The following is a 140,112-nucleotide window of genomic DNA, read 5'->3' on the forward strand; positions in this document are numbered from 1 at the left end:
GTGTTCTATTCATTTTGTGATCATGATGTTTGATCCATTATACAGTATATGGTCCGTCTATATTTTGTACATGTGTTCATATTTGATGCATGTACATTTGTGTATTCAGATAGGTGCATGTGCTGAAATATGTATGCTGTTAGACATAGTGGCACAGAGCCAGTTATGCATGCACCCATGGATGGGTATTAGATTTGTTGTTGGACCATATATGATTATATGATATGTTTAAGATGATATGTCTATCAGGATACCTTGAGAGTGAGATTCACAAATCCCCGTTTGTCCGATTTACAGACGTTACTCTGTCCGATTTTCGTCTTCGTCGAATAAGAATTAAACTAGGAGAAGTGTGCAATGTGATATGTCATGTGAAAATGGATTAAGAAAAAGAAAAAGTTAGCTTGTACTTTCGAAAGTTTAAGTCTTCTGCTGTTTCTGTTTGTATTATATGTATGTTAATGGAACCGGCTCGAAACGGGGATGTTACACATCCTACCCGGGTAAATAATTCAAGCATTTTCTCAGCTTTATGAAATATACCCGGGTATCCCCTCCCTACCCGGGTAGAGTAAAATTTTCAAAAAATACCAGGGTAAGGAGGGGGATACCCGGGTAGGCTTCATGATCAACGGTCAAACATGAACAGATTGGTGTTATATTTTCTGGAGAGGTCAAATTTTTGAAATAGTATATAAACAAGATCAATTTGATAATTAATTATTAAATAAAGATTACAGTGGTCAAAAAGCCCAATATCATCTTATTACAAATTTTATGAAACCTTCGTTGGCCCAAGGTATGGAGCATGGGCTTCCTCTCATATGACTAACTGGCTCGTATAAACTGGTTAGCATTTGTACAATTATAAATTGATTACTGAACCCCGAAATTGTTTAAATAAAAATTACAAGAAAATATTGCTTGGAGAGGGCCTGACTGGTGGTGGGAAATGGGCTTCCACCGGTTGGGTTGGGTCGTCATAGAGAGCTTCGAGAATTAGGCAATGTCATTGTCTAGTTTCGATGGGTTGGAATTGGGCCATTGTGGGATGGGCTTCGACGGAGCTGGTGGAGGAGGATTTATACCTTTTTTTTAGAACCACTTATTATTTATCTTAAATTATAAATTCGAACAACTTATATAAAAATAATAATAAATTTATGCAAAAAATAATAAGTCCATCTTATGTGTTGAAAAATTGCTCTCCTGAGAGTTCTGTATACAATTTTCTTTCCACAAACAACTAATCTTAAAGGAACTAAGAAAATATTTTGGGATACTCAAATGGATGAGGAACAAAAATAATAAAAATGGAAGAATACAAGAAGAAGTGTGGGGTAATAGTTGTGGCTGTGGTTGTGAGGGATATAAGAACTTGTTCACAGAATCACATATTTATCCACTCATATTTCCTATTGGTTGGACTCGGTCAAAGTGGAGTTTCCTAAAGCATTATATTCAGCAAACAAACTCCTATAGCATTAATAAAAGGAAAAAGAAACAAAAATAAAAATAAAAATTGCACAAGTAATCGTAAAACAGATGTGGTTTTGCTCAGACTATCTCTTTTGGAAGTTTAGGAATTTGATGCCATAGGCAAACACGAACAAGAAAAGGATAACCCAGCCAACATGAGCAGCAGCAACCGCTGGAAGGAAGTCATAGTCATAACCAAGACCTTGTTTAAGGAATTCCTTCAATGCCATGCTTCCAGCTCCTGGTATCTCCACTTGTCCACTTTTGTCACCCAGTTGTGAGGTAATAAGACCATATAGTGTCCAAGCAACAGGAGAAGCCCAATAGTACCATCTCCACCATATAGGGATTTGCTGTAACATTTAGATGAATTATAAGTTTTGATATGCAAAAGAAAGCGTCTCCTTTCAAGAATTAAATTATAAATTACATATCAATATGGCAGATCTCTTACCGTTCTAGGAATGACAAATCCAGAGAACAAATTCCAGAAACTAAAGAAGAAGGACATACAAATGGCAGCAAAATGGTCACCCGGTGTTAGTGCAACAAGCATCATCCCATACAAAGTGAAGTAGATAAAACACATCAGTATATAATAGTAGAACCAAAAGAAGTTTGCTGCCTTCCAATCAAACCCAATCATGGAGTAAAGGATTATAGTGTAAATAGTTGTTTGAACTGCATTATAAATTGCCTCTACAGCCACCTGCATAATCAATGAGGTACTTTTAGTTTGAATATATTTTCTTTCTTTTCCATTGGGAGAGGGCCTTTATCCATGGAACTTGTCTAACAAAGATTTGTCATTTCAAAAGCAGCACGAACTTATTTCAATAAATAAATAAAAAACTGAATTTATTAATTTTTTGTTGAATCCATAAATCACTCTTCCTTTGCTTTTATACCTGGCCAAATGCATAGGGCAATGCAGAATACATCCCTGCTGCTCTTTCACGGTAGAAGACAGTTCTTTCAACGGCAACAACTGATTGCACCGATGAAGCGTTCATGGCTCCAAGAAAAAGCACAGCAGCATACATGGCTCCCAAAAGATTCATTAAATCTTGCTGCTTGTGGCTGCCAACAAAATTTGTTAAATAAACATCCTAAGTTAAAATTCACTTGAAATGCAAATTTTAATGTGAAAGGCTATGACTTAGTAGAATGCCAAACACGAGATAAGAGTGGTACGCAAAGCCTTCTGTGTCATAAATATTATAGACAAGAGTAATGAATAGGTCAAATGTAAATGACTCACGTCTTTTTGGCTTTGTTCCAGAAAATTATACCAAACATTACTCCAACGATTATTGTCATGAGGAACCGGACGGCATTATACTGAGTATTTCTCCAATAGGACCAACGTTGTTTCCAGAAGTTAGCTTTGCACTGAACAAAAAACGATTGGGAGTATTTGCTTGGGAAGTACAAGTCCTCTGAATGAGGTGCTGGAGTACTGAGCTCCTTGATAAGTTCTTGATTCCTCCTGAAAAAAGCAGAGAGAAAACAACAGTTATAAAGCTAGAATTCTTGTTGCAAATAAGTTACAAGCACGCTAATAATTAACATAATTACAACATGAAACTTACTGATAAAGGGTAGAATTAGCATAAATCTCTGCAAAATTGACATCAAGTTGAGCCTCAATTGAAGGAGAGCAGATATCAAGCATCCATGTGGCGGGATTATAACCATCCTTGATTTTTGGAACCTCAGGGATAGCCTGAATTAAGTACATGTTCATTACATATATATGAAACTTTTGTCACTAAGATTATAAGCACGCTTAAAGTATGGAGCAAAGGTCTACAGACTTATTAGACGATAGACATAGAAAAACTCCAATACTCACTTCAAAATATTCTACGAGCTTATGTGAGCGGCGACCAAGGGGTCCGACATAGATGACTTGCCCTCCTCTTTTCATCAACAATAGCTACATTAACAAAGTAATCGAAATTGAAGATTTATAATAATCAACCAAAGAAATAACACAAAAACTCAAACAGCTACGGGGCCTAGAATTGCCTCATCAAAAGCTTCGAATATGTCTATGCTTGGTTGGTGAATTGTGCACACAATGGTTCTCCCCGTTTGTACTGTGTTTCTCACAGTTCGCATAACAATAGCAGCAGCTCTAGCATCAAGGCCGGATGTAGGTTCATCCATGAAGATAATTGAAGGGTTTGCAACCAACTCTACAGCAATAGTAAGCCTTTTCCTTTGTTCTGTTGATAGACCATCCACGCTCGGAAGGCCCACAAGAGCATTTCTGATTGGTTTAAGCTCAACCAATTCCATAACTTCTTCAACAAACATCTGCATCATCAATATAAATATAACTAAATCAAAATTCTATTGAAAAAAGAGTTGGATTAAAAACATAGCTAGTTGTTTAATGGCCAAGAAGACAAAGCTTGTTCCAAACACACCTTTCGTGTCTGTATCTCTACATCTGAAGGAAGACGAAGCCACGCTGAGAATAAAAGCGATTCGTAGACAGTAACATGAGGAGAATGAATGTCATTTTGTTCACAGTAACCGCTGACTCGTGCAAATGTTGCTTGGTTCTTTGGGTAACCTGAGATGCTAATACTTCCTTCAATGTAACCCCCAGTTTTTCTTCCAGCTAATACATCCATGAGGGTTGTCTTTCCAGCACCACTGACACCCACAAGTGCTGTCAATATGCCTGGCCTGAAAGCACCACTGACATCATGTAGCAGTTGAAGTCGATCCTTATTGTTTCCTTGACTCCTCATTTCCTGATGTGATAGAAGTCATAAACTAAATTAAAAGCTTTACTATGAACAATAACAGGTCCCAACAAATTTCACTGGATGCCTAAAGTTCAACTTTTCAGTGAAAACTCCCAACGATTTTGATAAACATATAAAGGCATTGAAATTTATAAGAACATTATGCATTCGAGAAAGCTTAATCCCTAGTGAATTCAAAGAAGATCGGGGTATACGCAATAAGGTTTTCATAATCATAAACACGTCAAGGAAAGCACAAAAGAATGCCATGTTAAGAATGAAGTGACTTACTGCGGGCATATCAACATAGTAGCTAATGTGATTGAATGCTAGTGAAAGAGGTTGAAACGGTAGAACCATTCCACTTCTTGGGCGTTTGATCGAAGAACTAGCAATTCTTGAAGAATATTTTACTGCCATTTCTGCACCTGCTCATTGTCAGTAAGGATTAGCAGCGTTAAATGAAGTGGTGTCATTGAATTGCATGAGAATTATGTGCATCTAAAATTTTCTAAAAATGTTGCAGCAAAATGAAGAAATGATTAAATGAATCTGTATTGAAATACTAAAATCTATTCAAAAGAGCTGCTGCAAATAAATTACTCAAAAACATGTTTCTGAATCAAAATTAATGTTGTTGGTTAGTTATAACCATCATTTCTCTAAATAACAATGAGATACCGTTGGAATCATCAACAAATGAGGGAAAAATAGATAGATATAAAAACCTTCAAGGATGTGCTGTCCACAGGATGAATATTTATTTTTGTTGCGGTCCGCAATGACAACTTTTGAATCACCGAAAGCTGAAATTTTTGTTTGACATTATAAGGGTTTACCAACGGAGAAAAGTTCATTCGGTATTTATTTCAAAAATCCAACGGGTATAACTTACGATTCAGATAAGTCAATGCAACAATGAATAGAAGGTTGAAGAGAAGAGAAAACCCAAGCAAGGCTCCAATGCAGATCCAAAACCAATAATCTTCTGTATAAAAGCCTCTAGATTTGAGAAGTGCTTTTCCAACTGTAGGTGCATCAATTCTAGGGTCTGTATTTGGCTGCAACACATAAAAAAGATATTTAATAATGCTTAAAGTTTATACAATACATGTAACTATAGCTAGACACAAATTTGTCTTTGCTGTTTGCAAGTATGTAAGACAGGCAGTGAGAAACAAGAATGAGAAAATTGATGCCTTACTTTACTCCATCTTTTATCTAAGAATTCGTTCATTACTATGGCATTCTGACCATACATGATGGGAGATATATAATAGCCCCATATCATCCATGGCTCAATGTCGTCTACAAGCACCAAAGAAAATAAACTGGAATAAGTATTTCTTCCGAACTATAATAGAATACGAATGTAAAAGAAGAGTAAGTGAAAAAATAACATAGTTAATCTTATTAATGCTTCCTTAAACTATATGATCTATCCAAAATTAAGAAGTGATCAATGACTTACCTTTGGCAATGATAAAACCTCCAAGCACAAATATCAGTTGCAATGTCAAGGAACCCATTGTAGTAGCAATAACTTGTGTTCTACCAACTGCGCCAATGAACCGAAATAGCGAGAGAGCCATGTGATGAATGCCAAATAAAGCCAAGAATTGTCGGAAAAATCTGATGAAATAAAGGAACAGATGTGAATTAAGAAATTGTTATCCATTCTAATCTATATAAAAAATATCAAAGCCCCCCAAAAAAAAATTAGAAAAGAAAAAAAGGAAAATTTCGAAAATGGATTTAAGCTGCTCTATAATACAAGGCTGAGCAAGAAAATTAAGGCCTCTATATTTGAAAAAAGTGCACTCAAGTTGTTACCTGTTAGCAGAAGGAGCATATCCAATTGTATAGTATGTAAGGACAATCCATATCCCTGATTCCATAAAGGATAGAGGGATCCTGAGAACCCATATAGGTAACCCGTACGCCCATGCAGGGTAGAACATAAAATCCCTTTGTTTGTAGAATACAGGAAGCCTTATAACTGTCATATATAGTTCTGCCATCCCATTAAACATCACCTTAATTAGAGTAAAAAATAGTGCTCCAAAGAATTTTTGTCCGTCTTGAACATTGCCCACTGGCGTTTGTGTTTTAAGGAACACAGTAAAGGTAATAATAGACATGACTGTTATCTCTGTTGTCTTGAATATATAAACAAAAATGTCTCGCTTGATAAACAGCCATTCTCTTGAAAAGCATGCCTTTAATAGTTCCCAGTTTGATATTCCATATTTGTTTTTCACTAAGGCATCTGGGTGGGTTTGTCTCTTATCATAAGGAACCCCAAGATCAGTCGTAAGTTGCTCTCCTATGTGAAACGAATGAAATGACTTAACAAATTTAGGGACCGAAACATATCTGTAAGGTTCATTTTTCCTAAACCAGTATTGTTGCTGGTCTTTCTTAGACGTTACTTCTTGTAAAAAATCAGCAACTCCTTTTCTTCCAGGACATTTGAAACCCATGTTTTCAAAGAATTCTAGCACGTTCTCACGTGGACCTTGGTATACAATTTGACCTTCTGACAGTAAGATAATGTCGTCAAAGAGTTCAAAGGTCTCTGGTGCTGGCTGTAGAAGAGAAATCACAGTGGTCACATCCATTATATGAACCATTTGCCTCATGAATTTGCATATCTGAAATGTGGTGGAACTGTCCAATCCTGTTGATATTTCATCCATGAAGAGTGCCTTCGCCGGTCCTACCAACATCTCCCCTATACAGAAGTTAAAACAAAATATGAATCTAATAATGAACTCCAAAGGCTTATTATATACATACCATTATATTATTTGGGAATCAGAAAAAAATCTAGGCTTTGGAAGAAGAATAGCACAAATATACGTGGGTTTTGAAGGTACCCTGAACTTATAAATGGTAATCAATCCTCTTATGTTGTGTCTTTGCAAAGAATTAATTTAAATTTCCGGGGAATGTATTTTTTATTATTTTATAGGGTTTAGTTTTTCTCCCAAGATAAAAATATATCGTGCGATCACAAAACACCAGCGTTTGCTTTGGGATTTGAGAAAAAAAATATACGGCATTTTGAAAATTTCACGTCCGAGAGAAGCAAAATTCCCAAAGCATCCTGTATTTTTACACTAAATCTCAAAATAATATAGTTTTAGAGTTAAACAAGAGAGATTATATTTACCACTTTATTTTCTTATTATTTCTTATGATTAATTTTATTATCGTTGGATCAAAATCAAATCAACGACTTTTACTTAATGTTATTTTGTAACCGTTATTTGATTTTAATTTAATAATAATAAAGTTAGTAGTAAGAGATAGTAAAAAAAAATGATAATAAATATCACATATTTCAACTTTCTCTCTTGTAACTAGATAAATATTTTCCTAATTATGTATTATATTATTTTTTTAACACACCCCTCGAGCCAAAGGACTTGTAGAATTGAAGCATGGATAATTTAGAGGCTTATCACATCAAGATATTTTTTTAGAATTTTATGAATATAATATTGCATGACACTTTTTGTGTCATGTTATAGACACATAAATATCGTGGGTCCCACTATATAGAAAAAGAGAAAAAGATTATAGTGAGTCTCACACATTTTTAAGTGAGTAGAAAAAAAAGTTATGTCATGTAAGATGACACTTCTATTTTTCTTTTTTTAAGGTTTTAAAACATAAATAATTTATACAATCCACCACACTAAGAGCCATATTTTAGATTTTGAATTAAACTTCTTATTAGAAGAATGGGCCGGAACCAAAATGTAGACCCCTTAGATGATAGAAGTTCTAACCATGTAAACATAGAGAAACAAATTCAGCTAAAAAGCTTATGATTCATTAACACCATAAGTTCCAAAAAAAAATCTTGGTCATTTATCAATAAATCAATGATAAAAGGGCATAATTTTTTAATATTGGTGTGGAACTAGAAAGTTTCATATAAAATTTTAATCATTATTTTCGTGAATTTAACAATTATAATTTATTGAATCGCACTTATTATTAATTATCAATAATTATAATCGTTAGATAGAAAATAATTTAATAGTTAAAATTTGATATCAAAATTTTTAGTTTGACACCGATGACAAAGATTCTGTCCCATGATGAAAATTTTAACCAGAAAGTCTGTAATACAGATCGATAAGATGTCATTTTAATTTTTAGGGTTTATTTTTTCTCATATTAAAAGAAATAAGTTTATCTTATAAAAATGTGTGGGCCATATTTTCTCTTTCTCTCTATTCTTCTTACGTACGTGGACCCATATGAATTCATATAATTTTATGTGTAGGAGATAAGACAAATTCATCTCTTATAATATGAGAAACAATTTTAATTGCTTATCGTTGATTTATGAATGTTTGAGATTTCATGACTTCAATTCGTTGCTTAAGGGTCTTATAGAGAAGAAATTAACCTGTCGTGAGACGTTTCTTCTGTCCACCGGAGATACCCCTTCTCATGTCATCACCAACCATAATGTCCGAACAAATATCCAATCCAAGTATCTATCGTAATACAATAGAAATCGGGTTGTATAAAAGAGGGGAAAGGTAAAAGCATGGAGATAATACTAATAAGATAAACCTGAGATTGAGACACAAACCTTGATAACATAGTCTGTAATCAAACTAGTTTTTTGGCCTGACAATGCAATAGCTTTCATGTAAGCATCAATCTCAGGGTCGGGATTAATTCCTGTTTCTCTCTCCCTTCTTGAAAGTTCCACCAACGTTTCATACCTGGTGCCAACACCCAAACAGCGTCCTGAAAAGTCTAATATCTCTCTCACTGTCATTTGTCCAAAGTGAAGGTCATGTTGACTAATATAGGCACATGTTTTTTGAGGAACAAATTCAGTTAGCTCATGGCCACAATATGTAATTCTCCCAGAATCCTGCTCACAACATTAAGCTCATTGTGTTATCAAACAAAATTACACACTAACATGATAACAAGTAAATTTACTGAATTGTACTAAGAAAAGAGTAAATTTAATGAAAAACTAGACAAGTACTAGGGGTGGCAATTCGTGTCAACACGAGACGACCTGACCCAAATTTCACACGACACGAAAAATCTCAACCCGAACACGATCTGATTAATTATTTGTGTCAAAATTCTTAACCCGAACACGACCCGCTTATTTTACAGATTGACATGACACGACACAAATAACCTTATAATGTAACCATGACCCATTATTACACATGTCGACACGACTCGACCCGACCCGAGTTTTAGAATGCTCACATTCAAAACCTGTATTTAGGCACTGATTTTACATCCAATAAAAGCATATACATCCAATAAAAGCCACTGCTGAGTGAAAAAGGTGGTTTGAAACCCTAAGTGTATGTTATTTTTTTTATACCACTCACTAAAATGACTATAATAGCCTTATACAAAAATTATTTGCGGGTCAGAACGAGTTAACGGGTTGACCCGAACCCGATACGAATTTTTTCGTGTCATTTTTCTTCAACCCGAACAGTAAATGAGTTGATTCAAACACAAAAATTTTGTTTCGGGTTCGGGTCGAGTTAGCGAGTCGTGTCAGGAATTGCGACCGCTATAGACAACCGATGAGCTAGGTAAAACTAGTCAGCTCAAACCGCTAAAACTAGGTGGCCAAGATTTGGACAGAAGAAAACAAAATTGGAGATAATGGTACATCAATAATTTATATATATATATATATATATATATATATATATATATATATATTTTTGGTAAAATAATAATTTTATATTTATCTATGAGTTCATTGGACTTAAAGGATAAATTATGTTTTAGTAAAAAATTCCATATATTTAATTATTTTTTATTAATAAAATAAGGATGATGAGAATGACTATTTAATTATGTAAATTCTGATTTCATGTAAAATGTCAATTAACTCAAAAATTTAAGTATGTGTCAAGGTTGAAAGAAAATTAATAAAATAAATTAATTGAGAAAAAGAAAACAAACTCTTAAATCCCGGTCAAGTTTCCCCGCAAGTGCCAACAACAACGTCGTTTTCCCAGCCCCTGGAGGACCCAAAAGTAAAGTCATCCTGTAATTTTCATATCAAACAAACAAGTATTATTTCAAATGTCATAATTTTTTTATTAAAAGAATAACGTACTACTAGAATGGGTCCAAAGTTCGCTCTTGGTTTATATTTCACATTTCTACTAAGTGAACTCTCAGGTAGACTCAAATGTTATAAAATTAACAAAATGAAACATTTCTCAAGTTAAAGGAAAACAAAAAAATTTCCTGACAGAGATAATTTTTTGGCATGGGTCCCACCATTCAGAGAGAAAAAAATACCAATGATCCCACATTATATATTGTCTCTGCAGTAAATTGTTTCATTTTCCGTAACTTGAGAAATGCTTTACTCTAACATAATTGTTCATTAGTCAACAAGACAGCGGTAATTTTCTTTTTGATGTTAAAATTATAAGCAGGTAGAAATTACATTTTAAAACAGGTTAATATTTTTTATGTTATAAGAAATAAATTTATATTTTATACACATATAAAAATATATGAAATTCACCAAATGGGGGTGAGAGCGACTCTCTCTGGTATCACTTTTGGAAAGAATTTAAAGTTTTAATTCTGTCAGACTAGTAGCGAAGCAAGTTATAAACCGATTAGAATTTTTTCAAAAATAAAATAAATTATATAGAATTCATATGAAGAGAAGAAATAGAAAGAGTAAGTAAGAGTCTCGTACTTTTATTTATGTATGTATAATAAATAAATTTATCGGTGAAATATTAAACCATCTTAAAATCGTCAGGCATTTTTTGTGCTTAGGTATTTTATGCAGTTCGATAAGCTACCTTGATGGTTTAACTATTCCACTAACATCTCTGAGAATCTGAATTTCTTTCTTCTTGGAAGGTGCAAGGTGAAACAATCCCAGCATACTCTGTCGTGCACAACAAATGAATCAGAATAATTATCTCAAAATTTTAAAATACCACACAAACGGGATCAACAACACATACAAAACACCGTCAAAGCCAACGCAGAAAGCATTCTTGTTTTATATCAGAAAATAAGGTTCTTGAATCACCATTAATTTATAACTTAGATTTTAGAGTAGAAACAAACCTCGAAAATGTTGAGAGTAGCATTAAGCAGAGTAGGAAGGGCTCTGCTCCCAACATACACATCTCCCTCCACTGATAAATTCTCGTAACGGACTTCAATTTTCGGAACTTCAATCCCCACCCTGTGCGTTGTAACAAATGCAAACCGTGTCAGAAAAATAAATAAATAAGAGTAATTAATAATATAAGAAAAAGAGAGGAATATTTAATTTATATTAAACAAACACCTATCAACTCTGTCTCTGAGTCTGCGTAGGAATTTCTCATTGTCTTCTTCAGCAACCTTTAATATGCTCTCCATTAGCACCTTCTTGTCGTGAAACCGAAGCCTGGTAACATCAAATTGTTCATGGACAATATTTCCATCATCAAGCAATAATCCTTTTCTCATGCGATCATATGTTGGCAAGCGGTCTATGGCGGCCAATCTGAGTTCCCTTTCGTCATACTCGTGTGAGTTCCGACCAGGGACACTGAACACGTCCGGCGATGCCTTCCACATCTCTTCAAAACTCGCAGAGAAGGAGCTCCGGCGATTGTTGGTTGATACGGCGGCGAAATCATCCTCCACCCATGACGATCCCATTGCATTTACTTTTCTAAAACAATCACCAAAGAGACAACAATTAAGTCTGTCTCACTCATACAACATGCACAAAAAATATAACTGCCTCCCCTGCTTTCACAAGTTTGTAAGCAATTATATGGTTAAGCTTAATGATATAATAATAAAAACTGTACTTGGAATTGGAAAGAGCGGGAATTCACATGAGCTTGATAACTATCTAAACTGGATATATATTAATTCATGTTTGATATCTGATATGCATGGGAACCATTATATGTCACGGTGTAATATACGTATTATATTGCCAAGTATAATCTCTCTCCACAAAATTCTCACTACCAAACTTTATATTAAGAGTCGATCTATATTAAAATAAGTTTTACTTTATATTAAGAGTCGATCTATATTAAAATAAGTTTTGCCCAATTTGACAATATTTGATGCTCTCAAACTTTATATTAAGAGTCGATCTATATTAAAATAAGTTTTGCCCAATTTGACAATATTTGATGCTCTTTGTGTAACATAGAGGGATATTATGTACTTTAAAATTTAAATTTATATGTATATTAAAAAATATATAATAGTTAATAATTATTAGAATTATTTTTATAAAACAAACCTTTAGATATAGGTTTTTTTATTTTAAAAATTAAAAAATTATTTTCGGAAAGACAATTCAAACAGGTCTCCTCTCTCTCCCCCCGTTATAGCAAAATCAAAAGAAAACAACAATTTTAACTGATGAAGATTACCTGTAACTTTAGTTCCGTTCACTCTCATATACTTTTTCCACATAGGCACAATTATTTATTGAATAACACAATAATAATATCATCATAATAAATTTGTCACCTATACACACAAACACAAAATTCCAAATTTTAACTTCACACGTGCTCCCTTATGTAATGGTATTCATCAAAATTCAAAACCATAAAATTAGGATTCACATATTAGACAGCACCCATTTCATATCTAACCTAATTTTTTTTTGTTTCGTTACCTGTTTGTTATGGTGGTGATCTGACCCCAAGTAGGGAGTGAAAGTAGTTTATCAAAAGGCTCTGTGAAGGATGCACATTTTTTTATTTGCGGATGCCAAAACTACTCCGACTAATAAATAATTGGACTCATGCATAGAAAATGGGATCCCTTAATTAATAGCAAATACCATTTGCCAAAAAAGAAATTAATAGCAAAAACCTCAATACTAGCAAAAACCTCAAAAGAAATTTAACTAGTAGTGACAGGTAAAACCAGCGTTGATTCTAGAATATGTGTACTATAGTGGTTTTGAGGTGTGGAGCTTGCTGGTCGTATGGAGAATTTAGTAATTTAATAATCATCCCTTATTTAATAAAATTTATTTACTTGAACTAATTAAATAATAAGTAGAAAGGGGAAAAAATGTGCGACCGACTATAATTCTTTCCGTATCCTTCGAATTCACTTCATAAGGGAGACACGTATTTAATTAGGAGAAATGGAAGAAATACACCGCGAGTCACGCAAAAATTGTGGCATGCTTGTTAGCAAAGATCATGCTTAAACTTTTTATATTTGTCTTTCATATTTTCCACCAATATTTGTTGGACTGATCAGTTAGGTATCTTCATATATCTTAAAATATGACTTTATATACGTTAAATGTTAAGTTGATTGCTATATTAGAGCACACTTATTTATTAAATTAGAATACACTTTTTTTAAAAGTATCTCAATAATTTAGTTTTTTTTTTTTGGTAAGCTAATTAGTTTTTTTAATAATATGTAATTTTAAAATTTTAAAAGTAAATATAAATTATTCTGGATTTATTATATATATATATATATTAATTTAAGTATTTTTAAATTTATATATATTTTTTAAATTTTATCTCAATCAATTATTTTATTTTTCTTAAATAATTTTTAATTTAACTTAAATTTAAAAATATTCAAGCACAAGATACTTACTATACTTAATACTTTCGTATATTAAATTAGAGTAACATATCATGCCATAAATATTACACGCGATTGAATTTTTTAAAACTCGTCAATCACTCTTGAAGTTTGAACTGAGTTTGAAAAACAATAACTTATTATTCTGACCTCTTTGGTTTGCTGTTTTTGTTTTCTCTCTTTGTTTGCTTTAAAAAAAAAAAAAATTATGATTACGGTCTTTGGTGAGTGGTGATATGAAGGAATAATTATCGTTTAATGTGATGATGTTTTTTTTTTTTTTGGAATTGTGATGATGGTACTGTTGACCAGGAAAGAATACCACAAGGCCCAGCGTGGGGAAAAAAAATTAGTACTCTCATTATCGCATGTATAACCAACCAATAAAAGTGTGTCATATTAATAGATATTTTTCTGGAATTTTTTTTTAATATTTTATATTATGTATTCTTCAAAATATATAATATAAAATTTCTTAACCCATTGATCAATATCCCCATCGTACTTAAAGTGCTTTCCCACCGTCGCGATCCATCCTCGCTTGTACTTTAGTCCATGCTTTTTACACATTATTTTAGGGTGGGACTTCTGTCTAATGTTCTCTCGCATGGATGAAGGTTATACAATTTAAAAAAAAAAAAAAAAATTATTCGTATTCAAAATGTTATATTGTATAAGTTTTTTTTGTTAAATTTATTTATTTTTATAAACATACACACATCTAATACAAAGTTTACAAACTCTTAATACCAAAATTATATCTTTTTTAGAACGCCTTATTATTTAATTTTAAATTATACATATTAACAATTTATATATTTTTTTGTTCCAATTTTCTTTCCACCTACAACAAATCTTGCAGGTACTAAGAAATATTTTGGGATACACAAATGGATTCATAAGACATTATATTCGAAAAAAAAAATAGAAACTCTTATAACAATGACAAAATGAAAGAGAAAAAAACTTTGTACAAGTAATTCTCAAATTAGGGATGACAATTCGGGTTGATACGACACGACATAATATAACACAAATTCGACACGAATATATTTAATACGAACAAGATATGAATTCAAAATCGGGATAAAATCTTTGACACAAACACGACCCTTTTAAGATGTCCAACTACAGTCAGGTAAACCTGCTGATTATTCTTGCTTAAGAATTTTTGGTTGTCCAACTTATGCTCATGTCAGTGAAGAGAAATTGAAGCCTAGAGCCAAAAAGTGCATTTTTCTTGGATATGGACACGGGTGAAAGGATATAGGTTGTGGTGTCCTGATCCTAACTCACCTAAGTTTCTAATTAGCAGGTATATCACTTTTAATGAAACTTTTACGCTTCATCAAAAAAAGGATTCAAATGATACAGATGCAAGCTGTAGTGAAAGTGACAAACATCAAGTGGAGTTACAATTTGATGCTTCAGAGACGATGCTTGAAGCAACACCAGAACATCCCACGGAGGAGGAGGTGCAACATGAGGAAGCACCACCATCGCAACATGTAACATCCCAAGCGCTGACGAAGGCGGAGAGTGATCGCTGGTACGAAAGGGTATGGTGTTAAAGGGCAAAGAAAACGAGCAGCTCCTGGAAGGCTTGCAGGGGGTACATGAATGAATCGAATCGACACTCGAAAGAGAGAGATTTCAAAGACTGTGCAGGTATGAGACTGCACAGTTGGGGATAACTTATAAGAATTAATTGGTACTACCTATACTAACAAGATGCATCTACTTTTCGATAGCCCGAAATAGAAGAACTCCATATATAAGCATGCTTGACTTTGAGCAATTTTGGGATGGGTGACCTCTTGGGAAGTTTTCTCAGGAAGTGTGTGAGTAAGGTTAAAACACGTTGAAAAGTCTTGTATTAGTATGTGGAGATAAACATTGGTTCCGAGCGTTATAAGTGGTATCAAAGCAGGGCCTCTCTCCCAGTACAGTGTGCCTATACTAATAAGATGCATCTACTTTTCGGTAGCCCGGAACAGAAGAACTCCATAGTTAAGTGTGCTTGACTTGGAGTAATTTTAGAATGGATAACCTCCTTGGAAGTTTTCTCAGGAAGTGTGTGAGTGAAGATAAAGCATGCTGAAAAGTCCTGTGTTAGTTTGTGGGGATAATCATTGATTCTTGAAGCTGCCAGGCGTTACACAACAGGACACTATTGCTTCTCGAAGACAACGCAGACAGATCAAGCCACCCCAGAGGTATGCTTCTGCAGATCTAGTTGCTTATGCTTTAACTATGGCGGAATCTTTTGAAGAGGAGGAGCCTTCCATTTACCGTGCTGCCATTACAAGCAAAGAATCTGTTAAATGGATTATTGCTATGACCGAAGAGATCGAGTCTTTTCACAAAAATAAGACATGAGAGCTAGTTAAACCGCCAATGGGCCAAAAGATTATTGGTTGCAAATGGGTCTTCAAAAGAAAAGAAGGAATTCTTGGAGTTGAAGATGCTAGGTACAAGGGCGTTTGGTAGCAAAATGCTACAATCAAAGAAAAGGACATCAATCAAGTCTTCTCACTGGTGGTAAAGCACACTTCAATTTGTGTTTTACTTGCATTAGTTGCCTTGCATAATTTGGAGCTTGAACAACTAGATATTAAAACTGTTTTTCTTCATAGTGAGCTTGAAGAACAAATTTACATGTATCAACCTGAAGGTTTTGTTGAACTGGAAAATGAAGATCATGTTTGCTTGTTGAATAAATTATTGTATGGGTTAAAGCAATCCCCATGACAGTGGTATAAGCGGTTTGATTCCTTTATGATCGATCATGGTTATTCTATAAGTAACTATGACAGTTGTGTGTATTTCAGGAAGCTCTTTGATAGCTCATTTTTGTATCTGTTATTATATGTTGATGATATGTTGATAGCTGCCAATGATATGTCAGAAATTTCTAAGTTGAAATCTCAGCTCAACTTAGAGTTTGAAATGAAAGACTTAGGTGCAGCTCAAAAATTTTAGGCATGGAAATTCATCAAGACCGTGAAGCAGGAAAGCTCTGTTTATCTCAGAAGAAGTATATTAAGAAAGTGCTTGAGCGGTTTGGGAAGGAAAGTTCCAAGCCGATTTGTACACCACTTGCTATGCATTTTCGCCTATCAGCGAAGTTGTCATCACAGACCGACGAGTAGAAGGAACACATGTCACGTATTACTTATGCTAGTGTTTTTGGTAGTCTTATGTATGTCATGATATGCACTCTCCCAAATATTTCACATGTTGTTAGTGTTGTTAGCAGGTATATGGAGAACACTAAAAAAAACAATGGCAGGTGGCGAAATGGATACTTCGATATTTGCGGGGTACTTCAGATGTTGGTCTGGTCTTTGATCGTAGCAGTATTAACACTTCCAAAAGTGTAGTTGGTGTTGTGAACTCAGATTATGCAGGCTATTTGGACAAGCGAAGATCCTTGATATGTTACATTTTCACTCTCACAGGATGTGCCGTTAGCTGGAAAACAACTTCACAATCAACCATTGCTCTTTCAACTACTGAGACAGTGAAAGAAGCCATCTGGCTTACAGCTTTGGTCACTGATTTAGGCTTAGAACAAAGTCTATTAGTTGTCAACTATGATAGCTAGAGTGCTATACATTTGACAAAAAATCAAATGTATCATGAAGGAACCAGACATATTGATGTCAGGTTTCGCTTCATCAGAAATATTATATATGATGGTTTTATCAAAGTGGAAAAAATTGCAACAGCGGATAATCTGGCAGACATGATGACAAAGCCTATCACGACAATCAAGTTCCACCATTGCTCGAACTTGATTGGAGCCCGCAGGACATAATTCTTTATCAGGTTTTCTTCGAGAAGATTGTATCAAAAGTTTTTTTGCAGTGGAATTCAATTTACTTTTTTATCCCTATATCTGTTGGAGGGGGGATTTGTTGTCGATTAGCTACTGTTAGCCAGCTGCAACTTTATTGTTGACAAGGTTTTTTCTTCACATACAACCATAATTTTTTGACCATTTGTGCAATTGGAGCCTCAACTTTTTTGTAGCAGCAATTTTAGTTAGGTGCAACATTAGGTAGCTGAAATCATCTTCAAATGGAAGATGCCGTGTGACTAACTCTCACCAAGATTAGCAACCACATTAAGTACAATATATAGGGCTTGGAAATTCATTTGTCAAGCATCGAAGAAGTATCAAAGTGTGAGTAAACACTTAGTGAGAGAAAACACTTCTTATACTTTCCAATTTATACCCAATTTTATGTATTATCCTTCTAAGGATTATTGGGTGTATTAGGGTTTGGGGTTTGAATGTGAGTTTCCACTTTTGTACTATATTTCATCTATAGTTAAACTTTGATCTATCTTTGTCTGTGGACATAGGCACATTGTTGAATCACATTAAATACTCGTGTCCTGTGTGTGTGTCATTTACTTTCTCTTTTAGTTTCTCTATCTCATATTTAGCTTAAATCGATCCGTTTTCGTAACACAGATTGATACATGACACGATATGAATCTTTTCGTGTCAGTTTTTGCCAACACAAATGAATTTGAAAACACCCCAATACAGAATTTTTCGCGTCATTTGTGTCAGTAAGTCGTGTTGAAAATTGTGACCCCTCCCTAAAATTGATATGGTTTTATCTCAGGCTATCTTCTTTGGAAGTTTATGAATTTGATGCCATAGGCAAACACGAAAAAGAAGAGGAGAACCCAGCCTACATGAGCAGCAGCAACCGCTGGAAGGAAGTCATAGTCATAACCAAAACTTTGTTTAAGGAATTCCTTCAATCCCATGCTTCCAGCTCCTGGTATCTCCACTTCTGCAATTCTGTCACCCAGTTGTGAGGTAATAAGGCCATACAATGTCCAAGCAACAGGAGAAGCCCAATAGTACCATCTCCACCATATAGGGATTTGCTGAAACATTTAAGAGAATTTTAAGTTTTCATATGCAATAGAAAATGTCTCTTTTCAAGAATTAATTTATAAATTACATATCAATATGGCAGATCACTTACCGTCCTAGGAATGATAAAGCCAGAAAACAAATTCCAGATTTTGAAGAAGAAGCACATACAATTAGCAGCAACGTGGAGACCTGGTGTTAGTGCAACAAGCATCATCCCATACAACGTGAAGTAGATAAAACTCATCAGAATATAATAGTAGAACCAAAAGAAGTTTGATGCCTTCCAATCAAACCCAATCATGGAGTAAAGGATTAGAGTGTAAATGGTTGTTTGAATTGCATTATAAATTGCCTCTACAGCCACCTGCATAATCAATGAAATACTTTAGTTCGAATATATTTTCTTTCTTTTCCATTGGGACGAAGCCTTTATCCATGGAACTTGTCTAACAAAGATTTGTCATTTCAAAAGCAGCATAAACTTATTTCAATAAGTATAACAAAATTAAATTTATTAGTTTTTTTGTTGAATCCATTGCAAGGATGTCTTAAGATCACTCTTCCTTTGCTTTTGTACCTGGCCAAATGCATAGGGCAACACAGAATACATCCCTGCTGCTCTCTCACGATAGAAGACAGTTCTTTCAATGGCAACAACTGATTGCACCGTTGCAGCGTTCATGGCTCCAAGAAACATCACAGCAGTTTGCATGCCTCCCAAAAGATTCATTAAATCTTGTTGTTTATGGCTGCCAACAAATTTTTTTACATAAACATCCTATGTTAAAATTCACTTGAAATGCCAATTTTAATGTCAAAGGCAATGAATTAGTAGAATACCAAACACGAGATAAGCTCGGTACGCAAAGCCTTCTTCAAAATATAGACAAGTTGAATGAATACTCAAAATGTCAATGACTTACGTCTTTTTGGCTTTTTTCCAGAATATTATACCGAACATTACTCCAATGACTATGGTCACGAGGAATCGGACGACATTATACTGAGGATTTCTCCAATAGGACCAATGTTGTTTCCAGAAATTAGCTTTGCACTGAACAAAAAACGATTGGGAATACTTGGTTGGGAAGTACAACTCCTTTGAATGTGGTGCAGGAGTACTGAGCTCCTTGATAAGTTCTTGATTCCTCCTGAAGAAAGCAGAGAGAAAACCAGGTTATAATGCTAGAATTCTTATTTCATATAACTTACAAGCATGCAAATAATTAATAGATGAAAAAACTTACTGGTAAAGGTTAGAATTAGCATAAATCTCTGCAAAATTGACATCGAGTTGAGCCTCCATTGAAGTAGAGCTGATATCAAGCATCCATGTGGCGGGATTATAACCATCCTTGATTTTTGGAACCCCATGGATAGCCTGAAATAAGTACATGTACATTTGATCTATAGCAACTTTTCTTGCTGAAATTATAAGCAGACCACGGTGCTCAAGTATGGAGCTAAGGTCTAAAGACTTCAAAAAGGATAGACACAGAAAAACATCAAGACTCACATCAAAATATTCTACGAGCTTATGTGAGCGGTGACCAAGAGGTCCGGCATAGATAACTTGTCCTCCTGTTTTCATCAACAATAGCTACAGTAACAAAGAAATCAAAGTTGAAGATTTGGAATAATCAACCAAAGAATAACACAAAATATCTACAGCTACTGAGCCAAGATTTGCCTCATCAAAAGCTTCGAAAATGTCTATGCTTGGTTGGTGAATTGTGCACACAAATGTTCTCCCCATGTTAACTGCATTTCTCACTGTTCGCATAACAATAGCAGCAGCTCTAGCATCAAGGCCAGATGTAGGTTCATCCATAAAGATGATTGAAGGGTTGGCAACCAGCTCTACAGCAAAAGTAAGTCTTTTCCTTTGTTCTGTTAATAGACCATTCATGCCTGGAAGCCCCACCAGAGCATCTCTGATTGGTTTAAGCTCAACCAATTCCATAACTTCTTCAACAAACGTCTGCATCATCAATATAAATAGAACAAAATCAAAATTCTATGGAGAAAGAGTTGAATTAAAAACTTAGTTGTTAATGACCATTATGACAAAGCTTGTTCCAACAAACCTTTCGTGTTTGTGACTTTAAATCTGATGGAAGACGAAGCCACGCTGAAAATAAGACTGATTCGTAGACAGTAACATGTGGAGAATGAATGTCATTCTGTTCGCAGTAACCGCTAACACGAGCAAATGTTTCTTGGTTCTTTGGATAACCTGATATACTGATACTTCCTTCAATGTATCCACCGGTTTTTCTTCCAGCTAATACATCCATGAGGGTTGTCTTTCCAGCACCACTAATACCCACAAGTGCTGTCAATATGCTTGGTCTGAAAACACCACTTACATCTCGTAGCAGTTGAAGTCTATCCTTGTTGATTCCTTGACTTCTCACTTCCTGATGTGATAGAAGTCATAAAAAAATAATCAAAAGCTTTACTATGAAGAACAATAATACGTCCCAACAAATTTCACTGGATTACTAAAGTTCAACTTTTCAGTGAAAACTCCCAATGATTTTTATAAACATATAAAGACAATGAATTTTATATGAATATATTTACATGATCGAAGATAGGGGGCAAACGGGAGCAGTGGTAAAAATGATTGAAAGGAACAATAAATTTTATATTATATTCTATTACGGGGAGTGGTTTTTTTTTTATATTTACATGATCGAAGAGAAGAACAATAAATTTTATATTATATTTATGCATTCAAGAAAGCTTAGCCCCTAATGCATTCAAAGAAGCATTCAGAGAAGATAGGGATATACACAAGAAAGAAATTTTTAATAATCAAAAACACGTAAAGGTAAGAAAAAAACGAAAGAATGCCATTTTAGAATCGAGTGACTTACTGCAGGCATATCTACATAGTAACTAATATGATTGAATGCAAGTGAAAGAGGTTGAAACGGTAGAACCATTCCTCTTTTGTGGTCTTGGTTCGAAGAACTAGCAATTTTAGAAGATTTTTTTCCTGCCATTTCTGTACCTGCTTTTTATTAGAAAGGATTAGCAGCATTAAAGGAAATAGTGTCATTGAAATGCATGAGAACTATGTGCAGCTAAAATTTTCTTAAAATTTTGCAGCAAAATGAAGAAAAGAACCTCTATTGAAACACTCAAATCTATTCAATAGTACTAATTCAACTAAATTACTCAGAAACAAGTTTCTCAGCCAAAATTAATGCTACTGATTATTAATAACCATAATCTCTTAATATAACAACGAGATACACTTGATAGATAGATATACAAACCTTCAAGGACATGCTGTCTAGAGGATGAATTTTTAATGTGCTCGTCACCTTCATTCGCAATGACTGCTTTTGAATCACCAACAGCTGAAATTTTGGCTTGACATTATAAGGGTATACCAAATGTGAAAAATTAATTTTTAAAATCCAAAGGATATCACTTACGATTCAGATAAGTCAATGCAACAATGAATAGAAGGTTGAAGAGAAGAGAAAACCCAAGCAAGGCTCCAATGCAGATCCAAAACCAATAATCTTCCGTATAAAAGCCTCTTTTGAGAAGTACTTTTCCAACTGTAGGTGCATCATTTCTGGGGTCTGTATTTGGCTGAAAAAGATAAAAAAAGATATTTAAAAATGCTTAAAGTTTGTAGAATAGATGTAGCTAACGATATATACAAATTTGCCTTTGCTTTTCGAAGTAGGTAAGACAGGCGGTGAGAAACAAGAATAAGAAAATAGATATCTTACTTTACTCCATCTTTTATCTAAGAATTCGTTTATCGTAATAGCATTCTGACCATACATAACGGGAGATAGATAATAGCCCCATATCATCCATGGTTCAATGTCCTCTACAAGTACAAAAGAAAATAAGCTTCAATAAGTATATGTTTGAACTATAGAATACGATTGTAAAATAAGAGTAAGAAAAACTAACATATTTAATCTTATTAAAGCTTCCTTAAACTATATGATCAATCCCAAATTAAGAAGTGATCAATGACTGACCTTTGGCAATAATAAAACCTCCTAGCAGAAATATCAGTTGCAAGGTCAATTTAACCAGTGTATTAGCAACAACCAGTGTTCTACCAACTGCGGCAATGAACCGAAATAGAGAGAGAGCCATGTGATGAATGGCAAATAACGCCAAGAATTGTCGAAAAAATCTGATGAAATAAAGGGACAAATGAGAATTAAGAAATTATTATCTTTCAAATCTATATAAAAACTAAGAAACCAATAAAAAAAAAAACTTAAATAACGCCAAGAATTGTCGGAAAAATCTGATGAAATAAAGGGATAAATAAGAATTAAGAAATTATTATCTTTCAAATCTATATAAAAACTAAGAAACCAAAAAAAAAAAAAAAACTTTTGCAAAACTAATTTAAGATGTTTTCCAATGAAAAGCCTGGTATACTGAGAAAAGTACACTCATATTACCTGTCAGCAGCAGGAGCATATCCAATTGTATAGTATGTAAGGACAACCCATATCCCTGATTCGATAAGGGAGAGAGGGATCTTGAGAACCCATATAGGTATCCCGAACGCCCACGCTGGGTAGAACATAAAATCCCTTTGTTTGTAGAAGACAGGAAGCCTCGTTACTATCATGGGTATTTCTGTCATCCCATTAATCATCACCATTACTAGAGTAAAGAATAGTGCTCCAAAGAATTTTTGACCATCTTGAACAGTGCCCACTGGCATTTCTGTTGTAAGAAACACAGTGAAGGTAATAATAGATATGATTGTTATCTGTGTTGTCTTGAATATATAAACAAAAGAGTCACGCTTCATAAGCAACCATTCTCTTGAAAAGCATGCCTTTAATAGTTCCCAGTTTGATATTCCATATTTGTTTTTCACTAAGGCAGCTGGGTGGGTTTGTCTCTTATCATAAGTAACCCCAAGATCAGCCCGAAGTCGCTCTCCTATGTGAGACAAATGGAAGGATTGTACAAATTCAGGGACTGAAACATATCTGCAAGGTTCGTCTTTTATATACCAATATTGTTGTTGGTCTTTCTTAGACGTTACTTCTTGTAAAAAATCAGTAACTCCTTTTCTTTCAGGACATTTGAAACCCATGTTCTCAAAGAACTCTAGTACGTTCTCACATGGACCTTGGTATACAATTTGACCTTCTGAAAGTAGGATAATGTCATCAAAGAGTTCAAAGGTCTCTGGTGCTGGCTGTAGAAGAGAAATCACACTGGTAACATCCATGGTATGAACCATTTGCCTCATGAACTTGCATATTTGAAAAGTGGTGGAACTGTCCAATCCCGTTGATATTTCATCCATGAAGAGTACCTTTGCCGGACCTACCAACATCTCCCCTACACCACGAGTTACAACCAAATCAGAATTAATAATGAACACCAAATGCTTATATACATGCCATTATATTAGTTGGAAATTGGAATGATTCTAGGCGTTGTAAAGAAACCATGTTAGATGAAGCTACTTTTTATTATTATTTTTTATATCATTATTGCTAATAATTGATCAATAAATGACAGATTTTTTCATTTAATAAGTTCATGTTAAACAAGAGATAGAGGATCATTCCCTTCTTAGAATACAACTTCACGGGTCAATTATCAGACGTTTGGAGATAATTATTTAATGACTTAAGTTCGTTGCTTAAGTCTCAAATATAGAAGAAATTAACCTGTCGTGACACGCTTCTCCTGCCCACCAGAGATACCCCTTCTCATGTCATCACCAACCATGATATCCGCACAACAGTCCAATCCAAGTACCTGTCAGAATATGGTAGAAGTCAGTTTATAGGAAACACTGGAAAGATGGAAGCATAGAGGTAATACTAATAAGATAAAGCCGAGACAGACAGACATAAACCTTGAGAACATAATCTGTAACCAAACTAGTTTTTTGGCCTGACATTGCTGTAGCTTTCATGTAAGCATCAATCTCAGGGTCTGGCTTAATTCCAGCTTCTCTCTCCTTTCTTAAAAGTTCCACTAACATTTCACACCTGGGGCCAACACCAAGACAGCGTCCTGAAAAATCTAGTATCTCTCTCACTGTCATTTGTCCAAAGTGAAGGTCATGTTGACTAATATAGGCACATGTTTTTGGAGGAACGAATTCATTTAGCTCATGGCCACAATATGTAATCCTCCCAGAATCCTGGCCATAAACATTAAGCTCATTTTGTTATAAAACAAAATTACACATTAACATGATAACAAGTAAACTTACTGGAAAACTAGATAACCAGTGAACTCAAACCGGTAAAACCATCCAGCCTTGATTTAGATAAAAGAAACAAAATCGGGTTTTTTTTACAATAAAGAAAATTAATAAAAAAATAATTGAGAAAAGGGAAACGAACCTTTAAATCCCGGTCAAGTTTCCCTGCGAGTGCTAACAACAATGTTGTTTTTCCAGCCCCTGGAAGACCCAAAAGTAAAGTCATCCTGAAATTTTCATTTCATAAAAACAAATATTATTTCAAATGTCATAATTTTTTTATTAAAAGAATAACGTACTACTAGAATGGGACCTGAAAAAGCAAATAAAGTTCGCTCTCACGTAGACTCAAATCTTTATAAAATTGAGAAAATGATTTTTCATGTATCGATCAACATGAGAAAGATAATTTTCTCTTTGATATTAAAATTGTAAGCTGGCAGAAATTGCACTTCCGGAAACAACTGCAGCGTTCAAAAGTCAAGCATTATTGTGCCCAAGAAATTGGTAAAATATTAGGGCTCGTGAACTTGTCAGAAAAGGAGAATTGTTGAATGTTTCCTAATCGGGGTGAAGTATCTCAACATAACCATGACAGAAGATGCTATAATATGGATAATATGGTCTCGAGTGAACTGAGAATGGAGGAGAGGTGAAGAGGGCACAGTTATAGAAAGTGAGGAGAGAGTTTGGCAGAGTTTCTGCAAGTGAAGCCATGAAGAAAAGTTTATCCCACAGATGGGAACAAATATTTATAGAATGATAAAGTTTATAAAAAATGAGATAAAATAATAGTTTGGGAAAAGTTCAGCCTGAATCACATATTATAGGTATGGATATTTGGTAAAATAATTTTTTTTTATTCTCGGTATGAATCGGTTTAATTCTTTTGCTGGGAACAGAAAAAAAAAAAAATTAAGAAAATTTTTACTTTTTTTGTTTCCGGATATTTAGAAACATTTTTTTCTCTCCATCACTCTCCTCCTCTACCATCATTACCACCACTACCATTTTTTCGACACGACCACCGTCACCATGGTCATCGCCGTCTTACCACTAGTTTCGTTGTCACCACCACTTTCACCCATCACTACTATCATGCCACCGTCACCACCACCACCACAACTTCCATCGCCGCCACCAATACCATCACTATTATCGTTACCACCATTACCGCCATTAACCACCATCACTACCACTACCGCCATTAACCACCATCACTACCATTACTGCCACCGTCACCATCACCACGCCACTGCCACCACCATCATTGCCACCAATACCACCACTCCGACGCCACCGCTACCATCACCACCATTGTCACCAACTACCACTACCATTGCCGCAGCCACTACCGTCCCCACCACCGCCACCAACCATCGGCACAGCCATTACCGTCACTACTACCACCCCCGCCACTACCATCACCACGACATCGCCATCGCCGTCACTTCCGCAATCACTGCCGCCACCACCATGATGCAATCACAACCACCACCACCATGCCATTGCCACCATTGTCACCGCCACTAACTCCACCAACCAACATCCCCACCACCGTTGTCGCTGTCACTGCTGTCACCTCCACCACCACCATCCCCACCACTACCACCGCCATCGCCTAGTCACTACCATCACAACCATCACCACTATTATCACCACGTCACAGCCACCACTATACCGTCGCCGCCACCACCACCACCCCTGCCGCCACTACCACCACAACTATACCATATGAAAAGGAAAGTGATGATCCAAATTTTTTTTATATTTAATTAGAATTATTTTTTATTATATTATGGGGTAAGATATTGTAACAATCAATTAGTGTTACTACCAATCAATTTCACCGTTAGATCGATTATGTTGATCCAACGGTTATATTTATTTTCATCTTTATATGGTTATGATTCCCCATATTTAATGTGAAAGTATTAAATATGGGAAATCATAACCATACAGAGGTAGAAATAAATATAAAGTATTAAATACGGAGAATCATAACCATACAAAGATGAAAATAAATATAACCGTTGGATCCACATAATCGATCTAACGGTGAAATTGATTGGTAGTAACACTAATTGGTTGTTACAATATCTTTTTCCTTATATTATTTGTTGTGTTATCAAACACAATTCTTATTCTCGGAATAAAAATAGAACATTATCAAACATATTTTTTTCTCAGAAACTGTTCCAAAACACAAAAATAAAAAAGAATTGTTTCTTTTCAGAAACAGTGCTAGAGAATAGAATGATTGTCATACACATCCATATTCTTGTGGTTTGCAGAATGGAAAATCATCATGTCCTTATGCTTAACATTATTAAAAATTACCCAATCCTTCCAATTTTGCCCTTGAAAACACTATTTAATAAAATAAAATTTAAAATCTTGCCCAACTACTATATCCCTTAAAGATTTGCCACGTCCCTTAAGCCATAAAAGACATATTTTTTTTAACTAGCTTTTTCAATGTATTATATACATAATTTTAGACTTAGATGAAATTTTAAAAAATATGAATCAAAGAATGAATATTTAAAATTATAAAAAAATACATAATTAATTTGTGCAAATTCTAAAATATAACTTTTAAAAATTTAAATTGAAAAAAATCCATAATTAATTTTAAAAAATAAAATTATAAAAAAATTAAGAATGACATTGTTTTAAAAATATATACTAAGAAATTAAATAACTCTTAAAATAATAAAATATTATATGTAAGAGCAGTTTTTTACGCTTTTAATAAAAATAAAATAATAGTAAAACCTCCCGATGTGAGACGAGACAAATGAATTTAGTGTGTATATATATATATATATATATATATATATATATATATATATATATATATATATATATATATATAAGTTAATTCGATTAGGATGAAAAGGAAAGTCATGTTCAACCAATACAATGGGCACGAAGCCTTTATACCATGGTCATTTATAACTGTATACTTAAAAATAAGTGAATGTTTTTTTTTTTTTTTTTTTGATACACATGAAAACTGCAACCTGGTTTCCTTCACGATACGAAACTTTTTACTGGAAATGTTGTGAAATACTTTATAACCAATCATAATTTGAAAAAAGAGAGAGTATGATTTAAAAAGCAAATGAGTAATCAGCAAAATGTAATATTTTTTCAATATTTTTTAAGTCATTTTACAAAACACATTCGTATCATTTTTTCCCCGTTTTGTGTCATAGAATAGGGAAAAGGTTGTCAATGTCCAGTTTAAATAAACTAGTTCAGATAAATGTTCCTTTTATGTCTTAAGAGATGTGGCAAATTCTTAAAGAATATGGTAGCCGGGCAAGATTTTAAGTTTTAATTTATTAAATAGTGTTTTCTGCTCACAAAAAGAGAGAAGTGTTTTTGGGGACAAAATTGGAAGAATTGAGTAATATTTAACATTGTTAAGTAAAAGGACACCATGATTTTTCTTTTTGCAAATCACAGAGCATATGTGATAAAAAAATTATAGGATATAGGTGATTCTAAAGTAAACGACAAGGGTATTGGTGAACTTTTTTCTAAAGGGGCGTTTGGTAGAAGACATTTTTTTTTTATCCAGGAATCATGATTACTGGGAATATAATTGAAAAATGAGTTTTTTAAGAATATTACCAAAAAATTATTTGGTAGGTCAAAATATTTCCAAGAATGCTGGGTTAATTTTTCTGATGTTATGTTTGGTTGAATGTTAAATATTGCTGAGAATATAAATCGAATTCACAAAATTAACCCTGCTCAAAACTCACCACCAAACCCAGGAATGAAATGTCATTTTTTTATTTCTCTAGTACCCCTTCTTTGCACTGTTCATGTCTTCAATTTGATGGATAGAAGTTCCTCAATTTTTCATAGATGCCATTGTAAATGAGCCACGATCCAGAGTATATGGAGAAAGTGGGGGGTAATTTTGTCCGAAAGAGGTTGGGAAATTTTCCCACCGGATGAGATTTCAAAAATATCATATTTTGAGTAGTATTTTAATTTAAAAAATACACACAAAATCAAATCCCAGGATTTTAACTTTCCCAGGATAATTTCATTTTAGTGCGTACCAAATAATGCATTCCTATTTACCCTACAAAGGAATACCAGAAATATAAAAAAAATCCAACTACCAAACCGGCTATGCCTATGGACCCCACGGAGACGAGGTTGAGTGACTATGAGCACGAGAGTCCAAGTGCCGGGTACTGTGTTTTGGTCTTCCTCGTCCCTAACACTAAAATTGTGTAAGCGCGCGGGCAGCCAAAAAAAGTCTTTAAGGCCTTTTTTGTGGTAGGATATTTGTCGATTTTTAATCTTTAAAATTCTATAATTTAGTGGTTTGGGTTAGAGTTAGTTTGTAGATCAAAATTTCTTCATTTAAAAATATAAAAAATATATAAATTTACATATTTATACACAAAAAATAAATTATATAAGTAAAAATAATTTTTTAGCCATAATATATTTTAACAAGAAATTTCATCTCTGCATCAATAAAATTAAAATTTTATGTTCACGTCTAAGCATGTTGCATATCTAAATTTGCATTGAAACATATTGCGATGAAATTTTTTTCGTCGAAAAAAGAAGCCATAACATAATATTTATTTAATAAATTCTGTTAAAAATTTCGATGGAAATCATTTTAGTTTGGTGCAGAATTTAACTATAATTCCAATGAAAATTTCGATGAAAAATAATTTCGTCAAAAATTTAGATGGAAAATATTTTTGTCAAAAAATTTTGTCGCAGTTTGTAATGGAACTTAACTAGAATTTCGTCAAAAAGTTCGGAGGAAAATTATTTTGTAGAATAAAAATTTCGACAAAAATGTTTCTATAGAAAATTTTTGACATAAATAATCCCATAAAATATTTCGAAGGAAAATAATTTCGTTGAAAATTTTCTACGAAAAAAAAATTTCATCGAAAATTTTATGGAATTTAATTCTGTAAAAAATTTCTGTTATTGATTATGATCGAATCTTTTTCCTTCCCTAATTTCATCTTTATTTTCGACGAAATTCTGTTTGCGTTGAAAATTTTGTTATTATTTTTGACAAAATATTTTTCAGATAAATTACGTCGATAATTGCGTCTTTTCTAATAGTGATTGAATATGTTAATTTTTTTTTTTTTATGAAATTATGATTTTGAATGACCTGTAAACTAACCCTAATTTATAGTACTTTTGGCGCGTGTGAGATTTTATTGTTAAGGATCATTTGGCCCTCCTAGTTGTTTGGCCCTAAACCACACATGTTAGGGCTTAATGTAACCGGCCGACCCATTTTAATAGATCACATTTTTATTTTATTTTTTTCGTGAAGAGATTCACTTTGCAGTTCGATAACTTTACCTTGATGGTTTAACGATTCCACTGACATCTCTAAGAATCTGAATATCTTTCTTCTTGGAAGGTGCAAGGTCAAACAATCTGAGCATATTCTGCTGTGCATAACAAATGAATCAGAACAATTATCTGAAATTGAAACAGCATTAATACTCTCAAAAGTTTTAAAAACCACACAAACAGGATAACAGCATACAAAGCATTCTTGTTTTATGTCCGAAAATAAGGTTCTTGAATCACCATTACTGGTTTAGATTTTAGAGTAGAAGCAAACAAAATGTGAGTACCTCGAGAATGTTGAGAGTAGCATTAAGCAGAGTAGGAAGGGCTCTGCTCCCAACACACACATCTCCCTCCACTGATAAATTCTCATAACGGACTTCAATTTTCGGAACTTCAATCCCCACCCTGCGTGTTGTAACAAATGCAAATCGTGTCAGAAAAAAAATAGTAATAACAATAAAAGAAAACGAGAGAAACATTAATATTAAACACCTATCCACTCTGTCTCTGAGTCTGCGTAGGAATTTCCCATTGTCTTCTTCAACAACCTTCAATATTCTCTCCATTAGCACCTTCTTATCGTGCAACCCAAGCCTGGTAACATCAACTTGTTCATGGACAATCTTTCCATCATCAAGCAATCCTTTTCTCATACGATCAAAAGTTGGCAAGCGGTCTATGGCGGCCAATTTGAGTTCCCTTTCATCATACTCGTGTGAGTTCCGACCAGTGACACTGAACACGTCCGGCGATGCCGTCCACATCTCTTCAAAACTGGCAGAGAAGGAGCTCCGGCGATTGTTGGTTGATATGGCGAAATCATCCTCCACCCATGACGATCCCATTGCGTTTACTTTTCTGAAACAATCAACAAAGAGACAAAAATTAAGTCTATCTCACTCATACAACATGCGCAAAAAATATAAGTGCCTCCCCTCATTTTACAAGTTTGTAAGCAATTATATGGTTAAGCTTAATGATATAATAACAAAAACTGTACTTGGAATTGGATAGAGCGGGAATTCACGAGCTTGATAACTATCTTAACTGGATATATATATTAATTCATGTTTGATATCTGATATGCTTTGGTAACCATTATATGTGACGGTCTAATATAGTAGTATACGTATTATATAGGGACGGTCTAATATAGCAGTATTATAGTATACGTATTATATTGCGACGGTCTAATATAGTATTATACACATATTATATTGCGAAGTATAATATCTCTCTATATATATGTATGTATGTGTGTAATTTAAAAAATAATAATAATTAATGTAACTAAATAAATTAAAAGAAAATAACAATTTTACGTGATGAAGATTCAACCTATAACTCTAGTTCCGTTTACTCTCATTCTTTTTTCCATATAGGCACAATTATTTATTGAATAACACAATAATAATAATATCATAATAGATTTGTCACCTATACACACAAACACAAAATTCTAAATCTTAAATTCACACATGCTCCCTTATATAATAGTATTCATCAAAAATCAAAACCTAGGACTCACATATATTAGACAACACCCATTTCATAATTATTCTATCCTAAGGATAGAAATGTCTAATCAATAAACTAGCATGTTGATCATGTTGAATCTAAGTGCCCCTTCACATATCTATGGATTAGATATATTTGAGTGTAACAAATTACTATACATGAATAATAACGGTTTTAGCAGAGGGGTGGTGTGTGTGCATAATGATAGCATAATAGTAGTGAAGGAAAAATTTCCATACCTGTAGGTTTTACCTCTTATTTATACGATTTACATGTGGATAGTAGAGTTATGGAACTTTGATACCTCCTCTGAAAGTCCATGTTCAGGTTTATTGCTGTTAGGGGTGTAAATGGGTCGAACAGTTTGTCAGGGGGCCAAGGCTTGTCTTGCTTTAAGCTTGGCTTTGTTTGACTTGTTTAATAAATTAAACCGGCTCAAACTTAAAAAAAAAATTCGTTTAGCAAACAAGCTCAAAATTTTAATTTAATGAGGCTTGACTTGAAAACTAGTGAGCTGATATAATATATTATTATAATTAATAAATAATATATTTTTATGTCAATCAATCATTAATCCTACTTTTGTAACCCTATTTTTTTATTATTGTCTATTGACATTCTTTAATGGTCATAGTTTCACAATCAAATTCTTTTACTATTGATCTCACCTCTCCTCCCGCGTTCACTCACCTAAATGCATAGGTTCATAACAATATCCAACCTAAAAAATTTGTTTCGTTGCCTGTGGTTATGATGGTGATCTGGCCCCACGTAGGGAGTAAAATTATATCAAAAGGCTCTGTGAAGGATGCACATTTTTTTACGAGAAAAATATTTATTCTTTTAAATGACATAATTTATGTAATTTCACTCTCACAAGGTGTGACTCATATTTTTTTTTTTTGTCAACTCTCTCTCTTCCTTTATTTATCTTTTTTTCTATCTTAAAATGACATAACTTTACATCCTTTAAAATGACAAACATTTTTTTTTTTTTATTTGCATATGTCAAAACTACTCCGACTAATGGATAACTGGACTCATGTATAGCAAATAGGATCCCTTAATAGCAATACCTCAATACTAGTGACAGGTAAAACCAGTGTTGATTCTCCGAAGACTTTGAGAATATGTGTACAATAGGGGGTTTGAGGCGTGGAGCTTGATGGTTGTATATAATAAGTAGAAAGGGGAAAAAAAATGTGCGACCGACTATAATTAACTCTTTCCTTATCCTTCCAATTCACTTCATAAGGGAGACACATTTAATTAGGAGGAGTGGAAGAAATACACCGCGAGCACGCGAAAATTGTGGCATGCTTGTTTGCAAAGATCATGCTTAAACTTGTTATATTTGGACTTCAATTTTTATGAGCACATATCAAAAACCTATTAGACCCTGGCAGGCACCCAGATGGCAGGTACTTTGAGCCATTTTCTCTTTTTTTAAGGTAACAAAACGAAGTCAGATTAGGAGATACTCTTGCTCTTAACTTTTGTTCCCTTTCTTCTTCCACTGATATTGTGACTTTTATATATCTTTCAATATCATCAAAATGTACCGCTAACAGAAATTGAAAACTATGTCATGGATAACTCAATATGGATAATAGGTCAGACGATTTGGAGCTCATTGAAATTAAGAAGCCATGGATATCTCCCATGTAGTAGACTAGTGGGTTTTGTTGCGCTTTGAGTGCTAGATAGATGGTTTTCTGTGCTTTGGATTTTCGATATTACGTATTGCAAGAAAAATTATACACAAATATAAGTTATTACATTTGACGTTAGTATGTTTGACATGCTTCGAATACGACTGTTACCTAGTTTAATAAAAGAAATTTTTGGATTGGAATTGAACTTCCTATCTTAGGCATTTAAATAAGCATTTTACTTGTGTAAAATTATATGGGTTATGTTAGGAAGCTGCATATATCTTAAAAGTTAAAAACATTTTTCAAATTGCTGGACGTCTAGATAGTAATTCTGATCGTTGATTCTCATTTATTTTCCGTATTTAATACTTTCACTCACCTTTATATAGTTATGATTCTTAGCTGGACGTCCAACAACTTTGAAAAAAGTATTTCCATCTTAAAATATGACTTTATATACGTTAAATGTTAATTTGATTGCAAGGTTAGTGGTTTTTATCCAAGAGTCCACACTTATTATTAAAGGGTTTAATATTTATTAAATTAGAATACACTTTTTTTAAAAGTATCTTAATATTTTATCTTTTTTAGATGATGTCATTCTAACATTTTAAAATTTTAAATTTAAATTATTCTGGATTTATTATATATATATATATGTCCATTATAATTTAAGTATTTAAAAATATATATATATATATATATATATATATATTTAAATTTTAACTCAATCAATTATCTTATTTTTCTTAAATAATTTTTAATTTATTTTTAAATTTAACTTAAATTTAAAAATATTCAAGCACAAGATACTTACTATACTTAATACTTTCTTCTAATAAATTAGAGTAACGTATCCTGCCATAAATATTACACGCATGCGATTGAATTTTTTAAAACTCGTCAATCACTCTTGATGTTTAAACTGAATTTGGTGAACAATAACCAATGATTCTGACCTCTTTGATTTGTTGTTTTTGTTTTCTCTATGGGCATAGCCCTCTTTGTTTACTTAAAAAAAATTATGATTGTGGTCTTTGTTGAGTGGTGATAAGAAGGAATAATTATTGTTTAATGTGATGATGGTGTTGACCAGGAACGAATACCACAAGGCCCATCATTGGGATCCATCCTCGCTTGTACTTTAGTCAATTCTTCCACATTATCTTAACCTAGTCACATATTATTTTAGGGTGGGACTTCTGCCTAATATTCTCTCGCATGGATGAAGATGTAAACAATTTTAAAGCGTTATAAAAGATTGAAAAATCATTGCAAACCTCTGGCGGCAACATGCTATGGGGTGGTGCTCCCTGACTGTTGCTTCAGGTGGTATTCATGTTAGGCACATGTCAGCTCTGACTCATTGCTATTACCCAAACAAGCATGAAACGTATGTTTGCGTATTCGTTCATAGGTCAAATTGAATATGTTCCATTCTATTTAGGATTAAGAATAGGCATAATCGGAAGGTGAAAGCAATTTTAATGATTTATATTATTCTTCAACACACTCCCTCACATAACAGCTCTTTGATCTTGAAACATAAATATTGCATAGGACCAATTTTTTTTAATTTTACCTTATACTTATTTAATTCCACAAGTAGAGGCAATGAGGATCGAACTCGTGACCTTATGGCCACTAAAGCTCTGATATCATTTAAAGAATTATTCTAACCCAAAATCTTAAGATATTAGGTGAAAGTTTTTTTAATGATTTTTATTATTTTCTAATATAAGGATATACAATTATTTTGAAAAACAAATTGTTCACATTCAAAATGTTATATTACATATTTTTTTTTATAAATATATTTATTTATTTTATAAACATACACACATCTAATACAAAGTTTACAAGTTTTTATTACAAAAATTATATCTTTTTTTGAAACTTATTATTTAATTTTAAATTATACATATTAACAAGTTAAGCAAAAATAACAATAACTTTATGCTCGCTTGTTCACAATTTTCTTTCCACCCAACTAATCTTGCAGATACTAAGAAATATTTTGGGATAATCAAATGGGGAAAAATCGTTGGTGCTACCAGTGCACTGAAATTTAATTCATCAGTAGTTTATTTATTTTATTACATATAACTATATAAGCAAATCCTGGGCAAATTTCTAGACACCCAAGATCCACAACGTATCCTAGTATAAATAAACTATCGTCGCACTAAACTTAGTGCGATAATAGTACTAAAAGTATTCTCTAATAATGGATTCAGGAGGCGTTACATTCAAAACAAATAGAAACTCCTATAGCAATGACAAAATGAAAGAGAAAAACAAAATTGTACAAGTAATCCTCGAACTAGGGGTGAAAATTCGGGTTGACACGACACGACACGATATGATAAAACACAAATTCAACACGAATATATTCAACACGAACATCATACGAATTTAAAAATAAATTAATATCTTCAACACAAACACGACCCTTTAATTTCACGGGTTGACACGACACAACATAAATCACCCACAACCTCAAAGTGTGTTACTTCTATTGCAGGTGAACATGACACAAAAAAATTGTAAGAAGAATAATACGAGTCAATTTCGGGTTCGCAGATTGATACTTGACACGATATGAATTTTTTGGATCGTGTTGAAAATTGTGATCCTACCTAAAACTGATATGGTTTGATCTCAGGCTATCTTCTTTGGAAGTTTAGGAATTTGATGCCATAGGCAAACACGAACAAGAAGAGGAGAACCCAGCCGACATGAGCAGCAGCAACCGCTGGAAGGAAGTCATAGTCATAACCAAAATTTTGTTTAAGGAATTCCTTCAATCCCATGCTTCCAGCTCCTGGTATCTCCACTTCTGCAATTCTGTCACCCAGTTGTGAGGTAATAAGGCCATACAATGTCCAAGCAACAGGAGAAGCCCAATAGTACCATCTCCACCATATAGGGATTTGCTGTAACATTTAAGAGAATTTTAAGTTTTGATATGCATAAGAAAGTGTCTCTTTTCAAGAATTAAATTATAAATTACATATCAATATGGCAGATCACTCACCGTCCTAGGAATAATAAACCCAGAAAACAAATTCCAGAAATTTAAGAAGAAGCCCATACAAATGGCAGAAACATGGTGACCCGGTGTTAGTGCAACAAGCATCATCCCATACAATGTGAAGTAGAAAAAACTCATCAGAATATAATAGTAGAACCAAAAGAAGTTCGATGCCTTCCAATCAAACCCAATCATGGAGTAAAGGATTAGAGTGTAAATGGCTGTTTGAGTTGCATTATAAATTGCCTCTACAGCCACCTGCATAATCAATGAAATACCTTAGTTCGAATATATTTTCTTTCTTTTCCATTGGGACAAAGTCTTTATCCATGGAACTTGTCTAACAAAGATTTGTCATTTCAAAAGCAGCATAAACTTATTTCAATACGTAAAACAAAATTGAATTTATTAGTTTTTTGGTTGAATCCATTGTAAGGAATCCATTTAAGATCACTCTTCCTTTTCTTTTGTACCTGGCCAAATGCATAGGGCAATGCAGAATACATCCCTGCTGCTCTCTCACGATAGAAGACAGTTCTTTCAATGGCAACAACTGATTGCACCGTTGCAGCGTTCATGGCTCCAAGAAACATCACAGCAGTTTGTATGCCTCCCAAAAGATTCATTAAATCTTGTTGTTTATGGCTGGCAACAAATTTTTTTAAATAAACATCCCAAGTTAAAATTCACTTGAAATGCAAATTTGAATGTGAAAGGCTATGAATTAGTAGAATACCAAACACGAGATAAGCGTGGTACGCAAAGCCTTCAATATATAGACAAGCTGAATGAATACTCAAAATGTCAATGACTTACGTCTTTTTGGCTTTTTGCCAGAATATTATACCAAACATTACTCCAATGACTATTGTCACGAGAAATCGGACGGCATTATACTGAGGATTTCTCCAATAAGACCAATGTTGTTTCCAGAAATTAGCTTTGCACTGAACAAAAAATGATTGGGAATATTTGGTTGGGAAGTACAAGTCCTTTGAATGTGGTGCAGGAGTACTGAGCTCCTTGATAAGTTCTTGATTCCTCCTGAAGAAAGCAGAGAGAAAATCAGGTTATAATGCTAGAATTCTTATTGCATATAACTTACAACCATGCAAAGAAATAATAAATGAAAAATCTTACTGGTAAAGGTTAGAATTAGCATAAATCTCTGCAAAATTGACATCGAGTTGAGCTTCAATTGAAGTTGAGCTGATATCAAGCATCCATGTGGCGGGATTATAACCATCCTTGATTTTTGGAACCCCAGGGATAGCCTGAATTAAGTATATGTACATTAGATCTATATGAAACTTTTCTTTCTGAAATATAAGCAGACCATGGTGCTCAAGTATGGAGCTATGGTCTAAAGACTTCAAACCCGATAGACACCGAAAAACCAAAACACTCACTTTAAAATATTCTACAAGCTTATGTGAGCAGCGACCAAGAGGTCCGGCGTAGATAACTTGTCCTCCTGTTTTCATCAACAATAGCTACAGTAACAAAGAAATCGAAGTTGAAGTTTTGGAATAATTAATTAATGAAATAACACAAAAAGTCTACAGCTACAGGGCCAAGATTTGCCTCATCAAAAGCTTCAAAAATGTCTATGCTCGGTTGATGAATTGTGCACACAAATGTTCTCCCCATGTTAACTGCATTTCTCACTGTTCTCATAACAATAGCAGCAGCTCTAGCATCAAGGCCAGATGTAGGTTCATCCATGAAGATGATTGAAGGGTTGGCAACCAGCTCTACAGCAATAGTAAGCCTTTTCCTTTGTTCTGTTGATAGACCATCCACGCCTGGAAGCCCCACAAGAGCATCTCTAATTAGTTTAAGCTCAACCAATTCCATAACTTCTTCAACAAACATCTGCATCATCAATATAAATAGAACAAAATCAAAATTCTATGGAGAAAGAGTTGAATTAAAAATTTAGTTGTTAATGACCATGACAAAGCTTGTTCCAATAAACCTTTCGTGTTTGTGACTTTAGATCTGAAGGAAGACGAAGCCACGCTGAAAATAAGATTGATTCGTAGACAGTAACATGTGGAGAATGAATGTCATTCTGTTCGCAGTAACCGCTAACACGAGCAAATGTTTCTTGGTTCTTTGGATAACCAGATATACTGATACTTCCTTCAATGTATCCACCGATTTTTCTTCCAGCTAATACATCCATGAGAGTTGTCTTTCCAGCACCACTAACACCCACAAGTGCTGTCAATATGCCTGGTCTGAAAGCACCACTTACATCTCGTAGCAGTTGAAGTCTATCGTTATTGATTCCTTGACTTCTCATTTCCTGATGTGATAGAAGTCATAAAAAAATCAAAAGCTTTACTATGAAGAACAATAACATGTCCAAAAAATTTCACTAGATTACTAAAGTTTAACTTTTCAGTTAAAACTCCAACGATTTGGATAAACATATAAAGACAGTGAATTTATATGAATATATTTACATGATCAAAGAGAAGAACAATAAAATTTATATTATATAGTATTACGCATTCAAGAAAGCTTAGCCCCTAGTGCATTCAAAGAAGCATTCAGAGAAGATAGGGATATACGCAAGAAGGAAATTTTTAATAATCATAAACACGTCAAGGTAAGGAAAACACAAAAGAATGCAATTTTAGAATCGAGTGACTTACGGTAGGCATATCTACATAGTAACTAATATGATTGAATGCAAGTGAAAGAGGTTGAAACGGTAGAGCCATTCCTCTTTTGTGGTCTTGGTTCGATGAACTAGCAATTTCAGAAGATTTTTTTCCTGCCATTTCTGTACCTGCTTTTTATTAGAAAGGATTAGCAGCGTTAAAGGAAATAGTGTCATTGAAATGCATGAGAACTATGTGCAGCTAAAATTTTCTAAACATTTTGCAGCAAAATGAAGAAAAGAACCTCTATTGAAACACTCAAATCTATTCAATACAACTAATTCAACTAAATTACTCAAAAACAAGTTTCTCAGCCAAAATTAATGCTACTTATTAGTAATAACCATAATTTCTCAATATAACAATGAGATACACTTGGAATCACCAAGTAGTAAAGGAAAAATAGATAGATATAAAAACCTTCAAGGACATGCTTTCTAGAGGTTGAATTTTTAGTGTTCTCATCACCTTCATCCGCAATGACTGCTTTTGAATCACCGACAGCTGAAATTTTGGTTTGTCATTATAAGGGTATACCAAAGGTGAAAAGTTCATTAAATTAATTTTTTAAAATCCAAAGGATATCACTTACGATTCAGATAAGTCAATGCAATAATGAATAGAAGGTTGAAGATAAGAGAAAACCCAAGCAAGGCTCCAATGCAGATCCAAAACCAATAATCTTCTGTATAAAAGCCTCTTTTGAGAAGTACTTTTCCAACTGTAGGTGCATCAATTCTGGGGTCTGTATTTGGCTGCAAAAGATAAAAAAAAGATATTTAACAATGCTTATAGTTTATAGAATAGATGTAGTTAACACCAGATACAAATTTGTCTTTTCTTTTCACAAGTAGGTAAGACAGGCAGTGAGAAACAAGAATAAGAAAATAGATATCTTACTTTACTCCATCTTTTATCTAAGAATTCGTTCATCGCTATAGCATTCTGACCATACATAACGGGAGATAGATAATAGCCCCATATCATCCATGGTTCAATGTCCTCTACAATCACAAAAGAAAATAAGCTTCAATAAGTATTTGTTTGAACTACAGAATAGGATTGTAAAATAAGAGTAAGAAAAACTAACATATTTAATCTTATTCAAGCTTCCTTAAATGATATGATCAATCCAAATTTAAGAAGTGATCAATGACTTACCTTTGGCAATAATAAAACCTCCTAGCAGAAATATCAAGTTCAAGGTCAAGTTACCCAGAGTATTAGCAACAACTAGTGTTCTACTAATTGCAGCAATGAACCGAAATAGAGAGAGAGCCATGTGATGAATGGCAAATAACGCCAAGAATTGTCGGAAAAATCTGATGAAATAGAGGGACAAATGTGAATTAAGAAATTCTTATCATTCCAATGTATATAAAAACTACCAAACCAAAAAATAAAAAAGATAGAAAGAAAAAATAAACTTCTGGAAAATTGATTGGAGATGCTTTCCAATGCAAAGCACAGCAAGAAAATCAAGGGCTCTATCTTTGAAAAAAGTACACTCATATTACCTGTTAGCTGCAGGAGCATATCCAATTGTATAGTATGTAAGGACAATCCATATCCCTGATTCAATAAAGGATAGAGGGATCCTGAGAACCCATATAGGTAACCCAAACGCCCATGCTGGGTAGAACATAAAATCCCTTTGTTTGTAGAAGACAGGAAGCCTCGTTACTATCAAGGGTAGTTCTGTCAACCCATTAATCATCACCATTACTAGAGTAAAGAATAGTGCTTCAAAGAATTTTTGCCCATCTTGAACAGTGCCCACTGGCATTTCTGTTCTAAGAAACACAGTGAAGGTAATAATAGACATGATTGTTATCTGTGATGTCTTGAATATATAAACAAAAGAGTCACGCTTCATAAGCAACCATTCTCTTGAAAAGCATGCCTTTAATAGTTCCCAGTTTGATATTCCATATTTGTTTTTCACTAAGGCAGCTGGGTGGGTTTTTCTCTTATCATAAGGAACCCCAAGATCAGTCCTAAGTTGCTCCCCTATGTGAAACAAATGAAAGGATTGTACAAATTCAGGGACAGAAACATATCTGTATGGTTTATCTTTTCTAAACCAATATTGTTGCTGGTCATTCTTAGACGTTACTTCTTGTAGAAAATCAGCAACTCCTTTTCTTTCAGGACATTTGAAACCCATGTTTTCAAAGAACTCTAGCACGTTCTCACATGGACCTTGGTATACAATTTGACCTTCTGAAATTAGGATAATGTCATCAAAGAGTTCAAAGGTCTCTGGTGTTGGCTGTAGAAGAGAAATCAGAGTGGTTACATCAATAATATGAACCATTTGCCTCATGAACTTGCATATTTGAAAAGTGGTGGAACTGTCCAATCCTGTTGATATTTCATCTATGAAGAGTACCTTTGCCGGTCCAACCAACATCTCTCCTACACCGTGAGTTACAACAAAATCAGAAACTCATAATGAAAACCAAATTCTTATAGACATGCCATTATATTAGTTGGAAATTGGAATGATTCTAGGCATTGTAAAGAAACCATGTTAGATGAAGATACTTTTTATTATTTTTTATATCATTATTCCTTAGCACAATGTGTCACTGGAGAAAATCTTGGTAATACAGTCATTTTAAATGCTAATTGTCAAAAATTAGGAATACGATGGATAATGGTGAATTCTCATTCATTTTCAATTAATCATCCTCAGCCTTGAGGGAATTATATATAGTGGAATAAAATAACTACTCCTAATTTTAAGAAACAAAAATATAAACAACTAACAGAAGATACAAACAGCACTAACAACCTAACAGTAATTTTACTAACCAAATCCTATGTTCCTTATCTCTATTAGATAGCAACAGATTACAACAAACATTTAAAATACAATTAACAAATCTATTCTTCAACACTCCCCCTCAAGTTGGTGCATGAATATCTATCATGCCCAACTTGTTAATTATTTTTTCGAAAGCTTTGCTTGATACAGCTTTAGTCAGGACATCAGCCACCTGTTCTTCAGATTTGACAAATGGAAGTTGTATTATTTGTTGCTCTAATTTCTCCTTGATGAAGTGTCTATCTACCTCCACATGCTTGGTTCTATCATGTTGTACAGGATTGTGAGCTATTTCAATGGCAGCTTTGTTGTCACAAAAAAGTTTCATTGGTCCATCATGATTGATTCCAATATATTCAAGAACATTTCTTATCCATAATAGTTCACATATCCCATGAGCCATTCCTCTGAATTCTGCTTCAGCACTTGACCTTGCTACAACTTTTTGTTTCTTACTCCTCCAAGTCACCAAGTTTCCTCCCACAAAAGTAAAATATCCGGATGTTGATTGTCTTGTGGTTTTATCTCCTGCCCAGTCAGAATCAGTATACCCCTCAATAGATATTTCTCGGTTTTTAGCAAACAGCATCCCTTTTCCAGGAGTCCCTTTCAGGTATCTTAGAATCCTATAAACAGCATCCATGTGTGCATTACTTGGAGAGTGCATGAACCTACTCACTACACTAACTGCATAGGAAATGTCAGGTCTAGTATGTGAAAGATATATAAGCTTTCCAACCAGTCTTTGATACTTACAAATGTCAGTTGGATTCTGGTCAGGATAAATAGCAAGAGTGTGATCCATTTCTATTGGAGTGTCTACTGGTTTATCAAGCTAACATACCAGTTTCATTCAATAAGTCAAGAGTATATTTTCTTTGAGATAAGCATATACCTTGATCAGATTTGGCTACTTCAATGCCTAAAAAATACTTCAACTGTCCCAAGTTTTTCATTTCGAATTCTCTTGCTAGCTGTCCTTCCAAGGCTTGCATCTCTTCTATATCATCACCAGTCAACACAATGTCATCAACATACACAATTAAGATTGATACCTTGTTGTTCTGCCGTTTGATAAACATGGTGTGATCAGAGTTGCTTTGTTTGTATCCAAATTTCTTCATAGCAAGTGAGAACCTCCCAAACTAGGCTCTTGGGGACTGCTTCAGTCCATACAGAGCTTTTTTCAATTTGCATACCAAGGTTTCTTTTAAGGGACCGCAACTCATGCCTGGAGGAATATCCATGTAGACTTCTTCTTCCAAGTCTCCGTTAAGGAAGGCATTCTTCACGTCAAATTGTTTTAAGGGCCAATCTTTATGAGCTGCTATGGATATAAGAATTCTGATGGTATTTAATTTGGCTACGGGAGCAAAAGTTTCTTGGTAGTCAATCCCAAACTTTTGAGTGTACCCCTTTGCTACCAACCTTGCTTTATATCTATCCAAGCTGCCATCTGACTTGAGCTTCAAGGTAAAAACCCATTTGCATCCTATACTCCTTTTTTCAGTAGGTAGTTGGACTATATCCCAAGTAGAATTTTTTCCAAGGGCTTCCATTTCAATCTCCATAGCCTTCTTCCATTCGGGGTCAGCCATTGCATCCTGCACACTTGTAGGAATACATATACTGGATAATTGGTTAGTAGCTAATGCATATGATTTGGATAGCTTCCTTGTTGACACATAATTTCCAATTGGATATTTGACTGTGGTATGTGGATCAGGTTCATATAATTTTTTTGGAATACCTTTTGTAGTTCTTTCTGACCTCCTTAAACTAGGAGCAGGCTGTATGGGACTGGAAGGATGAAATGTACAAGTGTTTGGGTCAGAAATTACCTCAGTTTCCATCGGTTGCGCAGTGGTTTGGACATCCAGAGAGGGTTGCTCAGCTGTGGGTATTAAGGTTGATGAGTCTTGAGGAATTGAGTTCTCTTGTTCTGTGTCATTGAGTCCGAAGGTAGAGGGCTGACTATTTTGTAAGTTTCTCTGGATTTGGACAGACACTTCTCCTCCACAATCAATCTCCCCCTGAGGAGAAGGAGACAAATCTCCCCCTGAATAGAATGGTTCGGATTCCCTAAAGGAAACATCAAGAGTAACATGTATTTTTCTAAGAGAAGGATCATAACATCTATACCCTTTTTGAACAGGTGAGTAACCAACAAAAACACATTTCTTAGCACATGGGTCCAATTTATTCCTAAGGGTTTTAGGTATATGAACATAAGTAACACAGCCAAACACACGAGGTTCAAGGTTGGTGTAGCGGGGAATTGAAAAAAATAATTCGAGTTTCTGTAATGGGGTCAGAAAGTTTAGTGCACGAGAAGGAGTTCTGTTAATCAAATAGGCAGCAGATACGACTGCCTCTCCCCAATAATATCTGGGTACATTCATTTCGAATAAGGATGCCCGAACAACTTCAAGAAGGTGTCGGTTTTTACGTTCGGCAAGGCCATTTTGTTGGGGTGTGTAAGGGCAGGAAGACGGGTGTTTAATGCCATGGGAAGTAAGATATTCAGTGAAGTTAGAGTTCATATATTCAGTTCTATTGTCAGATTGTAGGGTTCTAACAGAGGATTGGAATTGAGTCTTAATCATATTGCAGAAGGCTGTGAAAGCAGGAAAGGCACCATTTTTGTTTGGTAACAAGGTAATCCATGTCATTCGGGTGCATTCCTCAATAAAACTAATATAATACAAATTTTTTGAAAGAGTTGGAATTTTTGCGGGACCCCAAATATCAGAATGTACAATTTCAAATGGAATAGCACTTTTATTCAAACTTGGAAGATAAGTAATTTTGTGGCTTTTGGCCAATTCACAGGTGCTACATTTAAAGTGGGATACAGGGACAGAAGAAAATAAATTTGGAAACAATTTATTAAGATAACCAAATGACACATGACCTAATCTACGGTGCCATAACCAAATTTGGGAGGTAGTCTTCGATTCTTGAAGGGAAGTGCAGAACCGAGAGTCCGGAGTAGGAGAATTGCAGCGGAGGTCCAAATAATAGAGATCACCAACCTTAATTCCAAAGCCAAGCGTCCTCTGTTGGGGGATGTCCTGAAACAGGCAATAAGAGGGAAAGAACATAACAGAGCATGCCATATCAGATGTGAGACGAGAAACAAAAAGGAGATTAGACGTCAGGGATGGGACACATAATACAAAGGAGAGGGTTATTTTAGGGGTCAACGAAATAGATCCCTGTCCGGTAATGGGAGATGTTCCTCCATTAGCTGTAGAGATAAACGGCTTAGAGGAGGACTGGAAATTACAGAGTAAAGAAGCTTCCCTAACCATATGGTCAGAAGCACCAGTATCAATTATCCAAATAGTATTCATACAATGTGTAGAGAAGGCAAGAGGCTTACCTAGGATGCTGCTCTGGACGACGTTGGCCTTGGGAGGTGCTGGTACTGCATCGACAATAGTGACAGTGGCTTTGGGAAGAACCTTCTTCCGTGGACGTTTGGTGAAATCCCACCAATCCAGGTATCCAATCAATTCGTAGCAACGCTGCTTCGAATGGCCTGTTTCGCCACAGTGGGAGCAAGTGAAGGAGGGAGGTTTGGGGTTTCCATGGTCACGACGAGGCTTGGGGTTAAGAGAGGGATTAAAACGGGGTTGATGAGTGAGAAGGGCAGAGGTATCAGGTGAGGGTTTGGGGGTGTTCATGGTTTGTCGTTGCTGGGAATCTTTTCTCACATACGCATAGGAGCTTTCGAGGTCGAGCTTGGGATCTTTACGGAGTATTTCACTACGTACCTGATCAAAGTCAGGGTCAAGACCAGCAAGAAAAATATGGACGCGGAGGCGAGAGAGGGTTGAGTGTTGGTGAACTAGATGAGCAACAGTTTCAGAGGCAGAGGTGCGGTGGTCGATTTCTTGGAAGATAGCCAGCAATTCGGAGTAGTATATGGCAAGGGGTCGTCCGTGTTGCCTTGTGGTGAAGGATTTCTGGTTCAAATCAAAGAGGCATGACTCATCTGAGCCACATAGAAGGTTTTGGATGCAGCCTCCCAGATTTCAGAAGCGGTCTCCAACCGGAGGAAGCGCTGCATAAGGCTGGGATTCATGGAGTCTATAAGCCAACTTTTGACTCGTTTATTGTCGGTGATCCAAGATGCGAGGGAGGGGTCATCAGGGTTCGGTTTGGGAGTATCACCGGTGAGGAAACAAATTTTGTTGCGAGCACCAATCCTCATATCCATGAGTTGGGACCAAAGGGGATAATTGGTTTCGTTAAGGATGACAGTCAGGGGAAGAGGAGAGTGGTCTTGGTGGATGACAATGTTTTGCGGTGGTGGAGGGGTGGTGTGCGTCGGAGGTTCGGTTTCAGATAGTGGGGATGAGTTTTCCATGACGGCGCAGAGGGGGTGATGTGTTTCAGAGGGATTTAGGGTTCGTAAAGGGAATTGGGAAGAAAAATGTCGTAAAGGGAATTTGGAAGGGAAAAAAGAAAAAGAAATATGTGGGTGGAGCGGTGACGGGTCGGGTTTTCGGATTTAATTAGTATGAGAGGGATAAATATGTGGGTGGGTTGGGTAATAGAAAAATGAGATTTTGAAAAAAAAAATGGAGAGGAGTGTTTTGCCCAGGATCAGTGTAGGCTCTTTGATACCATGTCAAAAATTAGGAATACGGTGGATACTGGTGAATTCTCATTCATTTTCAATTAATCATCCTCAGCCTTGAGGGAATTATATACAGTGGAATAAAATAACTACTCCTAATTTTAAGAAACAAAAATATAAACAACTAACAGAAGATACAAACAGCACTAACAACCTAACAGTAATTTTACTAATCAAATCCTATGTTCCTTATCTCTATTAGATAGCAACAGATTACAACAAACATTTAAAATACAATTAATAAATCTATTCTTCAACACTAATAATTGATCAACAAATGACCGAAATTTTTCATTTAATAAGCTTATGTTAAACGAGAGATAGAGGATCATTCCTTTCAAAGAATACCACTTCACGGGTCAATTATCAGACGTTTGGAGATAATTATTTAATGACTTAAGTTCGTTGCTTAAGTCTCAAATAGAGAAGAAATTAACCTGTCGTAACACGCTTCTCCTGCCCACCGGAGATACCCCTTCTCATGTCATCACCAACCATGATATCCGCACAAAAGTCCAATCCAAGTACCTGGCAGAATATGATAAAAGTCAGTTTATAGGAAACATTGGAAAGATGGAAGCATAGAGGTAATACTAATAAGATAAAGAGGGAATACTAATAAGATAAAGGCGAGACAAACAGAGACATAAACCTTGAGAACATAATCGGTAACCAAACTAGTTTTTTGGCCCGACATTGCTGTAGCTTTCATGTAAGCATCAATCTCAGGGTCTGGCTTAATTCCAGCTTCTCTCTCCTTTCTTAAAAGTTCAACTAACATTTCATACCTCGTGCCAACACCAAGACAGCGTACTGAAAAATCTAATATCTCTCTCACTGTCATTTGTCCAAAGTGAAGGTCATGTTGACTAATATAGGCACATGTTTTTTGAGGAACAAATTCAGTTAGCTCATGACCACAGTATGTAATTTTCCCAGAATCCTGCTCATATCATTAAGCTCATTTTTTGTTATCAAATAAAATAACACATTAACACGATAACAAGTAAACTCACTGGAACACTAGATAACCAGTGAGCATGGTAAAACCAGTCAACTCAAACCGGTAAAACTATGTGGCCGTGATTTAGTTAGAAGAAAACAAAATCGGGTTTTTTTTTACAATAAAGAAAATTAATTGAAAAAAGGGGAAACATACCCTTAAATCCCGGTCAAGTTTCCCTGCAAGTGCCAACATCAACGTTGTTTTTCCAGCCCCCGGAGGACCCAAAAGTAAAGTCATCCTGAAATTTTCATATCATAAAAACAAATATTATTTCAAATGTCATAATTTTTTTATTAAAAGAATAACGTACTACTAGAATGGGTCCTGAAAAAGAAAATAAAGTTGGCTCTCACGTAGAGTCAAATGTTTATAAAATTGATAAAATGATTTTTCATGATTCAACGTGAGAAAGGTAATTTTGTCTTTGATATTAAAATTGTAAGCTGGCAGAAATTGCACTTCCGGAAATAACTGGGGCGTTTAAAAGTCAAGCATTATTGTGCCCCAGAAATTAGGGCTCGTGAACTTATCAGAAAAGGAGAATTGCTGGATATTTTCTAATCGAGGTGAAGTATCTCAGTATAAATTGACAAAAAAAGCCGATAGTATGGATAATCTGGTCTCGAGTGATCTGATAATCGAGGGCAGGTGAAGAAGGCACATTTATAGCAAGTGAGCTCGAGAGAGTTTGGCAGAATTTCTGCAAGCGAAGCCATGAAAAACAACTTTATCCCTCGGGGTGCGATCCAAATATTTATAGAGTGAGGAAGATTAAGGGAAGTGTGATGTGAACCCCAAAATTAGCGATGTAAATGTGTACTGTCACGTCGCTTGTCAGGAGATTACGGTTCTTTGGCTTGGCTTGATTTATTACGTAAATAATTATTTTTTTAATAAATAATTGTTTAATAACAAAATATCTTATTATTTTGGGAAGAGTGTTTGTCATTTTAAATGACATAAAGTTATCTTATTTTAAGAGAGAAATAGATACAGAATAATTTTTTTATTTAAAATTTAAATTAAAAAAGCACTCACTTTCTCTTTCCTATGATTTTCATTTTCTGTGTCTATCTCTCTTAAAATGACATAACTTATGTCATTTAAGATGACAAACACCAAGCCTTATTATTTTGTAATAAATAATATTTTGAGATGTGATATAATTTTAACGTTGTATTATTTTTATTTTTCATTAATTTAAATATAAAAAATTAAAATAAATAAAATAACTATAACTTATGTTTTATAGAATGCAATATTTTAGTTTTTGAAAGTTTAATAGGTTAAATTAAGTTTATAATTTAACTTGTGAAATTGGACTTAAAATATTTTTTATATTTTTAATTTATGGGGAAGGATATTGTAACAACCAAGTTGTGTTACTACCATGTTATTACTAATCAATCTCAACGTTAGATCGATTATGTTGATCCAACGGTTATATTTATTTCTATCTTTGTATGGTCATGATTTTCTAAATTTAATACTTTATATTTATTTTCACCTTTGTATGGTTATGATTTTTCATATTTAATGCTTTCACTTTAAATTTAGGAAATCATGACCATACAGAGATGGAAATAAATATAACCGTTGGATCAACATAATCGATCTAACGGTGAGATTGATTAGTAGTAACATAGTAATAACACAACTTGGTTGTTACAATATCTTTTCCCTTAATTCATTTAGGTTAAAGTTTGATTTGACTTTCACAATGAAATTGATTCAAAATATGGAAAAAAAATATTTGGTGCCACTATTATAACATTTTTTCAATTTTAGAAAAAAATACAATGGCAGAAAAAAAAAATTTGAAAAGTGTTTACCCACTTAAGTACACTATTAGTACCAAAAATTTATTCCAAAATATGATGTAGTAATAGTTTTCACGTTTGTGGGCCCCACAATGATATGGGATTGTGTATAAATACACAGTATTTTTAGTGCTCCCTTTACATTTAGTAACGAGTATTACTCGACATTTGTATTATGTGGGGAAATAAATAGGCAAAGTTTCATAGTTATTCTCTCTCTCTCTCCAACATCTCAATGCTAGTCTTGTTAACACGGATATAGAGTTCAAGTACCGGGTGCTAAGTGTTTTGGCCTTCCTGGCTAACCAGTCAAGCCATCGGTCAAGAACAGCTCGCTCACATTTTTATTTTTTAGTTTTTCGTGTTGATATTCGCTAGCAGTTCGATAAGCTACGTACCTTGATGGTTTGACGATTCCACTAACATCTCTAAGAATCTGAATTTCTTTCTTCTTGGAAGGTGCAAGGTGAAACAATCCCAGCATATTCTGCTGTGCATAACAAATGAATCAGAACAACTATATCTGAAATCGAAACAGCATTACTACTCTCAAAATTTTTAAAAACCACACTCACCGGATCAGCAACCTACAAAGCATTCTTGTTTTATGTCAGAAAATAAGGTTCTTGAATCACCATTAATAATTTAGATTTTAGAGTAGAAACAAACCTCGAGAATGTTGAGAGTAGCATTAAGCAGGTTAGGAAGGGCTCTGCTCCCAACATACACATCTCCCTCCACTGATAAATTCTCATAACGGACTTCAATTTTCGGAACTTCAATCCCCACCCTGCGTGTTGTAACAAATGCAAATTGTGTCAGAAAAAAAAAATAGAAATAACAATAAAAGAAAAAGAGAGAAACATTAATATTAAACACCTATCCACTCTGTCTCTGAGTCTGTGTAGGAATTTCTCATTGTCTTCTTCAACAACCTTTAATATGCTCTCCATTAGCACCTTGTTGTCGCGGAACCCAAGCCTTTGTTCATGGACAATCTTTCCATCATCAAGCACTTCTTTTCTCATGCGATCAAAAGTTGGCAAGCGGTCTATGGCGGCCAATTTGAGTTCCCTTTCGTCATACTCGTGTGAGTTCCGACCAGTGACATTGAACACGTCCGGCGATGCCGTCAACATCTCTTCAAAACTGGCAGAGAAGGAGCTCCGGCGATTGTTGGTTGATATGGCGAAATCATCCTCCACCCATGACGATCCCATTGCATTTACTTTTCCGAAACAATCACCAAATGAATAGATGAAGAGACAAAAATTAAGTATATCTCACTCATACAACATGCACAAAAAATATGTGTCTCCCCGACCCCTCCTTTATCAAAGTTTGTAAGCAATTATATAGTTGCAGAGAAGCTGGCGGATATTTGAGTGTAGTGAGAGACTATATAGCACTGATATCGACACCGGAGACACGAAACACTATACGACACTCCGACACGTTAATTTTAAAAAATGTTAGATTTCGTCACGTTAGGACACATGTTAAATAATATTTTTAATTTATGTAGTGTGTATTATATTTAATATTTAATAATTTAACAAAAAAAATAATCTAAACTTATAATATTCATAAATTTTGCAAAAAAACATAAGACATCTCAAATATTTATATTAAACTCAATAAAATGATTATCGTAATCCAACGAATCTAATAGTTGGAACTAAAAATTTAACGCAATGCAACTTTTGAACCTTTTCTTGAATTTATATAACGTATGTTGAAGTGTCGGGGAGTGTCCGAGAGTGTCGGACACGACAGGTTAGGATTTTTAAAGTGTCGGTGCTTCATAAGTGAGAGAAATAAAACATATAGATAGTGAGATAAATAATAAAACCTTGGTAGTATTAACTCTAGTTATTAAATTAAGGAAATAATATTATTAAAAAATTTACGTATTGATAGGCAATTTATGATTCATGGATATTATGCTCTAGATCTATATTTAAGATAAAGAGGCAAAAATGTTTTACCAAATTTGGCAATATGTGACGCTCTTTCAAGAGGGTCCTATTTTGTGACTTTGTCTCATCTTTAATCAGGGACTTTTTTAATTTAAACTATTAAAATGGAGTAATTAAAAATTATTTACTGGTTCAAGAAAGCTTTAACCGCGTGATAATTACTTGGTTTATTTTTTCTTGCCGCATAAGAAGTGGCGTTAGACCACTTACGAGAATTAGCAACAGGCAGATAATAACCAATTTGTGGTATTCCAGAAAAAGAATTTTAAATACTCTTGAAAGACCGGTCGTTGTTTTGAACTTTTTTTTTTTTTTTTGAACTCTGCATAGCATAAAATGGCATGCTTCTTAGGAAAGATCATGTTTAAACTTAATATATTTGTCTTTCAACTTTCTCATGCGAGGCCCGCTTATTGTAATATATATCAAAAACCTAACACATGCACCCTAACAGATCCAGCGTCTAGTATGAACCACGAAAAGTATGACCATCCAGAGGCAGGGATGAAATTGGATTGGGCCGACCTACAGGAATCTATGGCTCGGCTTATATCAGGTCAGATTTGACCTAATATATTTCATAAAATAGGTATTTGGATCTTGAAAAAGCTTGTTTAATAAAAAAGTTGTAGGGCTACTTTCACAAGGTCTGACCTATAAGCTTACAGGCCGACTTATATTGTACTATTTATTCTAAAAAAATAAAATAAAATAAGTATGCCTTGAAAAAAATATATAAATTTAATCAATTGTAATTATTTACAAGTTAATTATATTCAGTTATATTTTAATAGAAATCTGACTTTATTTTTTTATGTAAGAAGAACCAACATCTCAGCATATTAGATTGTGTATACGAATATATTAAAAGGTTTTTGGGAGAAGTTATACTTACTACAAGCATCATGATGTGTTTGTTGGATTCATGTAGTTATTTTAATTTACACAATATGGATTTGTTTGTTGGATCTGATGAAATATATGTTAATTAGTTTGAGCATTTTGCTTTTGAAAGTGACTTAAATGCATATTGTATGAGTTTTGTTTGTGATTTATGATTCTATTTGGATGTTGAAATTATGATTTTAGTTTAGCAACAGAATTTGAGTATTTTGTAAAGTTGATTCATGGTACTGCTTGGAAGTTAAAAATTAACAGGCTAACGGGCTAGGCCAGACCATTTGTTTTTTTTATAAACGGGCCAAGTCAGGCTAACAGTTAGACCCGTATTAGGCTTGAATCACGCAAAATTGAAAAATTTTGACTAGGCTTGGACTTTTCGGGACAAAGCTTGGCCCAGCCCACTTTCACCCCTACAGGCAGGTACTGTTTCGAGTTCTTTGAACCAATTTTTTTTTCCAGTAAATACTCTTTTGGGTCATAACAAAAAATATTGAACCCATTTTAATCCATCAGAAAAAAAAAGTTGAATTGTGATCCCTCAAAAATTTTGATTCTTTGAAATTGTGGTTCCTCTGAAATTCAAAGAAGGCTCACTTTAGTCCCTTAAAAAGGACTAATATGAGTACTTTTTTTTCTAAGGAATTAAAATGAATTCTGTATATTTTGTTGAGGATCCAAAAGAATATATATATATATATATATATATATATATATATATATATATATTATTTTTTTTAAGGTAACAAAACAAAATTTTAAAAATTGCAGTGTTAATAAGAAAATACGAAATTAATGATGTTGGCCAACTATTTACAAAAGTAATACAATAATTGCACATCATTTTGGTGCAACTAGTTGCTCAAAAAAAAAAAAGGCGTAACTTAATGCCTCTTCTCTTTTTTGTGCTCTTCTTTCCCAGTGCGTGGCTTAAAAAAGTGTGCTACTCAGAGGCGTTTGGTTGAAGAGAAATTTTTTGAATACTAAAGAAATGTAATTGTTAGGGAAATGGTTGGAAAGTGAGTTTGGTAGAAAAATGTAAAAAAGGTTGTTTGGTTGGAAAAAAATTTACTGGGCAAATTAGGTAAGATTTATAAAATCTATGTTTGGTTTGAGATAAAATATAGATGGGAAAATAAGTGACAATTACGAAAATATCCCTATTTTTTTTGGTACAGATTATTTTTTTTGGATATTTATAAAAAAAAATTTGGAGATTGGTACAGATTATTTTTTAATTTGAATACAACTGATACTATTTGCTTTTTTTCAGCCTCCTTACCTATCCATTTTTCACCACTGAATGATCCAAGACATACTTAATAGGGTTATTTTTGTCAAAGTTTTCGACATTAGCTTTTCATTTCCCCAGCAAAGTTAGAATACTTATATCTAGGTGGTATTTTTGGGTTGAATTTTTGTTCTCATTTTACACTGAAAATGGATTGCTATGCAAATGACAATTGTGAGGAAATTTTCTCACATTTGCTACCAAACATGGTTTTGTCATATTCTCACTTCTCACTTACCCATCTATCTCCATATTTTCCTCTAACCAAACACCCTCTTAGATGTTGCCAATTGGCGCATAAGTCATTAATCATGTTCTAAGTAGGTAGCCGTGTCCAAACTCACTACAAGAACCTGTCACTTGGTGCAATCCATACCGTCCAATCCACTTGTTGCATAAGTCACTAAACATGTACTAAGCATATTACAAGTCACTAATCATGTTCTAAGTCACTTGACATGTCCAAAATCACTAAGCACATTCTAAGTTAATACCCATGTCCTACCAAGTGCCAATGCTAGCCTCTTCCTTCGATCCGCCCCTGTTATATAACTTAAAAACATAAAAAAAAATAAAAAAATTTAAGACTTACTTGAAAGACAGAGCTCTAAGAAATTAAACAAAAGGCTTAGAGAGAAGTCAAAGAGAATTTTAGAAAAAAAGTCAAAGAAAATTCAAGAGAGAAGTTAGAGAGATGGTGAAATTAATGAGGGAAAGTAAAGGGGAGATGTATTTATATGACGCAACTAGAATTTTTGGGTGGATAGTTGATGCCCTATTGTGACCTTTTGGACGCATAACTGGTTGTATTATTTTTGTAAATAGTTGACTAATCATATTAATTTCATATTTTTCTTATTAAAAATAGAATTTTTCAAAAAAAATTTCCCCAAAATACTCAGATTAGGAGGATATGCTCTTGTTCTTAATTAATTTATTTTTTCCTTTCTTCTTGCAATGATTGGTGACTTTTATATTTGTCAATATCATCAAAGTATACTGGAAACTTTTTCTTACTAAAAAAAAAAAAAAGTATACTGGAAACTACGTCAAGCATCAGACAATATCATCTAATTACTATTTTACGAAACCTTCGGTGGCCCAAGGTATGGAGTATGGGCTTCCTCTAATATGAGTAACTGGCTCGTATAAACTGGTTAGCATTCCCACTATTATAAATTGATTACTGGACCCCAAACTAGTTTTTAACAAAAATAAAATAAAATATTGCTTGGAGAGGGCTTGACGATGGCGTTGGGAAATGAGCTTCCACAGGTTGGGCCCTAAGAAATGGGCTTCGATAGAGCTGGTGTCTAGTGGAGGAGAGCTTCGGACAATGACATTATATTCAGCAAACAAACTCCTATAGCATTAACAAAAGGAAAAAACAAAAAAGTCGTACAAGTAATCCTAAAACAGATAGGGTTTTATCTCAAGCTATCTTCTTTGGAAGTTTATGAATTTGATGCCATAGGCAAACACAAACAAGAAGAGGAGAACCCAGCCTACATGAGCAGCAGCAACTGCTGGAAGGAAGTCATAGTCATAACCAAAACTTTGTTCAAGGAATTCCTTCAATTCCATGCTTTCAGCTCCTGGTATCTCCACTTGTCCACTTTTGTCACCCAGTTGTGAGGTAATAAGGCCATATAGTGTCCAAGCAACAGGAGAAGCCCAATAGTACCATCTCCACCATATAGGGATTTGCTGTAACAATTAAGAGAAATACAAGTTTTGATATGCATAAGAAAGTGTCTCATTTCAAGAAACAAATTATGAAATACACATCAAAATGGCAGATTGCTTACCGTTCTAGGAATGATAAATCCAGAGAACAAATTCCAGAAACTCAAGAAGAAGGACATACAAATGGCAGCAAAATGGTCACCCGGTGTTAGTGCAACAAGCATCATCCCATACAGAGTGAAGTAGATAAAACACATCAGAATATAATAGTAGAACCAAAAGAAGTTCGCTGCCTTCCAATCAAACCCAATCATGGAGTAAAGGATTATAGTGTAAATAGCTGTTTGAATTGCATTATAAATTGCCTCTACAGCCACCTGCACAAACAATCAATGAGGTACTTTTAGTCTGAATATTTTTTCTTTCTTTTCCATTGGGAAAAGACCTTTATCCATGAAACTTTTCTAACAAAGATTTGTCATTTCAAAAGCAGCATGAACTTATTTCAATAAATTAAACACAATTGAATTCATTAGTTTTTGTTGAATCCATAAATCACTCTTTCTTTGCTTTTACACCTGGCCAAATGCATAGGGCAATGCAGAATACATCCCTGCTGCTCTTTCACGATAGAAGACAGTTCTTTCAATGGCAACGACTGATTGCACCGATGAAGCGTTCATGGCTCCAAGAAAAAGCACAGCAGCATACATGGCTCCCAAAAGATTCATTAAGTCTTGTTGCTTGTGGCTGCCAACAAAATTTGTTAAGTAAACATCCTAAGTTAAATTTCACTTGAAATGCAAATTTTAATGTGAAAGGCTATGACTTAGTAGAATACCAAACACGAGATAGAGGTACGCAAAGCCTTCTGTGTCTTAAATATTATAGACAAGATTAATGAATAGGTAAAATGTTAATGACTTACGTCTTTTTGGCTTTGTTCCAGAAAATTATACCAAACAATACTCCGATAAATATTGTCATGAGGAACCGGACGGCATTATACTGAGGATTTCTCCAATAGGACCAAAATTGTTTCCAGAAGTTAGCTTTGCACTGAACAAAAAACGATTGGGAGTATTTGCTTGGGAAGTACAAGTCCTCTGAATGTGGTGCTGGAGTACTGAGCTCCTCGATAAGTTCTTGATTCTTCCTGAAGAAAGCACAGAGAAAACAACAGTTATAAAGCTAGAATTCTTGTTTCATATAAGTTACAAGCACGCTAATAATTAACATAACTACAACATGAAGAAACTTACTGATAAAGGGTAGAATTAGCATAAATCTCTGCAAAATCTACATTGACTTGAGCCTCAATTGAAGTAGAGCTGATATCAAGCATCCATGTGGCGGGATTATAACCATCCTTGATTTTTGGAACCCCAGGGATAGCCTGAATTAAGTACATGTACATTACATATATATGAAACTTTTGTCGCTAAAGTTATAAGCACACCACGGTGCTCAAAGTATGGAGCTAAGGTCTAAAGACTTCAAAGACAGACTTCAAAGACGATAGACATAGAAAAGCTTCAATACTCACTTCAAAATATTCTACGAGCTTATGTGAGCGGCGACCAAGAGGTCCGGCATAGATGACCTGCCCTCCTCTTTTCATCAACAATAGCTACATTAACAAAGTAATCGAAATTGAAGATTCACAATAATCAACCAAAGGAATAACACAAAAACTCAACAGCTACGGGGCATTGAATTACCTCATCAAAAGCTTCGAATATGTCTATGCTTGGTTGGTGAATTGTGCACACAACGGTTCTCCCCGTGTCTACTGTGTTTCTCACTGTTCGCATAACAATAGCAGCAGCTCTAGCATCAAGGCCAGATGTAGGTTCATCCATGAAGATAATTGAAGGGTTTGCAACCAACTCTACAGCAATAGTAAGCCTTTTCCTTTGTTCTGTTGATAGACCATCCACGCCTGGAAGCCCCACCAGAGCATCTCTGATTTGTTTAAGCTCAACCAATTCCATAACTTCTTCAACAAACATCTGCATCATCAATATAAATATAACTAAATCAAAATTCTATTGAGAAAGGGTTGCATTAAAAACATAGTTAATTGTTAATGGCCAAGAAGACAAAGCTTGTTCCAACACACCTTTCGTGTCTGTATCTTTACATCTGAAGCAAGACGAAGCCACGCTGAGAATAAGAGTGATTCGTAGACAGTAACATGTGGAGAATGAATGTCATTCTGTTCACAATAACCGCTGACTCGTGCAAATGTTGCTTGGTTCTTTGGGTAACCTGCGATGCTAATACTTCCTTCAATGTAACCACCAGTTTTTCTTCCAGCTAATACATCCATGAGGGTTGTCTTTCCAGCACCACTAACACCCACGAGTGCTGTCAATATGCCTGGTCTGAAAGCACCACTTACATCCTGTAGTAGTTGAAGTCTATCCTTATTGATTCCTTGACTCCTCATTTCCTGATTTGATAGAAGTCATTAACAAAATCAAAAGCTTTACTACGAAGAACAATAATAGCTCCCAACAAATTTCACTGGATTCCTAAAGTTCAACTTTTTCAGTGAAAACTCAACAATTTTGATAAAACATATAAAGACATTGAATTTTATAAGAACATATTTACATGATCGAAGAGAAGAACAGTAAATTATATATTATGCTTTCAAGAAAGAATGCAATTTTTAGAATTGAGTGACTTACTGCAGGCATATCTACATAGTAGCTAATATGACTGAATGCGAGTGAGAGAGGTTGAAACGGTAGAACCATTCCTGTTCCCGGTTCTTGGTTCGAAGAACTAGCAATTTCTGAAGAATTTTTTACTTCCATTTCTGTACCTGTTCTTTATCAATAAGGATTAGCAGCGTTAAATGAAATGGTGTCATTGAATTGCATTAGAACTATGTGCAACTAAAGTTTTCTAAATTTGTTGCAGCAAAATGAAGAAATGAATCTGCATTAAAACACTTAAATCTATTCAATAAATTACTCAAAAACATGTTTCTGAATTTTAATGCTGTTGATTACTTATAACCATCATTTCTCTAAATAACAATGATGTACACTTGGAATTACCAACAAATAAGGGGAAAATAGATAGATATAAAAACCTTCAAGGACATGCTGTCCAGAGGATGAATTTTTATTCTTCTTGTCACCTTCGTCCGCAGTGACAGCTTTAGAATCACCAAAAGCTGAAATTTTTGTTTGACATTATAAGGGTTTACCAACGGTGAAAAGTTCATTCAGTATTTATTTCAAAAATCCAAAGGGTATAACTTACGATTCAGATAAGTCAATGCAAAAATGAATAGAAGGTTGAAGAGAAGAGAAAACCCAAGCAAAGCTCGAATACAGATCCAAAACCAATACTCTTCTGTATAAAAGCCTCTAGATTTGAGAAGTACTTTTCCAACTGTAGGTGCATCAGTTCTATTGTCTGTATTTGGCTGCAACACATAAAAATGATATTTAATTATACTAAAAAGTTTATACAATAAATGTAACTATACCTAGACACAAATTTGTCTTTGCTGTTTGCAAGTAGGTAAGACAGGCAGTGAGAAACAAAAAGAGAAAATTGATATCTTACTTCACTCCATCTTTTATCTAAGAATTCGTTCATTACTATGGCATTCTGACCATACATCATGGGAGATATATAATAGCCCCATATCATCCACGGCTCAATGTCGTCTACAAGCACAAAAGAAAATAAACTGGAATAAGTATTTGTTTCGAACTATAGAATACGAATTTAAAAGAAGAGTAAGTGAAAAAATAACATAGTTAATCTTATTAATGCTTCCTTAAACTACATGATCAATCCAAAATTAAGAAGTGATCAAGGACTTACCTTTGGCAATAATAAAACCTCCTAGCACAAATACCAGTTGCAAAGTCAAGGTACCCATTGTGTTAGCAACAACTAGTGTTCTACCAGCTGCGGCAATGAACCGAAAGAGAGAGAGAGCCATCTGATGAATGCCAAATAACGCCAAGAATTGTCTGAAAAATCTGATGAAATAGAGAGACAAATGTGAATTAATAAATTGTTATCATTCTAATTCATATAAAAACTATTAAAGCTATAAAAATTTCGAAAACTGATTTACCCTGCTTTCAAGTGCCAAGCTGAGCAATAAAATTAAGGCCATTATATTTGAAAAAAGTAAACTCATATTACCTGCTAGCAGAAGGAGCAAACCCAATTGTATAGTACGTAAGGACAATCCATATCCCTGATTCCATAAGAGAGAGAGGGATCCTGAGAACCCATATAGGTAACCCAAATGCCCATGCAGGGTAGAACATAAAATCCCTTTGTTTGTAGAATACGGGAAGCCTCATAACAGTCATGGATAGTTCTGCCATCCCATTAAACATCACATTTACTAGAGAAAAGAATAGTGCTCCAAAGAATTTTTGCCCGTCTTTAACAGTGCCCACTGGCATTTCTGTTCTAAGGAACACAGTAAAGGTAATGATAGACATGATTGTTATCTGTGTTGTCTTGAATATATAAACAAAAGAACTACGCTTCATAAGCAGCCATTCTCTTGAAAAGCATGCCTTAAATAGTTCCCAGTTTGATATACCATACTTGTCTTTCACTAAGGCAGTTGGGTGGGTTCGGCTCTTGTCATAGGGAACCCCAATCTCATTTGCAAGTTTCTCTCCTATGTTAAACGAACTGAAGGCCTGTACAAAGTCTGGAACTGAAACATATCTGTAAGGTTCATTTTTGAACCAATATTGTTGCTGGTCTTTCTTGGATGTTACTTCTTGTAAAAAATCAGCAACTCCTTTTCTCTCAGGACATGTGAAACCCATGTATTTAAAGAACTCTAGCACATTCTCACGTGGTCCTTGGTATACAATTTGTCCTTCTGAAAGTAGGATAATGTCGTCAAAGAGTTCAAAGGTCTCTGGTGCTGGCTGTAGAAGAGAAATCACCATGGTCACATCGATGATATGAACCATTTGCCTCATGAACTTGCATATTTGAAATGTGGTGGAACTGTCCAATCCTGTTGATATTTCATCCATAAACAGTGCCTTTGCCGGTCCTACCAGCATCTCCCCTACACCAAGTTACAACTGAAGCAGTTAGTACAGATTAATAGATAATTACAAATGCTTTTATATACATGCCATTAATTGGAAAGATTCTAGGCCATTATAAGAAGAACAACACAAATTGCATTTCTGATACCTAGTACTTCATTATTATTATTTGAAAATTTTGTGCTTACAAGGAAATTGAATCTCTAGCATATAACGTAAAGAGTTAAACTAATTATCAGACGTGTGAGATTACTTATTTAATAACTTGAGTTTGTAGGTTAAGCATCTAACAAAGAAGAAATCAACCTGTTGTTACTCGCTTCTTCTGTCCACCAGAGATACCCCTTCTCATGTTATCACCAACCATAGTGTCAGCACAAATATCCAGCCCAAGTATCTGTGAGAATATAATAAAAGTCAGCTTATACAATAAGTGGGAAAAAAATAGAAGCATAGAGGTAATACTAATAACTTGAAGTATATACAACAGTGGCACAAACCGTGAGAACATAATCTGTTACCAAACTGGTTTTTTGGCCAGACAATGCTACAGCCTTCATGAATGCATCAATCTCAGGGTCTGGCTTAATTCCTGTTTCTCTCTCCCTTCTTGAAAGTTCCACCAACATTTCATACCTAGTGCCAACGCCCAGACAACGTCCTGAAAAATCTAATGTCTCTCTCACTGTCATTTCTCCATGGTGAATGTCGTCTTGACTAATATAAGCACAGGTTTTTCGAGCAACGAATTCATTTAGCTCATGGCCACAGTAAGTGATTCTCCCAGAGGCCTGGTCAAATCTCAACATAAAGCCCATTTCGTTGTAAAAACAAATTACACATACAGATGATAAGGATATATTATTTAAGTAAACTAATTGAAAACAGAAAAAAATATATATATATAGAAAGAAATAGGAACGAACCCTTAAATCACGGTCAAGTTTTCCTGCAAGTGCCAGAAGCAATGTTGTTTTCCCAGCACCTGGAGGACCCAGTAGGAGAGTCATCCTGAGATTAACACAACAAATAAAGTAAGTATCGGCTTTAAATGCCATAAAATTAATTATAAAATGATTGAGTAAAATTGGTAGTCAATTAAGTCTATCTACTACACATGAAAGAATGTATCAATGTAAGTACAGAACAAACAAGATTCATCCATCTTTGAAACTGCTAATAATATTGAGATTTTTTATAATCCACCTTGATGGTTTCACCATTCCACTAACATCTTTAAGAATCTGAATTTCTCTCTTCTTGGACGGTGCAAGGTGAAACAATCCCATAATACTCTGCCGTGGAAACAAATGAATCAGATAAAGCATTAGTAGTAGTACTTTCAAATTTAACTAAAAATCATACATATATAGAGTGAAGGCTGGTTTAGAGTTCAGAGAGAAACAAACAAAACAAGTACCTCAAAAGTGTTGAGAGTAGCATTAAGAAGGGTAGGAAGCGCTCTGCTCCCAACATACGCATCTCCATCCACACATAAATTCTCATATCGGACTTCAATTTTCGGGATTTCAATCCCCACCCTGTATTTTAATTTTAACAAATGCAATAAATAACATTGACCAATTAATAATAATGATAACAAAGTGATATGATAGATAAACACCTATCCACTCTTTCTCTAAGTCTGAGTAGGAATTTCTCATTGTCTTCCTCAACAATCTTTAGTACACTCTCCATTAGCAGCTTCTTGTCATGTAAACCAAGATTGGTAACATCAACTTCATCATGCACAACTTTTCCATTGTCAAGCACGTGCTTTAGCACCCCTTTTTTCATGCGCTCAAAAGTTGGCAAGCGCTCTATGGCAACCCATATAAGGTCCTGCTCATCATCCTCCTGTGTGTGCCGATCACTCCTGTCGAACACGTCCGGCGTCGCCGTCCACACTTCTGCGAAACTCGCCGAGAACGAGCTCCGGCGACCGCTTGTTGATATGGCCAAATCATCCCCGGCCAATGCTGATGCCATGTCACCAATACTTAAGATGAATGTAATAGCAAGTTACGTACATAACATGCAATTTGCCTTTAGCTCAAATCACTCACCACACATACTTGGAGGTTTTTTTTTTTTTTTTTTTTCAGACAAATACTACTGCCTCAGTTCCTTTGTGAAGTGCTTCAGGCCACTAAGTTTGTAGGAAGAAGGAGGAGAATGTGGTGGAAATTCGGTGTAATCATAGAAAATATATGTATATATATAAGGGGGCATCATCACTCAACTTCATTTATACTAGAGTTGTTATCAACTATTGAAATTGATTATAAGGCTATATATATATATATATATATATGGGGGCATGATCATCTTATACCGGTGTAAGAATAATAAATCTTACACCAAATCTTAACCATTGATTTTCTACATCTAACGGTTAAGATTTATTAGGTCTCACTCATTAATTAATTTTTAATTCCCAATAAATCTCAACCATTTGATGCACGGAAATCAACGGTTAATATTTGGTGTAAGATTTATTATTCTTACACCGGTGTAAGTTGATCCTATCCATATATGAGGTAGGATCCTTTGACACCAATGTCAAATTTTAATTTTGACACTTCATCTGAGAGCCGTTAGATCAAAAAAGATCAATGGTGTCACATGCTTGCAAATCAGTGTCGTTGATCTTTTTTTATCTAACGGCTCTCATATGAGGTGTCAAAATTAAAATTTGACACCGGTGTCAAAGGATCCTACCTCTATCTATATATATATATATAGTGAGAGAGAGAGAAAGGTAAGATTCTTTAACACCAGTGTCAAATTTAAACCATTAGATAAAAAAAGATCTATGGTGTCACATGCTTACAAATCAGAGTTGTTAATCTTTTTTGATCTAACGGCTCTCATCTGTCAAATTTTACTGGTGTCAAACTTTGAAATTTGACACCAAATTCTAACAATTGATTTTCGTCAATCAACGATTATCATTTATTGGGAATTAATAATTAATTAATAAGTTTGATTCCCAATAAATGATAACTGTTATTGGCGAAAATCAACGGTTATAATTTGGTGTCAAATTTTAGAATTTGACACTGGTATCAAAAGATCATATATATATATATATATATATATATATATATATATATATATATATATATATATATATATATATATATATATAGGCTTTAATGTTTCTAAAGGGAATGTAGATAAGTTATCTATATTCGCTTCCAAAATGATGTTGTTTTGGGTTAAAAAATTAAAAAAATATAATGAAAAAACTATTATAACCCTAAAATAAATTATAATTACAAAAATACCATGATTTCCGCCTCAAAACGACGTCGTTTTAGGCTCACTGTAGATAAATTATCTACATTGACTATAGTAAAAGCGAAGCCATATATATATGGGTTCCTATTTTGTTCGATAGTTAATATAGATAAGTTTTCTACATTGAACCCAAAACTACGTCGTTTTATTTATTTATTTTCTCATATTAATTGATTCACCTTTGAATGGTTATGATTTTCTTTTTCTCTCTCTTCCTTTATCACCATTGATCTATCTTTGTACGATTATGATTTAGTAGTCAGAGATAAAATTATCTCAAACAGTTTGAGAAATGATAAACCATATATATATATATATATATATATATATATATTCAATTTTTCTTGGCAATTCACCAAAATCCTCGGCAAATCCTGATAAAAATATGTACGTGACAGGCAAAAATTTTCTGCACAAAATTAGAAAATATGGAGAGAGTCACTTTCATTGAGGTAGATGGAATGTGGTTTTCTTAAGTTGAATAATCGGAATTAATTTCGTTAAAAAGCTTTAACAGTGACAATTTTTAAATTTTTTTTTATCAATTCTCGTTGAAGTTAATAGTTTATCAAATATTTTTCTCCTTTCACATAAGATAAGATTTTGTTCCTACACATACATCAACTTTTGTGCTAAATTTTTATTTTTGTTTTTATTTTTTTTTAAATTATTGATCTCACTTTTTTATCTCAGTAGAAAATAACTCTTTTATCCTCTTGTTAAAAGAGAAAAATATTTCCCTTATCTTATTCATAGAATAAGAGAATCAATTTAGCTCAATCGTACGGAGTGAGGCAGCACACCTCATCTTAAACTTTTTATGTGCCAAAAATCATACTAAATCCATCTTTGTGTGTCGGCATTCTTTTGTTAACTGTCTCCCAAAAAAAAATAAAAAATTGATTTGTTTTTAGTTTAATGTCAACTCACCTGCTCCCACAGCCTGTATTCGCTTAGCATTCATTATCTATTAATCTTATTAGTTAGATTGGATACGTTTGCAGTATTAATATATTAATAACGTGACAATAACAAGCGGCGTACCTTTTGAGGATATTCCCCTTTCTTACTATATATGAACAAAAAACTCCCTTTTGCAGTGAGGCTATAGTGATTAGTTGTACATATAATTTGACCTACATATCATGTGCCAAAGGGGATCTTTTTGCCAGATTCTTGATGAATAAGCAAAAATGACGGTTTGTGATAGAGGATAATTTTTTGACCCATGTTTCCCGTCTCATCAGAAGGGGATCTCCTCGTCAGAAAACGGGCCTTATTTAACGATTATCGAAACGCTAGAATTAGAATCTAAATGTGCATCACGGTATTAACTGGTTCAGCCGAGCTTCACTCTTAAAAAATTAAATTTGTATTTAAATATGTGAATCTGATCAAGTATGTTATATGTTATGAATATAATTATCGACAGAATATACAAAAAAATCAAAGTATGGTTTAGTCTAATATACTATTTAAAAAAATAAAACAACAAAAAATTATCCAAACAGAATATACAATCAACAACACTAGTAATTTCATAAATATTTATAAATTCAAGAATATCCAAGCAGTATAATATAGAACAAAATTAGTCAAAAAGTCTGTTTAACTAATAAAATTGATAAAATGGATTGAGGAGAGATGAAGAGCTATTACTAGTAATATAAAAAATATAAAAAAATAAAAATTAATATATTAGGCCAGCCTAAGAGGCTTTAAGGCTGAGCTTTCGAATTGAAACTTGAGAACTTTTTATTAAACGAGCTTTTATACAAGTCTAAAACTGGTTCCAATAACTAATTTTAGACATATTTGTTCAGGCCTTCACGAGCCGAGTCAAAAACCCCTGAATGATCTCTTGTTCGTTTACGATCCCTAATCATGAGTAATATACTTTTTCTAAGTCAAAAGTCTCAAAATTGATTTTTTTTCCTATGAAGATCTTCATTTATTATGATTTTTCTTTTTTGGATGTAATGTGATTAGGAGTTGTACATGATCATACACTCTTGAATTTGGTCTAAATAGGAAATGACATATATGTTGAGAGAAATTATATTTATATATATATATATATATATATATATATATATATATATATATAAGAAAAAGTATTTCTACAGTCACTTTAGATAAACTTATCTACAGCCACCATTTTTAAGAATATAGTTATAACACGAAAGTTTTTTTTTTCTCTCTCCACGTCAGCAGACAGGTTTTGAAAAGTAAATGAGAAGAGAGAAAAAAAAAAGCAACTTTCGTGTCATAACTATGTTCTCTCGGGAGAACATAGTTAAAAATGGTGGTCGTAGATAATCTTATCTAAAGTGGATGTAGAAATGTTTACCATATATATATATATATATATATATATATATATATATAAGGAAAAGTATTTCTACAGCCACCATTTTTAAGAACATAGTTATAACACGAAAGTTATTTTTTTTCTCTCTCCACGTCAGCAGACAAGTTTTGAAAAGTAAATGAGAAGAGAGAAAAAAAAAAGCAACTTTCGTGCTATAACTATGTTCTCTCGGGAGAACATAGTTAAAAATGGTGGTTGTAGATAATCTTATCTAAAGTGGCTGTAGAAATGTTTACTATATATATATATATATATATATATATATATATATATATATATAAAAGATGATTCTTTTGATTCTAGAGTAAGATTTAGAAGTCTTACTCCTCATCTCACTTGTTAATGGATGAAAATCAACTGTTATCATTTGTAATTTAATTAATATGACTCACGCCTCTTTATGTCTATCTTTTTTAAAAGAATTTAAGTTTGTATCTTTTAAAAGAGAACATATTTTTTCTTTTATATATATATATATATATATATATATATATATATATATATATATATATATCAAGTGTGAGACTCACTTACTTAAAAAAAAATAAAAAATAAGAAAAAGAGTGATATATCTTTTTATATTATGTGTAAGAAGAATTTATTTTCTCATACAACATGACAACAATAAACCCTATACTTTTATATATGTAAAAAACAAAATAAGTTTTGATGTAGAGTCACCAACTACGTATTGAAATGCTTAGAGTACACGTTACTTAAAATCTAATCAAATTTGTAATAGTTTGCTGTGAATGAGATGTACGAATCATTTATGGGAAAGTATTTACCATTTATATATCTGGACAATATGTTATTATTTAAAGCGATTAAGCGAAGCTTGGACCACTGCCAACGATGCATTATTTTGCAGTTATGATTGTCGTGTATAGGCATTAATTGTCTTTTTTATTAGATAGGATCCACGTTCAGTTGTGAGAGCAGGGAAAAAATAATATAACAAAAAAATTGAATATGAGTGATGTAGACCTATATTAGAAGTAATAAAGGGTTCATTGAAACGAGAGCCTAGCATGAGACAGAAGCTCGCACTAACGACTCAATTAATAAGACAATACATTATATATACATACAAGCAATTCTGCAAAGATATTTCATAAAGCAAACAACTAAATCCCAGTAGCATAGGTTCGATAAACCTTCTAGTTGAATAAATTCTTCGTCCATAAGATGCACTGAACTTAGTATATTTGGCTATTTATTTTATAATATATAGACAAAATATATTACAATATTTAAAAAAATAGATAATATGATATTTTTTATTCACATGTTGCAAAAAAATGGACAAATACACTAAATTTCCAATACATTTGATATACTAAAAATTTATTCCTTCTCATCAATCCATGACTAAACAACAATGATAGGGCATGGGCTTTGCTAAGGCTCAACAATATAGGTGATCAAAAGGTATCCCGTGTGAAGGTTAGGCTAGAAAAGCAACCTAAATTAGCCCCAAGAAACATATCAATCATGTCATCATACTAAGATGACATAATAAACCTTCAAGCAGGTCATGTCGTGCATTATAAAAAAAGAGGTCAAGGCCCATGTATGATAATTTTTCGTTTATAATTAAACTTATCAAACAAATATTGACTTGAGTATTGGAGAGCTTTGCAGGGACCGAGGAAGGAATAAGCATTGGAGGTCACCCCTTCCTAAATTTTGATTATTTTATTATTACATGTATAAAATGATATTTATTTGATGATAATAAACTATTAGCATTAATAGTTAGGGATAAGTTATTCTACTTATTATTTTTCTGTTTATCTTTGTCTATTACTCTTCAACATCGTTAGATCAGAATCTTAACTAACATTTATTTTTCTCACTCTTCTAAGATTCTGATCTAATGGTGTTGGAGAGTGGTAGGCAAAGGTAGGCAGAAAAAATGGTAGGTAGAATAACATATCCCTAATAGTTAACCCCTCCGTAAAAAATACTTATAATAATTAATCCATCTTATTATTCTTAATAACACATATAATTTTGGTATTTTATCTTTGGTCCCCATCCATCACAAAAAATTCATGATTCTGCCACTGCTTGTAGGTATCCACCCCCTCTTGTTCCAATCAAAATATTCAATAATAGTATTGAAGATCCAATATATCTTGTGAATACCATCTCGTATAACATAGCAGAGATTTTGTCCACCAAATCTCATACTCGAATCAAGTTCAACCATATATGATTTGACCCAATTTTTTTGTAATATGATAAAAACATAAATAAGATAAAAAAAAAGTGCAAAAAAGCCAATTTTTTGGGATAATCTAATAAAAATAAAAGGAGATTTTTTTTGTTTGGTTTCGTCAAAGGGAAAAATATATAATATATAATAAATGAATGTTAAATTATTTTAGTTTTGTATATAATAAAATTAATTTACCTAAAAGATTTATATAAAATAAAGCGAGGGGGAAAAACATATACGAATAATTTTCATTTTCCCTGATCATAATTCTTCACGCAAGCAAGACATGTAAAATATGTAAATTTTATCAAAAATAAATCCACCCAACTCTTTTTCTCCCTATATACAAGGAGTGATTTAATTTAAAGAAAAAAATGAAGAATTATAATTATTAATTAATCAGTCCAAGAAATGTTGAGTCTAACCACACATGAATGAATGAGTCTGGTCCATTTGAAGTATGAGGTGAGTTTGTGGAAGGATATGATGAGAGGCATCATAGGATGACTCTGCGAAATGGTGTTGAAGTTCTCGATTTGGCTGAAACAAAAGGTGGGAGGTACAATGCACTTTGATGCTCAAGTCATGTTTGATCAATGAGTTTAAGTGATAATAGAGAATATGATCATACTTGAGCTTTCAGCTTTCTTTATATAGTAATTACGAGTGTTAACAGGTTGAGCCAGGTCAGACTTTGATCTTGAAAGACTAATCCTGTTTAAATATATTAGTCTAACCTAGCCTGTTACCTATTACGAAATATAATTATCGGTATGTGACTTGACTTATTTTCAAAAAATAAAAGCCTGTGTTAGAAACTAAACATGAGTACAGTAAATACATTTAATTGATTAATCTTCCTCTTCATTGAGGATTATATATACATGGAGAAAATGACAACCTATCATATAACTAGGAAACAACTTAAACAAATTATCTTTAACAATCAGATCCTATCTAACAATATCTTAACAAATGCAACAATACTTCAAATTTAAACTTCCTTTCAACACTCCCCCTCAAGTTGGTGCATGGATATCCAACATGCCCAACTTGTCAATCACTTCTTCAAAGATTCTTCCTGATAATGCTTTGGTTAATACATCTGCCAGTTGATCTTCAGATTTTACGTGAGGAACTTGAATAATCTTTTCATCCAGCTTTTCCTTAATGAAATGTCTATCTACCTCCACATGCTTTGTTCTATCAGGTTGGACTGGATATGAGCAATATCAATAGTTGCTTTATTATCACAATATAGGTTCATGGGTTGATCATATGTGATTCTCAAATCATTTAGGATGTTCTTTATCCACAATAACTCACAAACACCATATGCCATACCTCTGTATTATGCCTCAGCACTTGATTGCCTGGTGGTTTTATCTCCAGCCCAGTCTGAATCATAATATCCTTCTATTCCAGCTTTATTTTTAGAATACAAGAGACCTTTTCCTGGTGATCCTTTTAGATATCTAAGGTTGCGGTATACGGCATCCATATGTTGTTCGCTAGGAGAGTGCATGAACCTACTTATAATGTTTACTGAGTATGCAAAGTCAGGTCTAGTATGAGATAGATAGATTAATTTTCCCACTAACTTTTGATATCTGTTCTTATCAGTTTCAACTTGATCTGGATAAATTGCTAAGGAGTGATTCACCTCAATCGGGGTATCAGTTGGCATGCAAGCCAACATTCCAGTTTCGGCCAAGAGATCTAGAACATATTTCCTTTGAGACAGAAAAATTCCTTGTCTTGATCTTGTAACTTCAATTCCCAGAAAGTATTTCATTTGGCCTAGGTCCTTCATTTCAAATTCAGCAGCCAACCTCTTCTCTAGTAGTTTCATTTCTTCTACATCATCACCTGTTAATACCATATCGTCTACATAAACAATGAGTATGGAGACCTTCCCATTTTTGTGCTTTATAAACAGTGTATGATCTGAATTGCTCTGCTTATACCCAAACTTCTTCATTGCTAGAGTGAATCTTCCAAACCATGCTCTGGGTGATTGTTTAATATCGTACAATGCTTTTTTTTAGTTTACAAACTGTATTCTCTTTTGATGGTGCTAATTTTACTCCTGGTGGAACATCTATGTAGACTTCTTCTTCTAAGTCACCATTCAAGAAGGCATTCTTGACGTCAAATTGTTTTAGAGGCCAATCCCTGTTAGCTGCTATTGATATCAGAATTCGAATTGTATTAAGCTTAGCCACAGGAGCTAAAGTGTCTTGATAGTCCACACCATATTTTTGAGTATACCCTTTTGCCACAAGTTTTGCTTTAAATCTGTTAATACTTCCATCTGCCTTAAGCTTTACCGTATACACTCATTTACATCCAATTGCTTTCTTGCCTCTAGGTAAGGGAGTTAATTGCCAAGTCTTATTTTTGTGAAGGTTTTTTCAGAAGGAAGGAAGGGACGGGTCGTTGTACGGTTCATAAAGAAGAAGAAAAAAGAGTTACGGGCTGGGTTCGGGTAATGAATATGGGTAAAAAAAAATATGGGTAGGGAAAATAACGAGTGAGGGAAAAAAAATAGAATAGGAACTTTGTAAAGGAAAAAAATTCCCAGGATCAGAAATCGATACCATGTTAGAAACTAAACATGAGTACAGTAAATACATTTCATTGATTAATCTTCCTCTTCAATGAGGATTATATATACACGGAGAAAATAACAACCTATCATATAACTAGGAAACAACTTAAACAAATTATCTTTAACAATCAAATCCTATCTAACAATATCTTAACAAATACAACAATACTTCAAATTTAAACTTCCTTTCAACAGCCTGGTTTAACCTGTTAAAAAAAATAAGGCAAAAAAAATTTATCCAAATATAATATACGATCAACAGCTCTAATAATTCCACAAAGATTCATAAATTTAATATATATTCAAACAACATAATATAAGACAAAACTATTCAAAAAGTCTATTTAACCAATAAAATGGGGTGAAATGGATTAAGGGGAGAGGGGGGCTATTATGGATAATATAAAAAATATAAAATAATAATAAAAGTTAGAATAATAGGCCAGCCTGAGAGATTCTAAGTCTGATCTTTTAAATTGGAACCTGATACTTTTTTATTGAACGAGCTTTTATACAAGTCCAAGCCTAATTCCAACAATCAATTTTAAAAATGTAAGGTCAGGCTTTCACGAGCTGGGTTAAAAGCCCCTTGTTCGTTTAGCATCCCTAATAATAATCCTTAGTATGTCAACATTCAATCCCATTTGTGAGTTCATGTGACTCTTGCAACTTATCTCATTCACGAGATGTCTATTTGTGGCTATATTATTTAGATCTACTTAGAACCTTGTGTTTATGCTTCAATCATTGGCTTTTGAGGAGGCCTAGCTGCTACTCCTGTTGTGTATGTGCAGATGACATGTATGCGGAATAAACATGTTTTCTTATTCTTTAAGTCTTTATTTTTATGCCTCTTGATTTGTTTAATAGATTAGACCCTTTATCCCTTCATTTACCCCAATCTCATTGCTGATTTGTTGATATGTAAATAGTTATAACTTCTTATTTAAATATTTAAATTCCAAAATCACAGTCGACATATTCGCTAAGCGATGATATCATTTTTAGCAAGGCAATTGATACTTGTGCATTATTAATGCAAAGTTAGTTCAAATCATTTACCCCAATCTCGTTGCTGATTTGTTGATATTTAAAGTAATTATAACTTCTTATTTAAGTATTTAAATACTCAGTGCTCAAATTCCAAAATCAAAAGTCGACATATTCGCTAAGCGATGATGTCATTTTTAGCAAGTCAATTGATCGTTGTTCATTATTAATGCAAAGTTAGTTGTAACATGACTACATCCCTTTAATTGGACGGCTTTAATCAAAGTTGTTACTTCAAAAAATGGTCAACGTTATAAAATAAAGCTTATTCCAGTCGAACAGATATCATAAACCACATCCTATGTATTTTTATTTCTTTCCTTCAGTCGGAACCAAGTATCCGAAATGAGATTTGTCCTAGTTAATGCGAGCCAGTGGATTGCAACTAATCAATCATTACTCATCAATAAAAGGTTCCGTCTCCCAAATTTGTCATTAGTTGTTTCCAACACTATATCACCAAGTGTAAATAATGTGTTTGCTAATTTGAGTTACTTATATATTGGTTTTCATGGAGATATAATCAAACTACGGAACTTTCTACGTGATTCTCTCTGGATTGTGAATTGACTTTGTGAGAAAGAATTTCAACCTCTTCGAGAAAGATATCTTTTCAATAAACTTGGACTCAAGTTGGGAATTGCAAATCAAGCATGTGTTTTGGAAAGAGAATCACCAGGAAAATCGGTTAAATAGTTAGAGCCTATATTGCACCGACACCTATTTCTGAGATGTTTGGATTTTTCAAAACTCTATGGACATGCAGAAGAGAAATGTTATTCCCACTTGGACCAAGACATCACTTTATTTGTTCAAATAACAATTAAGGTGAAGCAGAGTCAGGAACAACAAATCCCTTTTTGAAAAAAAAAAGATTTATTTTGCAAGTTGACACGGGATACGATACGATACGACACGACACTCCGACACTTTAATTCTAAAAAATGTTAAATTTTGACATGTTAGGACACGTTTTGATATTATATAATATTTTTAATTTATGTAATGTATATTATATTTAATATTCAATAATTTAACAAAAAAAAATAAAGCTAAACTTATAATACCCATCAATTTTATAAAGAAATATAAGATGTCCCAAATGTTTATATTAAACTCAATAAAATATTAATCGTAATCCAACGAATCTAATAGTTGAAACTCAAAATGCAATGCAAAGTAACCTTTAAACTTTTTTTGAATCTTTGCAATGAGTATTGGAGTGTCAAAAAGTGTCAGACACGGTACATCAAAAATTTTGAAGTGTCGATGCTTCGTAAGTTAGAGCTGATATAAAGATACCGTACATCCTACTCTTGATACTCCTCCTGTTGAGTTCGGGTTGAAGTTTGAAGTTGAACGGCCACATTAACCCGTGTGGATTTTATTTATTAGATATTTTTGGTTGGGCTTCAGCTCCCTTAAGATAAAGTTACCCAAAATATATATATACATGACACAACATTTTAAAAATAAAAGAAAATTTTAAAGGAAAAATTGGGTATAGGTCCAGTGGGTCATCCAAACTAGATCAGGTAATGGGAAAAATTACACAAAATACTAACCAAACCGGCCAGGAGTCTTTACAGGTTCTCTAATCCAACCGAGTTAATTCGGGTCATACAATCATGGTGAAGGGTAAATGCTGAAAAGCTTTTGATTTAAAACAGTAAGAAATAAAGTTAAAAAGATAGTATTTTTTTCTTAAAAGTCAATCAAAACCAATATGCACGTTGTTATGCAATACAAAGCAAAAGCATATTGATGACGATTTGCTCAAAAGATTAAAAAGCATGAGCAACATAAACAGGGATCATCATCATACAAAGTGCAACCGCTGACTTCTCAAGCATCTTAGCGTCGTTTTATTAGCTGAGTTAGGGTAAAGAACGTAAGAGATAATTAATACAAACAAATTTCAGAAAAGCCAACTTTTAGCAGAAGCAAGAAGACCAACTTCTTAATCACTATAAGCATTTTAATTCATGCCACCAAATCACTTGTAAAAGGAACCCTTCATCTTGGGAGGAGGGTGATGTGACCAGAGAATTATCTAATTAATGCTCAAGACAAGTATTCACTAAAGCCTTTCCTTCACCACCGTTCTGATGAGATCACTGCTGTTCCACACAAGCACCAGCGTTTCCACATGCACGGATCTTCTACGAGCCCCTGGGGCAGAGACTGGGAGATTAAATGCACATCTTTGAGATTTGCATCTTGTTATCTTCAAGGTACTTAAAAAGCATCTGTCTGCATACTACAGCACAAACAAAAATATCAGAACATCTAAAGCCTGAGGAGGGTTTTAACAGAATAACAGACAAATGAGATTAGAGTTCACTGGGTATCATGACGAACCATCTCAAAAAGCTAAGGCTTAATGTACATGAAATAGCTTCATGCATGGTCTCGGCTGATTTGCAGCCTTGCCTTTCTCAATCCGTAGATTAACGAGACAAACTCAACAAGATATCAATATCAGCGTCATATTTATCCCAAACTAGTTGGCATTAATGGAGATTCAATAGAATATAAGCTTAGAAAAATGAGTGAGGATGACACCAAACCAACATACCATTGCATTACACCTATCTGTTTTTTTATCATAAAATAAACTTACCCTCCCCTTGATTTAACATGTTCCTCACCCTCAATCTTTATTTTTTGGGGGAGGAAGTGTCACCTGGTTAGTCCCAAGGTTTAAACATCTGCTTGGTTCCATGGTGCCCTTGAATATGTGCTAATCCTCAAAGGATAACACCGGCTCAAATTGACCACACGTTATCCATTGTATCACAAAATGAAAGCACGAAGAATAAAAAATGACAGGATGAATTACAGACATTAGACTTGCACATGTATGATAATTCCCCATAGACTACGATGACAATTCAAGAACTGGTATTATAACTAATTATAGAAGAGGGATGGTGCTACACTGACTTACATTATTCGGAATGTCAAAATCACCTTCGCTTGCATCGCATATATCCAGTGACAGTTTTCGAAGTAATGGCATCTGTTATTTATGACAAAAGATACAACAGTTAATTTCAAGTTTATAACATTTTACAAAACCAAAAATAAAAATAAAAATAAACATAAGCAAAGTGCAACCTTTAAAGCAGCATTAAAAACAAAGTTTCTCCGTAGCCCAGGGCCCTGCATATTTATGGTCAAGTCAATAGTAAATGGCATGATTTCAAATAAGATTAGAAAATTCCAGAGGGATCCACACAGAAAATGTTAGCTTCTCTTTTTTGCAGAAGCATACCTCGTATGTTAGAAAGCACACCCAAAGTTGGCAAAATAACTCCACAAAAGATGCCCCAAAGAGCAGAAAGCTGACATCTATTTGTTCAATTGTAATTATAAGTGGTTCTCATCAGAATCAACTTCCCACATTATCATCTAATGAAATGTTTATGTCTTTAAAATAGAAATCAATCAAAGAATACGGATGGTACAATAATTTGTATACCAATCATTAAACTCACAACAGGGCTCAAATACCATGTTCTTGCACTTGGAATCATCAGGTGACATCAAGGAGAGTGGCAATCATATTAGACTATCTTCACAAATCATGATTTTTGCTTCTTTTACAAGTATAATCTTCATGATATAATCCATGGTGATATACTTAGAACGCCATTTCAAATCCCGAATTTAGTGTAACGATACAATAAAAAATGCTACATTAATCTAAATGATGACTGTAAAATCTAAGAAGCAGTAGAAAATTAATTATCAAGATGGAAACAACCCAAATACATTGACTGGAAAATATGCATGAATAACTCATCATCTGACCACCGTTCATAATTTAAATATACATGCAAGATGCAATGAATAGTTTTATTAAAAAAAGAAAAGAAAAAAAAGGCTTATAGAAAGCTCACATTATGACGCAACAGGAGATCTTCAAGCGCTATGCAGTCAAGAAGAGCAGAGACCCCATTTGCTGTCACTTCTCCACAGTCCTAAACAATAGGTATCCTAGCAATTAAAAATTACATGCAGAAACCTATTCTTCTATATATAGTATGATATAGCTTTAGAACAAAAGAATCTTATTATTATTATTATTATTATTCTGTATATAGATGTTCTACAGTTGCACTACTGTATTACACTCATTGGTACTATTCTTCACTCCCTGTTATAAATAAGACCTCCATGTCAAGTGCAGTCACAAACAAAGGTAAGGATTCTCTCTTCATGATCGTTGTCTCCATGTCTCTTCTTTACACTCGTGAACAATGAAGGAACTATGACCATATGCATGATCTATACAATAAGCATTTGATATATAAAAAGAAATTATTCGCCATCAATCAAGGGATAAGCACTCCATCTCCACGTCAAATGCATGAGCAGCACATCTTCTGAGGTCCCAAAAATGGAGACCAATCCCCCCGTCCCTGTCTCCCAACATAAAAAATTATACATTCTTCTAAAATTTCTCAAGTTGACAGCTGTAAGCCACATATGTTGCTTAATTTTTGGGAAACTCACTAAGTCATCATATTCATATTACATAAAACATACAACCATTGTGTATGACTATACATGATTATATATCAACATGGTATAAGTTATAACCAAGGTAATTCTAATTGTTTCTAATGGAAAAATTAACAAACCTCTAAATGGATAGACACCAAGCCCGGCCATCCACATGAAATTATATGTTGAGAATCTGCAATGAGAAATAAAAACATTGACTGATATGACTTGTATTAGGAGGTAAAGAATATTCCTTAGGAAATATACTTAGTTAGTTAGGAGATGGTTAGTTAGTTAGGTGGAATGGTTCTATTTGTATAAAAAAAGGGGTGTGTCCTTACTATTGGAGGGAGTTTTAGTATTTCCTGAATATAGGCTGAGAGTGCTCAGTTAGAAGGGGAGTGCCCCTTGGTAAGAGAAGTGTCTCTTGTCTGTTGTTTTGTGTCTCTTGTGTGTTGTTTTGTTTCTCTTCTCATCAATAAACAGATCCTATTTTCTTCCATTTCCTTTTTTCTTCTTTTCGTTTCCATCTTTAAAGAATTCAGAACCGTAACAATTGACAAACATGTATATTATCACCGGTTGATTAAAGTTGCAGTGACTGTATTATAATTCTACAAAAGAAAATTTACCATATTGCAAATACCAAGGAATTCCATTGTAGCAGTCGAAGACAAAACAATTATTTAAATGGCATACTTTGGTTGTTCTGGTGTTTATTAATATTTTTAATATCATGAGGGTTCAACTTAATCAAACTAGAGGCATGTGTTACAAAATCATGTCCAATGAATTAAGCCAAGGGCAGTTGATCATCTTCACGATTAATAAATCCTAACCTGAGTTAAGAAGAGAACATCCTAGCAATGAAAGTTCAACCAAATTTCTGCAGTTTTGAGTTAGAATAACCAGATCATCATTGGTCATCCAAGGGGTTACTCTTTCAAGCCTCAACTTTCTGAGATTTTGCATGGGGAATTTGAAGCTTGTGTTGGATATATCACCAAAACAATAGCACAGAGCTAATACTTGCAAGTTTATCACAGATGTAACTAAGTTCATCACAATAATATCAGATATCACCTGTAAAAGACCAAAACAACAAAGAAAGCAATGAACAAAATTTTAGAAATGCATTGCAACATCCAAGAACTGAAAAGAAGAAGCATACATGGAGCGAAGTAACAGAAGACCAAGTAATAGATAAAATAAGAAACATACATCTCATACACATACATATGAGAAGAACTGGAAACGCAACACTTTAGCTATAATTGATGAGACTAGTTCAGAGTACAAGCCTTGACTTGTCTAGTTGAAGACGTGAAGAAATCATTATATGGGTTTTGATCTAGGAATTCAATAACTGACTGCTAGAATAAATAAAAATAAGTAAAAAGAAGATTTTATTTATAAAAGTAAACAAATGATACAAGAACAATCTCTTGCCAAGGGACTAGCCCTTAAATCTGAGAAAGCTTCTCAGCCAAACACTCACAAAAAAAAACTTGCCTGCCTATCTTATAAGAGATTCCTCCTTATATCTAAGATATATTTCATAACGGCTGTCATAACTCTCATAACCTTTTTTTTTAATTCATAATGGTTGCCATAACTCTATTTATTTCATAATGAATGCCATAACTCTCATAACCTCTCTTTATTGCTGTTGAGATATCTTCCTGCGGGGTTAATCCTTCCATAAGAAATACCTCCCTCATGTGAAACAATACCTTCCTCCTGTGAAACAATCTTATCCCCAAGGTTGAAATCCAAAAAACTGACTTTGGATGGAAATAATATCTTTCCAAGAAGCATCCTCATGAAGTAACCATATTTCCCTTCCAAAAAAGAGGAAACATGCATAACAATAGTGGAAAGTTCTGCGAATCCAAGGCCACAAGTCATTGCAAAAAATGTGCTGAGATGTACAGGTTCGTTCTTTGAATAAGTTGAGAATATTAGAAAATACTTGGCATCATAGGCATTTAACCAATAAGTACTGGTGCTATGTTGAGAACAAATCCAATAGCAATATTAGCATTAGTGCACCTTGAGCTAGCTAGTGGACTGCCACAGTAGGAGGAAAATGTAGACCAATCAAATCCTAATGCAGTAACCCCTTTCAAGCCAAAGAAAGTTGTTGGACTTGAATAGACTTGGGGCCAAGCCAACAAAGTCATTGCAAAAATGTCAAAATTGAAAATAGATAACCTGAATGCATAAAGTAAGCCACACAAAAGATCAAGACAAAGGAAAAAAATTGAGCATGGATTGTGCCTCCTTTAGGTCTTTTATTTTTCACATTTACAGCACTGAATAATGAGACCTGAACTAGAATAGAGGACGTGGACAAACTAGGGAAGTCAAGCTTATGTAATGACTTTTGGTTGATGAAGCTGTGGCTGGCCCTATTAGTGCAGGGAGGTCGAGCTGACTAATGAAATTTGTGGTATATCACAACTAACACCTGTGAAATAGAGGAAGTTTTGATCCCTGGACCAACTCCGCATGTCATGCTTCCATGCTCACTCACACCCAAGATCCGCTTGACCCTTGAAAGGGAGGCCGCCTTGGCGCGAAGTACCCCCATTTGTACAGGGCTCATCTCTCCTCCTTTATTTTGCGACCCTCCTGACCTTTCTTTCAGGAATAAAGACTTGTCTAGTCCTTATTGCATCATGTTTTGGTTTCATCTCGACATGGTTTGGTTTTGGGTGCATTTCTCCTTGCAATTTCTCCATTATATTTATTTCATCATGAATCTTGTATTCCTTTTTCTTCGTATTCGAGTTGCAAACTTGCAATTTCTTGCACATTCTCTGTTCCTTCTTTAGTTTTGTGTTCTGCTTTTGCATCACAAACATCCATTGCAACCAGAACCTCCTTCTCTGCCAAAGATTGCACCTTCTTGATTTCAAAAGGTAATCTCTTTCTTCAAGATCATTGTAGAATTCTCCAAAGCTCCAAAACTAGTGTCCACAGCAGCCTCATTCAAAACCCACCATGGCATCCTCGTTCAAGATCCGAGGGTTGGCATTTCCTCCAGAACGTGAACCAGGGCATTTTGACCCCATTTTGGATCATCCACAATTTTATGAGATCACGCATCCTATCCATCCCGTCCAAAGTTTTGTGTATTGAAGCAATGTTTGCGCTGGTTTCCTACTGCAACAATTCCAAAGAATTTTCCAAAGCTCCTTCCTTCGACTTCTCCATGAGATCCGGCAAGTCGGTTCAATTGATACGGGTTATGATCTAGGAAGATTTTCTTTATTAAAGTAAACAAAGAATACAAGAGCACTCTCTTGCCATGGGACTAGCTCTTAAATATGAGAAAGATTCTCAGCCAAACAATCACAGAACAAATTGTCTGCCTATTTATAAGAGATTCCTCCTTATATCTAGGATATTTTCATAACGGTTGCCATAACTTTCATAACCCATAACTTTCATAACCTTTTAATTCATAACAGCTGCCATAACTCTATTTATTTCATAACGAATGTCATAACTGATGCACTTATGGTTGGCCCATTGTACATGGCCCAACCATTGATTCAAGAAACTCGTAGTCAACCAGAGTTGTGGCTCAATAAATATGGCCGAATTGTTGAAAGAGGCAGTGATTTGAAATATGACAAACTGCAATCAAATCCAAGTCCCAATAAAGCAGCAGATGTGATTGTGATTTGTTTGGAAAGAAAAGGAAAGCAACATATTTGACATGATTTGAGATTAAAAATTTGAGATGTATTTTGAATTTTTTATTTGTAATTTTTTATTTATTTTTAGATGTTAATTACCAGTGTTTTAAAACTCGGACCGGTCATCGAACCGGTCGAGGTACTGGGTCACTGGTTCAACCGGGTTAAACCGGATTTACTGTTCACATATTAAAAATATAAAAGTATTACTTATATTAATAAAAATTCACATAAGAAAACTATCAATGAGCTTCAAAAAATAAATTGATTTTCAATGATAGCAAATATTATATACTTCTAAGCTTCTAGCTCTAGACCATATCCTAATATTGGATTAAAATTGCAATATAAGTTAAATGCACCTTTTGTGCTTGACATGATACGGATAAATTAAATCATGATAACAAATAATATGCATGAAATATACACTAAGAAAAAAGTGTCACCGTTATCATGATAACAAATAGTATGCATGAAATATACACTAAAAAAAAGTGTCCACCGTTGAGATGAGATCATGAGACCATCAGTGTTTATCACCACTGAACTTCATGAGATCATTATAAGATGCAACTAAATTATATAAACGAACTGTACTAATCTAAAATACCTTATTATTTCCACCTTACTTTTAATCATATTCATCATAAAATATGAATATAATTTAATTCAAGAGTTCTTATCAACAAAAAAAAAAATTACCAAAAAAGAAATAATCGGTCTAACCCGGGTCGTCGGGTTTCGGCCGGGTCAACCGGTCCAATCCGGGTTGACTGCAGAAGCGGTCCAACTACCCGCTCGGACCGGGGAACCCACCGAGTCCCGGGTCGACCCGGCCGGTCCGAGTCGGGTTTTAAAACACTGTTAATTACTGTTATATTTATTTTAAGAAGTTTTATTATTTTTAGAATTTTAGATTTAGAATTTTGAATCAATTTGTAATTAGTCTATAAAAGGGTGCTTATGACCCTTATTCTAGGAGTTGGAAATGAGATAAAATTTGCTGAGTTGTACAGTTGTTGGAATTTTAATCATTGATTACACAATTACATAATCATAGGAGTTTTGTATTAAATAGAAATAGTAACAGGTTATTTCATTTCCTTATTCATAGCTGATTGACAGTTAATTTGTAATGGACCTAGAGTCCTCATTTATGTATATAATTACCCCAGTAGAGGAAGAATATACACACAGAAATATTCATAATATGGCACCATTGTTTTGACATGGTATCAGAGCGTTTCTGATCCAGGAACCTATTTTCATTAAACCTTCCACATCGTATTGTTCAATTTGCCTCACTCGATTTTTTTTTTTTTTTTCTGTTACCCAATTCGAATTTCCATTTTCCCATGAATAATCTCAAAACCTCCTCTGAATCTTCAACCCCGTATTTTTTCAATAAATGTTCCCGGAAGAAAATACCTGCCAAAGCCATGACTAATGTATCCGCTAGAGATGCCCTTGTCCCTGCTGCCAATTTTACTCAATCCCGTATTTTGGGTAAGTCTCTTGCTTTCTATACATTGTCTAGGAATAATATTTGGATAATTGATACAGGTGCTTCTGATCATATGATTAAAGATTCTTCCCAGTTGTTCAATCTCTGTAATTCTTCACAATCCGTTATTTCCACTGCCAATGGAGGTACCTCAAATTACTGGTCAAGGATCCTTAACCCTTTCTGATAGCTTATTTCTAGACTCTGTGTTGGTTGTACCCTCTCTTGAATACAACTTACTCTCTGTGAGCCAATTAACTTCAAAGCTTAACTGTTCAGTAACTTTTTTTCCCTCTCACTGTGTTTTTCTGGCAGAGTCACGAGGGTAGGGAACGTGGATTCATTCCTGAAGAATATAGACAACTGCGTCAGATTGACCCGCGAGATATAGAAAATGAAGAGCTCGGAAGGCGGATCCAGGATTTGAAGCAACAACTTGAGCAAGCGTTGAACAAGAAAATCCAAGTTTTGAAGCGACTATGTGTGCGGGCACAAAGAAAGAGAATTCAAGATTTTAAGCGACGACTCGTGCGGATATGCATGAAAATTCAAATTTTGAAGCAAACTCTTGTGGAGGTGCAGAGCATGGAAATTCAATATTTGGAGCGGCGACTTGCGTGGACAAAGTTGGGCATTCAATCCAAAGAAAGAATGGAATTAGATGACGCATCTGATGACGAAGAAGAGGACGTCAATCCCTTGGGGATTCTAAACCAGGGACAAAATTGGGAAGTACAACCTGGAAATCAGTCCACTTTTCAATATATCGAGATGCAAATCAGGATTCCTGACTTTGAAGTCTATGATCATAATCCAATTTATGATGATTATTGGATCTATGATGATAATCCAATTTATGATGATTATCCGATTGTTGATAATTATCCCATTTATGATGATTATCCATCTTATGATGAAGATTCAATTTATGATGATAATCCAATCTATAATAAATCTGATGGTGAATCAGATTATGAAGATCTAATAGAGGAAGATTTAACATTTGAATTTTTGTCTACGGAAATTGAGATCAGTGGAGATAAACAAGATTCGAGGACGAATCTTTTCTAGTAAGGGTGAATGATGCACTTATAGTTGGCCCATTGTACATGGCCCAACCATTGATTCAAGAAACTCGTAGTCAACCAGAGTTGTGGCCCAATAAGTATGGCCGAATTGTTGAAAGAGGCAGTGATTTGAAATATGACAAAATGCAATCAAATCCAAGTCCCAATAAAGCAGCAGATGTGATTGTGATTGTGATTTGTTTGGAAAGAAAAGGAAAGCAACATATTTGGCATGATTTGAGATTAAAAATTTGGGATGTATTTTGAATTATTTATTTGTAATTTTTTATTTATTTTTAGATGTTAATTACTGTTATATTTATTTTAGGAAGTTTTATTATTTTTAGAATTTTAGATTTAGAATTTTGAATCAATTTGTAATTAGTCTATAAAAGGATTCTTATGACCCTTGTTCTAGGAGTTAAATTTTGTTATTTGAGAATTAGAAATTGAGAACCAAAGGGTTACTCTTTTATGAAATCCTAACTTTCTGTTTAGCCACTTTTCTATGCGCTTTCGGCATCAATAACTCTCATAACCTCTCTTTTATTTCATAAGGCTGCCATAACTCTAGTAACCTCTCTTTATTGCTGTTGAGATATCTTCCTGGGGGTAGTCCTTCCATATGACTGGTTGCGTAACAAATCATAATGTAACTTCATGGATTGTAGATGAGGAATTGCATTTCTGTTAAACTAATTGACTGGAAAAGTTTAAACATGAAGTTAATTGAAGGAAAAAGTTTCGACATTGTTTTTCCATACCATGATCAATTGAAATATTTTTCTACATTCTTCAGGGAGGAACCTAAAATCCTCTGGGAAAGTAGTTATTACCTGAAAATGAAGGATTATTGTTTCTAGCAAGGGACAAATAGCAGGTAATCGTCTTAATGCATCTTCACCTAACATCCCACCCAAACCTATATTGATGGTCTTTAATGACATCAGTGCAGGTTCCAGAGAACTCAAAGAGAAGGAAGAAAAACCCCATCCAAATTCAATTTCTTCTAATCTACACATCTTTCCTAACTCGTCATGTAGTTCTTCATGCAAAGAGGAAAAGCTAGAGTCTCTCTTTTCAATACAACTGTCTTCTTGAAATAAATATCTACAACCCCTTGCTTTCAGACACTTTAAATGTGGATTTCTGCGAATAACATAAGATAATGCAGCTCCAGAAATCTGCAAGTTCACAAATAAATAAATAAAATTGAGAAAACAAAGTCAATTATGATAAAATAATGACAGCACGGATGCAAAATACTAGATATGTGTACTCCGTGGTGTCAGAATCAGCCCAAATGTCACAGCAAAACAATCACAATTTACTGCAGAACTTTTGTATGATAAAATGGTAGCAAATAGATCGATTAAGCAAAAAGAAGATATTTGCACAAATGGGGATTTTGTACTAGAGGCAATGAAATTGAACTACACACTGCCCAACTTTGACTTAGCTTTTATAATTAAAGCAAGTATAAAGGTTTACTGTGTAAGTAAATAGTTAATGCATCTAAAACAACAGTTACTATTCATCACCAAGAGACATATAAATCATGCTTAGTTATTTTAGGTGGAAACTAGTCATGTAAGTCTTAACCTATGTTGCACCGACACAGGACACGGGATACGATACAACACTCCGACATGTTAATTCTAAAAAATGTTAAATTTCTACACATTAGGACGCGTTTTGATATTAAATAATATTTTAATTTATGTAGTGTATATTATATTTAATATTCAATAATTTAACAAAAAAATGAAGCCAAACTTATAATATCCATCAATTTTGCAAAGAAATATAAGATATCCCAAATATTTATATTAAACTCAATAAAATGCTAATAGTAATTCAACGAATCTAATAGTTGGAACTAAAAACGCAACGCTACGCAACCTTTGAACTTTTTTTTGAGTCTTTACAACACGTTTGGAGTATCGGACACGACACTTCAGGTTTTTTGAAGTGTCAGTGCATCATAGGTCTTAACTACCATCTATCAGACTAAAATAAATTTGCAGTTGTATATTAGAATGGAAGCAAATATTCCGATTACACTCCCTTAAAATTTTTGCGGAAACAGTGTCGTCTTTCAAGTTTCCGATAGTTCCTGCAGCATCGTCCTTCCGGCAACCCGCTGCATCTTCTCTGACAACTTTTCCAGCCATTGGAAAAAAAAAAATTGGCCAGTGAACAGAAGATCTAAATTGCACCAATGAGAAGAGCCCATTAGTCCAAGACCCTGGTGCATTGAGCTCTCACACACGTGGTTTCTGTTCTGCATTGTGTAGCCCCAATCATGCATGGTGGCACTGTCTGCTCCGTAAAACCATTCATATATCTTCACCTAACCGTTCAAACTTTTGAAATAGTTGGTTCGTGATATAGTATCAATGCCTCCATGACCTTGGTTTAGAGTTCGATCTTTGTTGCCCCATTGTTCTAATAAATATTATAAAATTTCTTAGTACAAGATAGGCGGGTCTTGGCATTGTCAACAAGTAAATCAAGCCGAAAGGGCTCTTGCGTGAAAAGGCGTGTTAGAGATATAAATATAAAAACTAATCATATATCTTCATCTAACAGTTTGAACTTTTTGAGATAGTTGGTTCATGACAAAGACAGACAAAAACATGCCAACTTTCACAAATTTGACAACAAACCTCGGTATTTGAAACATCAAGCATCTCCAAGGAAGAACCTATGAAATTATACAGTGCCTGGTCAAACAGCTCAGTCCCTCTCAGGCATAAACTCTTCAAAACTTGTGCACGAGACATAAGCTCTAGTATAGATGACTCACAAATACCTACAAAACAACTAATATATCATATCTTTTTGAATTTAGAACTAAAAGTTTACGACATTGTAAGATATCCCTTTCAAATTAACCGTACTTGGTGCTGTATAAGCTGTTTTCAACTATAAGCATAAACTATTAGTCCCTTATTATGCTTAAACAATAATTGATTGATCAGGTTACTACTCATGTCACTTCTTTCACCTTAAAAGTGAGGCCAAAGTCTGGAAACAAAACATAAAAAATTGGTAGGCTGAACCTCTAGTTCTTCATGGTATAAAAATATTAAGGCCTCTTGAGAGATTAAAAGGGTGACCCAGAGCAATGGTAGCATCATTATTACTAGACTAAAGTTATGTTGCATCAAAAGCAAGATATACAGCAAGGAAAATGTAGATTTTTCATCGTATCACACAAAACTAGGTAAGTCAAACCATCTTCATTTATCAGTCCTTTGTTCTGTTCAAACCATCTTCATATAAAACTTGATCCAAATGAGATAAAGTATATTATGCAATGCCTCAATAACTTCTGAGTGTTATAAACATATGCAGCCAGTAAAAGGTATCAAAAAGCCTCTATTGAAAATTTGTAGAACACAAGTATCTACAGATTCATTTTGGCAGTTCATCAAAATAAACTAATAGAAATACAACTTACCCCTGCAGCCACCCATATGCAGTGTTTGAAGATTAGACACCACAGAATTCAAATGCTTATCTTTAGGATGTAGAGAGGAAAAGTTGCCATCATCAGAAATAGCTAAGGAAAGAGCTTGAACTGAATTTATCCCAAATGAAGTATCGCAAACCACAATTGAATTAAGTTTTTTACATCTGAGTATGAGATCTGATATGCCAATATCAGTGACTGAAATGCATCCTTTAATATTCAGGTGACACAATGAAACACAAAATTTGGAGATATACTGGAGACCCAAATCTGGCATGGACAATAAGAAATAAAATAAAATAATTCATTGGCTATTAACAAAGTCAATATCTAACACTAGAACAAAATTATTTAGGTCCAACATGAATAATTTTTACCAGAAAAGCATCCTACCACAGACATCAGTTCTTCCTTCCAATGTGAGTTTTGTAATATTAGAAAGCGGAGATCCAATTTCATTAAATGACATGGTTTCCACTGCTATATATTTAAAGCTAGAAGATAAAACTGTAACTAATGCTGGTATTAGTGGAGTAATATCAACAGTCAAGTCAATTTCGCAGATCAAAGGACACTTTTCCAATAATTGAAGGAAACTGGTCGTCCTGATGTTTAAAAGATAAGCTGCTTTCAATATTCTTAAAGAAGGAAAGGACTTGCAGAAGCAATCAACAGCATGTTCAATACACAATCTTCCACACTTTGAGATATCCACCTCCTGAACTGCTTCAAAGGTAAAGGTTTTTAACAGCTGTTGTGGGAATGCACATTCATCTCTTATAGGATGTCCAGAATTAATAAAGAACTGTTTTATAATCTTCTTTTGCATGGGATCCGTCAGATATGATGAAGGGATGACTGACAGAAGCAGTATTGCAGACGTTATTTGCGGACAACCAGAAAGGTTCACTTTCTGCACGCAATGAAAGTTTGCATCACAAAAGCATGAAAGCATTCCTAATAGATGATCACAGACTCCTTGCAGTAAACTGAAAGACTAGTTGGCCCAAGACATGTATACGAAATGATGTGCTTAAATAGCAGTTGCAAATACTGAAACCAAATACCAGAAGGAACCAATAGATACTTTAAACAAAACATTGATTTACTAAGTGTCAAAATACCAAACACATTGAAGTTATGCAGCTAGAAGAATAATGAACCTTACAAAAACGTTTATTGATTTCTTGACATTCAACAAAAGTGGACTTATGCCCATGCAATGCTTATCTTGTCAAATAAGGAGTTTGCAATGTTTGTATTATATTTTTGTCCATCTCATCAAAAGAAATAAAAGATAGTATCATCTTTGACATATATATTTTGCACTTAAGTTGGGATGGGCTAGGGAGGGAAGTTGCCTATTCATTTTATAATTCTACTTTAATAAGTTCAATAACAAAATATATACCAGCAATTAATAAAAATAAAAAAATAAAAAAAACTCTCCATTAAACCCCAACTAGCGAGGATGGGGTTGTGAAATCAATGCAAGATAGTAATCAATTTTTTTTCTTTCTGTAAAAATAGGCAATATTGTAAATACTAAGCATTAAAGGCACCTTAGCTCAAGCAAATGAACACAATAAACAAAGCCAAAATCATTAAGCGGCTTCCAAGTACTAAAAGCACCTTCAAATATTCTGTCAGTCGAATCCTGAGATGTTGTACTTGCAAGTCACTATACCCAAAAATATCTAGAGAGCCCATAGGTAGAATACTTAGTGGTCTAAAAATTGAATCAAGACTTTCCTCAGCCTGCTGCCTAAAATAAAGAGAGTTTCTTTTTCCTGTTAAACACATACAAAAATTTCCTTACATCATCTAGGAATTTCTGCATGAAGAATAAAGACTTTTAAATGCTTTGGGTAAAAGCTCAAGAAAATGGTATACCTGCAGCAAACCACAAAGGCAAAAGGCCCACACGAATCTGTTAAGAACCAAAAGTAAAAGGTTATGCAAGATTTAAGTATAAATGTCATGGTAATGTATACAGCATACTCGTCGTCATGGCATAGCCAGAAATTAGATGGAAAAATAAAAATAAAAATTATGAGTTTGATTAATTAATAATTATGTCTCAAAATAAATTAAATGATATAATAATTACATTTACATCATGTTGATGAAAATATAATTACATGTGGAACAATGAAGAAATATTTTATCTACATATTTTTGAAAAATAAGCACAAACTCTTGCGATATTTGATGTATGTGTGAGGAAGGATCAATAAATTTGTCATGGAATATATATAGGAGGATAACTACATAAAGGCAAGAAGTATTAGAAGGGAGATAGAGACTGGGGAGAAGACAGCATCATTTGGGATAGGCATTGGAGGTTAGGGGCAGTCAAGGGCTGCTCCATTTGAACCCCTTGTGTATGCCAATGCTTGTAATCATCCATGTGCATCAGTAAATAATACTCTTTACACCAGCCAATTTCTGAGTGTATTTTTGGGCAACTTTTTTCATTTTTTTGTGTGATTAAATTACACAAGATTTATATTACATTGCAGTTTTGCACAGACTGCTCTTTTCTTGTAAAGGCCATGGAAATCCTTACAGTTGAACGGAACAACCATGTTCAATAACAGATGATCATATTTCATGAGTATTGTTCTTTCATAGTAAAATATGGTTGTTCTCTTACACTTTTGGGCTATGTAGTATCGACACGCGACACGACACCATATGATGCTCCGAAACGTCAACTGTAAAAAAATCTAGATTTTGACACGTTGGAACACGTTTTAATATTAAATAATATTTCTAATTTACATAGTAGATATTTCATATTCAATAACTCAAATATAAAAAGAAACTAAACCAATTTGTAGTCAAAACCATTGGTATCCAAAAAGATTTACAAAAATCTAAATCCCATGTAGGGGAAGGAAACAGTGATTTTTGCTATTACTTCTGCACTTTATTAATACTAGCAAAACTATAGTCAATTAATATTGTTTCAATGTCACCGGAGATTCTCTTCCAGCGATGGTTAAAGATGTAAGCAAACCGGTTAAAGATGCAATATCGGAAGGTTTATAGAGTTCTAGAAAGAGAAAAAAGCGAAAGAAGAGCTTCTTCAATGAACAAAGATTCTGCAGTTGAACAGAAGTAAATCGATGCAAAACAGAATTCAAAGATGCTCCGGTCACTCTGAGTACGCCGGAGAATGTTTCCGACGACCGGGAAAGGGCTAAGGAGGAGGATGAAAAGGAAACTCAGAACAAGAAGTGAGAAGGAAGCTCAACGAACTATGGCAGTTGCATTTTTCAGTTCGTGGGTGATGATTTTAGAATCGGAGAGAATAAAAACATCGGCCATTACCGGATTCTATGGAACCGGAGAGAGAGAGAGAGAGAGAGACAAGGGTGAGAGGATCCAAATGGAACTTCAAAAGTTCAGAAACGGTGATTTTTAAGTTTTTATTAAATGTTTTTTAATTTTATTAATATATTTTAATTTTTAAAAATCATAATTTTATTACGAAAATGTCATTTGACCGTGTCGGACACGGTCAAATTCGTGTGTCGAATTGGTCAACGTGTCGGGAATGTTGACCACGTGCCAGACACCATGTCGAAGCGTATTAAAATGTGTCTGAGCGTGTCGAAGTGTCAGTGCTACATAGCTTTTGGGTAGGGCTTTTGTAGGTTTGTAAAACAAAAGAGAGATGTAAGTAATTTTTACTAAACATGTAATGATCAAAGTATTTGCTCTCTTTTTTTCAGAAGAACCTATGTGACATATCCATCAACTACATGACAGTGTATACAGCTTAAACTGAGCTGAGAATAGCATATATAAACCAAGATCAAGTTACGCTCCATGCAAGGAGTTTCTTCTATGATGCACCGACACTTCAAAAACTCTAACGTGTCGTGTCCAACACTTCCCGACACTCCAACACGCATTGCAGAGACTCAAAAAAAGGTTCAAAGGTTGAGTTGCGTTGCTTTTTTAGTTCCAACTATTAGATTCATTGGATTACGATTACCATTTTATTGAATTTAATATAAATATTTGGTATATCTTATGTTTCTTTACAAAATTGATGAGTATTATAGGTTTAGCTCATTTTTTTGTTAAATTATTGAATATTAAATATAATATACACTACATAAATTAAAAATTTATTTAATATCAAAACGTGTCTTAACATGTCGAAATCTAGCATTTTTTAGAATTGACGTGTCAGAGTGTCGTGTCCTGTATCGGTGTCGGTGCAACATAGAGTTTCTTCATACGACTATAAATCATATGAGAATTGTGGCTTGAGCAATAGAGAAATTCCTTTCTATATCAAACCACAAATGGAAACAAAATGCATATTCCATTAAAGTCTTGTGGCAACTGTCAGACAGTTTGAATATCAGGATTCTAAATGTTTTAAGATTCTTGTTATTACATTGAAGAATATTAGGATTCTTGATGTTTTAAAATTGTTATTATTATGTTAATAGTGTTATTGGGCGAAGCTCGTACTAGTTGTAGTAGTATTTGACCTAGATTATTAGTATAAATAGGAGTATTATGATTGTGTTTTTTTATACATCAACATACCATTTCACAAATTATTCAGAGTAATATTTTTTTTTTCCTTTACATATTTTCCCTATAATTTCAAAAGTACCTTGTCCATAAATTACATATCATTGATATCATTCACGTTTAGTAATTTGGTAAAGGGATATCCAGTTGTTTAGCAGATGGAAAAAATAGGATTTGGTAGGGTTCTTCGTGTATTTTTCTCCTAAGACTGTTTCCATTAAAGAATAGATTCAAGGCCTCAATATCAATAATGAGGCATATGATCTCACTTGTTTTAAAATTTCATTGCAGTTGTCTTCAGCTTTGCTCGGCCTCTCCAAATTTTCCATGTTACTCTCAAGCCAGAGAAGAAGTGCATCAGAAAGATGCATTTCACTGTCAATATACTACAACATTAGAATCTTAAATTTACATATTAAATTACAAGGGATTGAATGAAACAATTTCATAAATAATCAGTCAACCTGTCAACAGTCAAGTGAGGGTGCTTTACTGAAGATAACAGCAGGTCATATGGAATTTTTCCAAAAAATTTGCTATGCATTGCCCACATCTGCAAAACAAGAGAATTAAAAAATATCATGTCTAATTTAATTAAATAAAATAAAATCAAGTGTAACAAAAAGCAGAAAAGATATATTACTATTTGGTTGACTGAAAAGTAATCCCCAGACCACTTTTAAAGTATAACAGAGCATCTAGTGATTTTTAGCTAACAGAAACAGGAAAAGAAGCGAACCCCACTGATGTCCAAAAAGGCAAAGCAATAAAAGCACATCCAGTAAAACGTGAATGAAAGAAGTAGGATATTTTGTGTTTCATAGTCGTTAATCTTAAAATTTTTAGACAGGCTGACCAGAGCCCATATCAGAAATATCCATCCCGAGTTATGTTGGCAAAATTTTTACTTCTACCTACATTGTTTAGCCTAGCAGAGCGAAAATCAAGAAACAAATTCTAGCTTCCTTGTTTTAACATATTCTTTTCTTTTATTTTTCAACTAGTAAGTAAAAAGGAGACATATGAAAATCCTTTTTTATTTCATTTCATGTTCCTACAGTAATTAATATAAAATTATAAAAGAATAAACTAAAACAATCTGATAGCAAGCATCCATTAAATAAGTCTTCTGTTCCTCAATCAATCGCTCACACATTTTCTCTCAATTTTGTTCACGGATGAGGATTATCTATCTAACTAACAACTTCCATTTCTAACCATTGACTTTTTCAAGTCCCAGATACAAGTGTTTTGTGAATTTCTTATGCAACTATAGACTACATAAAGTTCACATCTTATTTACCAAACAAGTTAACTGAAGGTGCTTATCTAAGCTAGCTTACTTGAAATATAAAGAGGTAAGTGTGTAACTGCCTTTGATTTCTCCTTATGTCATCCAACTAATAGTATCAATGTATCTGATCTTTAGCAGAAGTCTGTTTTTAATATCCAAACCTCCACTTTTGAGTTTTCAAATTCAAGCATGGCTCACAAATAGTTTTATGAAAAGAAAATGTTACTCGATGGCACTGTATCATGAGGATGCACATTAAAAAACTACAAGATAAAAGACACCACCATGCATGAATAAAATAAAATCACAATATAAAGGACATAGGTCTCAGTTCATTTCCCTGTGATATCATATCGTGTTTTGGAATCCACATGTCCTGGAAGAACAACTCTAAAGAAATTGTCACCAAAGGTATACCAATGTAATAATGTATGGATCATTAGTCAAAAATTTCAGCAATAAAAAGAGTCTAATCAATATACAAGTAAAAGCACCACATAAAATTTATTTTATGAGGAAATATAACCATGTATTATTAGCAATTGAACAACCATTCCAACAGGCAGAAAGTTATAATTAAGGAGAAACATGAGATTACTGTTTGTTGCTCAAGCTCTAGTGAAAGAAGTTGAGTACATACAAAATTTCTTGCTAGGTAGTCCACACATAAGTGCAGGATAAAGTCACTTGCTGCAAAAGCAATGCATAATATGAAAAACTGTTAGAATGAACCCCATAATGTTATAGCCAAAAATGAAAACTAAAGTCCTGAAGTCGCAAGTTAATCCTTTTTGCCACTAAAAATGTAAAAATAACAAAAGTTTACCATGATCCAAGCCAAATTTCCAAATTTGGATCAAATCCTCCATTTTTATTAGGGTTGATTGAAATCCTTTGGGTGAAAATACCTCAGAAAACCACATCTCACACTTCAAGATAAGTGTCTCCACTCCAAAATAAAGCGCACCCTGAGACATACAAGAAAAATACCAACAGCATTAGCCATTAGACTGAGAAAATGACGAATATATTAGTTACAAATTTAAACTCCTGAAATAAAATAAAGAATCAGAACATTACAGTCACGGAATGCCTGACGAATATGACAGCTCCTCTTGTACCGAGAGCATTAGACTAAAAAAAAGTTGGATGTATAAATGTCAAAAACCATGTACCTCATAAAGAGGGAGGACATTATCCGGAGTAATATCCAATGGGCAGCCATACATATGCTTAAGAATTTGCATAAATACACCAACATTCCACTTGATAGTGATATAGCCCAAGCATGATTCACTACACGAGTAACCAGAATCATAGTTTATGCAAGCTCTCGAGTTCAATTAAACAGAATGACGAGCAAAAAAAAAAAAGAGTAATATTAGCATATTGTCTACCTGAAGCTCCCGCTGAGGAGGCCCCGGAAATACAGTGATTGTTCAATGAGCCTGTCGCACATAGAATGAAAACAATTGCAGCTTAACTGACACTTGAGGCATGAGCAAAAAGTTAAGTTAAATTGCCATCTCGTTGGATTCTTTTATTTTCCCGAGAAACAAACAGAAAGTATTAGCGAGTGTGTTTGAGTGGTTGAATATATAGAGAGAGAAAGGGAAAGAAATAACGAACCTGTTGCGATGTGCTTGAACTTTGATCGTCCGGAAACTCAGAATCGTTGGCAAATCACAAATGAGAATATCTATGGTCGACACAAGAATCTCTTCGTTTTGGTTCTCAGTCGATTCAATTGGATCAGGGTTTGTGCAAACCAGGATAACATGTTCATCATCATCTGAGGCCTCCATGGACGAGTCGCTAGCGTGGTGACCGTAGCTCCGAATCGGAATACAAATTGCTATTTTGTTATGCTCCTCGTCGCTCACGACAGCTGCAGGTTAAACGACGCTTCTGATTGCTCTTACGGCGGACTTACAAAAACGACAATATATCACTGTCAAATAGTCCGTCGTCTAGTTAAATTAGTCATGGTGAGTACCGTGGCTAATTAAAATACTAACTGTAACTAAATTATCCAGCATTGTTATCGCGTTTGTGAATGAATTTTGGACTGAAACTGAAACGCTTTGAATTATGATTTATGAGTTTCTTAATATAATCTGGTTCTGTTTTTCTCCCTCGACCGGTTTTTTCCTTCTTCACGCAGCTATTTTTTTTTTTTTACATCTCACTACTCTATAAAATAAGGGGGGGAATTTCAGCTATCACACTTACATAAAAATGAAAAGTCCCATTACAAAGAAAAGAAAAAAAAATTAATAAAACTTACTCATTTTTATATAAATATGACGAAAAAAAAAATGTATCCATAGCAGAAACATTAAAAGCATAAAATAAACTTACATTTTGGTAAGCATTTGCATCTCAGGATTCGTATTTTTGAGGAAATAGACATGATATAATTTCATTTCAATAGTCTGGCATTAATATGGTAGGATATTGTCCTGCCCTTAGTGTAATTTCTTACTCGGGGAATATTTTTCTTCCAAATTTATTAGACGTCAAGTTGCCATATGACCTTAACTGTCTAATTCCTAATCTCCTAATCCAAGTTAATGTTATATAATCAAAACTAATTTGCAACATAGGCTTACATATAAGTTACAGCTCGACACAAAGAGCATGGAGCCATAAACATGGAAATGCATAACAGCAATGCCACATAGAGCAGTGTCTTTAAAACAACTCGAATTCCACATGCTCTCCTGTTGCTTTACACTCTAAATACATAGCACCCTTGCCCTGTGAGGTCATGTCTGAAACTCCAAAATAACAAAGCTCTGGAAGTTCTGGTGGGGCAGAACAACGTATTAAGGCCCAGTTAAGGCCATCAAAGAAAGGATGCTGTTTAATCTCAGCAGCCCCTTTCTCTGAACCCAAACGGTTTTCAGGCTCTTTAACCAACAACCTGCTAATCAGATCCCTGGCTTGGAAACTAACAGTTGGACTGTCAGGGAATCTAAGATTTTGCAACATAACGTTCCCTAATGTTTCTTCATTGTTAGAACCTTTAAAGGGTGTTCTACCATATAAAAGCTCATATAGAAAAACACCAAATGTCCACCAGTCAACTGCAGCTCCATGTCCCTCTTCTTTGATGATCTCAGGCGCCAAGTATTCATGTGTACCAACAAATGAGTTTGATCTTGCATCAGTGGGCTCGGCCACAAGCTGTGGCAATGATCTGATCTGGGCAGCAAGGTCAACTTTTAATTTCCTTGCTTTTGCAGCAGCAGGTAAGAATCTAGGGCTGAAGCATGGAACCTGACAAGATGGCTCAATGCAGAATGGCTCAATGCAACTTGACTGTGCACTAAGACCCGATATTTTTGCAGGGTCAACATCAGAAGATGATTTCAGAAGCGTTGGGCTAACAGCACACCTCAGTGACAGATCAAAATCTGTGAGCATAATGTGGCCGTCTTCTCGGACAAGAATGTTTTCAGGTTTCAAATCACGGTAAACAACCCCAAGCATGTGCAAGTACTCCAAAGCGAGAAGGACTTCAGCAACATAGAACCTGCATGATGCATGTATGGAAGTTTCAGAAACAGCCAATTGATGCTTCCACCATATGGTGCAAAAAGAAATTGTTACCAGAACTAATCAATAATTGAAACATTCTCTCCTTTGTAAATGCTAAACAAAGGATAAAAGAACATAGGTCACAGTAGTGGAGAATGCTACCAGGTTTAAGTAATACAGAGTGCAGTGGCAGTGAGAGGAGATTACAATCCTGGCAGAAGCATGCCTAAAGGAAATCAACAGCCAACAAGCATAGCGCAAGCAAGTTGCACAACAGCATATAGAGGAGATGACATTAACATGTCATCTTAATTAAAAAATCATCTATCACCAACCACAGAATAAGGAACACGATTTTGTTCAACATCAACGTCAACATCAACAACACCTTTATTCAAACAAGTTGGGGTCGGTGGCCGATGAACCAAAATGAAAAGTACGAAAAAAAAAAAAATGAAAAAAAAAAAGACAGGATTTTGTTATCTGTTTTAAATCTGACAAATTTATAAAAGGAACAAAGTTTCTATTAACAAAGAATGGATAATTTGCAAGTAATACTGAAGCACAATCGAAGTGAAACAAACTACTGACTTTATTTCATAACTTCAAGATTTACAAGTAAACAAAGATTCTTCAAGTTAGACAAGCTGCAACAGTGTATATAGTATTCTTAATTAAGGCAACAGCTTAAAATTCATAGAACCATATTTGACAGAGTCATAGAGTGCAGTAATAAAGCATATATTATAAAGAAGAAACAAGTAAAAACCCTATAGAATGTACCAGATATAGCAGATACGCATAACAAAACATATGAATGAGTACGAGCATATTCCAGCAAGAGCAATTATGCAAATTAAATATATTTGTTTATACCAGGAAATACTTAAGCTATCATATCATTTGTTGCACACCTAAAATCTAGCAGGTGGGAGGTTGCATACAATCTGAAGAAAATAAAATGCTAAATATTACTGGACACTTGTTCTTAGTATCCTACCTTGCTGCTGGCTCAGAAAAACTTCTACCAAGCTGCTTCTGCCTTAGTACATGAAGATCTCCACCTGGACAATACTCCATGACCAGACATGACAGATTATCTGATGTAAATTGCAAATACAGTGTGGGAAGAAATGGATGATCCAGCATCCTTAATATTTCTTTTTCAGTTTGAGCCCTAGGCATCTTCTTCCTTCTCACCAAAAATTCATTGTCCATGACCTTAATAGCAAACAAGCAACTTGTGCCAATTAGTTCAGCAAGATATACGACCCCAATGTCTCCACAACCAAGTTTCTTCAAAAGATTGAAGTGTCTCAAGCCCAATACCCCATGCTGTATTTGAGCATGTCGTATGGCTTCCCATCTAACATCATTTGACATGTGAGGCCTAGTGCCACAACTTGAGCCACTCGCATTGCTCTCATCACTGGTACTTGTACTACTACTGTACTCACCTTGACTACTATTTGAACTTTGTGAAAATTCAAGTTGCTCTTTCAACTTGGTGTTCTTCTTCACTTTTGCAACTGCCCTGTTTTTATTACTGCTAGTTGATTCCAAACCAGGTTTATTTGAACCAGAGTGCACATTACTCAAGATTACTCCATTCCCAAGACTGGTAGAGTCCGATGCCATAATATCTTGATTTTTTTCTTCACTTGTATTTTCTAAAGCACACCTACATCTCTCACAAACCAGCCGAGTTGTACCAGGAACTAACTTAATAACTTCATTGGATGTAGGATCATATAAAGCAGAACCTGAATCCTCCTCCAGGTTCTTCTTACTCAGATTCTTGTTCTTGATGACTGATTTAACTGTTCGGGGGCCATGGCGTGGCAGTTTGTTAACTCTGTTTCCATTCACAGAAGTAGATGAAGATAGTGTTTGCAACCTAACTTTCCGCCCAGTATTTGACACAAACGCTTTCTTTCCTGACTTTTTAGGGGAAGAAGCATTTTTGGACAACTCTAGTTTGCTTCCGGACATATTATAAAGAGGAGGAGAAGATGCAGATGTTTCTTTTTCTGTCAGAACAGGCACACCTTGCAGTGGTTGAACCCCAACTTTACTTGATGAACATGCCAAATCACTTTGCATCAATGAAGTCCCAGAATCATGTTGAGTAGTTGCAACAGCAATTTCCCAAGAAGAATGAATGTTTTGGCTCGGTGATTTAATTTGGGCAGTTTGATGAGATTGAGATGTTTTCTCCAAGGAAAATGACTTGCTTTTTTCTGGCACTAGAGATATTTCAATTATACTCCCCTTATTCTCAACAAAAGCAGGCCCAGATCGACTAGTTCCAGCTAGAACCGAATTATACAATGTCTGTATCTTCTCACCCTCTGATATTCTTGGAGAAGCCGTTGACTTTGATAATCGTTTCATAGCAGCCATTTCTGATGCCTTAGATATGCAAAGTTCTCTTAATGCCTGCTTTAAATTAACATGTTCAGAACTCCCAACTCGTGGGGACCGAGAAATATACGTTGCGTTTTGATTTTTCAATACATTTTTCATCTTAGGGCTTGTACCATCTCGTAAAACACCCAAATCCCTTGTTGAAGATTTAAGAGCAATTGATTCAAACAGCTTATTAATATCATCATCTAGATTATCCTTGTTTCCCAGTTTCAGCGCTGAAAGCTTCTGATTTTTCTCAGACGTGCTATTCTCAGAATTGGACAGATAAATCCCAACAGCTTTCCCAGTATTTAGCTCTTCCCTTTCTTCAACTATTTCACATGTGCCAGAGGATGAACCCATTACAAGATAAATAGCTCAACCAGACTTTTTCACAGTAGAGATAACACAAACATGTCGACTCTCAGTGCTCAGGTCACATTCATTTCATACATATCAGACACCATAAGATCCCAACTCAAGGAAAGAGAACCCAACGTCCAACTTCCAACTCCAAAGCATTCTATGGTCAAATCAAAATTGAATCCTGAATGGTACAAACTCCTTTTATCAGCTATATGACATTTCAAACCCTGATACAGTGACCAACATTTGAAAGCATCAGCAAATCAAAATATAATACTAAAACAGTAATTTATGCAAAAAGAAAGAGTAAAGGAATCGAGTTGACAGATAATTTGACATTTTTTTATTGTCACAATTCTAATAGTTTACACTCTGAATTTAATTTGAAGATAACAAAGGACAAGCCGGTGCAATAAAGCTCTCGCTTTGTACAGAGTTCAAGGAATAGTATATAATAGGCAACCTTACCTTGCATTTGCAAGAGGCTGATTATATGAATCAAACTTATAACCTCTAGGACACATCACACATGGCAACAACTCTAACATGGTCCCCCTTCAATTTAATTTGAAGATGATGCCAAAAAAAACAAATACATGAATTCAAGTATTCAGCAATTCGGAGGATTTTAGAGATCCAAACAAGTGTAAGCAAACATATTACTTAACCTTCCTTAAAACCATTTTCTTCCCTTCCCATTCATTTTCTTTTCATTCCTTCCCCTCCCAACTCCCAAAAACACCCTCCCCAACCAAACATACACTAAGAGGCAAAACATTAGGACCAAATAACAGCATGTTCAGGCAGTGCTAAGCATAACAATTTTCCTTGCTTATAATTAATGCACAGGCTGTTGTTCATACAAAAGCATGACAACATCACGAATCTGTTCAATCAACAGATCAGGAGAAACGTGGAGCCAAGCGAAGTTGTAAGCCAGTTCCTGTTCATGTTTAGTACGCCACTATCCAATCAAGAAAAGGAGAGGTAGTCCTATAAATTCAGGATCGATTTGCTTCCCGAAAAATGGCCACAACAAAAACTCACCAAAAGAAAACAAAATAATAAAAAATGAATAAATAAAATAAAATATCTATATACATAAGCGAACACTGTTCATCAGAATAAGAGGGTGTAGTATATATGCATACGTATTGGTTCGATGAGTAAGCATTAAAATAAAGCATACAAAGTGCAATGAAAAAAAAAAAGGAAGCAGTACCAGCAGGTGGAAGCAAAGGCCAAGAGAGACGAGTACATTGCCGTTGCAGCTTCAACTGATCGAATCAAGAAAAAAAAAACCCTAGAAACGCATCGAAACCATAGAGGATAGCTCGGGTAGAATGGGGAGAAAGAGAGAGAGAGAGAGATGAACAACGTTTGTTCCTGTTCCGTTTTCAGCAATGGCACTGATTGTGTTCAGTGCAGAGACAGGGCCCCACTTGTTGGCACAGAGAATACAACAAAATCAAATTTCAAAAGTGTAATAATAAATTAATATTTCATGTGCCGAAAACAAAAAATACATATGAGTATGTATTCTTTAAATGTAAAAGTGTGTGGTGGGAATTTAAAATAATAATAATTATTCGTCCTGTATTGACCATTGACAGTGGCTTCCCATGCCTTTTTCGGCTGATAGCTACACGCGATCTTTCTTCAAATAATGCCTCCAACTTGAAAACAGGCAATCTGAGATTTGCTTTTGTATAATATAATAATAATAAAAATTAATCAAATTCTTGGTATCCGATGTTACCATTGGCATCGGTAGTTCATATAATTTTTCTGTGATTTGTGAGTCTTATTTATTAACCTCGCTCTTAATTAATTTGAAGAGATGTAAGATATTTATTTATCATTAAACCTTATTACTCTTATTATTTTATTTATTTCTCGAATAATTAAATAAATCTTTATTTAATCTTATCATAAAATATCTATATAACAGTGTAATAATTTTATTTTATTTAGTTTTATATCACTTTATTTCATTTCACTTATTATTAATTATTTGTACAGAATACTTTGACTTTTTAAAAAAAAAAAACTTGAAGGTATCCTATTTAACCTTTTTATGCCACCATGTCTTCGGAGTATCGCCACCAAGATTATCTTCTTTTTTTTATTGAAACAATAGATGCATTAATCTATGTTGCCAGAAAAAAGATAAAAACTAATTCCCCACCGAAAACGAGCCTTTTTCTTATGAGGGATTTCAAGGACAGAATACTTTGACTTTTTCTCCTTGTCTTTTGTTACTTTTAAACAGTGCCTCATTTTAATTTTATTTTAATTAATTAAAATGAACTCATTCCTGAATTCGCTCTCATGAAAAGTCGTAGTTTCAAAGAAATGATGAGAAGGCAATTTGTAGTCAAATGAGAAATTTAAAGCGCTAAAGAATTCAGCTTTTCCTTTTACCAAGGCAAAACTTAATGATCTTGTTAATCATTATTCTTACCAAAGTTTTCTTCTTCTTCTTTTTTGACTCAGATTCCTGAATCTTTAAACCAGAATTCACATTGCCAATTGTCGTATTTATACAGACGTTTACATATGCACATATCATAAATATTTAAATTAGATTCAATTTATGTTAAAATAAAAAAAATAATCTAATACTGTTCAAATTATGCCGAGTAATATAGGATTAAGAATATTCTAAAAGTTTTTAATTTATGTTGATTGTATAATTCTTAATTAGTTTTGAATAGATGTATAGTGAGTTTTTATTTTGATAGTGAATGTGCATTTATAAAGTATAATTAATGTAATATAAGAAATGATACATTAGGTTAAAGAACAAGCAGTTGAGTCACCGTCTAAAATTCATTTTGAGTAATCGTTTATCATTTCTCAGCCATATGAATTAAAAGTTATTTTTTGCAATTTTAAAATTATGTCATTTTGAGATTTAAAGAAATAAATGAAGAGTATTATGATAAAATTCATATAAAAAAATAAAATTACTAAAATACATTTCATTAATTCTCTTCACCCTCAAAACCACGTAGTTTTGAGTTGTATGAAAGGTAAACATTTTTTTTATTCTTTAATGGGAAGCAATTTACATGAATCGGTTAAAAAATAATAGCTCGTATTCGTGGGCATAGCATAGTGAATGAACCCGGTCGTGATTCCCTGAGTTTTGCATTTTTAATGCATGAGCTGGCGAAGGGTTCCAATTTCATTTTTTCATAAAGTAACGATTATGTACGAAGCTCAAGCTTATCCATGAATTTGATTAAATCAGACGAGTCTCCTTAACTTAATTAGCGATGGTTGCGTATAAAATGGAAACAAATTTAAGAGAGGTCAACACATGACGCCACGTGTATTTGATTCCTTTTACACTCGCTTTTCCGATCACTACAAAACGACGGCATCCGTTCTCCGAATTCTCATAAACCCAAAAACTCACTCACACACAGAGTTTTTCAATTGCAGCGATTCAATTATCAATGGCGAAGAGCTTTAAGTACGTTATTCTCGGAGGAGGAGTTGCCGCTGTTAGTTCTTCCTTTCTCATTTTTTTCATTGGTTTCATCAAAATAATCCTTTTGTCTTCATTTTTTTTAGAACTGTAAGAGTTAATACAAATCTTATAACAAACACAGGGTTATGCAGCAAGGGAGTTTTCCAAACAGGGACTTAAGCCTGGGGAGTTGGCTATCATATCCAAAGAAGCGGTACACTTTATATGCAGTGCATTTTGCATCGTAGATTAACGCTACTAAATACATAATTTTAGATTATGTATTTATATGAAACAATCGCATATTGCATATTTCACTTGGACCTATTGTTTTGTTGATCTGATACTCTTGGATCTCGTAGCTGGAGCACCAATTTTCAGTTAGGCTCTTTATCTTTATCTTTTTAAATTTTAATAAAAATGATTCTTCTTTTCTTTTAGGATAAATATCATTTTTGGTCGTCAGCATGCCCGCTTTAGTCCTAGCAACTAACTAGAAAGGCTACTCGTGGTTCCTACGAAATTCAAAATGAACCAATTTAGTTGAAATCGCGGTCCCTCACAAATTCAAAAAAAAACACACATAGTCCCTCAAAAGGACTAAAATAGATCCATTTGAATTTCTCAGGACCACGAACAGTCTTTTCATTTGTTAGGGACTAAAGTGGGCATTGTAAAATTTGCTAAGGATCAAAAAGGGTATTTACCCTTTCTTTTATAAGGTGGTGAAGATTCATTATGCATATGCCTTGTAGTATCTGTTGCAATATTCGAGTGTAACGAATCTCATGTTGATTGGTAATGGACTAAGTAAAGTCTATATAATTGTGAGGACCCATTTACTCAAAATCTTAAGGTTTTGGATTGAGACATGGTGTCGAATCTAGATATGGTGGTGTACTGTAGCCTTAGCCCATTGGTGCTGAAATTTTTTATTAAATTTCTATCAAGTGAACCTCATACTGCTATTTTCTCTTACATAGGTAGCACCTTATGAACGCCCTGCTCTAAGTAAAGCATATCTTCTTCCAGAGTGTAAGTTCTGTATTGCTGTTATTTGCACATCTATTCTTTTTCCCTTGTTTTATACCTTTCCTTTTGGAGGTGGTCTTGGTGCCAACAGTGTTGTATTGTAATTGTTTTGTTTCGATTTCTTTAAATTTAATTTGAATTGAATTCAATGAAACCTGTTTATTATTGTTTTTATTTATCATGGGCTTGCCATCTCTGCTGATTTCTCCATCAAATATCAGATTTTCCTTGCTTATCTCACTCTTTATTTAACTTGATTCACAATTGAATTTTGCAGCTCCTGCTAGGCTTCCTGGGTTCCATGTCTGTGTTGGAAGTGGGGGAGAAAGATTGCTTCCTGAGTGGTACAAAGAGAAAGGTGATGTTGGGTTTTTCACCCATTATCTTAATACAGCATATTTATTGGATGGTTTTAATAATCAATATTGGGCTGTTGAGTCAAGTGAAAAGAAGAGAAAAGTAAATAGAAGATAGGGTCTTAACAACTGTTTTCTCATGCAAATTGAACTGGTGATTGCAGGGATAGAGTTAATTCTTAGTACAGAAATTGTGAAAGCTGACCTTGCGGCAAAATCTCTGACCACTGCCGGAGGAGAAATAATCAATTACCAGACTTTGATTATTGCAACTGGCTCAACAGTAAGGATCCTTGTGTATATCAGAATACGAGATGGCACTTCGCTGTCCTCATTTCCTATCCTTTATCCTCATACTTACACTTCTTACTCTTGTTTTGCAGGTTATAAGGTTGACAGATTTTGGTGTACAAGGAGCTGATGCTAAAAACATCTTTTACTTGAGAGAGGTTGAAGATGCTGATAAATTGTATGAGGCCATCAAGGCAAAGAAGAATGGGAAAGCAGTAATTGTTGGGGGAGGATACATTGGTCTAGAGCTTAGTGCAGTGTTGAGACTCAACAATATTGATGTTAGCATGGTCTACCCAGAGCCTTGGTGTAGTAAGTGGATATTTTTAACTGTTTTTGTCCAAGTCCTGCTCATTTGTTTATTATAAACTTGTGTAGTAAGTGGATATTTTTAACTGTTTCTTTGTCCAAGTCCTGCTCATTTGTTTATTATGAACTTCTTCTTATCTTTAAATTTTAAATTCTAACAATATGATTGATGTTGCAGTGCCACGACTGTTTACGTCTGGTATAGCTGCTTTCTATGAGGGATACTATGTAAATAAGGGGGTAAAAATCATTAAAGGGACCGTTGCTGCTGGATTCACTGCTAATTCTGATGGAGAGGTATGGTTGCATTTGATCTCTAAACTTTGTATGGATGGGATGACATTTTAAAGTTGCTAATCAAACTTTAGCATGCTTTGCATCCATCATTTAGGTAAAAGAAGTTAAATTAAAGGATGGCAGGGTCGTGGAAGCTGATATTGTTGTTGTTGGTGTTGGAGGAAGGCCTCTAACAACTTTGTTCAAAGAACAGGTTGAAGAGGAGAAGGGTGGAATCAAGGTTAGTGAGACCATATCCAGAGGCTTGGCAGTCTATTAATAAATTATCCTAAAAAGTGATTGATGAATCTTGTCAACAATAACCGTAATTACATTTGTATTGATTCCAGACTGATTCCTTCTTCAAAACAAGTATTCCTCATGTATATGCTGTCGGTGATGTGGCTACTTTCCCTTTGAAATTGTATGGTGAATTGAGAAGAGTTGAACACGTTGATCATTCTCGCAAATCAGCTGAGCAGGCTGTAAAGGTGAGCGCAGCTTTGTTAATTTTCTCAGCTTCTTCAATTATGCACAAAACTCGAATGTATAATGCCCTGGCATGCCCTTTGTACTATGGAAACCATTTCTTAAAACAAGCAGTGATTTCACAAGCTACTTCGTAGATTTATCCTCACTTTTTGTTTGGTGGTCCTTCTAATGGAAGCCTCTTGTCAAGTGCCATGCTTGCTGATGCTGTTTCTCATTTTGTGATTTGTGTTGTTTAATGTAGGCCATCAAGGCAACTGAGGAAGGAAAAATAGTTGAGGAGTATGATTACCTCCCATACTTTTACTCTCGCGCATTTGATCTGTCTTGGCAATTCTATGGCGACAATGTTGGTGAGACAGTGCTATTTGGAGACAATAATCCAGAATCACCAAACCGCAAGTTTGGGACATATTGGATTAAAGACGGGAAAGTTGTTGGGGCATTTTTGGAGGGTGGAACTCCTGAGGAGAACAAGTCTATTGCTAAAGTTGCTAGAGTCCAGCCTCCCGTAGAGAATTTGGATCAACTTGCAAAGGAAGGTCTTTCCTTTGCTAGTAAAGTATGATGATTTTCTTGTTGGAAGGATGCAAAACACATGGAGTTTGCTCAGAATACTTCTGTTTTGGCTTCATTTACTATATATGCAACAAGGAAACTTTTAATGTTTTTTCTAATTTGATATCCGATTGCAAGGGATATGCTTTACAATTTGTCTACTCACATCATTATCTTAGCCATTTTCACTATAGTTACTATTTTTAGACTATTTTCTGTGTTTACCTACTTTGCTCGCCAATCTGTTTGCAGCCTTTGTGGAAATAGCCTTACCACGTTGTTTTTTATTTCGTCTTGCTAGCAATGGGTTATTGTTTTCTTGCTTCAGAATATAAATAATCATTTAATCGATTAAATAAAAGGTTTGGTGTTTGTCATTTTAAATGATATAAGTTATCTCATTTCAGGAGAGAGATAGACACAGGAAAATAAAAATCATGGGAGAAAGAAAGTGAGTGATTTTTTTTAATTTAAAATTTAAATAAAAAAAAAATTTGTGTTTGTCTCTCTTAAAATGACATAACTTTATGTCATTTAAAATGACAAACACTTTTCCCTTAAAATAAAAGACAATAACTTTATCCTTGTTCCAAAATTATATCTCAATTTACCCTTTTTTTAATCAATTACAAGAGAGACTTAATCGTATAAAAAAAAACATATTAATTGATTAACTATCGGTGACTTCATAACAAAGATGTAAAGAATCACTTCAATCCAAAACCTTAAGGTGTTGGGTGGGAGCATTTTTAAGATTTTATATTATTCTCTAACAAAAGATGATGTGGAAGCTTAGTTCCCTGGATTGGTCTCCATCGTTGGGCAAACTGCAGTTGGCGCCTCGGCCAAGAAGAGCTGCAATCGAATCAACTAGACTTCGAGGACACCATGGTCTTCCATCATGCTTGGCCAGCTGCAACCAGTAGAGCATCCCAAAACATCCAATATTGGGAATGGATCCTCTTATGTGAAAAAGTGGTCATGTGGTCATATTATTGGATCACAACCACTCATTTAAAACTTATATATTTTTCTCTCTCTTATCTCATCACCAATGAGTGGTTATGATCAAATAACATAACCACGTGACAACTTTTTCACATGAGAGGATCTACTCCCTCAATATTAGATCTACTCTGCAAAATACCAGATGGAATCAAAATACCAGATGGTATGTGTCTGCTCTGGTTGATGACCTCTCTGACACAATAATCATACTGTATTACTGTTATTTCACCGGTAAACAATTTTTCATGCATGATGGCTGAGGTCACTACAGCATTGACCACTGCAGGCATAACCATATGTTCTTGCGTGGTGAGTGGTTAAATTAAGTCTCTGCAATTGTATTGTACATTTGTACTCAAGATGTCTTTGACATTATACACGTATTATTCTATTTTGTCATATCTGTAACACTTGACTTATCAAATGACCAGGCTGACAATGATTGAGGAAGGGGAATGGCTGTCATGTCATTTCACATAGAAGGAAATAAATGGTTTGTTTCTCAGGTCAGTAATTGTTGTAGAGTAGATCTAATATTGGGCGTTTTGGGACGGTCTACTGGTTGCAACTAGCCAAGCATGATGAAAGACCGTGTGTTCTTGAAGTCTAGTTGATTCAATTGCAGCTGGCCGAGGCGCCAATAGTTAATCGATTGTTATGTAGTGACCGATAGTTAATCGATTAAAATATTTATTAATCTATTACTATATTTTTTCAACACTAAATATTTATTAAGTCCCTCTTGTAATCGATTAATATGTTTTCTTTTTCACAAAAAAAATAAAAATAAATTGAGGTATAATTTTGAAACAGGAACAAAATGATTATTTTTTACTTAATAAATGACAAAACAGTCAAAAAGCTGAAGATATTTTCATAAAAAGAATATTTTTAATGAATAAAAAAAACTATAAGCTCCGAGGAAGTGATTGATATAAGGATGTAGACTTGCTTTTTTGGAATCCTAATTATAAATTTATATTTAGAAATTTTATCCTATATTCTCGTGACAAATCATTAAAATTTGTATTACAAAATTTACCTTAAACCCTAATGACAAATCACATAATTCTCCCTCCAAAACGCCAAAAACACCACCAAGAGAATATTGATCCTAGAGGGAAATTTTATACACTAAATTGCCTATGATTCATCTCCTAAAGAATGGGCTTCACCATCTATTTTCTTTTTTAGTCTCCCTTTTCCTGAAATTATGATAATTAATAATGAAAAAGAAAAAGAAAAAGAAATTCAATTTTTGAATAGTTATTGAGAAAAATAGACAATAAAAAATTTCTATTGATAAATAATTAAAAATTGATATTCTTAATATATATATATATATATATATATATAACTTTATTTATATATTTTTATTTTTAAATGTATTATTATTTATAAAAAATTATTTTTGATTTCTTATAATATTTGTATTTATAATATAAAAATTTCTAATTATATACTCATAGTAATTTTAAATAAAAACAGAACCTATGAAAATGATTTTTCCCAAAATGAGGGAATTGGCAATTCTCGAGTCTTCCAAAATCACTAACAACGAACAATATTTGATAGCAAATTAAATAAATACCATAGACAAAAATTCCATAACATAACGAAAGAAAACTGAAAACATTAAACTGAATTCTTCAGACCATAAATAGATCATTGGCATGAATACTACATTAACAAAAAACTAAAGAGCTATAGATTGTGGATATGTCCTGGACAAAGATTGAACGGCCTACCAATTAATCAAAGAGACTGAAACCCATGTCCTGCATCACACAACAAATCAACAATGAGATACTTCACATATAACCCAAGTCAGCACAAGCTTGAAATTTGCAAACTACATTATGTTATTCCTGTGTAGTACATAACCAACTTGAAAAAATAATGAAAAGCAATAATAAGCAGCAATAGACATATATTTAATCATACTCTAACATAACTACAAATTTTAGAATTATTTCTATCACATAACATAACATAAAATAATTAGAATAAGCAAGAAGCATGGGGAAAAACTAGCACCAAAAAAAAACAAAAAAAAAAAAACTTACATCGTCTGATTCCTCTTTTTCCTCCACCTTTTCCTCTTTCTTTGATTCGGCGGCTGCTGGAGCAGCAGCGCCACCGCCACCACCAGAAGCAGCAGCGACGGCAACGGCGGCACCACCACCACCAGAAGGAACTGAGGCTAACTTTTCCCTGCCGGAGGCAATAACCTCTGCTATGTCTTTACCCTTCAATTCAGACAAGAGAACGCCGATGTTATCATCATCCGCTTCTGCTCCAACTGAAAATTGAAAATTCAGAATTTCTTTGTCAAATCAAAAAAAAAATTTGAAAAACACGACAATGATTGAGAAAAAATGAAACAAAATAAAGGTTTATCATGAAGGGTTGAAATTGGAAAAAGAAAAGGTATACCAGAGCCAAGGATGTCCTTTAGGTCATCGGCGGAAGGGGTCGTGTTCCCTCCCAACACGGCAAGTAAATAGGCGGCGATCACCTTCATTGTTCTCGACAATATGAATACCGATCACAAGGAGCGATTTGCGAGTGAAGTATTCTGTAATTTCAACAATGGTGTTAGGGTTCGTTTCGGCACAAATAAATCAATTCTCGGGTTCTAGGGTTTTATTATGACCTACCCGTATCTGGATCATGGGATGGGCCTGTTAGATCCGGATCCAATAATTTAGGCCACTGATGTACGGTGACCCGGTAAGCCCAATATGGACCTACTTCTTCCAAATGAAAATATAAAATATATTTATATTTATTGATGATAGTTATATTTACCACTGAAAAAGTTTATCACCCTCACAACCTCACAGTTGGATCATAATTATATCCAATAGCTCACAATCAATCCTTATAATACTGATTATCACTCTTCGTCCTCTTTCACCTCCTCTCTAGATTTGACAAATTCTCTCTCTAGATCACAACAGTTAAACAACCATCATAGTTGGATCATAATTTGATCCAATAGCTCACAATCAATCCTTATAATACTAATTATCACTCTTCGTCCTCTTTCACCTCCTCTCTAGATTTGACAAATTCTCTCTCTAAGTCTAACAAATGACTGCACATAAAATCAAAACATGAGCCAAATAAACAAACAATTATTGTTATTGTTATATTTTTCCTCTCACTCAATTCAACAAGTAGTTGGAATGCAGTTAAGCATTTCACTCACTCTGAGCACAGTTATGAAAGTTTAAGAAACCACCATGCGTTTTGTCAGTGACTTATTAATTAAACATTGAGCATGATATAGATAGATGTTATTGTGAAACAAATTGACTTTGTGATCATTCGCCTAGGGTTTTTATTGGTTGAATGGATGAAAATGATTTTCTCTCTCATCTCCGAGAGGGGAGAAGATAGAGGCAAAAATAGGAGAAGCTTCGAGGAAGCGAGTGTGCGTTGCAAGCATCATTGTAACATAATTTTATCAGTTTTTCATGTGGAATTTATCAATTTTTGATGTGGAGTTGGAAGACTAGAGAGAGGATGGAGAGATACATGTGCAATTGAAAAACCCATAGAGAGAATGAATTGTGATAATTAGGATAATAAGGATTGATTTTTGGCCATTGGATTTAATTATGATCCAATGATGATTAAGTTAGTTGTAAGTTGGTAAACTTTTTTAGTGGTACGTAATAAGTATAGGGATATGATATTGTTATTACCAAATAATCTTACTACCATATCTTAACCATTGATTCCCGCAAATCAATGGTTATCATTTATTGCGAATTAATAATTAATTAATGAATTTGATTTGTGAAAATAATAACAGTTGATTGGCGGAATTCAACGGTTAAGATATGATAGTAACATTATTTGGTAGCAACAATATCCTATCTTATAAGTGTTTCTCACGTTGTAGGAGATGATTTTATTTCCAACACATACATAAAATTACAGAAAAATATTTATGTAGTTACTACAGATAAGTTATTTGCATTTATTCCTAGAACGACATTGTTTTGGTGTTAAAATATTAAAAAGTTAAATTATAAAATTATGTAGAGTCCAATTTTTTCTCTCTCTATTCTTTTCACATAATTCCACATGAACCCATATATTTTTATATATATGTAAGAAATAAAAAGATATCCTACAAGAAAAACATTAATCCCTATACTTTTTTAGTTGAAACGATTAGGATTTGTTTTTTAATTATTGTTCTTACAACATGTCATTGGTAAATAAGACATCTAATAATTCTTTACATTTATATATATTTTTTGGGTTATATCTGAGCATTTATATTAATTGCAAATTTTTTATATAATTCCACATGGATCTCCTATATATATATATATATATATATATATATATATATATATATATATATATATATATATATATATATATATATGAAACGATTAGGATTTGATTTCTAGCAACTTGTCATTGGTAAATAAGACATCTGATAATTCTTTACATTTATATATATATTTTTTGGGTTACATCTGTGCATTTATATTAATTGCAAATTTTTCTCATCGATATGTTGGAACATTGCACATTGTTCTTATCAATATGTTGGACCTCGTCATCATGTTCAATTATGAGACCGATTAATGAACCGCTAAGGGTGTGTTTGGTACAGGAGAAATTTTTTGGTGACCGGGAATCATGATTAATGGGAATTCAGTAGAAATTGAGTTTACTTGTAATCTTACGAAAGATGTGTTTGGTTCGCCAAAATATTACCGAGAATACTGGGTAAAAATTACTGATTCCATATTTGGTTTAGAACGAAATATGACTTGGAATATGAGGTTATTTTACAAAAATAACTCCAAACTATTTTTACTTTTGTAATTGATAGATTGGGTCTAGATTTTTATGTGTATTGGGGTATTTTTGTCTCAAAATTTATTGTTGTGCTTTCCCTTTACTTGGTATTCTGATTGGTATTCCGAATTACCATATTATTTTTGGTAATCTGAATAGTGACTTTTCTTTATAAATCAAATTACCGGTAATCCTTGGATATCCGGGAATCGTAATTTATTCTTTCTACCAAACGTGGTAATTACATTTACCAAAGAAGGATTACCGGTAATCCTCTCCAAAAACTTGAACCAAACACCCCCTAAAGAGACTTGTGGTAAAGCTATTTTCTAAATGTCTTTCGGACATTATGACATTAATCATGTTCAAGAATAATTTATGTATCAAATAAAATGTTCATATTTTAATTTATTAATAGTTTTTTGATCAAATTTTAATTTCATATATATATTTATAATTTTTTTTTAGTCATAATATCTTCAAATTCAAATAATATTTATATGATATCTAAATAAAGAAGTATATAATTTGTACTTATACACTACATAATACAATATTCTTTTGAGGGTGGTTGAATTTCTTAATCTACTCATTTTTTTAAAAAATAACACGTCATCTTTAAATTTTCTCTTCAAAAAATAAAATCTTTAAAATTAATTATTCATATTATTTTACAATTTTATTATTAAGTTTGTATTTTCTGATTTTTTAAATGTTTTTATTTTATATTTTTAAATTTTTATTTGTATTTAAAAGTATTTAGTGAGAATTAACTATTAATTAAACTAAAAAATCATACATTAACAAAATAAATGTATGGAAAAGGTTTTCTTGGAAGAGGTTTACCCACTTAATGTGATCTCCCGCCTCGAAATAATTAGTCTTCGGCCGTCGGATACCTTGGGAAACAAAAAAAAAATCATACATTAACAAAATAAAATAGGCCATTAGAAGCCAGCATCACATCTCTCTTGAGCTGTTGTCATATTTCTAATGTCTTTTTTTCCACCTTCAAATAGCACCAAATTTAAAAATGTTAAGATGTGGACTCATATAGTGCGAGTTAGATGCATTTATAATAACTTATGCATTCAATGCCTTATAAGAGAAGCTTTATTTTGATTTAATTAGAGATTGAGGAAGCTTCTCGAGTATGCAAAAAGACGAGGGATTCATGCAAGGCATTTAGCACACGATAAATGCATGACTGAATTATGGCCATGTGTTCATAATTAATGCGGGGTTGGACAAATGTCATTTGGGATAAGGCATCCCTTAAGGAGTTGGTCATTTATGTGAGTGAAAGGTTTTGGTTTAGAGATGAGGACCCTACCAATCTAATCAACAACCAAAGTGAGCTCTAAGAAAGTTGCCTAGTCTTCCCAAGTAGATTACTCCACTTGCTTAAAGGTGTTGAACTTGAAATAATTGGAGGAGGCACCAATCACCCGGTCCTCGTCCAGGTGGTCATGCCAGTGATTGTGCCCTTCGTATGAAATCAAAGCTTGAATTCCGTAAAAACATCGGGAGGAAGTGTGAATTGTTTTGACTCTAGTTGTTCAACCTCCTACACAAGGTTGAACAAGCGATGAAGTTGTCAATGTTACTCCACAAGAGCCTAAATAAAATGGCTTTGATCCTAACCATGCGGGTGTCGAAGAGTAGATTGAAAGCCATGTTAAATTTCAGAGTCTGTTGTGGAAGAACACGAAAGCCAATGTATACATCCATGGAGGAGAAAAGGTAAGTAATAAAAGAATTATTTGTAGCAATTATATTAGGAGATTTAAGAAATAAGAGGATAATAGTCAATAAGAGAAGAATACATATGAATGGGAAAAATTAGATTTGAAAGAAAAGAGAGAATCATGAAGATAGAGAGGAATTAGGGAGAAAATTGAGAAAAGAAAGGTTAAAGAGAGGAAAAGGAAGAAATTAAGGATAATTTGGAGACAATTAGGGAGAAAGAGAGAGAGATTTTTGGATAATTCTTCCTTGTCCCTCTCTTTATTTACTATTTTCATTTTATAACAAATCTTATTGCAATCAATAATAGAAGAAGAAAGACATTAAAAAAATGATAATGGTTTGAGAGACGTGTGAGGTTTCCATGTCATTAAGTGTTGCTATTTCGGATGTAATTATGATAGGTAAGATTAGGATTTGGCATAAATAGGCAATACTTATATATAATATGTTTAACTCAATCTCACCTATTAAATTGATATGTAGGATAATTTATTGGTTAAAAATTTCTATAATAGACATAATAGCCCAAAGCAAACATTGGCCTCGTATTTCTCTTAAGCCCTTATTACGTTTTCGATGTTTTTTTGTTCACATTAAAATAGCATCAAAATGAATAACGTTAAGATGTGGACCAATGTAATGCTAGTTATATGCATTTATAATAGCTTATTATAAGAGGGCATTTTGTTTGATTTGATGAGAGATGGAGGAAGTTTCTTGAGTATGCAAAAAATGAGGGACTCGTGCAAGGCAAATGATAAATTTATGACTGGATCATGGCCACGTGTTCATGATCAATACGGGGTTGGACAAATGTAGTTTTGGGATAAGACAAATAAATCTTTGGTACTACTGTTGTACCAAAGATTCAGTGCATCCCACCAATAAAAATATTACATGTCAATTAAAATATATTTTTTCTGTCAAATTTTTTCTCTCTCCTCTGATGTGTACTGCTCTGATTGATGAGATGTACTGAATCTAGGTACAACAGTAGTACCAAAGATTTATTCGGATAAGACATCCCTACCTGATAGAAGAGAGAATAGAGTAGAATGAGTCAGGCCTATAGATCTTGATTTAGAGACCTCTTACATACTTTTGAAAGGAACCCTATAGATCTTGTCAATAACCAGAGTAAACTTTATGATAGTTTCCTAGTCTTCCTAAGTTGAATAATCTCCTTGTTTAAAGATGTTGAGCTTGAGATCATCCGAGGATCACAAAGTCCTATTTTTAGTGGTCATTCTCGCGATCATGCCCTTATATGAAATCAAAGCATAAATTCTAGAAAAAAATATATGGATTGTTCTAACTCTAGGTGCACAACCTCCTTCACAAGGTTGAACAAGTGAAGGAGCTGCCTGATGTTGCTCCAAAGGAACCTAATTAAAATGGCTTTAATCCTAAACGTGAAGGTGTTAAAAAGTAGATTGAAAACCATGTTAAATTTTGTATTCTGTTATGAAAGAACATAGAAGCCGATGCTTACATCCATAAAGGATAAAGAGTAAGTAATGAAATTAAAGAACCATTTATAGAAACCATATTAGGAGACATAGGAAAGAAGATCAGAGAATCGTGAAGATAGATAAGAATTAGGGCCAAAATTGAAAAAGAGAGATTAAGGAGAAAAAAATGGAAGAAATCAAAGATGAATAGGGAAAGTGAGAAAGATTTCTTGATAATTCCCTCTCTTCATAATTACTATTTTTGTATTTATAACAAAATTTATTGCAAATAATAGCAAAAGAAGAAAGACATTAAAAATATGATCATGGTTTGAGATGTGTGAGGTTGGCTTGCCATTTTGTGTTTCTAAATAAGCTTAGGAAATATTAAGATTTGGTCTAAATAAACCTTGCTTATGTATAATATATTTAGCTAAATCTGAGGTAACTATGATGTCGTTTGGATGAGCTTCTGTCTTTACAAAAGCTTCTTTTTAAAATAAAAGAGCTTTTACAATTTTTTGATTGTTTGGATGTTAACTTTTAAAAAAAGCAAAAGCCAAGAACAAAGTTAAAATATCACTTTTTGAAAAAGCTAAAATTTGTAGCTTTTGGAAAAAAGAGAAGCTGGAAGCAAAGGCATGACCCTCGTGTGAGCATTTTTGCCCTCAGTTCCTGCGAGAGAGAAAGAAATGGGAGCTACATTAGTCATTTGAGTAGTCAATTGCGCATTTGGGAATGGGGTGGGGTTGAGGTGCTGCCAGAGAATTCTGAAACCCGAAACCAGTAAAAGCTGATTGTTGAAATAACGGAGTCTACTTTTGCTGTTGTTGTTGAGAAGAAAATGGCATAGAGAAAGGGGAAGAACCAAGCCAGTGCCAAAGGAGGGTGTAGAAGAAGACCCAAATGCTGGCGTTGATGATGGGTTTCCAAAACCTAGGGTACCGAAGACTGGAGTAGAAGATGGGATACTGAAGGCAGGGGTAGAAGATAGAGTACTGAATGATGGGGTTGAAGAAGGGGTTCTGAAGGGAGATGAAGAAGGTTGAGAGAAAAATATGGTGCTTCGCGAAGTCGGTGCTCGGCGTTAGAATTGTCGGTGAGCGGAGGAGAGGATGGTGCCATGGAAATGGAGTGAGTAAGGGCACAACAATTATTTTATACTGAATTTTTTTTTTAACATCCAAACGACATTTTTAGTTAAAAAGCATCTTTCAAATATTGCATCTAAACGCAAAATAACATTGACTTTTAAAAAAAATTCTTTTAAAAAAAATAACTCATAAAAAAGTTCTTTTTTCAAAAGTCCATCCAAACGACTCTTAAGGTCCCTTTATATAGGAGGTTACAGATTCCCTTTAAGTACGCAAAGTGTGATACCTCTGTGGATCCACTAAGTGTGAGGTTGTGTGACGTATAACATGTAAAGGGTTAAGCGTGCATGGAGAGAATGAAGAAATGCATGTGTAAGAGGGTTATATGCTCCACGTGTTTAATGGTGTTTAATGCTGAAGTAGTAAACTTGATTTGCCAACTTCTATTCCTCCAGCTCGCTCTTTATGTTGTTTATAAGTTGGTGGTGGCAGCAACCAACATCATCTTTAGTAATGGCTTGGATAGCCTGCAAGCAGTCACTCTCGACTAGGAGCTGTTGGGCTTTAATTTCCCATGCCACCTGAATACCTTTAAGGATAGCTCAAAGTTCTGCAGATAGAGGAGAGCAAAAACCAATCTTGTACATAAAACCTGTAATCCACCTGCCCTGATCGTCTCTTATAAGACCTCCACAAGCAGCTATAGTTAGATTATCATTAACCGTAGCATCTACATTAAGCTTCCACCAGCTTTGAGGGGGTGCTTTCCAACTACCACTCTGGTTGGTTGCTGTAATACTTCGCAAATGGACCTGATAGGGGAGGCTATCTCTGATGTCTCTAATGTAAGAAGAGATGAAGAGGATCAGGTCATTTGCCTGAAGAAGGAAGGTTCATGGATCTCCCCATTCTGCCATTTCCACAAGAACCAAATAGATGTAACAAAAATGTCTTTTCAAGCTAAGAGTTGGCAATTAGGCCACCCTCTATACAGATTCCTCTGAATCCAGACTTCGAAAGGTAATAAAAAAAAATCAACAGGGAGATTTCCTAATAACCAAGCACACCAAATTAGAGGATTTAATCGGTTATATTGCAAGTGGAGAAATGAGATTGTGCTGGGACCCACCATTTTAATAAAAAAAATAGAAATTTTTTTTGCACATTTTTCTATAAATCAGTGGTAGAATGATTTTTTATTTCCTCCAACATTATAATTGCATTTTCCATATACATTTAATGTGACTCGGCGAGGGTGTTCGGTTTCGTGAAGATAACATTAATTAAAAAAAAAAAGCTCGGGTTTGATTAGGAGCTGAGATGCTTAATTAATTAGTGTAGGCATGAACGTTAAAAGGAGCCGACTTTTGCAGTGCGGCAAATTGCCTACGTGGTCAAGTTCCTGAAACGTGGCGACCGAAGATACATAGGCGCTTATTATCATAGATGTCCACATGTGAGTTGGCATGACACTTGTCACTCAGTTACCATCTGTGAGCTTCTTCTGCTAACCAGTGAGTGATGTGATACCTTCTCCTCTTCCTCTCTTTCTCTCTCTATCTGTTCGGTTCGCACTGCCACCTCTTACCACCGTTACAATAACTCTTTCTCTTCTTTCGTGCATGAAGAATAAGTGAATAACCATGGATTCGGAATCACAGAAGCGCTCTGCATCGAGTTCTTCTTCTTCTTCTTTCTCCTCGTGCGCGTCGGAGGATCGGCGCGTCGAGACAGAGGAGATTGAAGCGGCGGAGACTCTGGCTGACCTGGCACAGTTGGCAATGCTCGAGACTGACTCTGCCGGTAAATGGTGCAGCAACGAAGCCAAACGAGACACCAGGCGATTCACGCGCGAGTCACCGACTCCTGACTCGGATCTCTCTCACTCTCCCCCTGCGCCTGGGGTTAGTTTTATTTTATTTAATTTTTTTTAAATAACTATCTTTAGTCAATCTAATGTACAATTTTATTCAAATTTTCATTTAACACATATGATATGACTATGAGAAATAGTTATACTATTGTCGAATTATATATTTATATAAACACTGGTCAACATTTACCCATAAGTAACAGTATGTATATGTAATTTTTATACCGAGTGAGTCAAATAACTATTTCAACTTAGGACATTTGATTATATAAGAATAGTTTTCTATGCACGATCAAAACCTTAACCAAAATAGTGATTCTTCCGCAGTTCTGAACGATATTATTAATAGAGACCGGTGATTATCTCTTTTTAGGTTAAGACTCATTGATCGTGTGGGTTGCATTTTAATATCCTTCTTTTGGAAAGGAATAACATTTTGTGCTCTATCTCTTTTCATGTCTGGTTAAATGTATTAAATACACCTTTTTTTGGTGCTCTGCTACTTGGACATTTTTATCATAAAACTCATTCCATGTGCGTAATAACAATTTTATCCTAATGGTAGTACCTATGAATAAAACAAGATAAAAAAACATGTCTAAAGTTTGGTGCTTGAATTTACTTCGATATACATGTATATATTTTTTAAACTGGTAATATTCAGAATACTCTGTCTGTGTGGACCTTGTTAATGGAACATTCATGCCTGAGTATATTTTCTTCACATACCTTTTTTTCTTCTTCTCATTTTGCTTACTATTGATTAACATCTATGCCCCCAGCATCTTCTGGAAAAAAAAAAAAAGAATATCAACTTAATTTAACATAGTTAAATCTTTTTATTTGTTTGTTTGTTTTTTCCTTTGTATAACGATGGATGAGACAATTAACTAAAGCACACATCCAATATTAAGTGAGTATCACCAAGTTATAACATTTTAGGCAGGAGTTTAGAAAAGTTTAATTTATGGCAGGGCCAGGCTGTTACAGGTCAGCATCAAGATGAAAAAATATCTACAACTACATCCGCAGAAACAGAAAGGATTCAGAAGGATGACTGCTCTAGACATATGAAGGGGGAGCAGGATGCTGATTTATCTAAGACTACAAGTTACTCTTTGGTTCGTGGCAGCAAGTCAAGGCGTAATTTAACTGAGGTATAAGAAAGTGAGAAATTTCTTCTACTGCAATTTATGGTCATCGTTAGATTCTTGTAATACTGGACTTTCTGTTCAGGAAGAAAAAGAAGAACGGAGGATACGCAGGGTATTGGCCAATAGAGAGTCAGCTAGGCAGACAATTCGTCGTAGGCAGGTATTTACGTAGACAAATCAATTCGCCATTGTTACATTTGCTTATGGACTGCCCAAAATCTAAACCAAATACACACTTAGCACATGCTTGAGGTGTTTTGTAGTACTACCAGTCTTGACTTTTATGTTTTGCACTGGACATTATGGTTTATTTGTCTATCAACTTACATTGTGCTTTTTAATCATCTCTTTCACTCTGGGGATCTTCAGATTAGCTGTCTTGTTATTCATTCCCTCCGTGGCACAGTTGTTGATTGGACATCGCTTATTCACAATGTACCTATTAATTGGATGATGATCTAAACTGTTCTTGTAACAAATGAATGCATCCATGATGGTAGAATAGGACATCTTGTAATTTCTACTTTAACATCCTTCAAACTTGTAGAATAGCCCCAGTCCTGTGTGCCAATACTAGCCATGGGTGTTTTTGTAAGCTCTCACTTTGAAATTTATTGAAGTATCCTCATTGGTAATGAACCAAAAGATGTGTGGTTATATTACCTGAAGCTAATGTGATTAAGAATGTACTTTTTAATGGTGCATGATAATAGCAACAAGTCCTATTTTGATTGTATTAAGAGTCAGTGCTTCCCGCACAGGAATATAGTTTTAAGTTATTTGATGTGTGCTCTATGTCCTAAAATACAGAAATTGACAAATCTAAAGCCTTTATCCTACCTTTCGAGTCCCAAGTATGAGAAATACATGTATTGCTATGTCCATTTTGGAATAAATGCAAGGTTTGGTTGTCTCTCATTTAAAAAAAATATATATTAAAAAGATTAATGTTTATCATAATTGATAGCCCCTCTGGCTATGTATGATACTTTAGTTTTTCTATACTAATTGTTTCAGGCTCTGTGTGAGGAGTTAACCAGAAAAGCCACCACTTTAGTTCTGGAGAATGAAAACCTGAAGAAGGTATGGTACAATCCTCTGTTTGTTATCTTCCTATTAAGCCACCTTTTATGTCCTCCTTTTCCACTTCCTTCCTCTTTATTTTGTTGTGCATATTTGCATGAGGCATCTATTTAAGATATTATCGTTTCTCAATTTATTTTTCCTCTTTGATATTCATCTGATCATTCACTCTCCCATTTTGTGACATTTCTCGTGCAAAGGAGAAGGAGTTGGCTTTGAAAGAGTATCAATCTTTGGAGACTACGAATAAGCACCTAAAGGCACAAGTAAGATGTTTTGTTGTGGCAGAAATCTTTAAGCACAATATAACTCTTGTTGGCAAAAGAAGTAAACATTTGCTTCCATTTGCAGATAGCCAAGTCAATATACACTGAAGTGGAGAAAACTCCCAATGAGCAGGAGTCATCTGTGGCTGAGGTAACACCTTTGTCTCGTAATAGTCCATGGTTTCTTTATAACCATTTCCCAGTTTCACAGTTATTTTGGCCTTCCATCCTTCAGTCTTCTAATCCAATTCAATTACAACATACAACAACAACCTCAGTTTTACCTCAAACTAGTTGGGGTGGGCCAGTTCAATTACAACATACACCATTTAATTCCATTGTCATTCCATCAAATGTTTATGTTCCATGTTCTTCTGAGTCTGAATCTTTTCACAAGCAAAATAACCTTACAAATGATAATCGAACACAACATCCATTGTGCTTGTTTCCATGTCCTTGGTTATTCCCTCTTCCAGAATTTGGAAATGGAAATTCACCAGCTTCCAGTGGCCCAAAAGATAAACACGATGAACTTCTTCTGGGTAAGCAATGTAGTTCTAGTTCATCTTTGAATACAGTGGCAAATATGGATTATCAAGCAGTTCAACCTATCAAACTTAAACCAGAAGTTTCTGGCTGGACAGAAGCTAGACCTAACAATCCAAGATTTCCTTTGAATGGAGGTAAGCAGAAAATAGGATGTCACATTATAGACAGTTTCCATGGACCCACACTTGTTTGTAATGGTCATGCTTCTGCTGTCGAGCAAGACCACAAGCTTCAATTACATTTTTCTCCCAACACTGAGGTATCTTCACCAGCTTCTCATATTGAAATTTCTTCATTGGAGAAGAAACAAGAACAGTTCATATGCCCAGGTAAAAATCTAGTGGATGCAGTTGCTGCAGCAGAGGCAAGAAAGAGGAGAAAGGAACTAACAAAGATAAAAAGCATCCATAACCGCCAGTCCCGGTTGCACTGTTGACTTCTTAACACACATGGTTAAAAGTTCAGTAGTGAGTGGAAGTTCATGCATTACCAGCTTTTGCACCTACTAGCTCGATGGAAAAGAAGATTTTGGAGATTGAGGAGAGTACACATTAACTGTATCCATTGAAGGCTTTTGAAGGAAGAGAAGTTTAGTTCAAATCATGTATAGCACACTTTAAAGGTTAAGTTTTTCTTCAATCATCTTGCTTGTTTCATTTTTATTTATTTACTGCTACTGGGATTTTTTTCTCTGGAAAACGAAAGAGAGAAGTTAGTTTCCTAAAGTGGTGAAGCTGACCAGATTTTTTATGGTACTTATTATGATCTGGATTCTTCAACTTTCAACTATGTTTCAGAGCAGTTAATCCTACAAATTATGTGCACAATAAGTCGTATGAGGAAGGAGGGAAGAGAGATATTTAAACCTTCGTTTTATACTTGTTACATCCTTAAATCAAGAATAAAGATCCTCTTTCAGGGGAAGTAGGGGTTGTTAATAATATTGAACTCAAAATGCAATTAACCAGGGTTTTTTAGTGCATGCACAGAAGAACTCTTATACCATTTGTGGATTCCGTCACATTTTATGGCCTGAATTTCTACTGGTCATTTATTATCTCCTTTTGTAACCTTAACTTTGATGATTTTTCATGTTTAGTAGGTTATTGGTCTATCCAAAAAAATTTGGTCTTAGAATTTTTCTTGGTCCCTAGGATGAATGAATTATGAATGCAATAGCTTTCATACATAACCTTGAATATTGAGGGCATAACAGAACCTTTGGTCTGCTGACTCTCTCTCTCTCTCTAATTCTTTACATCAACTTCAATAGCCGATCTATTTATGAACTTTACAACTCTTTTATTACCTCAACAGCAGTCCATTTCAGGGACGGTTTTGATGTTTCTAGAGTTGGCTTGAAATTGTTTGTGCATTGTACGTGCATGTGTCATTTTTGGATTTTTTTTTAATTCAAGTGATATTTTTATAATTTTGTATTTTTCATTTAACTTTTTTAGGATTAATTGATACTGTATATAAAAAAAAATTAAAAATTTAATTGTAGTTGTTGAATATTCTATTATTTTGATAATTAAAATTTAAAAAAAATTAATTTTCTGTTATGTCCTATATCTATATGTACCCCTCACCAAAACTAATGGCAATTCTATACCTTAAATGATTATTTTTCCATCTCTCTAAACTCAAACTCATTTCACTGAAAAGATAAAGCAGAGTTGATGATGAGAATACTTAAGCGTTGATGGCTTGAGTTGAGGCAGCACTAGATCCTACAACTTAATTGTTAGGGTACTGTCATTTGTTTAAAGGAGAAAAAAAAAAAGTAGGAGAAAAATTACTAGATCAGGGTAATGCATGAGTTTATGTTGGTCATTAGCACCCAATAAATTGATCATTGGTGCATCTAAATTTCTTTTTCATTAAACTAAGGCAAATAACTAATTAAATATACATAATATGAAAAAAAAAACAAAAAACAAAAAAAAAAACTGTTGAACTTAAATTCCTAGGTTATGAAGTGGGCTTCAAGACAAGTATTGGACTTCTGACACTGTGTTTAGAGTCATTCCATTCAAGTGATGCAGATAATATTTGTGTCTCATCGGGCATTGGTGGCCCCTTCAGGACAACCTTGAATGACAGGTCTTGATGTAACTGACTAAACTGCAATGTATTTGGGATAACCTCTACAGAAAGACCCTTGGGTGCTGTGACTTTAGCCTTATAGGTTGAAGTTCCATATCCTACATTAGTTACAGTCCTATGAAATACTGCAGAAATTCTAGAATAAGCACTGAGGAGCTGGATATGCATGCTAGGGTAGTTGATTCCATCAGTGCCTCGCGCAGGCTTAATGCTTGCGCAATCGAAACTTTTGTTACCAATTAGTGTACCTATGTTAGTGCTGTTGTAGTCTTGCTTGCATAAGAAGGCAATGTAGGAGTTCGTTTGGATGTTGTATAGTAGGCCAGGATGCACTGCTCTTACTGGACTAATCTGTCCTGACCCAAATCCCAACTCGGCATAATCGTCACTGACTTTCATAGGAGTAGCTGTATGGCAGAGAAGAAGATGTTAGATTAGAAAATGAATTTTTATTTTTATTTTGTCTACCAAGAATGTTACTATGACTCAATATTCTAATATCTAATGATTAAAAAAAAGGAAGAGAGAATATTATTCATAATCAACACTTTGACTATAGAGTGGGGATTTGCATTGGATTCTCACCTGTGGTCATGAGAGCAGATTTAATTGCAGCAGGACTCCAATCAGGGTGGAAGGATTTGACATAAGCAGCAGCTGCAATGGCATGTGGGCAGGCCATAGATGTTCCTGATAATATATTATAAACATCATAACGGTTGTCTTCAGGGTACCCTGTTATTGTTGCCAGTTTGGAATAAGCAGCTAGTATGTCCATTCCTGGGGCAGCCAAGTCAGGCTTCACATACAATGTAGAAATTTAGAAGGCAAGCCAAATGCAACAGAAGAGAGAGAGAAAGAGATCACCTTGAGGATGTTGGGTGTGATACGTTGAGGACCTCTGGATGAAAAAGAAGCAAGATATGGAGCATGTGTTCTTTTACTTGTTGTCTTGTAAATAACAGCTCGAGCATCCCTGAATTTAAATTTAGGCATGGTAAATGTAAACTCAGGTTACCTATTTGGGCATGGTAAAAAAGGGTTAGTGAAAAAACGTACTTAGTTGAATTGATGTAGAGATCGATGGTTTTGCCCATGGTATTGGCTTCAACAAAGGTCCCTGGAATAACTGTGGTGTAGGAAGCGTCTATTTTCTCTTCAAGGCCTATGATTGTCCCTGCTCCCCCTAATTCTTTGATGGTCAAGTCCTGACTACCCATACCTCCAACGCAGTACACTATTTTGCCCTTCACCTTGTCCTCGCTTAGAGTCCCATAATCACAACCACTGCATCGTAATTATTATTATTTTCTCAAACTTATTATAATCTTTTTAAGAAATAAAACTTTATAAGCACATCATCAGGGTTAAGTAAGAATAACAATACCTAGCACTGCCATAGCCATAGCCATCTCCACTACCGTTCGCAGCAAGGATTCCATTAATCAATGGATACATGTTTTTCTCTAGTGAAAAGGTATTAATAGATAGTCCCTAACAAGCACCAACCAAATAAGCTATGCCAATTTGTAATATTGTAATTGAGACTCGAGAGAGAGGATGAAAATGATCGAATACTACTTTACTTACTGTAATGTTCTTTCCGTCACCGAATGTTACCATCGTCGTGAACTGCCGATCAACTGTGGAAGCTGCCACCGTCAAAATCCAGGGTGCAACGTTCTCAACTGTCATAGGTTGAGGACCATCATTTCCACCTGAGCAAGAAGTGAGAACCCCTTTCCTCATAGCGTGAAATGCTCCAATGGCTATTGGGTCACTGAAAAAGTCACGTGATGGCCCTCCAATGGAAACTGATATGAAGTTAACGCCGTCAGCTATGGCCTCGTCGAAGCCAGCCAGCATGTCCATGTCGCTGCAACCAATGCTCCAGCAAACTTTGTACATGGCAATGCGAGCAGAAGGGACGCCACCGCGTGCGGTTCCTTTGCCAATGCCATAAAGACTTGCATCCTTCACCGCCACGCCGGCAGCTGTGGAGGCGGTGTGAGTGCCGTGGCCCTGATCGTCCACCGGACTAAGATTGTCAGTTTCAGGACCGCTTGGGTCAAGATTGAAGTATTTTGCTCCAATCACCTTGCTGCGCATAATAGGATGAAACGAAATCAACCTTGCATGCAAAAATCAATCTACATTGTTTTTGTTTTTTCTTTTTATTATCTTAAAAGAAAGTTATATAAAATAATGTAATATTGGTATCGTAAGCTGATGCTATAAATATACAGAGTAGAAAAGTTTTATGTAAGTACTATTTCTCTTTTTCTTGGTTATTTATCAGAAAAATTGTATCGTTCATGTGGTGCATGGACGAGTATAGTGGATGCATAGAAATTAGAATAATACTTGTTGCAGCCAGTGAAGTTGGCTCCCGTTACACATTTTCCCTTCCATCTATTGGGGGGAGGTCCATACCCCTTATCATTGAAACTGGGACAATCAACCCAAATACCTGTTTAATTAAATAGAGGAAGAATTTATTATACATTTTAACTATCATGATTAGAGGAATATTTTCTTTATACCTGTATCTAACATGCCCACAATGATATGACTTTCTATGTTGGGGTTTCTCTTTACTTTTAAGGGCATTCCCAGAAAATCCCATGACCTTGTTGTGTGTAATTTACGGTATGTATTTGGAAACACGGATACCACATTGTCCTCCTCTGCATAAAATTAAATACCAATACAGAACATATAAATATTGAAGGGAAATTGTGTATTTAGATCATTTCACTGTCGAAAATGTAGAAGTACCTTTCAGTTTCTCTGCTTCATGTGGCAAAAGTCGTGCAACGAATCCGTTGAAGCTCTTTCCGTAGCTATGTATTTTGGACTCTCTGGCTAACTGCTTGCTGTAGGTAAAAAAAGAAAGGGCCATTCATTATGAAGAAGTGTTGATTAATTATAATAAACTATGCAAAGGTCCATTGCCTAACATTACAATCAAATGCATTTTTAATTGAGAATTGAGATTATTACTCTCCAATCGCAGATGCAAGCAAGTTGTCGTGATGGTATTCCACGGGATAAGTTCTTGCTGCTGGTAGTTCTCCCATGTATACAATATATGGCTGTTTTTTAATCACAAAATTCATATCAATTAAGAAAACGGTAAGAAGAAGTACTAATTAATCCTAGGATATGTTATTCTACCTACCATTTTTTCTGTCTACATCTGCCTACCACATTCCAACACCGTTAGATCAGAATCTTAATTAACATTTATCTGATCAGAATCTTAATTAACATTTATCTGATCAGAATTTTATCTAACATTTATCTTTCTCTCTTCTCGAGATTCTATTGTATTGGAAGGTGATAGGCAAAGTAAGTAGAGTAACCTATCTCATGATCTTATAGCAAGAATATTTCTTCACCGGGAGTAATAACCATTTAATTTCGGTTGGGTAACTGACACTCCCTAACTAGGTGTACCTTTCTTTCATGTTGATTTGATCCTTGGGTCAGTATGGGCAAACGATGGAGACATAAGACGATTAGTAATAGTAGCAAATTCTGTAACATCTTTATTGCATTGCCCATTCTCTATCACAGAGTGTCTTTTATGTAAAAGAAAAATAATGTTTGACACTAAAAAATTGAGAACAAATAGCTTATAAAGTGATAATTTGTTCTTATATAGACAGTAACGGCACTGGGCGTAGATTATGCAAGAATGTGAAAATGATGGCATTTTTATGTACAAGCAAAAGGGCAGCGAAAGTCCATGACTCAGTATTTGGTGGCTTGGATTTTGGATCTTTAGGTCAAGTCACGACCATTAACAACACGTTTCAGTCAATCTATATACATATTGTAAATGAACAGTTATTTCATAAGCAGTGAAAGAAAGGCCAATTTCATTTTTCCCAAGCCTAACTTCGGATGAAGACTGAATCAAAGCCCAAAACCTTAGCCGTCTTTAAAATCGCACAGTATGTGGTCGCACTGACACATAACTAGGTTCTTTTATAAGTTATTAAAAAAATAAATAAATTAAACCTTAGATATTACACACCATTTTTTTTTTTTGAAATTTTGTTCCTTGACTTGATTTAGATCACACGGTACTAAAATACCCAAATAATGATGGGTCCTGTAGAAACGGATGTTTGTTCTTTCTTTTTAACCTTTGATTTATTTTAACTAAACTTTAGAAGGGAGTAGGACTTGGTAAATTATGAATATAAACAAATCATAATGGAAAAATAGGTTTAAAAAAAATTCAAACTCATTAGTTAAGAGTTTAATTATATAAATAGGTAAATTAAATGTGAGTTAAACTATCAACACTAATAACCCGCAATCCGAACAGAGTCGAGTTAGACTAATATTTGTTAATCTAAATTATTTTTAACCCACATTAGGCTCAATAAGATAACCCGAATTTGACACTATTAATACAATTATTGCGCTAATAATAATAATAAAGTCCTTATACTTTCGTATGCAACTTCTCCATTTCCCAGCAGATTCTAAAATCATACAACCGCGCACCATGATTGCATGCTTGCTGATAAAGCTATATATTTTATTTTAAAGAATGCGGAGAGAAACTTTTGACTATACTACATTGACAATGTCTTCTCAGAATGAATAGTACAATTTTGTTTATATATTCTCTTCAATTTTTCAAGGTCATTTTCGTTCACTATTTCCATGTATAAAAACATTTTCTTCCACTCCACCCCACCCCAACACATATCCACTTAAGCCTGTCTCCTCAAGTGTGATATCATAATGCACAACGTACAGGATAGGATTCGTTTTACTATTTCTAATTCTCTTGAGCATTATAATATCGATCCACGAAGAAACATGAAGTAGATCGAGAGGTTATCAAAATCACATCACTATACTTAAAATGATTCAACAGGCTTAAGAATTTCCTAGACTTTATCAAATTATATGTATAAAAAGATCCGTAAGTGACAAATTAACAATTATTAAAATATATAGTTACGTAAGCAGCGACGGAACCAAAAAAAAAAAAAGGATCAGTTAGTGCCAAAAGACCCTAAAGCCATCAAGTGACTCCGCCACTGTACGTAACAAAGATAGACTTTAATTCTATTAATCTACAAAACTGATTATGCTCTTACCTCAAGACGATTACTACAAACAGAGACATATTTGTCTCATTATAATCCTAATTGTCACGTTTTGTGGAATATGCAAATCCATGAATAAAAAAAGAGGTGGTTGGGGGATTCAATTGGTAATCTTTTGTCATGATCATGAACATGACCTTAGTTTACAAAAAAAATAAAATGAAAATGTCCTTAAATTGAAATACTTATTTCATCATTGTTGAAATATATAAAATCATTAATATAACCTCACCCACCAGCTTAAGCTTTTGGGTTGAATTAGTTCTTTACATGGTATCAGAGCCTCGTGTCTCGGGTTCAATCCTCGCCGCCACCCACATTCTTTCAAGTGGAATTTCTTTATTAGCACAGATACTCAGGTAGGTGGGTCTGTAACTTCACCCACCAACTTAAGCTTTTGGGTCCAGCACAATTCATAGCAATGCACAAATAGTAATATTATTGCAATTTTGCATAAAATCTAAAAATTATTAAATATTCTTAATATTATCCTTTCACTTTATTATTGTTTTCTCATTTCATTTAGTAAAAATAACAAAAAGATAAAAATAAATTAAAAATATTTTGAAAAACATTTAGCTCTTTCGTACATGTGTTTTTCCCCCTTATGCCATATGGAAATCGGACTTAGAATTTATATTCAAAGAGTAACTTTGCTCAACTAAAATTAAGTACAAGTAATTTGAAATAATAATTAATGATAAACTTAAATTGAGAGAATAAAAACATTTGCTCACGCAGAAACAACTATTATGAGAGGGGCAAGTGCTGGTGGGGTTGGCATGGGAATTGGGATGAAAATATAAAAAATGGTGGCGCAGCCCTCGTGAGGTAGGGCACATGCCCATGTGAGTTCCTCTAATCCTGCTTGGGGGGGCCATTGGGCACTCAAGTGAGTTCCAATTTTGAGAACAAAACAAAACAAATTATCTATACGATGAATCGTAATCTGAAAACAAGTACACCCACGCACGTGAACCTGATCACTATAATAACAATCTTCGTAGTTTGTACATATCTTTCATTTTATTTTACTGGGTTCATTGTTTGTCATTTAAAAAGGATGGTCCTTTTAGATGAATATAATGTGTTTTTTCAAATTTTAAATTATAAATTTTTTCCTCCACTCTCTCTTCTCCAAATTTGTCTCTTTATCTATCTTAAAAGGATATAAGTGTGTATCCTTTAAAAAAATACACACCTCTCCCTTTATTTTATTTTGTTAAGTTTTTCAACAGGTTCATCTTTGGACTCTATTAAAGGAGACAGCCCTTTCAAATTATTTTTTTTATTCTCAGTATTCAAACTCAAGACTTCTATTTAAGAGATCCAGACTCCTTATCATGTGTGGCAAAAGTGTTTAATTAGTTTGTACATCTTCTATGGTTGTGGACTTGATTCTGTCTCCTGCTGGTGGTAGCTCTAACTAGGTAAAATGACAGTTTCTTTTTGGTTTGGCAGACAATTAAGTCGATATTTTTTTTATTTAAATTGATTATTCAGGCATTTAACCAAAACACTCTACCGTTGAATCCACACGCACAGTAAAAAAAAAAATAGTTATAACCAATACAATAGAATCTACCGTTGAATCCACACGCACAGTAAAAAAAACGCTGCATAGAGCTAGTTACAACATTACTTCTCACCAAAACACTCTTAATTCTATTATTCTAGTGGTGCAAGTGCAAGGGTGTGCACCGGTACGCCATTGATTGCATCGCAGTCATTCTCCTCATCAAGCTTCAAACGCATCCCGAATTATATAGCTACCATTGCACCAAAAATTCGTCTCTCTTTCTTTTCCCGACTCTAACTATAGATGGAGCGAGCTACATCTATTATACCGTGCAAGATCTTATATATATATATATATATATATATATGCTTTGAACAATCTTAAGCTAAAGACCATATAATATAGTTCACATATATATATCACAATCTTACCACTAATTAAGACCATATAATATAGTTCACATATATATATCACAATCTTACCACTAATTAAGTGGGTAGTTAGTTATATATATATATATATATCAGAATCAATAATCACAATCCTTATCCTCGTTCACGTACCTTTACGGGAAGGCCGGAACTAAAAGTGGCAGTGAGGCCAGGAGAGAAACGTGGGGATCCACTATGGGGTGCAACCAATTGAACATGGAACCGTCGAAGCAATAAAAGTGCCACACTTTTAAGCTCCAGCAGAGCCATTTCTTTGCCTAAACACACCCTCAACCCTGCTTGAAAAACCGGGTATTTAAATGGGCTTTGAGGGTAAAACACTCCATCTTTCAACCACCTTTCGGGCTTGAACTCTAAACAATCTGGACCCCATATTTCCTCCAACCGACCCATGGCGTATGGATGGTAAGTAACCCTAGTTCCACTCTTCACTGATGTCCCATCAGGTAACACATCATCTTCTAAACAGAACTTGGAATCGAATTGAATCGGGGGATACAATCTCATGCTCTCATATGTTGCTGCTTGTAAATAGTGCAGTTGTTGCAGCTCTTCGAAGCTTGCAAGCTTCTTGTTATCTGGTCCAATTATCTTCTCTGCTTCTAGCCGAATCAATGACTCTACTTTTGGGTGTTTTGCCAAAAGCCATAAGAAGCTTGTGAGTGTTGAAGCCACAGTGTCACGGCCAGCTAGTAGGAAGCTTATGATAATGTCTTTTAAGTATATGTCATCATTGACTGTACTCATGAACCGAGACAATAAGTCTTTGTGAGTTGAACACCCCATTTTTCTTCTTTGCCTTATGACCTCTTTGGCTAAGATATTGATCATTGTAAGAGCTTCTTGTAGCCTCTTCTCACTACCTAGATTGAGCAACCTCTTGATTTTCCAAATGAGAGGGGACACTGTTGTTGCTCTCTCCGCGGACAATTGGGATGCCAAGTCAAAGGAAAGAGCAAAGTCTGATATGGGCAAAGAGAGTTCTAGACACATAGGATCTAACCCGAAGGAGAATCTACAAATAGTGTCGAACGTGAACCTCTTAAAAACATCTTGCAAATCCAAAGCATCATCATCATCTTGCTTTGATAATAAAAGTGGGACAAGTCGATGTTGGATTTCGAATTTGACAATCTCAAAGGCAAAGGATCTTATGGATTGCTTGTTGAGTTCCAAGCTTGCCATCTTCTTTTGAAAGCTCCATAATTCACCGTCCACGTTGAAGATACCTCGGCCCAGAAAATCACCCAAAATTGTGGAAAAGGTTTTTCCTTTTGGGTAATTGTCGAATCTTGTCTTCAGCATGTACTCAACGTTGTCTGGGTTCGCGGTGATAGTGTTTCCAAGCACGTGTATGTGGATGGTTTTAGTAGGAGAGTTTCGGAGAAGATGAGCATACCAATCACAAAGATTATCGAAATGTTTGGACCAGCTTGAAGTGAGATAAGCCTGACAAGTCTCACAGTTGCAGAAAATATTCATCCTGGGTAAGCAAGGTGAGAGAGATGAAAAACTAGTGAGAATCACGATGACGATGATGATGATGATGGTGAGTACTGAAAAAAACAGTGTGTCAAAGGAGACATCAGTGAACAAATGCATCAGCGAGCAGATAGCAAAAGATTCAACTCCCATTGATGGATAAAGATAAAACAGAGGACAGCGAAAGAAACGTATTGAAGGATATTATTTATAGATACATACACACACAACTTAATTCCTACCACTTATATGTGTGCGTATATGTTAGATGTAACAGTTAATCACGTGTGTGTATAGATATATGTCAGATATAAAAATGAAGGGATACGATATTATTGCTAGATTTTTTCATATTTACTTATATCTCTAATACCGATGTATCACAATCGAGAGAGAATGGCTAAACATAATTAAGTTAGATTGTGGTGTTAGAAAAGAATAGACAGAGTAAACATAAAAAGAAAAAAAAAAATCATAATATCTTATCTCAATTTTAATCATAAATATTTAAACAGGGCTTTATTATTTTTACGTTGCATAAGAAAAAAAATCATCTTTTATACACCCAAATTCAAGGTAGATCCCATTCTATTTTTTTTCTCTCAACAATAACCCTACTTGCACAAATGAATCTGTTAGAGATAATAATTTTCTCCTGTGCCATGAGAAAACTATTACCCATTCAAATAACATTTTACATATTTATACTAAAAGAACGGAAGGAGATAGGAAGCCAGTTCATTTTATAGTTTTTATTTCTAAAAGTAATAAGCATGAGAAGTAAGTATAAAGATAACATTACTATACTCCAAAAAATTTATACGGACACCTTGTTTATTACATTTATATTTTACATTTTCCTTTTATTAAGTAAAGAAGAAAAACAAGTGAATTTCATTTTTTTCCCTATAAAATGGATTAGGTGTATTCATCAACCGATCCAAACCGATTCAAACTGCAGCGACCGAACCGAAAAACTAATAACCGAATAAATCGAAAATCGAAAAAAAAAATCGCAAATTTTAATTGAATTGGATCGGATTTTGGTTTGGTTGATGAAAACCGATCCAATCCAAATCGATCCAACTATTAATTCTCATCTACCTACTTGGGTCTTTCCCCAATCATAGTCCAAAAAATTCTAACCGAGACTCATTAACCCATAAACTAAACTCAAAAAAAAAAAACCTAGCCACGTCTCATCAGCAAAATTCATCTATGTAGAGCTTCATATCTCACTGTAAAAAAAAAACTATATTATCGTCTACTGATGCTTCTGTGTTTTTTTTTTAATTTTTTTTTTACAAAACCAATATATACAAAAGATACGTTGTTTGCACAATAATCACAAACAAATTTTAGGCTTTTCAAAAATTCGAAAACTAATCCAATCAAAAAAAAAAATTGAATTGTATCGTATCGGATTTGAAAAAAAATCCAAACCGAATAGATAATTACATTATCAAACCGAAGGGATTGGATCAGATGATTTTTATTTCCCAAACCGATCCAATACAGACCGCGAACACCCCTAAAATGGATATGTCACGTGTGCATTAGTTAAAATATAGAAAATTGAATACAAAAAAGAATATATATAGAAAATTAGGTTTAGGAATAATATAATTGTATATGCCTTTCTAAGTTCATTTGTAGACAACTACTATATATTTCTAAGGAAAAAAAAACAATATTATTTACACATTAAGAATTTTATATCATTGTAATTGGGAATGCATAGCCTCACATTAATTAAGTGGTGCGCGAACATGAAGGTTGCATGTCGGTGTCAACGGATCGATCGAGGTGTTGAAATTCAGTCTGATGCCAGCTGTTGGGATCAAGCGTTTATCACTAGATCAAAAATTATAATATTAGTCTGGGCATAACTTTTTTATTTTTTTTATTTGGTAGCAACACAACTTTATTTCTTTATTCATTTGATAGTATAAAATTTCACACTAAGCGATGAATGGATATGTGGGGCAGCACATTGAAGCCAACAAGCCAAACTATTAAACCTCAGGCAATTAGTCCTGCGAGTGCATAGAAAAAAGTTATTGGATCCCATAACCCAACAATTCTCACGTAAATTTTATTTTTGATTATGGATAAAGAAAAATACATGTTTGACCGAATCACTTCAATTCAAAATATTAAGGTATTAGGTGAAATTTAATTAATTATTTTGTATGTTTTGTATATTTCTAACATATCATCTCACTCAAATACCCTTTGAACTTAAAGCATGGATATGGCACAGGTAGATTTTTTGGTATATTTTATGCTGTACTAGCTTATTTTTTGGTTTACCTTGTGATTTTTTTAATTTCATCTAAAAGTGAGTGACAGTGAGGATGAACTCATGACCTCCTAGTTACTTCAGCTCTGATCCCATAATAAGCATAAATTCAATCCAAAACTTTAAGACATTGGGTGCGATTTAATTAATTTATTTTGTATCTTTTGTATCTTTTTAACACTAATTATTTTTTGAAATTTTTTTCAGAAGTTAGTTAAAAAATAATATAGTATTTTTATGTGTAAATGGTATTTTTTGAAAAAATAAAGGAAAAATTATTGAAGACAAAAGCAAAATTAAACTAAGGACATGAAGAACCCATGCTCTTGCTAAAAAACAAAACCAGTTAGTATGGGCTTCTACTTTCTGCATCACCTATGATTTAGTTTTATATTGTAGGTACATAAATTCACGTGTTCTATTTTGAGCATACCAACCGAGGTTCTTTGAAGTTTTGTATCTTTAGGCAGTTCTGTACCGTACAAAACTACACACTATCTTAGCAATAAATAAAATTATATGACTAATTTAAGTAATTTTTAGCCTTCATCGCATCTCATTATAAGTATAAAATTACTTATATATGTTTCTTTACTCTAAATGGTTCATGACATTTTAGCTAACTTTTTATCACAATCTTGAGAGGCAAAGACAGTTTTTAAACCACTTTTCTATGAAATATCATTTTAACCTTCTTTCTCGCTCTCTGTTTTTTTTTTTTTTTTTTGATATATGAAAAAAGACTAGAACAGACATCACCTGACACAATACACCCCTCACCATTAGGCTAGTGGCGAAACCACTTGGTTTTTAGGTGGTGCCTTGGCATGTACCTGCTGATTTTCAAAAATGCTACATATTTTCTTTAAAAATTATGATATAATTGATGTATTGGTTAGATTTTAAAAATAATACGACATTGGTACTTACTAGTTGGGTCTTTTGGTACTGGCTGGATCTTGTTCTGGGCTCTGCCACTATACTAGTGAGCATTGTTGTTAAAATTTCGATTTATCACTATGATTTTACGTTCTTATGATTTTTTATCAAAATAATTTTACTAATATTCCAAATGCTTTTACGTTTTTACGATTTTTTTACATTACAATTTTATGATTTTTAAATCCCCTTGCGATCTTAATTAAGATCTCGATTTTAAGTAACAACATTGCTAGTGAGGTGAGATCAAGTTGCAGTGAGAACTTATTAGTGCTAAAGCCCTTTAATATGCATAGAATTTTTCATAGATTTGGCTTCTTTTTTAGGAAAGAGATTTGGTTCCCATAATTAATGAGTTACGATCCATGTTTGAATTCAAGCATTGATCAACGGCGATGATTTAAAAATACTGAACTAGCCTATTTTTATTATTTATATATAATTAGTAATCACATCAAGGATGATTTAGAAAATAAAAATTTAAAAACTCTTACCACAAAGGCAAATCAGGGAAGCAAACACAAGTAAATTCATCTTGATAGCTTTTAATGTTGCCGCATATAATTGCAGATTACAATATCCCGTCCTATGCATGCAAGTAATTAACGATGCTATTGCTAATTTCCCGCTATATATACGGTGCACATGGTTTGTGATTTGGTGTGGGCCTCGTCCAACAAAAATATATTATGAAATCAAATGGGTCAAGCAAAAGCAAAGCATAAAAAGCAATGGCATCCATGATCTCACTGGATCGGACAGGACCCATATATGCATCTTGGAGAATATTTTGGGTATTATCGTTTAGGGTTTATATATTCCTAGGAGTACTAGGTATAATTTTTGTTGAAAATAAAATTATATATTATATATTTCTCGAAATATATAAATATAATTTTTTCTCCTCAGAAAACATGTTTATATAGGTATTATATTTTTTTGGTAAAGGATCTCTCTGGTCAATAGAAATAAGTTATCTCCGATAAGTCCAAAACAATATCGTTTTGGAACTGAAATTATTGAGATTTGTGTTTTGATCAAAATGATTCATCTTATTGAATTAAGCAACGTACAAAGTATTTATACAGAAAGATAAAATGGCCTCTAAGAATACTTCAGGCTCATGAAGAAAATTATAAAGCTAACTATACAACTGTATCTACCAACTAACTATACAATGGAATCCGTAAGTTACGGAACAGTTAGAAAGCTATATAACTGATGAGAACGGTAAAAGTGAAACTATTAAATAAATTAAGTTTTATCAGCTGTCTTTATCATTATAATTTTTTAATTTTATAACCCAAAACGATGTTGTTTTGAGCTCACCAGAGATAACTTTATCTCCAGTGACTGGAGAATTACTTTTCCCTATGTTTTTAGTTGATAAATATAAGTACTACGATAATATATTAGAAATTATTTTAAAAAATATATATATTAGAAATTTTGCAATTATTGCTGTAATTGGTCGTGGGTAGGGGTGTTAACGCGTCGAGCCGAGCCGAACTTTGGTCTTAAAAGGCTAAGCCTGTGTTTAAATGTGTTAGTCTGATCAAGCCTGTTACCTGTTATGAATATAATCATCGGTCTGTGGCCTGGTTTATTTACAAAAAATAAAGCCTGATTTAGTCTGTTTAAAAAAAATAAAAAATTATCCAAATAGAATATACAATCAAATCAGCAACACTAGTAATTCCATAAATATTCATAAATTCTATGTATATCAAAACATCATAATATAGAACAAAATCGTTCAAAAAGTCTATTTAATCAATAAAATATGGTGAAATGGATTGAGGAGAGAGAAAGTTATTACAAGTAGTATAATAAATATAAAATATAAAATAAAAATAAAATCTAATATACTAGGCCAGCCTGAGAGGCTCTAAGGCCGAACTTTTGAATTGGAGCCTGAAGCCTTTTTATTAGACGAGCTTTTATACAAGTCCAAGCCTGGTTCCAATAACCAATTTTGGGCATGTAAGCTCAGACCTTCACGAGCCGAGCCAAAGGCCCCTGGCCTGTTTAGCACCCCTAGTCGTGGGTACAAAAATTTGATTTGAAGACAAATTAGTAACGTGTCATGCAAAGGCCAACCAGATTGACAATGGCAAAATGGGTGATGATTAAGGGTGTAAATAGGTCAGGCTGGCCTACAGGACAGCCTAGCCTATGTTAGACTTGGCCTAATCTGACCTATCGAGGAATTAGATTAGGCTTAGACTTATAGATTAGCCTTTTTAAAAAATAGGCCATAGGCCAATTAAGTAACAGCCTAGTCTTAAAGCTTATAGGCCAGCCTATTTAATCTTTAAAATAAAATAATGTATTTATCAATTATAATAAATATTATTCATCTACCTAAGTCTACTAAGAAAAAATCAATCTTTGGTGTCACGAACAATATTTAAAAATCTGTGTTCTTGTTAAAAATTCTTTTTGAGAATATTTGTAATTTCGACGCTTGCTGAAAATATTTATTAATGAATAAGATATCTTATTTTTTTATTTTAGTTTAATTTGCAACTTGGTAGGCCTAAAAGGCCTCATAGGCCATATTAGACTTTTTATTTTTTAATAACATGCAGGCCCAGTAAATAAACTAAGCCTTTAATAAGTTAATAGGCCAGATAGGCTCATCATTTTTTTACGTAGGCTTAGACCATAAAGGCCAAAGCATGGTTTAGTCTAGTCTATTTACACCCCTAGTGATGACATCGCTCATATCCATCTTTTGGGCCCCATTAGTTCAATTAGCTTGATCCATTGTCTCTGACCAGTTTGGATCTCTCAACTCTCAAAGATGTTGCGTATCATGTCCGTGCTGGCTATGGGGTTGAGTGTCATAAGCTGATTCAGCTTTGGAAGAGAAAGTTTATGTTGTCATTTTGCTTTGGTGAATAGCTTATAATATACATTATAAAAAAAATGACATATAATACTGAGCAAATTAAATGTTGTATGAGAAATTTAGAATGATGCAGTATTTGAAGTCAGTATAAATTAATTAGAGTAGTTTTTCTAAACTTTAACAAACAAGTGTTACGATTAAAGATCATAATTACACAATCATAGTTAAAAAATACAAAACAATGCAATTAGACAAAGATGAACTCTTTGCTATCTATTTTTTTTTTTTTTTGAATATCCTGATTACATTCACTATTTTAATATACTACTCTATTACAATGGTTTTATTCATTATTTTTTAAACTATTTAATATAAATAATTTTTATATTGAATAATATTAATTCAGATATTTTACCCATATTAATATTTTTGAATAAATTCAATATAAAATTCATATAAAGTTAATATTTAAATTAATGTAATTTTAAAATTTAAATTAATAGAAAATTAATTTTATTATATCCCAAATTATTGTTTTATATTTTTTTTATTTTCTTTAGTAATATCAAACATTATCTATTTTTGAGGGAAATAATCAAACGCAAATTTAAAAAACTATTTTCTAATAAATAAATAAAATAAAATAATTTTTGCACAAACAAACAATCTACAGAAAACATTACGTAAACAAGTATATTTTTAATATAATTATGTGGCTTTCCTTGTAATTAATACTTAACATTTTTTATTATTATTATTTAAATGCTTATCACTTCCCTCTAATTAATGGTTAACATTTTTTATAATAATAATAATTTAGACGGTTAAGATCAAATAGGCATTTGAGTATTTAAGGAGATGATTTTGACAGATAATTTATAACTATATATAAAAGGATTTGATTTTCTCATGTTGAATGATAATTGAATTCTCGTGTTATAACTCAACTAATGATGGACTCCACATTTATTAAAAAAAAAAAAAAAAAAAAAATTTACACGCAAATCGAAAGATCACAACACGAGAATTGAATTCTCCTGTATAAATTAGATAAAGCGAATCAAAACACGATGTAAGCACCTGGAGTAAGGAATACTATCTCAACCACAAAATATTACTGTCTAACTTGGAGCATGTTTTCCAGACATATGTAGGCCTACCTGCAATAATCACCTACTGAGTAATTTTTGCAAGAATTTAACTGGTATCAAACAAATTCTCCTGCTTTAAGGTAAAATCTTTCCTTTACTTAAAAGAAGAAAATTATTAAAAAAAGGCTTGACATATGTTTGAAAACATGCTTCTAGTTTGCCAGTGATACTATTCACTATTACAGAAGAAACTCAATTTGTTTATAGAGGGTGAGGGATTTCTTCCTTGTTGCAATAGTCTCAAAGTCTATGACCATAAGATACTGAAATTCTTGATATTACTCACATGGGTAACCCTGAGCAACCATATTAATTGGAACATACTGGTTCTGGACAGAATATTTATGGGTAAAAATGTCTCTCAAAAGCATTCATTTGACATTGTTGCACCTTGTGAGAGTTAAAATGGTCAAAGAACTTCCAACATGAAAATCCTTCCCTAGAACTCTTGTTAGGCTGAAAATTGCAAAGGAATCCCTTGCCCAGGAGGCATTTTAGAGATTCCTTTGCATATTTTTTGCACAAAAAGTAAGAAACAGGAAATGAAATTACAATGAGCCCCTGTATAAATCTTGCAAAATCTTATATCTGCATGGTCAGAGACAAAAAAAAACATGTTTCACAAAAAGACACTAAGATATTAAATTTTAAGCTTCTCCTGAGAGATGATTGTTGACAAATCATTTATTTTTCGAATACTTAAAATGCACAATAAAAAATAAAGAGATATCTCCCAACAAAAAGAGAGTCTTGCTTATAGACTATTGTCAGCATAGTTTGATATTCATACTGTGTTATCCATGGGGTAATGCAAATCAAAATAAGATAGTTTGAACAGACATTAACCATTAACCGATATTGGACTGCCAACTAAATTATACTCAAACACTTTCTATCTTTTCATAAAGGGGTTCCTATAAGGAAAATGCTAGATCTCTAACTTCATGCTAGCACCAACTTTAAAACTTAGCATCTTATGGAAATGATATGTAGTATACACATACAAATCTCGAAAAAACAAACTTAACTTTAAAAGAGAGAGGGCAAGCTTTCACAGTGTAGTATAAGGCAATTGAAACATTATTTTCAAAATTAACTAAAATCATAAGTTCAATGTGTAGCATGGAAAAGTAATCATCAGTACAAGAATATCAAATTTAAACGTGTGTGACATACCATTTATCTTCCCTCACACATTAAGTTCACCATTTACAAATAAAATAAAATTAAAAAATATCCTTAGTAAGGTCAGTTTGCCAGAGAATCTTCCCATTACACTTTTATTTTTTTATCATTATTAAAAGAAATAAGATAAAAAAATAGAGACAAAAATAATTCAAAAATACAATTTATAATATATTTTATTTTATTTTTTTTCATTTTTTTTGTCTTTAATTTATTTTTTCTTTTAAATTTAAACTATTTTTATTTTTTTACTTTTAGTCTGTTATATATATTAATGTTATAAGCTTTCCATATATTTGATTTGATTTTTGTTCTACTTTTTATTTGGTAGATTATTTTTTTCTTTTTAATTTAGAAAAAAATTATATATTTTTTTCTTTTTAATCTTTTTTGTAAAAGTTATAAATTTCCAACATATTTGTCTTTTTTTTGTCCTCGATCTAGTTTCTTCTTTTAAGAAGGGTTATATAGAAAAATTAATTAAGTTTCTAACAATGTTAATGATGAATTTAGATGGAAAAAAATATTAGGAGTAAGTGATTCAAGCAAAATCATAGAAAAATTTCTGAACTTTTCAAAAAAATATGTCAAACATGCACATATAGACTTCAAAAGATCTATAAAAGAAAAAAAAATCTGTTGGTTGTAGGAT

At 34.0% G+C, this 140,112-nt stretch overlaps 11 protein-coding genes across 37 annotated transcripts; 2 read left to right on the plus strand and 9 right to left on the minus strand.

The window, feature by feature from the left end:
- Window positions 1–1,562: 1,562 nt before the first annotated feature.
- LOC133286817 (ABC transporter G family member 39-like) lies at window positions 1,563–11,879 on the minus strand. 4 transcript variants are annotated; one of them, XM_061484284.1, is made up of 20 exons: window positions 11,590–11,879; window positions 11,364–11,484; window positions 11,090–11,178; window positions 10,224–10,308; window positions 8,857–9,147; window positions 8,668–8,758; window positions 6,075–6,975; window positions 5,713–5,873; window positions 5,451–5,549; window positions 5,137–5,268; window positions 5,015–5,047; window positions 4,533–4,672; window positions 3,915–4,247; window positions 3,511–3,801; window positions 3,335–3,418; window positions 3,072–3,205; window positions 2,741–2,968; window positions 2,388–2,559; window positions 1,934–2,188; window positions 1,563–1,832 (listed from the first exon to the last, which is right to left on the minus strand). In XM_061484284.1, the coding sequence occupies exons 1-20, from the start codon at window positions 11,862–11,864 to the stop codon at window positions 1,563–1,565; spliced, it is 4,185 nt and encodes a 1,394-aa protein (XP_061340268.1). In that variant the 5' UTR covers window positions 11,865–11,879. The 4 variants fall into 4 exon arrangements, with proteins under 4 accessions (XP_061340268.1, XP_061340267.1, XP_061340266.1 ...); XM_061484283.1 differs by having other exon boundaries at window positions 5,137–5,302; window positions 5,446–5,549; XM_061484282.1 differs by having other exon boundaries at window positions 4,991–5,047; window positions 5,137–5,302; window positions 5,446–5,549.
- Window positions 11,880–18,518: 6,639 nt separating this feature from the next.
- Window positions 18,519–31,230, minus strand: LOC133286823 (ABC transporter G family member 39-like). Of its 7 annotated transcripts, none has more exons than XM_061484296.1 (20): window positions 30,878–31,230; window positions 30,670–30,790; window positions 30,389–30,477; window positions 25,158–25,242; window positions 24,662–24,952; window positions 24,471–24,561; window positions 23,235–24,135; window positions 22,797–22,957; window positions 22,536–22,639; window positions 22,230–22,392; window positions 22,068–22,151; window positions 21,663–21,802; window positions 20,868–21,200; window positions 20,471–20,761; window positions 20,297–20,380; window positions 20,028–20,161; window positions 19,704–19,931; window positions 19,358–19,529; window positions 18,890–19,144; window positions 18,519–18,788 (listed from the first exon to the last, which is right to left on the minus strand). In XM_061484296.1, exons 1-20 carry the CDS (start codon window positions 31,228–31,230, stop codon window positions 18,519–18,521), a joined length of 4,350 nt encoding a protein of 1,449 aa, XP_061340280.1. The 7 variants fall into 7 exon arrangements, with proteins under 7 accessions (XP_061340280.1, XP_061340286.1, XP_061340285.1 ...); XM_061484302.1 differs by having other exon boundaries at window positions 21,663–21,799; window positions 22,116–22,151; window positions 30,878–31,191; XM_061484301.1 differs by having other exon boundaries at window positions 21,663–21,795; window positions 22,094–22,151; window positions 30,878–31,191.
- A 4,994-nt stretch (window positions 31,231–36,224) lies between these two features.
- LOC133286818 (ABC transporter G family member 39-like) lies at window positions 36,225–50,788 on the minus strand. 6 transcript variants are annotated; one of them, XM_061484286.1, is made up of 20 exons: window positions 50,448–50,788; window positions 50,238–50,358; window positions 49,967–50,055; window positions 47,902–47,986; window positions 47,395–47,685; window positions 47,180–47,270; window positions 40,782–41,682; window positions 40,426–40,586; window positions 40,165–40,268; window positions 39,857–40,019; window positions 39,685–39,768; window positions 39,256–39,395; window positions 38,571–38,903; window positions 38,177–38,467; window positions 38,002–38,085; window positions 37,733–37,866; window positions 37,409–37,636; window positions 37,066–37,237; window positions 36,596–36,850; window positions 36,225–36,494 (listed from the first exon to the last, which is right to left on the minus strand). In XM_061484286.1, exons 1-20 carry the CDS (start codon window positions 50,786–50,788, stop codon window positions 36,225–36,227), a joined length of 4,338 nt encoding a protein of 1,445 aa, XP_061340270.1. The 6 variants fall into 6 exon arrangements, with proteins under 6 accessions (XP_061340270.1, XP_061340275.1, XP_061340274.1 ...); XM_061484291.1 differs by having other exon boundaries at window positions 39,256–39,392; window positions 39,733–39,768; window positions 39,857–39,985; window positions 40,170–40,268; window positions 50,448–50,749; XM_061484290.1 differs by having other exon boundaries at window positions 39,256–39,392; window positions 39,733–39,768; window positions 50,448–50,749.
- A 4,387-nt stretch (window positions 50,789–55,175) lies between these two features.
- On the minus strand, window positions 55,176–62,476 carry LOC133286815 (ABC transporter G family member 39-like). Of its 5 annotated transcripts, none has more exons than XM_061484279.1 (20): window positions 62,112–62,476; window positions 61,908–62,028; window positions 61,694–61,782; window positions 61,414–61,498; window positions 60,988–61,278; window positions 60,794–60,884; window positions 59,607–60,504; window positions 59,277–59,437; window positions 59,018–59,116; window positions 58,704–58,859; window positions 58,531–58,614; window positions 58,121–58,242; window positions 57,547–57,879; window positions 57,146–57,436; window positions 56,971–57,054; window positions 56,687–56,820; window positions 56,353–56,580; window positions 56,003–56,174; window positions 55,547–55,801; window positions 55,176–55,445 (listed from the first exon to the last, which is right to left on the minus strand). In XM_061484279.1, the coding sequence occupies exons 1-20, from the start codon at window positions 62,474–62,476 to the stop codon at window positions 55,176–55,178; spliced, it is 4,329 nt and encodes a 1,442-aa protein (XP_061340263.1). The 5 variants fall into 5 exon arrangements, with proteins under 5 accessions (XP_061340263.1, XP_061340264.1, XP_061340262.1 ...); XM_061484280.1 differs by having other exon boundaries at window positions 58,121–58,257; window positions 58,579–58,614; window positions 58,704–58,869; window positions 59,013–59,116; XM_061484278.1 differs by having other exon boundaries at window positions 58,121–58,227; window positions 58,704–58,869; window positions 59,013–59,116.
- An 11,383-nt stretch (window positions 62,477–73,859) lies between these two features.
- LOC133286813 (BTB/POZ domain-containing protein FBL11) lies at window positions 73,860–94,209 on the minus strand. Of its 2 annotated transcripts, none has more exons than XM_061484270.1 (19): window positions 93,798–94,209; window positions 93,566–93,616; window positions 93,344–93,464; window positions 92,995–93,136; window positions 92,809–92,858; window positions 91,339–91,427; window positions 91,144–91,249; window positions 88,208–88,244; window positions 87,947–88,104; window positions 86,708–87,227; window positions 86,303–86,584; window positions 85,506–85,651; window positions 83,673–84,020; window positions 77,398–77,641; window positions 76,696–76,751; window positions 75,952–76,032; window positions 75,167–75,211; window positions 74,997–75,068; window positions 73,860–74,306 (listed from the first exon to the last, which is right to left on the minus strand). In XM_061484270.1, the coding sequence occupies exons 1-19, from the start codon at window positions 93,971–93,973 to the stop codon at window positions 74,127–74,129; spliced, it is 2,904 nt and encodes a 967-aa protein (XP_061340254.1). In that variant the 5' UTR covers window positions 93,974–94,209; the 3' UTR covers window positions 73,860–74,126. The 2 variants fall into 2 exon arrangements, 1 of the variants encoding a protein (XP_061340254.1); XR_009748177.1 differs by lacking the exon at window positions 73,860–74,306 and adding an exon at window positions 75,324–75,400 and having other exon boundaries at window positions 75,017–75,068.
- A 570-nt stretch (window positions 94,210–94,779) lies between these two features.
- LOC133286781 (serine/threonine-protein kinase D6PKL1) lies at window positions 94,780–98,489 on the minus strand. Its single transcript, XM_061484229.1, has 2 exons — window positions 96,712–98,489; window positions 94,780–95,706 (listed from the first exon to the last, which is right to left on the minus strand). The coding sequence occupies exons 1-2, from the start codon at window positions 98,481–98,483 to the stop codon at window positions 94,863–94,865; spliced, it is 2,616 nt and encodes an 871-aa protein (XP_061340213.1). The 5' UTR covers window positions 98,484–98,489; the 3' UTR covers window positions 94,780–94,862.
- Window positions 98,490–101,831: 3,342 nt separating this feature from the next.
- On the plus strand, window positions 101,832–105,450 carry LOC133286785 (monodehydroascorbate reductase, seedling isozyme-like). Its single transcript, XM_061484235.1, has 10 exons — window positions 101,832–101,998; window positions 102,107–102,178; window positions 102,948–102,999; window positions 103,274–103,354; window positions 103,517–103,635; window positions 103,736–103,955; window positions 104,131–104,249; window positions 104,344–104,469; window positions 104,579–104,719; window positions 104,962–105,450. The coding sequence occupies exons 1-10, from the start codon at window positions 101,951–101,953 to the stop codon at window positions 105,283–105,285; spliced, it is 1,302 nt and encodes a 433-aa protein (XP_061340219.1). The 5' UTR covers window positions 101,832–101,950; the 3' UTR covers window positions 105,286–105,450.
- A 2,428-nt stretch (window positions 105,451–107,878) lies between these two features.
- On the minus strand, window positions 107,879–108,892 carry LOC133286810 (large ribosomal subunit protein P2B-like). Of its 4 annotated transcripts, XM_061484268.1 has the most exons (4): window positions 108,720–108,892; window positions 108,463–108,585; window positions 108,350–108,405; window positions 107,879–108,061 (listed from the first exon to the last, which is right to left on the minus strand). In XM_061484268.1, exons 1-4 carry the CDS (start codon window positions 108,805–108,807, stop codon window positions 108,035–108,037), a joined length of 294 nt encoding a protein of 97 aa, XP_061340252.1. In that variant the 5' UTR covers window positions 108,808–108,892; the 3' UTR covers window positions 107,879–108,034. The 4 variants fall into 4 exon arrangements, with proteins under 4 accessions (XP_061340252.1, XP_061340251.1, XP_061340250.1 ...); XM_061484267.1 differs by having other exon boundaries at window positions 108,350–108,585; XM_061484266.1 differs by having other exon boundaries at window positions 108,350–108,608; window positions 108,707–108,892.
- An 8,091-nt stretch (window positions 108,893–116,983) lies between these two features.
- On the plus strand, window positions 116,984–121,257 carry LOC133286807 (light-inducible protein CPRF2). Of its 5 annotated transcripts, none has more exons than XM_061484261.1 (7): window positions 116,984–117,311; window positions 118,255–118,437; window positions 118,517–118,594; window positions 119,452–119,517; window positions 119,718–119,783; window positions 119,869–120,591; window positions 120,674–121,257. In XM_061484261.1, the coding sequence occupies exons 1-7, from the start codon at window positions 117,051–117,053 to the stop codon at window positions 120,719–120,721; spliced, it is 1,425 nt and encodes a 474-aa protein (XP_061340245.1). In that variant the 5' UTR covers window positions 116,984–117,050; the 3' UTR covers window positions 120,722–121,257. The 5 variants fall into 5 exon arrangements, with proteins under 5 accessions (XP_061340245.1, XP_061340244.1, XP_061340242.1 ...); XM_061484260.1 differs by having other exon boundaries at window positions 119,869–120,043; window positions 120,104–121,257; XM_061484258.1 differs by having other exon boundaries at window positions 119,869–121,257.
- An 826-nt stretch (window positions 121,258–122,083) lies between these two features.
- Window positions 122,084–125,990, minus strand: LOC133286806 (subtilisin-like protease SBT4.15). Its single transcript, XM_061484257.1, has 11 exons — window positions 125,901–125,990; window positions 125,445–125,536; window positions 125,220–125,317; window positions 124,985–125,128; window positions 124,806–124,911; window positions 124,032–124,542; window positions 123,829–123,935; window positions 123,501–123,728; window positions 123,309–123,417; window positions 123,027–123,240; window positions 122,084–122,848 (listed from the first exon to the last, which is right to left on the minus strand). Exons 1-11 carry the CDS (start codon window positions 125,988–125,990, stop codon window positions 122,307–122,309), a joined length of 2,241 nt encoding a protein of 746 aa, XP_061340241.1. The 3' UTR covers window positions 122,084–122,306.
- A 3,650-nt stretch (window positions 125,991–129,640) lies between these two features.
- LOC133286800 (cytochrome P450 94C1-like) lies at window positions 129,641–132,023 on the minus strand (the record flags this gene model as incomplete). Its single annotated transcript, XM_061484252.1, has 2 exons — window positions 129,641–131,030; window positions 131,995–132,023. Coding segments are annotated over 2 exons (1,419 nt in total), but the record flags the coding sequence as incomplete, so codon positions are not given.
- Between the last annotated feature and the right edge of the window lie 8,089 nt (window positions 132,024–140,112).

Source organism: Gastrolobium bilobum, unplaced genomic scaffold (genome assembly GCF_033153095.1).
Source record: "Gastrolobium bilobum isolate Gb01-03AN ecotype WA unplaced genomic scaffold, APGP_CSIRO_Gbil_v1 utg8265, whole genome shotgun sequence".
Lineage (NCBI taxonomy): Eukaryota > Viridiplantae > Streptophyta > Magnoliopsida > Fabales > Fabaceae > Gastrolobium > Gastrolobium bilobum.

Bases quoted from the DNA above. Each gene is read 5' to 3' on its own strand.
- LOC133286781 (XM_061484229.1), bottom strand. From the start codon at position 98,483: ATGGGTTCATCCTCTGGCACATGTGAAATAGTTGAAGAAAGGGAAGAG. The intron at 95,707-96,711 runs GTAGGATACTAA...TGCATCATGCAG, and splicing joins TTTTCTGAGCCAGCAGCAAG to GTTCTATGTTGCTGAAGTCC.
- LOC133286810 (XM_061484265.1), bottom strand. From the start codon at position 108,807: ATGAAGGTGATCGCCGCCTATTTACTTGCCGTGTTGGGAGGGAACACG. The intron at 108,586-108,641 runs GTTTTTCAAATT...TTCAATTTTCAG, and splicing joins TTTTTCTCAATCATTGTCGT to TTGGAGCAGAAGCGGATGAT. The intron at 108,062-108,349 runs GTAAGTTTTTTT...TGTGTGATGCAG, and splicing joins AAAAAGAGGAATCAGACGAT to GACATGGGTTTCAGTCTCTT.
- LOC133286807 (XM_061484258.1), top strand. From the start codon at position 117,051: ATGGATTCGGAATCACAGAAGCGCTCTGCATCGAGTTCTTCTTCTTCT. The intron at 118,438-118,516 runs GTATAAGAAAGT...CTTTCTGTTCAG, and splicing joins CAAGGCGTAATTTAACTGAG to GAAGAAAAAGAAGAACGGAG. The intron at 119,518-119,717 runs GTATGGTACAAT...TCTCGTGCAAAG, and splicing joins AGAATGAAAACCTGAAGAAG to GAGAAGGAGTTGGCTTTGAA.
- LOC133286817 (XM_061484281.1), bottom strand. From the start codon at position 11,864: ATGTGGAAGGCATCGCCGGACGTGTTCAGTGTCCCTGGTCGGAACTCA. The intron at 11,485-11,589 runs GTGTTTGTTTAA...TACAACGCACAG, and splicing joins CTCAGAGACAGAGTTGATAG to GGTGGGGATTGAAGTTCCGA. The intron at 5,048-5,136 runs GTAAGTTATACC...CAAAAATTTCAG, and splicing joins TGCATTGACTTATCTGAATC to CTTTCGGTGATTCAAAAGTT.
- LOC133286818 (XM_061484286.1), bottom strand. From the start codon at position 50,788: ATGGGATCGTCATGGGTGGAGGATGATTTCGCCATATCAACCAACAAT. The intron at 47,686-47,901 runs GTATGTTTCCCC...TGATATGAGCAG, and splicing joins AACTTGACCGGGATTTAAGG to GATTCTGGGAAAATTACATA. The intron at 37,637-37,732 runs GTAAGATTTTTC...TGCTTTCTTCAG, and splicing joins GCTAATTCTAACCTTTACCA to GAGGAATCAAGAACTTATCA.
- LOC133286785 (XM_061484235.1), top strand. From the start codon at position 101,951: ATGGCGAAGAGCTTTAAGTACGTTATTCTCGGAGGAGGAGTTGCCGCT. The intron at 104,250-104,343 runs GTATGGTTGCAT...TCCATCATTTAG, and splicing joins CTGCTAATTCTGATGGAGAG to GTAAAAGAAGTTAAATTAAA. The intron at 104,720-104,961 runs GTGAGCGCAGCT...TGTTTAATGTAG, and splicing joins CAGCTGAGCAGGCTGTAAAG to GCCATCAAGGCAACTGAGGA.
- LOC133286806 (XM_061484257.1), bottom strand. From the start codon at position 125,990: ATGTTACAGAATTTGCTACTATTACTAATCGTCTTATGTCTCCATCGT. The intron at 123,936-124,031 runs GTAAGTAAAGTA...GGTGCTTGTTAG, and splicing joins GTGACGGAAAGAACATTACA to GGACTATCTATTAATACCTT. The intron at 123,241-123,308 runs GTGATCTCTTTC...TTGTATGTGAAG, and splicing joins TCACACCCAACATCCTCAAG to CCTGACTTGGCTGCCCCAGG.
- LOC133286823 (XM_061484296.1), bottom strand. From the start codon at position 31,230: ATGGGATCGTCATGGGTGGAGGATGATTTCGCCATATCAACCAACAAT. The intron at 24,953-25,157 runs GTTCGTTTCCCT...GTTTATGGCCAG, and splicing joins AACTTGACCGGGATTTAAAG to GATTCTGGGAGGATTACATA. The intron at 19,145-19,357 runs GTACAAAAGCAA...TTGATTATGCAG, and splicing joins TGCCCTATGCATTTGGCCAG to GTGGCTGTAGAGGCAATTTA.
- LOC133286815 (XM_061484276.1), bottom strand. From the start codon at position 62,476: ATGGCATCAGCATTGGCCGGGGATGATTTGGCCATATCAACAAGCGGT. The intron at 62,029-62,111 runs GTGTTTATCTAT...ATTAAAATACAG, and splicing joins CTTAGAGAAAGAGTGGATAG to GGTGGGGATTGAAATCCCGA. The intron at 57,055-57,145 runs GTAATTCAATGC...TTGTTAATGTAG, and splicing joins TATTCGAAGCTTTTGATGAG to CTATTGTTGATGAAAAGAGG.
- LOC133286813 (XM_061484270.1), bottom strand. From the start codon at position 93,973: ATGGAGGCCTCAGATGATGATGAACATGTTATCCTGGTTTGCACAAAC. The intron at 93,465-93,565 runs GTAGACAATATG...TTACTCGTGTAG, and splicing joins CTCCTCAGCGGGAGCTTCAG to TGAATCATGCTTGGGCTATA. The intron at 85,652-86,302 runs GTAAGTTGTATT...GTTGTTTTGTAG, and splicing joins GCATATGGGTGGCTGCAGGG to GTATTTGTGAGTCATCTATA.